This window comes from Schistocerca americana, chromosome 2, assembly GCF_021461395.2.
Source record: "Schistocerca americana isolate TAMUIC-IGC-003095 chromosome 2, iqSchAmer2.1, whole genome shotgun sequence".
Taxonomy (NCBI): domain Eukaryota; kingdom Metazoa; phylum Arthropoda; class Insecta; order Orthoptera; family Acrididae; genus Schistocerca; species Schistocerca americana.
The window spans coordinates 892,194,653-892,338,831 of NC_060120.1; the positions used below are offsets into that span (position 1 = coordinate 892,194,653).

Genomic DNA, 144,179 nt, shown 5'->3' on the forward strand with positions numbered 1-144,179 from the left:
GTGGTGGTTAAACTCCGGATGTAATGTCACATAATTACAAATGCAGATATTACTCCCTATAGCCAATGTAACTGAACTATCGTGCTAAAAATTGTGATACATAGAGGTTTTTCCAGGCTCTTGAGCTAAAATATTTTTTCAATGTGACAGTGTTTCCTGACAAACTACATAAAGCTGTATTATCAGGCACAACAAGCATTTAAAGTATTCTGTGTATCTTGAATCTTTTCAAGGAGAGCTAAAGGAAATGTGTGTAAGGTGTCCATATCATCAGCTTTTGAAACAGTAAAAACTTGGTGTACATGATGTGTTAAAATAATTAATTAGTAATAAGGTCAAGAGTAAGATATCTGAAAGTGCACTGAATATCACTTAGTATTACAAGGAAAAACTGTTTAAACTTATAGGCACTTGGTGAGACTTTTTAAATTAGTTGCTCGTGGTCACCCTGCCCTCCCCCAAATTTGTGTGCTGCTTACGATGTTGCATAATACTTGCCCAGGAAATGGGGGTTCATTAGAGGATTCAAGATGAGCCTCTGTCTTCGGGGGGGGGGGGGGGGGGGAGGAAAGACAAAATACAATTTGAACATTCACTGTCGGTTATAAATATTGGTATACTGTTGTCCTAAACTTTATAAAGTTTCTTTTAGAGGAGAAAGACAAATTGGCAATTTTGTGCTATTTTGTAAAAGTTGTCCAATTTGACTATTAAATTTGGTACTAGACTGCCCTGCTTGGTGTTAAATTTGTACTCATTGATCAGACTCCATCAATCATCTAAAATGCTTACCATTACTGAATTTGTGCTGTCTAGTATGTTAAGTTAAATATTTTTTGTGCTACTTTTGCCTTTCTCTAAATACTAGTCTCATAATGGTAATTTCGATGTTAATATCAGCTATTGCAATTAAATAGGTAACTGAAAGTTTTTGGTTTCAGCTCTCATGGGCAGATTTCTATTTTGCTGGAATATTAGACTACGTTAATCATATGGCTGGCTTTGACATCACTAAAGATCATGCTAACCTTGCTGCACTCAAGAACAAGGTCCTTGAACTACCAGCTGTTAAGGCCTGGATTGCCAAGAGGCCAGACTCAGAAGTGTGAAAGATGAAATTGGAGATGATCTATCATGTTTGTGTGTCTGTCACAATATATATATTTTTCATGTCAATCTGTTTATGTGTATGTTGAGTATAATACTGCAGTGATTCAATTTTTATTTTCTTGTGGAAGAAGTCCAGCAATAAATGTTTCAAAAAAGTTTCCTTATTTTATTCATAACTGTATTTAACCTCACAAGGATAAGGCACTTCTAGGTGTGGCGTTAATTGGAGTGTGGTTTGGCTCGCACATTGGCACATAAGCCATAAAATAAAGATGTCAATAGAGGAAGGTGTTCCAAATTATAGTAAGGTACCCTTCTAAAGACATGTCACATAATACAATGTTAACATGAGCAAAGTAGGCTCCTTTTTGAATTTAGATGATGCTGTGGTAGACTAGGTTGCTTAGATTATGTACAGCATACAAATGGTGTAATGTAAGTGATGACTTTATTCCCAAATATCTTAAGCCACTGGCAATATCTAGTTCACCATCCAATATGCAAAATTTAATTGGCTTGTGACCAAGCAGCTGGAAAAAAAACTGCTGTATATCTATTAACCTAATTGTGTATTGTGTTAAGCAAACTCTAAACCCATCTGCCTATATTGTCTTTGGTTCTCAGGAACAAAAGAGCAAAGTAAGACACAATGGAAAATACTCTCTGTACTACATTGCAACTGGCACATTAATTACCTAAGTTTTCTAGAAATTCTATGTAGCTCTGCATTAAGAGGCAAAATTACTCAAAGAATTTGAGGGAGAAAACTGTAGTTGACACAACCTTTTTTTCAGCCACATTATCAGTGTCCCATGACAATGCCCAGGCAGTGGTGTACCTGAGTGTCAGCCACCCTACGATTAAGTTAAAATAGTTCCCAAAAAACTTATATCTTCTGTAAGGGATAAAATGAAAAGCAAACACAGGACACTATTGACCCATGGAATATTTCCATTGATAGTAACTATCGCATACATTAAGACACTTATGACAATGTGAGACAGTCGTAACATGTGTGGTGATTAGTTTTGAATGGAACCATTCTGTGGCCCTTTTGTGTTAGAGGGGTATGTGGGTTTTGTCTACTGCCCATCATACCTTTCGTACTACATTTCGATGCTGCCATGTTCTACAGAATTGTTTCAAAATTGGCCTATGTAGTGAGTGAGAAATTAAATTGACCTCGTTTAAGATAGTCCTTCTTCCTTTGAACTTAACACAAATCTCTTCATTGACTCTGCACGAAGTGCCATTTTTAGCAGCCATTGGTTCATGCCATCTTTCAGAAGTATAAAACCAGTACATAAGAGGACTAACTGATGGTTGGGATTCAAAGTGAATACAGAAGTATATGGGAAATTATACTTAAATGTATGAACATCACAAGTCATTTGTAACAAAACTTGCGCTACCATTTCCAGGCACTGGCCAGAGCCTACCTCTCTTGGTATTATGGCAAGTTTTGGTTCAGACTATAGACATAAAAGCCACATAATTTGAGGAGCCAAGGGTCGAGTGACTTTAGAAAACTGAAAGAAGTCGTAGGGCATGTTCTCAAATTCTATTTTCTGTTGAAGCCCCAGTTACGTGGCAGTCAATAAGAGAAATTTGGCTAAGTGTAGATTACCACTAGTCATGGCTACCGAACGTGGGAGAAATTTCATTTGCCTAACAGAGGTCATTTCCCAACAGACTGTCATTAAAATATGAACATAGTGTATATGACCTTCATTTTATAACACTTCATTGTTTAACTGTACAGATGCTTTTGCTGTGCTAAAAATAGGTGGATCATGGTGCCTTTCTATTTTTATATCAATTTGATAAAGTAGAACATTTGATTACTAGTAGCTGCAGCTATTCTTTTGTGCACCATACAACCTCAAAATAATGTTTTGCATTTTATGAAGAAATTGAATGGGTAGAATTAATTGAAATTTTTATACTTGAACGCTTGATGTTAGAGTATTTAAACTTACTTTGATTTGCACATGTGCAGTCTGGTAAGAACGAAAAAGGTATTAAATGTGTTGGCAGACGTATGTATTAAATGCTTTTATAATCTGATTTAAACTAATTGTCACTAGACAGGTAGCAGGCTGGATGACTTCTGCCACCAATAAACCAATGGGAGCATGGACTCCATTGTGTTGGCACTTAAGCTGTGGTGTGCTACCTAAAGTGTTGTGATGGTGGTTCGTGATCCTTGAATACTTGAAAATTGGGACTCTTACGTGGCCTTGGAAAAAAAACTAGTAAATTCAAATGACGTTCCAGAATTCAGAACTTTCTTCTCCTATTAACTGTAACGTAGTAATTAATGAACTATTTTCTTATTAAAACGAGAACAAATAATTTTTATTCTAAGTTTTTGTTGCTCTCTATCTTGTAATGCAACTTTGATTCACAAAATCTGGATGACCTTGATATTGATGACAGGGCATGTGACAGGGGCTGTACCATGTAAATTGCGGCATCGATAGCTACGATGTCGCAACATAGGTGCGCCCTGCAAAGTTGGCACTATGACACTGACGAAAGTGCCCTCTAGACGGCGCTGTGCAGGTCAAAGAGCGCCGCTCCGGATTCTGCCCATTTGATGCCAAGCAGACGACCAAGCAACATTGTTTCTATTTCACAGTGGGCGAGCCATTACTTGTAACTTTGTAACTTGATGTACAGCTTCACACCTACGTGCTCATCTCGGCCAAAGTTAAGTACATAGTAAAACCGCTTTCAATTGCAGTGCCAAGTATTCTACCTCACCTGCTCCTCCTAGCTTCCTACATTCGGCCTACCCTTCAAGTTTCAGGAGCAGACCAACACACTGCCTATCCAGGTGGGATACTGAATAAATAGTTGGACTTCCCTGTATCTCATTAACACACGTGTGCTGTTATTCTGTATACGTCCAAATATTATAAATAGCATTTTTATAGTGTACACTGATGCAATAAGTTAAAAGAGCTAACAAAATAACAGTTCTGTTGTGTTAGATGCCATGTTGGTATGACTGAATGAAAGTTCAGTTGTTGGTATACAACGTGATTTCTTATGTTGGTATACGATGCGATTTCTTATAGTTCAGATGTACAATGAAATGTTAAACATTTTTGTGATAATCATGCAAAATGTAAGGCACATCTGTATATCAAGCTTTTTTAAGAATTCTCGATTCTGTGGGTCGAGAAGAAATGTTAACACGTTCACTGCCACTGTAATTGGCCTTGCTTTGCCACGTAACCAATATTTTTCTTAATAGAATCTGAAAATATATTGCTAAAAGTAATATAACATGTATTTATTTTATAAGTACACAATCAAATTTACTCTCGTGAATCAAAGTTGTTTTGGGGCGCACTAAGGCGTCAGTGGCATATCAGGCCATATTCTGTAGCGGGTGGCCGTGGACGCGCCAATGCGTCTAGTGTATTGTTCCTGGTTAGTGTGACAGTTTAGGTTACTACAATTTCATTTTATATTCATAAATGAAACGAAACATCCTACTGACAAACGACATATTTATTGGACAAAAAATATAGTAGAAACATTCAAATACAAACACAAGATCTCGAAGAAACTTCTGAAATAAAATGTATGTCAAATCTAAGAAAAATACAATCTAGAGCTTTATCCATTACACTCTCAAACAAATAAAATAAATACAAAGTTTACGAATAGTACCGACACATAACTGTCGAAAAATAAATGAGCAACGAAAGTGCTATCTGCCTTTAGAGGTGGTGAATAACACAACAATTCAAACAATATCCTGCTTTATTTGGGCAATCTAGGCACTCGTAAATCGTGTCTGTTCGTTGTCCACGGCTGGCGCATGATCTGCACTTTTTTCGCGGTGTTTTTGATTTTCCATTTGATTCTCGTTTTACCACAACATGTTGGGGATTTCGGACTGGCCGTTCTACCTGCTTTCGTGGCAATAGTGCTCTTATAATACTGAGTCTAAATTCTTGGAGGGGCATTTTTGTGCCACAATATTTATTGTGTAGGGCATGTGCGTTTGTCAGTATCATTTCCACAACGTGGATAAAAAGTTTCTTGTACCAGCGTATGGTTTTGCGTTCCGAGAGGTAATATGATAACATCTGATCGTGCCGATCAACTCCCGCCATAAATTTATTGTAGTTTACAATGGCCAAGGGCTTAGATTTCTTCTCCTTTCTTTTGGTTTCAACCTCAACCATTTCATTTGTAAATGCATTAGAAATGTAGCAAACCTCCCTCTTATCACGCCACTTACCTATCATAACTCCTTCCGCAAATCTGGCAACGGCTTCACCTTTTCGTAGTTTTGCTTCCTGTATTTCCTTGGGTGTATCCTTCCTATTCGCCCTCAGAGTTCCCGTGCAGTGGGTCTTCTTATCCAGGAGCAGCTTTGCCAATGCGAAGCTGTTATAGTAATTGTCCATGTACACATGGTGACCAGCATTCAACTTTTCATCTAGTAAATGAAGAACAATTTTTTGCGCATGGCCTCTTCCTCCTAAATCGTCCAGCATGCCAGTGTATACCGCGAATTTTAGGACCATTCCAGTGGGAGTTGTCAAAATATATAGCTTTATGCCATATTTGTGCTTTTTGTTTTTGATGTATTGGCGGAAAAGTAATCGTCCACGCCAAAGGATCATTGATTCGTCCAGAGACAGTTCCCGTCCAGGGTAGTAAACTTGGCACATCCTTTCATTGAAAAAATTGATAACGGGACGTATTTTATACAACCTGTCGGATGGTGTTGGTTTGCCCTGTTTTGGATTTTCAGAAAAGTGTAATGCACGTAGTATTAGCAGAAAACGATTTCGTGAAATACTATCGGCAATTCCTTTCACGTTGAATAAAGCGTCCTTTTTCCAATAGTCCTGCAAATTCCTCATCTTTACATTTCCCATGTGCAGGAAAACTCCCAAGAACACTAACAATTCGCCAACAGTCACATCTTTCCAACAGTTTATTCGTGATTGTCCTTTGGTTCCCGCAGAAAGGAATAATTCAATCGCGTTTCGATTTGTTTCTTCTACAACTGTCAATAGAAATTCGTCCGTCAGCAAAAGACGAAAATAATCTAAGGGAGTGTTTTCCGTCGGTTGAATAAGCAGTCCCTCATTTTTTATAAATGGGCAATTTATCATTCCAACTGGCTCTCTTTCCCACGCAACAGTTGTATCAGCTGCGTTATCTCTTGTTACCACTCCTTCTGCCATTTCCCTGTCGCTAGGATTCACAGCCATTTCTACAGTCTCATCTAAAACAAACTCGGCTCCGTCAGACTCTTCACTGGATTCCACGCCGTCCTCCTCACTGGCCAGTTCCGTTTCCGAATCGCTTTCTTCTAATATTCGTAATAATTCCGCATCCGTTAGTTTTTGTACGTTTCTTGTGTCCTGTGTTTTACGTTTCTTAGGTTCTGAAGGGCCCGCCGTGTCACGATTGTCTTCCATTTTCAGTCCCACAACAGAGAAAAACTGTAGGGAAAACACACGAACCGCACCCGCAAAAATTGAAAACAATACGTTCTTAGAGTGCCTGCGCAATGAACCACACCGAATGGCTGTGCCCGACTAAACTGTGGCGCTGAGAAACAGCTGAGTGTCTCGCCGCGCAGGCGCGTCGACGGCATATGCACTAGTATCGGCCGGACGCGCTGGTGCGCCGATGGCAGTGAACGTGTTAAGCTGTACGATGTGTATGTGATGCAATACTCCAATAAACATTTTCTCTATGGGGGCCAGCAGCTCTTACTAACCACACACATTCAGAGAAACACAAGAAAATAGAAGATGACAGGAAAATATACCTTGCCTATGAATATGTTTTTGAAGGGTGACAGTCACAAAGTGAAGGAGAGGGTGGAATCCACCTGCAGGAATTCAGAAAAAGGTAGGTTCCTAAAACAGTGTACTGTTGAACATATAACATTATAATTCTATTATGTCAGTAAATGAAAATACTTTTCTTAACAAACAAATCTGCTGCAACTAGCTGGGGCTCATGTAAAGGAGCTAAATAGGGCCGTAGGTGCTCGAAATTATGAAAGGTAAGGTTTTCAAATGAGTAACAGTAGAACAGGCAAATTCAATATTGTTTAGATTAGATTAGTTTTTCGTTCCATAGATCCGTGCTGAGGAGATCCTCGTGGATGTGGAACATGTCAATTTATTTATTTATTTATTTTATTTATTTATTTTTTTAAAGCTGAAGTAACAATACTAATAGTATGAATATATACAATACATCATTTGTCTCTCTTAAAAAATTCGTCAATGGAGCAGAAGGAGTTGGCCACTAGTAAGTCTTTCAGGCTCCTTTTAAACTGATCTTTATTTGTAACTAAATTTTTTATGTTTACTGGCAAATTATTGAAGATTAGTGTTCCTGAGTAGTGGACCCCTTTTTGAACTAATGTAAGTGATTTTAAGTCCTTGTGCAGATCATTTTTGTTCCTGGTATTGTATGTATGAACTGGGCTGTTTGTTGGAAAAAGAGATATATTATTTAGGACAAATTTGTCAACATAAGCAAAAAAGAAACACAACACTTTTTAAAGTAAAGCACAAAAATCACCTTAAAGCATGTGACCTTTGTTTATGACAGTAAAAACAGCTTTTCTTAAAAAAAAATCTAAACACACTGGTTTCATAAATTCAACTGTGGAATCTTTATGAAGTGTCCACAAGTTGCTCTTTGCCATCTATATAAATATTAAATTGCAAAACTTTATGAAAGGAAGTATGTGAGAAGTGTAATGTAGAGTTTTTGTTTTTAGTAAGCACTAAGATTGCATGTGGCCCTTTTTCTGCAGGTTCTAAAATATTCTGTTGTGGAAACTGAAATGCCATTTATGTTACCAATCTCATTTCTGCTTTAGGTTCACTCTGGACTGATATTCAGATGCAAGGACTCCTTTCATGGCATTAAGGTGGTTACTGCAGTGGTCCCCCATTAAGAATAGTGGGTTGTGTTTCTGTAGAAAATGGGGTAGTAATCTCTGCTATGTATGGAACACTGCTCAGTAGCCAGTGGCTTTCTAGAGAAAAGACTGTCAGCAGTAAATAATGTAAGCGACAAAATTCGTAAAAGAGCAGTAAATTTTTGCGTGTATATTGTGACAAGGCACAATCAATTGATTAGCTAGTGACTCGTCCTCTGGTTAAGAGAACAGTATGCTGCTGTGACAACTGTGAAACTACAAGTGCTATGTCTAACCTCCTATGATAGTGAAAGTAGTTTTATAAAACTGACTTAATCCCTTCACTGTTAAGCTAGGGTTTCTTACTGACCGGGTAGGAGGATTGTGCAGGGAAGGCGAATGGTATACTTTGAGAGAATTTCGGGAAAGTGTGGTCCATATATAAAGGAGATTGCATGTAGGACACTACTTTCATCTATTCTTTTTTCCTAAAGTCTTTGGGACCTGTACTACATTAGAGTAAACAAAGATATTGAAGCTATTCAGAGGGAGGCTGCTAGATAGGTTACTGGTGGGTGCGGACAGCAAGATTGTTAGAGAGATAATGCTTTAGGAACCCAAATGGGTATCGGTGGGAAGATGACATTATTTTCAAGAAATGATATTGAGAAAATTCAGAGGACCAGTATTTGAAACCAACTGCAGAATGACTCTACTGCTGCCAATATACATTTCACGTAAGAACCATGAAGATAAGATGCGAGAAATTAGGGCATGTAGTTGGTCATCTTTCCACCAGTCCATTTCGAGTGGAACAGGAAAGGAAATGACTTACAGGGTACCCTCTGCCACATGCAGTACAGTGGCTTGCAGAGTATGTAAGTAGATGAAGACTTTACTCCTCTAGATCTATTTAGTATAATTCACATTCCACAGTATTTTATTTTCCATTTCGGAATTAATTATTAAGATTCTTTGTTTCAACTGACTAATTTTAATCATTATCAAAAGGGTGTTAATGATAATTCCCTCAAATGCCCTGAAGCCAACAAAAATAGAACAATTCACCTGCCTGGTAGTGCATCTGGCCAATGTTATTATGTCATGTAAGGGACCCTGTATCATTCTCAGCCATTTTGTATCCGCTGCTGGGTAAAGGCCTCCAGAGTTCTCCATGTATTATGAACTACAGCTGTTTTTATCCATTTCACTCTTTGTTTTCTAATGTCTTGGACTCACCTTCCATTGTGTCATCTCATGTCTCTTTGGAATTCAGCAAAGTACTTCCTTCATTCTAATATGAACCTTTCATCTGACTACATGTTTTTTCCACCTTTTCTTACTTGCTGTTACAAAGTTACGTCCCACATACAGAGATTTGTTACCAGTCACTCGTAGTAATTTTCTTCAAACTTTTTCTCCATTGCTTTTAGTGTACTGGACACGCATTTAGGAAGACCGCAGTTGCTGAAATCCCTGTACAGAGCTCCAGATTTGTATTTTCTGTTGTTTCCCAAATTTATTGAAGGAAATGCCAGGTTAGTTCCTAAGATGCGGTTGTTCCCCATCCTTTGCCCCATCCGAGCTTGTGCTCCATCTTTAATGACATCATTATTGAACAGAACATTAAGTCTTAAATTTCTTTTCTATATTGCTTGCTGAACAACACTCAGATTTTGACTGGATTTAATGTTATACATATTATAGAAACCAGATAGTAGAAACTGACTAAACTTTTCTTTTCATACCTGTCAGAAATTTGGTTTTGTTAATGCAGCAGACTTTACAAAAGCACTGAAAGCTATTTTACTTTTGTTGCTTCTACTGTTAATCCAGTGATTTTTTAAATATAAAAATTCCTCAGATTCAATGTTACGTGATCTATTTCTTTTTTGATAGGTTGGTTACACATTATTTTAGTGTGTCCAGTTTTCGGGCCTTCTTTTGTACATAGATTCTACTAGTTGTTGGGATTTGTAGGTACCAGAGCCAAACACCATAAACGAGGCAGATGCTTCACATATGTTCCCTTCCCTTTTTCCAACTTCAGGAATCTAAAAACACTCTAGGGCTGCTGAGAGTAGTTTGGTGATCTGGTATCTCCTTTCTTTAATCCCTCTTGAATATTTTTTCATTATATTGTTGTTTATTCAAAGCTTCTGCATTGATGTTTATATTCTTTATTACACGAGTACACATTGTTTCAGTGCCTTGTTTCTCAGTTGCTATTTGTTGCACAGAGTTAGTTGAAATCATATCACAAAGAATCCTAAGCTGAGTGGTAACTCTGATATTTTATTCCTTCTACAATTTCATTCATGACTTGCAAATGGTCCCCTCCACTAGGGTCACTTCTGAACCCTACTTATCTATTATCTGATTAATATCAATTTGTTCTGTGAAGTTAGTGGCAATTTTAGTTAATATTACTTTTACTCACTTCTACTGCTACTATACTTAATAGGTGCCTTTCTTGCTTCATACACGTCTGGCCATCCGAACATTCCTTCATGAACTAGTTGTTCCGATTCATCTCTTGAACTATTCAAACATTAAAAGGAATCTTCAAATGCTTGTATAATTTTTTTCTGGTTACCTATCTTCTAACTAATGAAATTTGTGCCTATCCCACTTAAATTTTTCTTAATCTCCATTTATTTTCCTTAACAAATTTCCATTGTACATTCCCACTTATGAAAGCCATTTCTGAATAGTTTCATTGTATTTTGTTCCTATTATTATTTGCATGAAACTCCTGCATTCTCTTTAATAGTTACCTAGTTTTATTTGAGATTTATACTTTCACATCTGCAAAATTGTTCATTCGGCAGTGTAACTCCTGTCCTTATATAATGGCCCTTTTCTCGTTATCAGTGAAATAACCATATTTTAAGATGATGAACCTAATGCTGAATTTGATTCTGTACACCACTGTGTTCTTACATAAATTTTCATTTACTACACTTCTGATTTTGTCCCTTTTGCTCTGGATTTTAATAATGAATAATTTATTGAGTAGTGTTTGATAAGAGTGTAATCAGTTTCAGTTGTTTCATTTGGTCTGTGAAAGTTCATTTTCTATGTGTTCTTCAGGAAAATTGTTGATGATGAAAGCAATCTTTACAAATTTTTCTTATGCATTACTTTCATGTTTTATCATATCCAAAATTTTTCACTGAAAAGTGATTCTTTAGTTTTTGTTCAACTTGTACATTAAAATTCCCCCCTACCATGTTACAAAACTTGTCATTTATCAATTTCGGTAAATCTTCCTAGGCATCCTCCACCTCTTAATCAAATTGTATTATGGAATTAAATGATTTTGATTGAGTGTTTTTTTTTTTTCAATCAGAATGAAAAATGCTCCTATAATAGCACTAAAAAATATATGAATATGTCCTTGGTAGAGTCGGGGATGTTAAAGAAGGAAACTTGCTTTTTGACTAATTTGGCATCTTCAAACATTTAAGTCAAAACATCTTCACATTTGTGCTTTGGTATTTGTTAGTATTAGCAGCCAGGCCATATAACATATGCATCATGGCGTTATGTTCTTCAGCCATATTGTTTTTTAACCCTGGTACATCTTATGGATTTGCAACACAGGATCAGGGACTTAGCCTATAAATCACAAGCTGCAGCTGTGCCAATATTTTGTAGCTAAGAACTCATAGTGCTGGGGAAATAGGGTTAACACAAGTATGTCAAGATGTTTGACTGAAATGTATTTGAAACTGCCAGGTAAGTTAAAAAAACTAGTTCCCTTTTAAATCCCCAGCTCTGCCTGGGAAATATTTGCCTTTCTGTGTGCTATAACATTTTTCATTCTGATTCCCAGCTCTTACTGTGCCATAATTTTGACATTGAAACTGTTTAGTATAACATAAAGTTTCCTTAGAGCACACGAGCTTCACTAACACAAGACCACATGCCCACAGGAGGTTTCTCTTTTTATTTCTTTCACACTTTCATTTTATTATTTTTCATATTCTTTATTCTTCAATTTTATTTTTTCTTCATTGCTATATTCATTTTATAGGTACACACATTCCATTTGTACCCACATGAGACTGTCTATGCAAACAATGGAAAATAAGCAGAAATATTTAACATAGTGCATGAAATAACAGTGAACATAAATATGCGAGTAAACAAAATATTAAATAGTGCGCGAAGTTGATGATAATAATGTAGGTAAGAAGTTCATATTACATGGATAAACTTAATGTATGACATAGATGAAATTACTTAAAAGCTTACTATATTGGAAGCTGAATGATTTGCCCAGCTAATAATTTAACTGTTATCAAGTGTGTATCTGGTCATCATCTCCAATCTCAAATTCTTGTCGTGGCTTATTTAAAGTATGAAAAAATAAAAATTGAGAAACAGTCGCCAGAAAAATTCGTGAATAATTTTGGGCATAAATTGTTCCAACCACCAATCCCATTTAAGTATGAGTATGATTGCCTGAAATAAGCAGAACTGTAAAACAACATATGCATGATAAAATACTAACAACTTTCAATCCTGTATGACAGTTGATAAACTTAAGCTTGTTCTGTCTGAAAATAAATTGTCTAGAAGATACCATTGTAGTCATTGAAGAAAGTGCAGTATAACATTTTCTGTTGGTTAGAAATAAGGTGTCCTTTTCTCTGACAATTATTGTTTTTTTTTTCTTAGCAATTTTTGGATTTGTTTGATTTTCTGTGTGGTCATTGATAATTTGATCAAATCTTTTGTACAGGGCCAGGAATAATTGTGCTTTAGTACATGTACTGTTTCGTACATTCGAAGATTTTTCAGTGATTTTAAGTCACGGGTGAATAAAATCTTTTAACATATTAACAACAAACTGATAATCAACTGCAGTTACAAGTTTTTTTAATTATATCCAATTACAACACTTAAAATGCAACACATTTTTTACGTATCACAGTTTCATGGGCAAATGGATGATTTTTTATTTTTAGTAAAACCCAAATGATGCAAGTTTTTTGCAGACGCTTCTTATAATTACCATAAGAAAATTGGCATGTGTGATTGTTTAAATCTGGAATTTATGTGCAGCTTCAGACCACTATATCATAGCAATGTATGCAGATAAAGCTTTTACAAAACAAGACAAACATTAACACTTTCACTGCGGCATCGGTGCAGGTGCGCAACTCTCCAGTGCGGCCCGGCAACGTGTGAGTGTGGGTTGGTAACACTCTGAAAGGAAAGGTACCGCTCGGAGCCGACGCTCCTAAGACACCTGAGTCACAGGCCGACGTCAAGACCTTGTAAGATCTGTAGGATCAGGTTCTATACTGACTTAATGATAACGCCTACACTTAGAGGTTTCCATTTACAGATCCTAGATCCCTCTTGTATTTTCGCTTAGCAATATGTTGACTGCGTTATCGTTCCTTTCGTCACCTACAAGTTGCAACAATTCATCTGTTACCAATAATCTGAAGAAATCCATATGAGAATTGCCAGCAGGATGAATTTGCAGAAATTCTTCCTTCGCAAATGGGTGATACTGCATATTATGTGGTTCTTTATGCCAGGACTCACCTGGATTATCTCCATGTGACAGGTCGGGCTCTTTTTCATCGTCGATTTCCACATAATCGTCGTGATTCGTATCGTCAGATTCGGAACTGTCACGAAACAGATTCGAAAGCTGTGCTTCCACACTATCATCACTCTGCAATTCTTTTGAAGCCTCTAAATGACAATCTCAGTGGTATGCCTCGTCCACACTACACAGAAAATCACTGTTGTCTAGTACACTAAGTAACTGTTCCTCTGTCAATTTAACACTTTTCCTGCTCCTTTTCACATTGGAAGGTCCAGGTGTTGGTTCATTAGCTGCCATTACCAACAATATACATTCGATAACTGACCACACAAAACAAAAGTTTACATGCTTTGATGCTATTTTTTTATAGCTTAGACGCTGCAACTAAACTGAGTAATCCGACAGTGAGCGCTGACGCTTATAAGCATCAGCCGCACTGGCTTGTGGCTTGTTTTGAAGCTTATAATCGTCAGCCACAGCAAAAGTGTTAATTACATGTATTAGTCTACCTTCTTACAAAATTTGAACCGATTCATGCTGGTTTAAAGTATAGGAGTGATGTGCTCCAAGAGCCTCACAGAAAAATGTTTATTATTATTATTATTTATTTATTTATGTAAACGAAGTAAGATTTTTCAGACATTTAGAACTTATCTTAGTCAAAGAGCCACTACACCAGTAGACAAAATCTGAACCATCAGTCTCACTCCGGACTAGTTACTTAACTTATAGGTGACTGTGCTTGCGTGTAAAATCTGACTGGTGCATGTTCTACTGCAACCATTAGTTTTGCAAAAGGAATAAATCAATTCAAACAATTTGCCTGGGTGGCAGCTCTGGTTTGTCATTCAAACCCTACTTAATTTCTGCATCACAGCTACGGTAAGACAGATCTTTGAATTGCTATATAAATAGCTGCTGGCCTAGGCTAAACCAAAAATACTCTACCCCATTACTAGCTGAAATAGGAACCAAACACCAACACCTGCCCACCACCACCCGCCACAACTGAGATTCTGTGCATAGCCTTTCCATACACATTTGTTACAACACTTCTGCGCTGTAATGATTATAAATAATAATATTATTCCATATTATCTTCCATTAGTATGTGTATTGCTTTATTCTCTTGTTTTAGGAGTTTTGATTTTAACTCCTCTTCCATCATAAAGAGCTTCTTTGCTAAACATTTTTCCTCAGTGCTAGTGTTTGAAGTTTTGTACCTCCACTATTTACAACATGAATCCGGCTCCACCAAGAAGGTTATATTCCTATGGCTCACTATTCTGCACTTGGTGAATACTAAGGTTGGGCTTCATATTGATAGACTGATATGAGACTACGTATCTTTATTATAAGCACCATCTTCCATAATATAAGGAAGCACTGAATTTGAAGTATTTGCAGACTAAACTGTGGCAGTGACACAAACTTGTGATTTGCATGGTGCGCCAATACGAGACTTCAGTCATCATGTAACACCTACTTTTAGCAGAAATCTGAAATAATAAATTTTGACCGATTATTTCCTATGTGCATAATGGGCACACATTGATGCCATTCCACATAGCCAGATCATTGAGAGGTTGGAGGTAGTCATTCTCAGTTTTAGATGGGCCGGGGTAAAATGCCATCGTTGAATATTTCACACCTGCTGAGAAAATTCTAGGGAGAAAAAGAACATCATCAGTAAGGTCATCTGCATGTTACTGCTCAGTTTCAGATCGGTGTCCTACCTTAAGTGCTCGCACACCCAATCAAGACATAAATATCCTGGCAAGAGACCTGCAGCAGCCTGTGGGTCACATCACAAGTTAGCCTATCATTGTCTTCAAGTGGTTCACTTGTGAACTTGGTGAGTCTCCATATACATTCCCCCCCAGACACTATATGGCATGGAAAATATGGTGTCATCTTCGCCGTGAGTAGATGCAGGAACATTTTGGTGTGGAGTGTGGTGATAGTGGTCCATTAATTTGCTTCAACCCGAGGATAGATTAAAACTGTGTCATTGTTTTGGGTGGGTTGGTTGGTTGTTTTGTGGGGGATGAAGGGACCAGACTACAAAGGCCTCCGATACCATTGTTTTGGGAAATGGGACCAATATGGTGTTGGTTAGTGCTCTTTTCTGGTGTGGGATCATATAATGAGCACACAAACTAATAAAATCTTTTCCTTGATTACTATATTATGAAAATGATAGCTGCTACTCACCAAACAGTGGAGATGCTGAGTTACAGATAGGCACAACAAAAAGAATGTCAGAAAGTGAGCTTTTGGCTATCAAGGCCTTCAATGGAAATAATTAACATGCACACACTCGTGCAAATGCAACTCTCACACACTAGACCACAGACTCTGGCTGTTGAGGCTGGACTGCGAGCAGTAGTGCGTGATGGGAGAAGTAACCAGGTGGTTGCAGAAAGGAGGAGGCTGGGGTGGGGAGGAGGAGGCATAGCAGGTTAGGGCTCGAGATGGTAAAGTGCTGCTTGTGGGAGCATACAAGGACAAGGAGGAGAGAGGATACAGCTCAGCAATGGGGTGATCCAGCTGTTTCTTGGCCACAGTTTGTCCATGGCCATTCGTGCAGACAGATGGCTTGTTGGTTGTGATGCCCACGTAGAATGGAGTGTAGTGGTTGCAGCTTAGCTTGTAGATCACATGACTGGTTTCATGGGCATCCCTGCCTTTAATGGGATAAGTGATGCATCACCTATACAATTTAAAATGCTTAGCTGTAATACCACCACAGAGTAGCATACCTACAGATAGCACTTATCCAGTGGTTTGAAGTCTAATACACAGTATGGAGAGCTGCTTTGCTTCCTCTTTTGTAATGAAAGGATGATTTTAAAAACCACTTCATGGATATGAGCGTAAATTACTGGGTCCCTGTCCCTTATATAAGGGAATTCGTTGTTTATAAGTGAATGGTTGCCTTGACTGTAACGTATGTTTTACATTCTATATGCGTTTCTTCTGTGTGCTAATGAGCACCCAAGTCTTACAGATTTTTTACAAAATTACTGTACAATTTTTCGAATCTTCTTTGTGATGAGTGTTGTACTTGATGTACAATATTAACTAACTTTTAAGTATTTTAAATTGTTGGCTGTAATTTTGTTAAACTACTGAAGGAGTAATCATGTTGTAGGTCTGCTGCTATCTTGAGCTGGGTTTTGATTTGTGTCTAGTCAGATTGTTTTTCCTTTCCTAATGTTACTGTAATTTGATTTGATGCAATATGGATTTTATGCTTTTGTTAACTGTTGATGAAAGACCAGGAGACTGTCAAATCCAGTGTCGAGACATGGTCTGTTTCTCTTAAAAAATTCCTTGATGCTGTTTACATGTATGCTTGTATGTGATGCACAGTTTTCTCCCTCCCACTCTGTTGGATAAGTTGCAACATGAAATGTAAATATTTGTGGGCTGTGCAAGATCTTGGTGCTGGCACTAAATCATGCCTCCCCAATGCTTTTAAACATATACCAGTCTGTTACTGTAGGATTGAAATTTTTCAGTTATTATTCATTTGGTTGTATGTTTACTATTTTTTAATTTCTCATGCTAAATTAAAATAACTCAGTTATTTTTATAATTTACATCTATGTTTTCCTACTTCTGCTCCTAGTATCTTGATGTTACCACTTCTGCTATTGTTTCTTCTACATATATACTCGACAAGTTGTCTTATGGTGTTAGCAAAGGGCACTTAGTGTACTGCAGTCACTTTTCCCTCTTCATGCTATAGTCTAAGAGTGGTTTGCAGGAGGAACAATCACTGTTAAGCCTCCATGTGAGCTCAAATCTCTAATTTTACCTTCTTGGATTTTCTGTGAGATTTACTTAAAGTGAAGCAGTATATTGCTTGACTGTAAAGAGAACACGTACTCTTGAAACTTAAGCAGTAACCCAGACGATGTTGCAGAATGTCTCTCTTGCAACATCTGCCACTTTAGTTGGCTGAGACTCTCAGCGATATCTTCATGCTTACTAAATGAACGTGTAACAAAACATGTTGCTCTTCTTTGGATCTTCTCCATTCCCTCTATCAGTCCTATCTGGTGCAGATCACTAAGCAATATTAAAGTATTGGTTTAAGAAGTGATTGTAAGCTGTGGCCTTTGTGGATAGACTAAATTTACTGAAGATTTTTCCAGTGAATCTGTCTGGCATCTGCCTTACCTGCAATTACTTTCATGAGATCATCCCACTGTAAATTGCTCTGTATGCATGCTCTTAGACATTCTATGGATGTGAGTGCTTCCAATGATTGTTCTGTGGTCATAAAATCACACAGTAATAGGTCTTTCTGGCTATTTATGTGGAACACATTATATTTATGTTGAGGGTCAGTTGCTAATCCCTGCTGAAGTGTCTATCCACTGCAGGTCTCCCTGCATTGTGCTACAATTTTCTGACATTGTAACTTTTCCAAACTTTTCCATATGCAACAGTATCATCTGTGAAAAGCATCATGGAGTTTTCGATGTTCTGCTCCAGATCAATTGTATAAATTATAAAAAGGAATGGTCCTATAACAGTCCCTTGGGTAAAACTGAAGTTGCTTTACATTGTGAATGACATGTTGTGTTCTGTTTGTTAATCCAACCACATGGCTAGTCTGATTTTGTGTGTGTCTCTAGTAGTTCATTAAGTGGCAATGTGAACTGTGTTGAATGCCTCCTAGACGTCCTGGATAACTTCAGTCCGGATGCCAGTCTCTGTGGCTTTCTGGGTCTCATGAACAAACAGAGCAGTGAGCTGTGTTTTGCGCAAATCTTTTCGGAATCTATATTGAATACTACAGAAATTGGCAACACCCAGAAGTATCATAATACACAAGCATAAAACTTGCTCCAAACTTCTAGAACAGACCAGTGTTGGAGATGTGGGGCCATTGTTTTATGTCTGTCTTTGATTACCCTTCTTAAAAATGGGAGTGACCTCCGCATTTTTCCAGTCATAAGGAACACTTCGCTATTCCAGTGAGTGCTACTAGAGGAGGAGCTAATTCTTTCATATGATGTGTATAGAATCATATAGGTATCCCATCAGATCAGTAGCCTTTCTCTGTTTGGTTATGCCACAAGGCACTTGGGAGGGATCTGAAGTATAAGCCAGGACACTGGTGCATTCGGTCGAGAATTTCACATCACTGTCTCTCCATCACCATAATTAGAATCTGCTGTCTCTTGAATCAAATGTCACTGTGCAGGTGTGCATTAGCAGACTAGGCAGTGGAGGCAGGTAGCTGTTTTGTGTCCTGGCTGCATTTCAGCTTTCTCATTGGAGACCAGTTTTCAATAAGGCTGCTTCTTTTTTTTTCTTTTCCTTTTTTTTTCTCTCCGGCCAAGCAACTAATTTAGTTGAAAGGATCTGAGAGTCCCATGTCAGAAAATTTGTTTTGGTACACTGGGAATCAGTCGTGAGACTCCGTGTCGGTTGTGAACAATGCTAAACACTGAGAATACAGCAGACATTTGAAGGTAGTGTTTCTTCCCATGTTTGAGCCTTATTTGTTTCAGTTTCTCCTGAAACTACGAAGTTAACATTCTTTTACTGTTGTAGTTAGGGCATGTATAACATGTAGCTAGTAAGTTAATGAAAAAACAATTATATATGACATGCAGCTAAAAAACTAATAAAAAGCAGTCAAGTCGATGTGTGGTATGAACACTACAGTGCTCTGCGGGGTGTTGTAATGGAGAGGAGAATTCGAACTAGGGTGCAACTTGGGTGTTTCATATACACAAAGGATTGTCAGGGGTGGAAACTCACATTAAGTGCCAGGAGAAAACTTCAGGCCTTTGCGAATCCATTCCGGTTCTCTAAGAGTTTGAAGTATCACGCACACAGCCACTAAGTTCACCATTTGATAAGAGTAGCAGGAGAAAACAATGTGGTTGTATTTACAGGGACTGGACAAAAATATGGAATCACCTCGAGAAATGCATACTTGTAGCCGCTAGCCAAGCCTACAGGTTGTGCTGTTATATTTGACAACGAGCAACACCTGTGCAATGTCAATATGTTGTGTCAGTAGTGATCAGACCAGAGTTCTGTGTGTCTGCGAGTGCATTATGTCGGAGCTAAGTTAATTCGAATGTAGGCAAATTGTTGGTGATAGCCAATGTAGCCGTAGTGTTTTCATGTTGCACCGTATCGAAGATTTATACTGCATACAGCGAAAACTGAGAAACATCATCCGCTAAGTTACAATGCGGACGAAGTAAACAGAATTGTGACGAAAAATGAGAGGACGACAGCTGCAAGAATCATTGCAGAACTGAATGTCGCGCTCGTGAACCCTTTCAGCACCAAAACACATGGGGCTCCATATGCAGGACGAGCTGGAATTCTAAAATTTCTCACCAGTTATGCAAGTGCCCGTAAAAGGAAAACGTGGTGCAAAAAGCCACAAAACCTGGACTGCGGAACAATGGAAGAATGTTATTCGGTCGGATGACTCTTGTTTCAGAGTTCCCATATGGTAGTATTTCATGGGTTCCAGGGTAATCTCGAAGGTCACATTACTGCCAAGGACTGTAACCCTTTTGACTGATCAGGTCCATCCCATGGTACAATGTTTGTTCCCCAATGGTCATGCTGTGTTCCAAGATGAAAGGCCTGCTGTTCATACAGCTCGCATCATCCAGGACTGGTTTTGTGAACACAAGGATGAATTGTCGCATCTTCCCTGGCCACCAGACACCGGGTCTCAATGTTACTGACGCTTTGTGCTCTACTTTGGAGAGCAGGGCACGTTATCGCTGTCCACCTCTATCATCGTTACCTGAACTTCCCACCCTTTTTCATGAAGAATGATGTGTGTCCCTTGAAAACCATATAGGACCTGTATTTGTGCGCTGCGAAACGACTGGAAGTTGTTTTGAATGCTAACGGTTTTTTTACACTTTATTAGGCATCCTAATGCGTTGTGTTTTTGGTCTTTTCATACTTTTATCCACCCCTTGTACTAGACCTCTTGTTAGCTGGTATGAGCGAAACACTTCGGTGCCACTGTCACAGCTACGGGTGTGAACGATGGTGTTGAAATCAGTGCTCTGATGTTGCTGTATTCATTACACAACGACGTGCAATAATGTGAGACATAATAGGGTACGCCTGCAGTATAGGATGTTCCCGTTGCGTAACACCGCCCCACCCACTCGACGTCGGTAACAGGCGCTATATAGCCGGCTTCACGAATGCGCTGTCCAGTGTCGTTGGAAGCCTCGCTCGACTGAGATCGCAAAACGCTCACCCGGCAGTGGACGAACTTTGCGCTCAAAATCGGAAAGAATCCCTTGGTTTCCGAAGTGACTACCTTCCGCTCGAATTTCGCAAGAAATTAAAGCTACTATAAGGTAAGAGGAACTGACATACTAAAATTTTTCCTATACTGATGGTGTGTTTGGAGCGGTTGCAGGATATAAATTGTATAGATTGACATGTGACCTCAACTACTACGTACTACCACTTCTAGCATCTCATCGACAGCGGCGTGTGACAGCATCAACCATCCTTGTACCCATGGGGATTGTATCCCTAACTGTTAATACGGAAACAATAGGATTTTCTTCGTGTTATCTGTCGTATTATTGTCCTGCGTAATAAGTTTTAAATAGAGCGGAAAATGTCAACAAATTAGCATGTTGCCAAAAATAAATTTTTGTCGCACTTATTTTCCATCATGAAACGGAGACGGTCCCGAGTTTAACACAAAAATGAGCTCACCTTTGATTGTGCTTACGTACCAGTGCGAGCCATCAGGCTCACAAAATAAGTTCAATTTTTGTTTTCCGGTTTCTATATTTTGCTGTGTTTCAAAAAGAAAAAAAAAAAAAAAACAGAGGGCACCATTACGGAGATAATCCTGATGCGTTCAAGTGTAGGCAGCAGATCGGGTCACCATTTGGCTGGCGTTAATCACAGCTTTTCAGTTGTCATGAATACAGGCAGACTGAACTAACGTGAAGGTTGAAGGATCAAAATTTTCAAGTAAATAAAAACCGCAAATGAACATGGAACTTCTGGGGAGAATAATTTTACAGTGTTGAATTGGAAAATATTTTATTCAGTAAGTGATTAGCAAAGTGAAAGAAATTGCAAAAACATATGCCTGTAAAACCTGCTCAGGTTTTCATGCATCTTTTAGATGTTCTGTATGCGGGGAGGAAAAATTTGATCTCGCCCGTGATTCAAGTTAAATAGAGTACTGTCTGTCATACAATTTGTCTGAGGAAGATATGTGTTCTTCATAATCGTGCACAATACACGTTGACAATCTCTTTAACAAGAACAGAAATATATATTGAATACATATGTGACGTCGCATCACGTAGCTCAGTAGAAAAGTATTCATTTAACTGATGTTAACACTCTGTTGCAGGACTTTTTTTTTTTTTGTTAGGAAACCAGTTTCAGTGTAATATTGTCTGCGGCAAAATGTTATGTAAGAGGCTGAACATAGAAATTTTGATTTATTCTATGTTTCGGCAACAAACAGATGATATTGATTAATTATTAATCGTTCAGTTAGACACATGGGAAAATAATCTGTGCTACCATTTTACGCCCCTTAAAAGTATAACCAAATGTGATCTAACTGGCACTCTTTCGACTTCTTTCACGGTTGTTTACGGACATTCGACCTTTAGCATAGAATACCGAATTTCAATAGTTTCTGTCTACATTATGACACCAATCGCAGGGTATCCCTATGCAGCCAGTGTGTGTGTGTTTTGCCAAACGGCAACACCACACATTTACGAGTAGTTTCCTTAACATTATGCTTAAGTGTATGGTCTGTTGCCAACTTGCAACATCATGCATTGGCGTAGCGTCGCATTCCAGTGCTAACATTAAATTTACCGCCCCACCCCCCTCCCCAATTTTCACAATTAAGAAAAATATCTCAGCTCTGTCACTATTTCAGATGGATTCAAAATAAACGCGTTTATTTAATTAAAATTTTATTCTGTGTCTCTTTAGCGACGCGAACTCTTTTAATACATTCGCTAAGGCTAATGAGTACCTCTCGTTCGGTTTCCAAACTGTTAAACTGAACGTGGACATCGCAGATCTTAAATAATTTCTAATCCGTTTCTATTTAGAGAAGCTTTTCTCGCAACTGGCATTACTTACGGCAGTTGTGGGGAATATTCTCAGCATTGTAACTATATTAGGTAGCCCTCCTTCACGTTTGGATTCAAAAACAATCTTTTAATAAACAGCAGTAGGCTGCCGGAACAATAAGTTATTTCTTACACCTTGTTGAAGCTACGTAAGTCCTTAGATACATGTACTCAAGCTTTAAATCTTCTGTCAAAATCTTGAGGAGCTTGGTCGAGGTTGCATTCCTCATCTGCGACGCCCAGTAGTAGTGCAGGCCTTAAGTATTTTTTGGCCGAAGTCTGGAGCGGCTTGAACCTTTCTCTAATTCCAGCAGTGGAGGTTCAGTAAAATTCCTCTCGTTCTTCTTCCAATGGCTCTGAGCACTATGGGAATTAACATCTGAGGTCATCAGTCCCCTAGAACTTAGAACTACTTAAACCTAACTAACTCAAGGACACCTCACACATCCACGCCCGAGGCAGGATGCGAACCTGCGACCGTAAAGGTCGCGCGGTTCCAGACTGAAGCGCCTAGACCGCTCGGCCACATCGGCCGGCGTTCTTCTTCCAATTCTGTCTGTAAGGCGAGTATTTTCTGAGCACAGTGAGGTAGGTTTAGTCCCTCCGTTTGCAAATAATTCTGAACATCATTCACTTCACACATCACAGGTTGCCAAAGACCCAAGAAACACACAAACGAAAATGACTGCATTGCAACTAGCAAATTTCCTGCTTCCGTTCATGCGTTCAAGCTTCTCTAGCGCTGTCAAAATCTCTTTGTAATGATTCCATGTCATGTGTTCCATCGCGTGTCCTGAACCCTCTTCATACTTGTCTGCACCGAAAGCGTAACAACCTTCCTATGTGCCGAAGAAAGTAGCTGAATTCACCTACACCTTCACCGAAGCTACATGTAAGCAAGCTGGGTTCAGAGAGTGTGGTATGAGCAGGGAACAAATTTATTCGTTGTTGCACTCCTGTCTGTCTTCTGACCTTTGTAACAGCATTATCACAAGGTTGCCTTTTACAGTTCGTTATGTCGAGTTTACTTACTCTTATTAATATGTTCGGCTGTTTTGTTTTTCGTGTCAATAAAATCTGTAAAAGATTCCACTATTCGTACTTACCGATTTTCAATCATCACGTATTGTGATCTTTGTGGGAATTATCCGGGGTACTGTCGAATATCAGGAAATAATGCTTGGCCTCTCGAACCTGACCTAGTCTATAATTTTTTGGCGAACTTTCTTCACTACAATTTCCATAAACTCGTTTTTAATTTCTGGTGGTATATGATAAGTGAAACCTTATTAAATGTTCTCGGAGAACAGGATCTACTTCGACAGTAGATGCAACAGATCTAAAAAGTTGGCTCCATGGGCACAGGTGCCGCTTTCCCTGTGGTCACGTAAAGCTAAATTTTGTTTTGCTAAGAATGTTATTATGTCAAACGTTCTGGTTATCATTTCATTACATTTTTTAAATTTCTTTTGCCACGACGTCTTGGCTCTTTTTTATCAGTTGACTGCCCTTTCTCAAATATTGATTCCAACTCCTTCCATTTGCAAAATTTTTTTATGTAGCACTTCATCCATGGCTGGTGACTGTGGGGTTCAATTTCCACAGTGTATTGAAATAGTCAGTGAGGTAAACTTCGCGGTCTAAGGCGCTGCAGTCGTGGACTGTGCGGCTGGTGCCTGCGGAGGTTCGGGTCCTCCCTCGGGCATGGGTGTGTGTGTGTTTGTTCTTAGGATAATTTAGGTTAAGTAGTGTGTAAGCTTAGGGACTGATGACCTTAGCAGTTAAGTCCCTAGGATTTCACACACATTTGAACAGGTAAAACTTGGATGTGTTCGGTGAGTTTGCGTTTTCAAACAAACGGCAGCAAAAGCAAAACAATGGTGCTTTAGAACGAGAATAAGCCACCCTAGTGCATAACGCGATGTTTTCAAAAACCTTTCCAATCCTTATCTCACCCCCCTTAGAAGTCGAATTTCGAACAATCCCTTCTTAAACGATGCCTACAGTATGCGATCAACACCCTCACCAGATTTCAAGTCTCTGTCCTTATCGGTTTGGGCTGGGCGATGACGACTCAGTCAGTCAGGATAATGTCATTCAAAGGTCTGTGTAAAGAATGTAGATTGCGATACTCTTACCCATCTTACAAGTCAGTTGTCATGAAAATGCTAATCATTTCCATATTAATACACGTATTACACTATATGCAAACTTGACATTTGTTGCATGCCGCATTCATCATGGTCTTGCCATTTCAATGGTCAGCAGCATATATAACGAAAAGACGGCTGTTGCGGCAAAGCAGACTTTGCGAGGCACATCTGACTGTCCTTTCTGTTTATAAATAAAGTTTACAAAGACGTGTAGTGTAGTTGAATTCATACGCTCCGAATGCAGGACGTAACACGAAAGTGAGAACTGCTCCTGCCAGTAATAATCGTTGTTCAGGCTTCCTTGAAATTTGCCAGCTGCTTTTAATGGTTACTAGTTTGTTTACCGCAGTTACTTAAATTTGTCTCTGAAGAGCCCGTCGTCGGCTTAGTAGCTGTATCGACTGTTTCAGCATCGCAAAGCAGAAGCTTGATCGCAGCCGGTCGTATTGTGAGCCCAGGGCGCGTTACTTCTCCCTCTCCCTCGTGCCCCTTCTCTCCCTCCGTCCCGCTCTCTCTCTCTCTCTCTCTCTCTCTCACTCTGACTCAGCTTTCTACGCATCTTCCTTTTTTCTTCGGCAGTCAGCAAGGCCGAGAAAAACGTGCCTGTCATAATAACCGGCTTGCCGGGCTCGATTGAGGGCTACACAGCGTTGGCTTCTTGGCGCGCTGTGCAACCAACCGTGTTGGTCGGAAAACCCGCGGGAGACCATTCTGTTGGGTAGCGCATATGACTGTGAAACATTCTCATATTAAGTTACTGTTGCTGATAGTTCTACTCAGTACCTCATATAATACAGCTGGATGCAAATTATTTGATGCAGAAGGAAACGGTAGATGACGTGCTGGGAGAGTGTGTTTTTAACAAAAGAGATATAAAAAACAATCTATAGTTACAATATTTGCCAAATGAGATGGGATACTTTGAACGTTTAGGTAAAAGGGCTGTATAATTAGAGCATGAATGAAACTATGATGCGTCTCATAGTCTTTCACGTTTTTTATTATCGCATATACGAAAAGAGCCGCGAAATATCTGTTAATAATGCCGTGCTTTGAATTTCTTTATCATCATTACCTTTTAACAAAGCAAAATATATATATTGAGATCTTATTGTTCTGTATCTGGCCTACAATTAAAGGAACGTTTTTTCGTGACTGTAACTCATTCTAAAAATCAACATATCTTCCCTTCTTTATAGTTATTGAAAATTGAAATTACTTGGTTATGAACACTGATGTTACAGTTCGTATGATCGTTCAACAACAAAATTTTGCAGTGGATTTTGTTTCTCGGTAAAACACCATTCAATACCACGACTAGCACAAGAACATGAGACTCTTATTAAAAAAAATACGTTTTCACTATAAAGTTTGCCGGACCAGAACGGAGCACAGCAAGATTCCTATTAGATTTTGACGGTACATTAACTTATTTGTACTGTGAGTCATATACTATCAGCAGCCCGCGTCAACCTGCAACACATCATAAAATCTGTTGATCTCCACTGCAAGTCTGGAAGCTAGAAGAAATAATATTATTTTACTGTTACTTTACCGCTTCCTTGCGGTATGATAGACTATATTGGAAGTCGTTTGAATACGCCGCGGCAGCGGCTTTTTCGTTCGCCACGCAGCTCAGCACCACAGATAATATTTATATAACTGAAAAATGTCTCAACAGAATGGGATAATAGGCAAGCAAGCTTTAACAATTAATAATGCAAGTTTTCATTTACATAACTCTATTAAAACATTTAAAAATTTCACTTTTTTACACACCTTTATGAATTCACACGTAATGGCGTACATCTCTTAGTCTCGACAAAAGAATGCTACACTAGCGTTCGCTACTACGACACAGGATATCTTACTCGTTCGACTCCCAGATGAAGAAGACAAAGAAATTGCTATTCGTCACGTATTATATACTAGTTACTTATTTTAATCTTTGTTCGACATTTATCGTCTGTGGCGGTTTCATTACTCGCCGACGCAGATATTCTCAAAAATAAATAATAAAAAAATACATAATTTTATACAATAACACAATATGATACATATAATTTTCTCGTTACTACATAATATGTTGTTTTTGTTTCTTACTCGACGTTACAAGTCGCAAGGCTTGCTTTATTTTCTCACTGATCAAACACCATACCCTGCACATTGTAAACCGCCCATATTATTTTAGTGCTTTTATTAATGAAAATAATTAATTAAAACTTGGTTTAGTCTAGCTAGTTACGAAATTAGACAACAGGTATTAATAATTAGCCAGATATTGATGGCGGACTTACTCCCAACGTATATGTGCCAACAAATGAAGTGCTGACCGTGAGACTAAGATGTTTGCCCTTTTGTCTCACATTTTTATGTGGTTCTGTCCCTTCCAAAATAATTTTATTAATAATGAAGAGGTTTTTAATATGTGAACACTTTTGTACGATGCAGTTATTTTATTGTAAAGGATTCAAGGAAAACATACCTATTAGTTCAGATTTCATTCACACTACAATTGCAGTCGCTCATTTATCACACGCTTGTGTGAATGTACCACTCGGAATCTGCTCAGCAAGCATGCTCCGGCTCTACTGACAATATTCCGCAACATCGCAGAACTTACTCATTTTTTTACGAGCTCCCTGTACCGGCCCTGCTGACTTGGTCTTCGGCCTGCTCGGGCTCGAATTACTCACTCTTTGCGCCAAAATATTTCCAGGCGTGACTTTCTCCCTTCTAGAACGATGGGGCAGCGATGTACTGTAGTTGTGCCGTAGCAAAAGTGCTCAAAGGTAGATTCGATCCTTCAAGTATAGGATCGATAGCTGTACCCTTTCTACATCAGTGTGGAACAGGAAAAAATGTGACAAAGAGGGTGACTAAACACCTCTGGCACACGTGAAGTTAATTTATCAGCATCTGTGGGAGCATGCGAGCCAAAGCTAACTGATAATGGTTGGTTGGTTGGTTATTTTGGGGAAGGAGACCAGACAGCGAGGTCATCGGTCTCATCGGATTAGGGAAGGACGGGGAAGGAAGTCGGCCGTGCCCTTTCAAAGGAACCATCCCGGCATTTGCCTGGAGTGATTTAGAGAAATCACGGAAAACCTAAATCAGGATGGCCGGACGCGGGATTGAACCGTCGTCCTCCCGAATGCGAGTCCAGTGTCTAACCACTGCGCCACCTCGCTCGGTAACTGATAATGGAACGAGTCAGTACCTAGTTCATATATGAAGACCACAGGGAAAGAAGGGGTTTAGTCCATTACATCGATTTTCCAGGAGAGCAATTTTAAAGGTTAAAACGTTACAGTATCATTGGTTACTGAAAGATGCTTTTGTAATTTATGTGGCAGTGGGTGTGTGGCACTTTCCAGCCACCTTGGGTAGCGGTACTTGCGTCATCAGCGAACGTCACGGCAGTCATCTTGAATGATGTCAATCGCGTCACACTGCGACGTCTTGGATCACTGTACTTTGGGATGATGTCCTTGTTGTCTGCGAGAGGCAGTGGATCAGAGCGTCTTACTGTCAGCTTAGAACCTGAGAAAGACCTCGAAGTCGTGGCAGAAAAACAAAATGTTTTGCAGTGTACAGATCATATTAGAGCAGAAAAAATAATCAGTAAACACTTCCGGGTTAAGTTGCCGTGGTCGATCTATAGAACTTCTTCTCCCTGACGTTTCGTTCTCAACTACTGAGGACATCTTCCGAGGTGAGTCGACGACTGGCTGCCAGGAAGGAAAGGATGGGGCCCCTCCACGCCCGCACCAACGTGGTGACCAACACAAAAGTTCTACTGTCACCTCCGTATGCATGTTAGTTTTGAATCAGGCGTCACAGGATGCAGGCTGTGATGTTATCCATGCGTCTGGGTAAGACTACTCATTAACATGGTCCATCAGGAGATAGAAGTGGTCGAAAACGATCGAAGGGTAGCGGTTGTAAGAGCAGAGGGAAAAAAGTGCCAAGGCCAGCGCCAAGGGAAAAAAAACCTCTGCGACAGTAGGAGGGGTAGTAAGGGCAGTAGCGGCTTGCTATCTGCGACAGTGCATGCAAGGTGTGGTTGTGTTAGTTCGAGGTATCGTGCATCGTTACCTTTGTCGTTGTTGGAGCTTGTTGCGGCGCTTCCTGCAGTTGCTGCGTCCCTGCAACAGTTCAAGGTCGTTGTGGATTAGTGGGCGATCGGTCATAGATCGGGTCACAGACTGTGTAGGGGTGTGTGTGTGGCTGGTTTGCGTGCTGTGTACAGCACGGTTTCCCTGCGGTTGCCTGTTTTTCGGCTAGTCGCACATCTGGGTTTCCAGTAATAACTGTGTTGCAGGGGCTCGCCAGTACTGTCGTGTTAGCGTTCTATAGACCATAGATGTTCAGTTCCTAGCCAGTAATGTCTTTGGTCTGTTATGCTTCCATCTATGGTTGTGGTCGTAGTTACCCAGAGAAAGGATAAACGGGTTGCGCGAGTGTCTCGTGTTATTGTACAGTCGTGTGGAGAGTTTTTGGAATACCTGCAAGATAGTATCTAGCCGGTATTCCCGGTGAAGGTCCGCGATGCGTGTGTAGCGCGGAGCGTTGCTTATGATTTTGAGTACTTTGTTCTGTATGAGCTGCAGACGGCGCAGGCGAGTTGGCGCAGCGTATCCCCAGACAGGGGCTGCGTACGTCATCAGGGGTCTAATAAGTGTCATGTACATGGACCTAGACACCCTCCTGTTTAGTGTGCTACGCCTGTTAAGCATAGGGTAGAGTTGTTAGAGCCTCGCGTTAGCTTTGTTGGTCACGTGTTGAATGTGGTCCCCCCAGAGTAGTTTCCTGTCCAGCCGGACACCGAGGTATTTGACCTTGGCTGCCAGGAAAGACTTGTAGTCCGGGGTGATATGTTTCAATACAGCATCACCGGTCTATTGCGGTCTAACTGTGTTGGTGAGGCAGTAAATTTCCACAGGGCAGTGACGGACACTGCAATTCACTTTGGAGGTGTGGCGGTGGGACTTGTAGTCCCGTACCACCCTCTGACGGTGATGGTACTACATGAGTCGGGCAGAAGAATTTTGCCTGACATGGGCGGGTGGCTGGGGCCGCCGCTTATATAGAGGTCGTAGGGGGCGCCACCACGCGTCACGTGGCGTCGATGTGCAGCTATCTCTGGCTGTCGTCTGTTCTCTCGATTGCAGGCAATCGATTGTCACGTGATTGATGCAACGTCGACCGCCATATCTTATCCGATTTTAATCCTTCTTCTTTACGATTAAAATTGTATTGATGTCTGTGGATTTCAATTGCCTCTCTATACATACGTGTATAATAGTGCGACGTCCTCGCTAGCACGCTTGTTTCACCAAATTTTATTTAGTGATCTCCATCCTTAAAAACATGTTCCGCTACTGCCGATTTGTCGATATGTCCCAAGCGACAGTTTCTTTTGTGCTCCGTCAACCGTGTATTGATGCTTCTTTTTGTAGTTCCTATGTAAACCCTGCCACAACTACACGGAATTTTATATACCCCTGGGTTGGCTAGGGGGTGACGAGCATCTTTTGTTGATCTTAGGCATTCACTAATTTTCTTAGTAGGTCTAAAAATGATCTCTACCTGAAACTTGGCTAGTACTTTTCCAATTCGATCCGTGATATTATGGATGAACGGCAGAAATACTTTTCAAGCTGATGGTTGTTGCTGTCTCCTATTTTTAGGCATTTTTCTATTTGGGTGAAGTGCTCGGTTAATCTCGTTTTTCGTAAAACCATTTTTCGCAATGGCCATTCGTAAACGATTTAGTTTTTCTTGTAAGTAGCCTGGTGGCGCCCCTACGATCTCTATATAAGCGGCGGCCCCAGCTCCTAGCAGCCAGTCGTCGACTCACCTCGGAAGATATTCTCCGCAGTTGAGAACGAAACGTCAGGGAGAAGAAGTTCTACAGATCGACCACGGCAACTTAGCCCGGAAGTGTTTACTGATAAAGACGCCGGCCGTGAAAGCCTACATGGAAAGAAAAAATAATGTTTCAAACAACGAGACAGGGTCACATGGAGCGTCTCTTGCGGCTTACAGTATGGTCTGTGGGGTATACGGTCATCCTCCTACAGTACAGGTGATGGAACTTTAAACTGGTCTGTGAAGTTGATCAATAACTGTATATTTAATAGGATCGTCACGTGCTCAATGCCAGCATGCATGCGGTATTTGTTTTCTACATACGGGAGGAGGGAGAGGCAGTAAAAATCTTATCTGGTTATCTATCAGATGAAGTTAGTTGAGCTTTTATAGGTCATAATTTTTCTCTGATGGATGGTACAGAATAACGAAGATAGCGCGTTGGGGAGATAGATGTCAATGGACATGGATCTGTAGTATGTGTATGTAGTTTAGAGAAGCACCACAATGTAGTAGCAAAACCCACGTCCTTCCCCCAGTTCCCGTACTGTCTTTTATACTACTTCATGTTGCAGGAGCAGGCCTCATTTCCATAGAATGGTCAAAACACAGCTCTGTCACAGCAACTCAGCTTCGTCTGTTTCTGCACGAATTGCAGGAGGTGATAGATGTAGTATCCTCTGACCCCTACTCAGTTCCGACGTACAATGGAACAATCATGTGCGCAAAGGTGCGGTGATGGTAGCATAGTGTCTGAGGAGGCATTTGCAGGATGCATGGGGGCTACCTAAAATTATTCGGTAATTTTACTGTAGGAGATAGATTAGAGGAAGGTGGATCGTTTGGAGACATAAGAGTGCCAGAAATACGATTGAGTAGTGGTTGTAATCGTTAAAGGACACATTGCAGTTATGTGCTTGAATGGAAAGACTTGATTCCAAATCCCAGACAGCATTTCTAGTGGATAGCGTGGCATCAGAGACCTGAAAAGCTTGTGTACATGTCTTATGACCTCAATCATCACATCATCTACTACTGTTTGTGATCCTTCTCAATCAACCATTGCCTGTAGCCCAGTGGATATATCACCGACCCTCTGACATTGCATCGAGATAGAATGCGTTACAAATACTATAGAATTATCTAGCTGGGGCGGTGTGAGGGAGTTACAAATACCGCTTACATACCATGTTCCTTAGCCGAATCACCTTCAAAATGCAGTAATTTTATCACAAGGTTTCAATGTGGGCTAAGTGTTGGTCTGATAATACACATTCCTACCATCACCGTCACGGTATTTGTCTGGAAAAAACCACCTCATTCAGAGGTAATGTCGTACCTCAATTTATAAAGCCAGTATAGCTTTTAACATGGACACTTGTATGGATCTGTAGAACCAAGACCGCTTGTGACATTAACATACAGTAGTTGCTGCAATCAGGTTTTTTTAACATTTGACCGATTACGTCTCTCTTTCTACGACACAGTGGTAGGTAGCACTCACAAGAAAAAACCTATGAGACATGCCAACCCATCATTGATTTTCGGTCAGTATTATTGTGCATCATGTGGAATCATTTATTGGTCAAGTGTTATACTTAGTAGTAGTACGGGATACGTGATAGGATTGCCTTGAGCATCAGGCTTATAATGTATGTGTTTGTGTTCCAACAAGTGCAAAAGGGAATGACTATGTCCAGTCGTAAGGAAGGTATGGATTTGACATCGAGTACTGGGATAGCAAAGGGAAGAGTATGTCAAGCCATAAGAATGGTAAATATATTTCTATTTCCAGAGCCACAGCTGTATTTACGATACTTCATTCATTGTCGAATGTCGCTCAACTGAGACCTCAATCGTAACATTTAGTTGTAGGCACATGGATAAAACATATGTGACCGGTTTCCTAGGGTGATGATTCTACCTGTGCATGCTTGCCGTGCAGTGCTGGTGACATGTGTTGGGATGATTTACGTTTCCCATTAACGGTAGAAGCCCTCCGAATGGAGAGACCTGTTGGAGTGCAGGAATGTAGACGTCTTAACCGGATTGTCCTCTAGACGACTGAATAGCGAACTAATACTTCGTATGTGTTGGATAGCTTTCGTGATCACATGGAAATTTGACTAGATTCAATATGGACATGTGTTTGTGATGGACCATTTTACCATCCCATATGAATTGTTCAGTTGACTGCTTCTTCACATTTTACGTCTTTATTTAGTTGAGAGAACATCGATTGTGTTGTGTGTATCTAGCATATGGAAGACACATTTGCCGGTTCTGTAGACGTGAGAAACACCTTAGTTAACCTTGTAAATTACAGGGATGATTTGGAATCTGTTACATCACCAACATCGGTATTCGAGGATGGAAATATCAGTTTCCTCTATTTGTTTCGAGTTCGCACATAAAGGTCCCCGTAGACGGGATAAGGGCTAAAGTTTCAGGTTTGTAAAGAAATAATTTCCAGTCTATATCTTCGGAATTATGTTGTGCGAGCGATCGGTAGGCTACTGCTGTGTGCTTGATATCGAGAAGTACCGCGAAAATAGTAAAATATTAAGGCGAACCATGCAAAAATACATGTGTTCTTGTAATCCCACAGTCTGGAGATGGGTGTAGAAAAGCAAGCAAGCAATCAGGTCCGGACCAGAAACAGCAAAGTATTTGTGACAAGGGGAAGCGAGTCCGAATTTGTAGAACAGTTCTGAGCGTGACTTTGGTCCACTGACAGTGAGCTGGTCATGCTCCTGTCCTCGGTGGGAGAGCAGTGTAATTGAGTAGGAGGCTTTTCATATTTGATGATATATAGGGTACACGATGATATATTGATGGGTCACAGGTCGATTTCATGTTCTAATATTCAAGCTCTTGCCCTCAGTGGGTGGGCGTTGTAATTGAGTAAGAGTCTTTCCATATTTGACGATATGTAGGGCTCGTTAGAGGATTTAATTGTTGGTGCAATATGGTGTCTGTATAAAATAGTTTTTACCGCTGAAAGCCTTGTCTGCAGAAAGAAGAAACAAGGCTGACAGTGCTTCCACATCGATGGCATCAGTAATTCGGCGGGTAAATTCGATAAGAGCCAATCATAATGCTAGATTCATTCACAAGACAGCCTTTGTGCTGGGACGTGGGAGTGTCTACAAACAGATTTGAACAAGATGGAGGCAAGGTATGTATGGAAAGTTCTGAGAAAGCAAGTGTTCAAAGACAAGTTTAAGCATACCATCCATCTCTGGCGGGTATGCTGTCACTCATCTGCACTGTAGCATTAGGACATCTCCAGACCTGTAGCTGTAGGATACCGAAAATTCGTGACATTTTTTTCTCTTCTGTATGGCAGTGCTTCGATTTCTGTTTGCGTAATTGTTCTGAAATGCCCCCATCTGTGCTTAGACAGCGATCTATTTCCAAACAAGGAGAATGCTCTTATGATTAAGGGTGTTTTCGCAAGTGTGCACAGGCTTTTAGCTGTGTGAACGTTTAACGTTTCTGAGAGGTATATTGACAGCAGGATGAGTATTCCATCATGAGGCGTGACCCACGCTGGGTATGCAGGTATGGCTAGACACGTCACGCATGATCTGTTAGAATTGCTAGGGAGAAAACAGCGTATGCTATTCTGGAACTGATTTCTGCAGCACCACTCGGCAATTGGCTCTTCGCCAGACTGCAGGTAGGGGGAGGGTTGACGTCAGCAGTGTCGAACACATGCAAGCACAGCCCACCTTGGAGCGTCTGCACTTTGAAAATAGGTCTTCGCCCCTGTCCAATCGCATCATCAATGACGCCTAGGTGATCACATATTTCGAGAGGAATTTCCCAGGTGCCAAGTATGAAGCGGATGCCGCCACCTCATGCTTGAGGGACCCAAATGTGCACCTGTGCTTGGCTTGGCAGTTAACAGCGACATCACTTCGTGGGGGTTGCCGCTAGCCTCCTCTGCGGTCCAGTGGACAGGGGGGAGGTGGGCAGTGCCTGTGTATGTTCTTTGCGTGTCTGTTGCATTATTTTGTGAGCAGGTCTGTATGCTGTGCTGTGCACTATTTGGACAGTTTACGAGTACTGAGCGTGTCTACACATCAGACAGAATGGAAAACAGTGCTTTCTGGTGGCAGCACTGTGTACTAGGTCAGTTGGACTCTAGACCTCGTGGTGGAGACACGGGATTGTGGTAGTGGCTCAAATTGTTTAAATAAAGACTGGTGCATGATTTCAACAGCTGATGATTAGCAAGCATGGTTGCAGAGTCTTTTAGGGGTTTGCATGTCTGTAGGCTGTGTGGCGTGACACCAAGCATGTCAGAGCATGTGTTTTGTATCAGTGTAATAAATATACTCCATCCCTAAATAAATTATTCCAAAATAAATAAAGTACTCTTCTTCCCCTCTCCAACAGCCTGGCACTATTCAAGTCCTTTTTCCATGAATCTGTAGGAGGTGGCGGTTGGATGACTTAGGTTAGTGGGGGTATCCCAAGTGACCTATCTTCCCGTGAATTTCTTAGGTTAGTAGAGATAACCTTGGTGTGATGCATTATCCTGTTGAAATTTGAACTTCCCGCCATTTTTCTGGTGTAGGAGAGGGGAGAGGAGGGGAGTGGGGGTTAGGTTAATGGAGGTAGCCCAAGTGTCCTTTCTTTCGCGCCATTTTCTTAGGTTAATAGAGGTAGCCCAGTTGACCTATCTTCCTGCCAAAATTCAAACTTGGCGCCAGTTCCTAGGATACCTTTCTTCCCCCCCATTTTCTTAGGTTAGTAGAGGTTACATTGTCCTGATGGAACTTGAACTTCCCACCAGGTGTGGGAGGGGAGGGCGTGGGAGGGGGTGTGGCACTTTCCCACCATCTTGGATAACGGTACTTTGGGCCAGAAACTGCCTTGGGGTTGGGTGACATCACGGCCACAATCTTGGATGACGTCATCAACTGACGCCAGTTGATGATGATGTCACCGCTGCCATCTAGGATAACAGTACTTTGGTGCAGAACTGACCTTGCCCCAATACTTACATTGATCCTGCAATATTGATCACTTGAAAATGTTACATAGTCCCAAAACTTCATTACATTAATTAATTTTTGTTGTTGTGATTTTTCTCGTCAGTGTATGTGTTTTGTATGAATTTCTGTGCCTTCATCATTACTGCCTGAAAAAACCTTATGTGACGGGGGGAAACCAGTAACATTTCTGAATTTGCCGTATCAAAAAACATTAAAACCAACTAAAAATATCGAGAAAAAATTGCGAAGTATAGATTGCTAGACCTGTGTTATTTGAGTTTTCTGTTTATCTTAGTGGAGGAACTTCCAGTAGTTCGAATGATGAAATGTGTTCGACATGGGTACAATTAAGCCTCGCTCACTCGAAGCGCTACTGCATACAACATTCCTTGGAACATTCTAGTGGAAACTGCCAATACGCAGGGGATCGACAATAAATTAGAAAGAGTGTGTTAAAAACAGTGGTGTGGTTAACACCAGCTTTGTATGGAATAACTAAGAAAGTGAGCTATTTAGCTGCTGGACAAGGGAAAAAAACAAAGATAAAATTACGAGAACTAGAAGCACTATTATTCTTCATAATAAAAAGTTAAATAGAGAGAGATCGGCACTAAAATAGCGGAAGAGTGATGGAAACAGTGGTCTTGTTTGTGATTCACACCGGGCATTATCTAGGGTCGTGCAAAAAGAAACATTAAACTGGCTGACGAGGGAAAGAAAGGCATAAAGATAAGATTATGAGAAGTTGCAAGTTATACCAGCAGATAGAAACGTGCATGTCATTCAAAGTAAAAAGAGACTCCGGAAGAAATGAGAAGCACTAAGTGTACTTCGTGAACCTAGTAAGAATTTGGTATTACCGTGTTAGCTTTTGTCATTTGCCTGGCAATGTCTGAGACGTTTTATTACTGATTTACATTTCAATTCTAAGCACATTCGTTCAAAAAATCATAACTGATAATATCGTTAAGGGTCTAGTTTATATTTATTCTCACTACCAATTAATAAAATGTGTCAAGTAAGTTGCAGCTTATCACTGACAGCTACTAAGTCCATAAATGTTGAAGCACGTGACACGCTACCGGAATTCTTATTTCACGTGGTTGTCAACCATTCGACTGGTCGTTTTAGGGAAAACTGATAAATACTCCCCCTTAATTTTTTTCTGATGTAATTCAGTCCCCAAGCCGGGGTCAGTCAGTAATCCAACTATCGAAAAAAGTTTCCAACTGGCAATAGATAACTTGCCAACCATTCATGTGGGATCATACTCATAACGCCAATTTTCCGAGTTCAAAAGTGTGTAACGCGAGGCCCGTTCAAGGAGCTGGCAAACCAACTACTGCTTCTCAGAATATTTTCTACTTATTGAGATTTATCATGAACAATATCTCTTTCTCTGCGCAAGAGCTCTCTTCATGGAATCAATAGTAGAAATGCGAATAATCTATATGAAGACTAATAATCATTTAATTTCGTCCATAAATGTGTCCGTTATTCAGGACCACACATTTTCTGTGGCTTCGTAACAATCGTAAAAAACTTAGCTACTAATAATGTACAGTTTAAGAGGTGCCTAGGGATATATTGGTGGACAACTCTTTCTGCCCCATTGATGTATTTCTTAGAAGAACCAGTTGATGTGTATATTATTAGTAATGTCATATAATGTGTTACATAAATTATAACTTCTGCACATCTTCAGTGCAATAATGCAAGCTGTGTATGTAAGTGTTGTAAACCAAGTACATTTATTTGTGGGAAAGTACATACGTCCAAAAATGTACAATTCCACAGGAAACTTCAGCCAGAAACGGTTATTATCAGTTCCTCACAGCTCGACGACTACGAGGTTTGACAAAAAGAAGAGAGACAGAGAGGGACTGCTTGCATTACCAATTAGTAAGCAATTATTTTTAGCGCTGTACACTGATGACCATTAAAACTGCAACACTATGAAGGCGGCATCCAAATTGCCATGAACTGATGCTCGGATGTGCAAATCATTAGCATTTCATCACAACTGCACAAAGCAGATATGAGTAACGTCACATATACTCCGTATGTAAGATAACATTACACAGCGGGTTCCTTATTCAGAAATCGCTTCTGAATATTAGCTGTATGTGAGACGATCGTATTGTATCTCATTTAGGATGGAGAAACGTGTTGGAATACGACAGCGGCAGGGTCGTCATCAATGAGGACGTGGTTTATGTTCACGTTGATCGTGACCCCGCGAATATGAAATCGATGGGTTCAGGAGCACAGGATCGCACAGTTGAGGCACGTTACTTGAGCTAGCAAATGGGCTTGTTTTACAGTAAGACAAACATCGACAAGGACAGAGCGCCGACGTATGAAGCGCTACTGACTGTCAGCACAGCTAAATATTGACATCGTGATCTGACGTCAGCTTGCATGCAATCGTCTAGTCATGGGCCCTGCAGATTTAATAGTCAACGTCTGAGCTTCCTTCCAGTCTGCGGGATGATGCGTTATAAGGAAAAACGATAGATGTAGACGTCATATTTTTTTCCTCCAGCAAACTGTTAACGAAAAATAACAACGTAACGCCCAACTACATGTCAGTGTGTTTCCCGCAGCACGAGGAGAAACGGTTCTTCCTTCACCTATTACCCGTTTGTCCAGCTGGTGACTGACTGGACAGATGTCAATTAATTCAACTCGTCCACTATTCCTTTAGCATCTCTCAATGTTAACAATAAAATTAATATAATTTAATGAAAAGCCGTTGTTAATAAGAACTTTATGAAGACCACGACCGCATTCGGCATTTATATCACATCATTTTCAAGTGTATCTGAAATTGCCATTGTTAATGCATAATACGATGGATATATAAATATTTTACATAACAGGAAAACTACAGAAATAAATAAAAAAACAGAAATAAAACTTTCGTTGTACTATAGAGAAGCAAGGTCAAATGATAAAAACAGTAAAAGCTGCATGAATTGAAAAAGTTATATGCCCAAAGACATCTTTTTTCTTGATTATAAAATCTGTACAATTTGATACATTGAAAGTATTAGCATGCTATAGCTTTTAGAAAAGTTGTATTCTGACTGTTAAAATATCAAAATGCATGCTTTACCAACAAAAGACTAAAACTTTTTTTTTTAGATTTAATTAAAGTGTAGTACAGTCGGAGTGGACGTGATATCGAAGTGAGTGGAATGTTATGTCCTCTAGCGTGCTAAAGTTGAACCATAGGGGACAGTAGAGAGCTCTGGCGTAGATTGGACGCACCGCAGACTGCTTACAAAAGCATATTCGTAAACATTTTCGAAGTAGCGCAGCATCTGTAAAGGACGTTGCCAGAACCGGTTTTTCTTGTGTGTATTGCTCTTCAAGCGTGTTTTTCTGTGGTTTTTCCAGGTGGGTATAAATTTCTATTTCTTTATATATGTCCATAAAGTACCCCTTCTTCGTTGTATGACGGATTACCATATCGTTTCCGATGTTGTGCACAGTGTAACTATCTTGTGTGAAGTGAGCTGCGTAGGTGCATTTACTTCTTAGGTTCATTTCGTTTTAATTCTGTGTGTTACTTGTATTGCATTTTAAATTTCCTCCTCTTTTGTTTGATGTAGGTAGCCTTGCAATCAGGGCACAAAATTTTGTGTGTGCCACAGTTTTGATATTAGTCTTGCGTTGCGTTACTGCCATATATTGAAAGTCGTAAAAATGTAGGCTGAGATGTATATGCGATGTTTACATGGTTTTTAAAACCTATTCAGTTTACATGAGACCTGCCCAGTACGAATTATTTGTTATGTCGTACCCCATTTTGTGTTTGTTGATTCCTTTTAGATGAAATGAAATTATAAATTTCATCATCGACCACGCTATGATAGCCGTCATTCCTGGATATATTTCGCAACCAGCGAAGTTCCTTTTTTACTTCATTAGTATGTAGTGGCAGTTTAACCCTTAGTCATTTTTTTTTGTCACAGTCCTAGGTGGCAGCCTGACACACTGGTGTATTTAAATAGCCATAAAAATTGTATTTAACAGTTTCAGTGAAAAAAGTAGCCTACAGCTTTTATGCAAAAGGTTAGATTAATACCACACAAAATATATATTCAAATAAATTTTAAAAATTATTTTTACGAAAAAACGCATTTAAACAGAAATCTGCTCAAAATGAACACAGTTATTACATGCTAATGTTAATATTATGAAAACTCAAATACGTTGCACTCCAAACTTTACTTTTTGCTATATCTTTTTTATTTTGTATTATACATGTAATAATAAAACAGAAAAATCCCATAAAACATTCAAAAAATTAAAATTTCACTTGTACTTTTTAAATTTTTAGTTTCCTTACAGAGATTTGGTTTGCGCTCCCAGGACATTTTTGAAGAGATTAGAGTCAGATTGGTTTCTTGCAACAAAGGCGTGTTTCTCTTCGTTTCTGGGCGACAGGTGGGGCATGTTTTGCGTTTTTCCAATCGTTCTATAACGAATTCCGTTCTCTACACCCAAAACACTGTGAATGGGATACCGAACAAGGTGCCGCAGTGGAGAGCACGCTGGACTCGCATTCCGGAGGATGACGGATCAAACCCTCGTCCGCCCATCCTCGTTAAGTTTTCCGTGATTTCCTTAAATCGCACCAGGCAAATGTTGATGATTCCTTTGAAAGGACACGGCCAACTTCTTTCCCCATCCTTCCCTAAGCTCTACGGTGAATGGATGCACGAAGTGCACGGGGTAGGTGATAGTTATTGACTCGCATTTTGTGTGTGGTGCCACCAAGGAGTTAGCAAAAATTAAAGCTGCATACCTGAGTGTCGTCTTTGTAGGAATTATGAAGGACAAACGCTTTCACCCCACTTATGTCCAACATGCGGAAAAATGCAATTGCCCAACGTTGGAAGAGGCTTAGACGACAAGCCTTATTTGTTTCGACCATATATACCTCTAGAAAAACCTTTACTAAAGATTCAGTCTCTACACCACTGTCTTCATTACGTGCTTCATTCAAGGCATTCACAGGTGAGAAAACAAATTCGTCTTCACTTCCGCACTGTTCCTACCCTGAATTATGTTCGCTTTCAGTTTGGTTGTCGCTATCTGATCCAACATCACTTCCTAAACTGTCCACAGGGTTTGTTTTTTTTTAAACGTATCCTTGAAGTCAGGTTCTATAACACGAACAGTAGACGAAGAGCTGGCTACTGAATCTATAACGCAAAGTCGCACTTGCGATCTGAGAGACCACTAACACGAAAGAACAGTAATAGTACAGGTCGACGTCACATTCTAGTCGCTACTGACGAAGGAAACCACCGCAGCTTCAGGAAAGAACTGGAAAACGCTGTATCTCGTACCTCACCCCCATGCAGTAGCAGCAGAGTAACAATGATTTATGGCAGTGGAAATAAAAAGTTAATGCTTTTTTTCCCGCTGGTGCTTGCCAATAAAAATTATGCATTTTGTTAAAGACATTTACACACTGATCAAATTCTTGTTGTTGTTGTGGTGGTGGTGGTGGTGGTGGTGGTGGTGGTGATTGGATTGTCGGACGCTCAACTGCGCGGTCATAACGCCCGTACCAATTTTTACACAGTCCATTTTCTTTTCACAATCCAATCTAGTCTCTCTCACAAATGGTGGTGATGAAATCACGAGAACACACCCAGTCCCTGGGTAGAGAAAATCCCCAACCTGGCCTGGAATCGAACCCGGAACCCCCGTGATCCAGACGCAGCAACGCTAGCCCCTTGACCACGAGCTGCGGACATATTCTCGTTGTGAGCCACAGAATATGACGGAATATGTTATCAACGTAACGTTTGTAGTACACTAAGCAGGCGTCAGTTTTTAAATCCACTTGACTTCTGTTGTTTCTGCTATTTGTCGTTGCTTCCCTATAGCGCAGAGAAGTATAGATTGTTTCTGAACTTAAACTGTACCTATCTTAGCATCTTTTAACAACGGTAGTTTCAGACACATTTGAAAAAGGCCTAGAATAAAGGTCTCATTAGCAACTGGCGCCACTATTCATTAATTTAACATACAATTGTGCCATCATCGCCCTTCGTACATGGAGAAACTAATAATGAAATGACTTCTTACAAACAAGGGAAGCATACACACAACAGGTAATAGATTTTGCTGTCTCAAGATTGTAGTACGTACTTAGATGTAACAAAAGATGCTGCTCTAATAATAAGCTTTTCAAGCACTTTCAAGAAATCGAGATTCAAAGTTTTTCGAGCAGTTGCATACCGTACGAGAGCGCTTACCACCGAGCAGTGGCAGACCACAAATCTGTCCTAATGAAGTTCAGGTCTCGTTATTTTTTGTTCTAATCTTCCACCAAACGCTTGGGTGCCTGCTGTTCATTCGAAGTTGAAACTACTGGTAACGGCTCCAGTTACAAAATGCGTTAGCAGTATATTTGGCATGAACAGAAATGAAAGATCGTCCAGAGTGGTTATGAGCTGTTGACTCGTACCTCGATCACTGGTATCGAAATGAAGCGATCTTTAACACAGTGGGTAAGAAAGCAGGCGGCTCTGGCCCATTCCACGAATAGGGGACACAGCTGTTCCCTCTTCAAAAGTAGTACAAATACAGTGTCCATTATTCAAAGCAGGTATAGTCCGCTATGACTTCACTGTGATACGCAGATAAATGTAAAGGTAAATACTCATCACCATTCTTTAGTATACCATGCTTCGACTCTGCCATTTCATTATTATTATTATTGTTGTTGTTGTTGTTGTTTTTTGAAGTAACGTGATTCGTTGTAACTTACAATGATACCAGTCTCTGATGGAAGATAAAAAAATTAATGCTGAAACGGCCAGACTTGTAGAGTTTTGCTTAGGCCGGTGCTCCGGTAATGTGTTAAGTAGTCTCGTAAAACGGAACCTCGAGACGTCACAAACCCTTGAGAAGCTGGTCGTACTAAAGCAGCAGCGTTTGTTTCAACTAAGTATGTCCAGGTACTGCAGTCCTTACGACACATGAGTGAAAATTTGGATGGGGCCCCTCCACGCCCGCACCAACGTGGTGACCAAACCAAAAGTTCTACTGTCACTTCCGTATAACATGTTAGTTTTCAAATCGTGAGTCACAGGATGCGGGCTGTGATGTTGTCCATGCGTCTGGGTAGGATTACTCATTGACATGGTCCATCAGGAGACAGAAAGTGGACGAAAGCGATCGAAGGGTAGCGGTTTGTAAGGGCAGAGGGAAAAAAGTGCCAAGGCAAGCGCCAAGGCAAAAAAACCTCTGCGACAGTAGGACGGGTAGTAAGCGCAGTAGCGGCTTGCTAGCTGCAACAGTGCATGCAATGTGTGGATATGTTAGTGCGAGGTATCGTGCGTCGTTATCTTTGTCGTTGCGGGTGCTCGTTGTAGGGCCTGCTGCAGCTGCTGCGTTCCTGTAATAGTTCAAGGTCATCATACGTTAGTGGGCGATCGGTCATAGATCAGCTCACAGTGCAGGGGGGGGGGGGGGGGGGGGCTGGTTTGCGTGCTGTGTACAGTACGGTTTCCCTGCAATTGCCTGTTTTTCGGCGGGTAGAGCATCTTGGGTTGCCAGTGGTAGCTGTGTTGCAGGGGCTCGCCAGCACTGTCGTGTTAGCGTGCTATGGACCGTAGATGTTTAGTTTCTTGCTAATAGTGTCTTTGGTCTATTATGTTTCCATCTATGGTTGTGGTCGTAGTTACCCAGAGAGAGGATAAACCGGTTACGCGAGTGTCTCGTGTTTCTGTACAATCGTTTGGAGAGTTTTTGGAATACCTGCAAGATGATATCTAGTCGATATTCCCGGTGAAGATCCGCGGTGCGTGTATAGCGCGGAGCGTTGCTTATGATTCTGAGTACTTTGTTCTGTATGAGCTGCAGAGGGCGCAGGCGTGTGGGCGCAGCGTATCACCAGACGGGAGCAGCATACGTCATCAGAGGTCTGATAAGTGTGGTGTACATGGACCTGGACACCCTCCTATTCAGTGTGCTACGCGTGTTAAGCATAGGGTAAAGTTGCGTTTGCTTTGTAGGTCACGTGTTGAATGTGGTCCCCCCAGAACAGTTTCCGGTCCAGCCAGACACGAAACGTATTGGGCGTGCATGTAGTGTTGTTGGGTTGCAGTGGTGATGTTTGCGCAGTAGTTTCGGTCTTCTAGTGAACAGAACGGCTTCGCACTTGTCGACGTTTATTCTAACACGCCATTTCACCAGCCAAGGCTGCCGCTCTGACTGCAGTCTGTAGTCGTGAGTTAATGTTAGACGGCTTCCAATCTTGCTCGAGGATGGTAGTTTCATCCGCGTCGATTGCCACCGTCGTGTTGCGAAATAGTCACACCGTTAGTTGTGTGCTTCCCGTGATAGATCGCGCAGCTCCTGGAAAGCACGGCATCGCAAATATAACAGATGTCTCTAGTTCTGTGTTTTAAAGTGCACATCTTAACCTTGGTTTTTTTGATCATGTTGGTATGAGAATATGACTATTTACAATCGTAATCATATGTGGCACGAATGTCGTGCGCTTCCACCTTCTTTATGCCTGGAGTCAACATTTTCTTTTTCCATTTGTCTGTCGGTTCATTTTGTAAAATGAAGGTGTCTTGTCCCCTTCCTTCGCTCCCCTCACCCTCTTTCGTTATTCATGTAGAGCATGTTGTTCTTGCTCCTCTGTTACACCAAGAAAGACAAACCCCTCGCGGCATGCCCCCCCCCCCCCCCCCGACGGGCATTCTCAAGGTTTGGAGGGGTGGGAGGGATTTGGTGGGGGGGGGGGGCGGCAATTCGCTCCCCTCCATAAATCTGGAGTTCTGAATTTTTATTCATTATAGAATTGTAATAGACTTCCAGAAGCGATTTCCTGTGATTCTGCGAAACCACTCGTTTAGCCTGTTATAGCATTGCGTGGCCAGTAGCAGTGTGACAGTACTGTGGCTTTAGCAGTTGCTGTATAACTTACGTTTTGTTGCAACAATGCCCATGGACAATTATACCATTTTCTCGTTGCGGCTTACACCTTCCCCCTCCCCACTTCCTCCCCGGCCACTTGTAAATTTTTGCGGACACCCATACTCACTCCCGCCCCCTTCACATTTGTCTTTCTCAACATTTTTCAGTCTTTCTTTACTTTACTCATAGCGTATCCTTCCTCTTCTCTAACTGCTGTTAATTCTGTCACATTTTCATTACAAAACAATGTGCTACTTCTCTACTGGTGACTGCTGTTCCTAAAGTAATCTTAAATTTTAGCAGCACTGCTCATCGGAGCCCTTCGAGGACGTAGGTCGTTTTGTGCGTGGCACATTGTTATGGAAACGGTCACAACAGAGAAAATATCGATAGTGAATTCAGCGTAACGGATGAGCTGAATAAGATGTCTTCTCGCAGCACCCGGCAGATAAACACACCTAAATTTCAATTAGGGGATGTGGAGTGGAAAACTAAGATTTTTTTCCCTTATTCATTGCTGTGTATTTAGGAAAACTTAGGTCGTACAGAAATAAATGTCCTACAGTAAGCAGGGTGTACAAAATGATGGATAACGGTGTACCTTCTTAGTTTTCATAATATATTGGCCAGTTTATTTGCGACTTTGACTGTATGAAATTATTAGCACTGATTTGTGCATGTAATAAACCAGTACCACCCATATCCTGAGGTATCATAAATTTGGTAATGGAGGGAACTGTAGAAGAAAGGGAGGTAGAGGAGGGGGGTTATTAGAATAGCAGAGGAAGGCCACTAAAGTTAACCAGGTTCAAAAGAATGTAGGTTGCAGTGGTTAAGCAGAGATGAGGCCTGCACAGGATAGACTAGCGTGGTGAGCTGCATCAAACCAGTCTTCAGGCTTAAGACCTCAACAAACTTTTGCGCGGAAGTATACGAAGAGATCCATTGCTCTTCGAGTAAGCTATTGGCAAAAACAACTGTAAGACATCTAGTAGTAAGGAGCCAGAGCGTCCTAAAATGGAATGACCGCATGAAACTGATTATAGGAGATGATGCCAGGATTGGATCCAGTGGAAAAATCTAAAAGAAATGTAATTTGTAGATGATCAACGAAGTACAGTGATAAATGTTACAAGAGACGCAGTGTGTGTCACGGAGTTGTTTACTGTCGATATTCCGAGAGCGTACATACAAGGAATAGGCAGGCAACGTATTATTTCCTCCCATATACGTCTTGCGAAAAGATCACGACGAGCAAATCAAAGATATTAGATGTCATACGGAGGTTTATCGACAGTTAGTCTTCCCATACACTATTTGCCAATCTATTAGTGAAGGGAGAGAAAGAATAGTGGTACAAAAGGTGTACCCTCCGCCACATGTCGTAGGGTGACTTGCGGAGTATAGATGTAGATGTACAGGCATATAAAGAGTAATACGTATGTTTTCCTCGCTCCATAAGGGATGGACGAGGCCAAAATGTCGCTGTTATCACACAGAGTACCCTCTGCCATGCAGGGTAATACTGTGATATTATTACAAAGTTCCAGAGATGATGGAGAAGAGTAAGTCTATAAATTTGAGGTAAGGGACTCTGGTCCGGAAACGACGTGGGCTGTAAGATGCTTATCTCAAAAGCTATGAGCACTCATTCAGTAGAAGAGATGGACGAGTGCTGATATCTCTTTAAGGTGTGTACTTTAGAGAACATGCCTACTGGACATTTTTTTCTAGTTTTTGACCATACTACGTCCTCACAAAATACGGAAAGCAAAGAAATTTAAGTAGAAGGGGTCCTCTGTCAGAGATATCTTCACGATATTCGCTTATAACTTTCGACTTAGTCGTTTCCAGACAGATCCCTTACCTCAAATTGATACATTTATCCTTCTCCATCATCCCTTAAAGTTTGTAACATAATGACGGAATCACCCTATATGTAAACTTATTATAGATAACTGCATCGTCTGCAAAAAAATCTGAGGTTTATATTAATATTATCTGCCACATCGTTAGTATATTACACGAACAAAAAGGATCTCAACATATTTTAATATGGTCGTCTGAAATTACTTCCACTTCAGTTTTGGGTGTCCGTCGAGGATGCATGCTGCGTCCATCCTACCAAGGAATTCTCAGCCCAGTCACTTTTTTTATGCCCCATATAATAGTGCTTTTGCTAATAAACGCAAGTGTAGGAACGAGTCAAATGATTTTCGGGAGTCAAGAAGTGGTGTATCTGATTGATAGCCTTGATCCATGACTTACAGGATTTCGTGTATGAAAAGCGCTATTTAGGTTCAACATGGTCGATATTGTAGGAATCCATTCTGCAAGCATCGACGAGTTTGTTCTGTTCGAGATACCTAATTATGTTTGAATTCAGAATATGTTAATGCTCAAGTGCTATTTAATCACCGGAGGTAACTACATTTTGTAATCAATTGGGCCATTCTTTTGTCACCAGTCATAGCACTCGCAGAAGGCGACTTGGTGTGCAGAAACATCTGGCAGGAAATATTCATTCGGGAAGATTATATTCGACGTATTACCGCTCAACGATTGAAAGGCGGCTTTGTTCGATAAGAGTGCAGCAGACTGTTGACAGTTTCCAGTTGGCGGTCACGGTCAGAGATAAGCGCCACAGGCGTCGTGGGTTAACCCTGCGGCAGGAACCAAGTGGATGTTGGCCAGTGGAAATATATTCTAAAACAAAAAGAAGACGTACCACAAAGTGATTATCCTTAAGGGACAGAAATCCGTAGATGTAATGTACATGTACAGACTAACAAATGATAATGTCAGAAAAATTGGATGATTGATTGAAGACAAGCCGCGCGGGATTAGCCGAGCGGTCTTAGGCGCTGCAGTCATGGACTGTGCGGCTGATCCCGGCGGAGGTTCGAGTCCTCCCTTGGGCATGGGTGTGTTTGTTTGTCCTTTGGATAATTTAGGTTAAGTAATGTGTAAGCTTAGGGACTGATGACCTTAGCAGTTAAGTCCCATAAGATTTCACACACATTTGAACATATTGAATGATGTGAATTGGCAGGAGCCAATTCACGGAGTATGGAGGAAGCCGAAAGGCACGCGTTTAAGCTCACGCAAACGGGCGTGAGGTCTGGAACAGTTAAAGGAGTTGAGTCTAATAAATAAAGTACGAAGCTCTTGGAATACTTAACTTTAATCCACAATTGGAGAACATCGCTCTTGTTGATACATAATGATAATCTTAATATAAACTGGTAATGGCGCCTTGCTAGGTCGTAGCAAATGACGTAGCTGAAGGCTATGCTAACTATCGTCTCGGCAAATGAGAGCGTATTTGTCAGTGTAGCATCGCTAGCAAAGTCGGCTGTACAACTGGGGCGAGTACTAGGAAGTCTCTCTAGACCTGCCGTGTGGTGGCGCTCGGTCTGCAATCACTGACAGTGGCGACACGCGGGTCCGACGTATACTAGCGGACCGCGGCCGATTTAAAGGCTACCACCTAGCAAGTGTGGTGTCTGGCGGTGACACCACATTGAAGACTCACAAAATCAGGAAGTCAATAACGCTTTGGTCCACATCTGGCCGTTATGCAAACAGTAATTCGCCTTGTCATTGATTGACGGAGTTGGTGGATGTCCTGAGAACTATAGTGCAAAATTATCTGTTAAATCGTCAAAATGCTGAGATGATTGGAGGGCCCTGTCCATAATGTTCCAAACGTTGCCTATTGGGGAGAGATCCAGCGACCCTGCTGATCGAGGTAGGGACTGGCAAACACGACAACAAGTAGAAACTCCCTCCATGTGCGAGAGGACATTATCTTGCTGCAATTTAAGCCCAGTACGGTTGCCATAAATGGGATCAAAATGGGGCGTGGAACATGATCGACATAACGCTGTGTTGTAAGAATGAAACAGAATGGCAGCCCACACCATCACTCCTGGATGTCGGCTGGTAGGGCGAGTGAAAGTCCGGTTGGAATCCCACCACTGTCTGAGGCGTCTTCAGAAACGTGTTCTTTGGTCATCGGGGATCAGTTCGCAGCGGGATTCATCACTGCCGAAGACGTGTCTGGAGACACCTTAGACAGCAGTTGGGTACCAGTCCGACTGTCGCGCTCCATACAACCCGACAACCAGGAGTGATCGTCTGGGGTGCTATTTTATTTCATAAGAGGACATTTTAGGTTGTCATTCGCGGTACGTCGACGATATTCTACATCCCGTTTTGTTGTCCTTCATGACAAGTCATCCTCGACTTACCCCCCAGAGGATCCACAACTCTTTTTGTGGATACGTGCGTAGCGAGCACGGGACCCCGACCTAATGAGGCCCTCCTTCCTTTCCGGGCTGCATGCCTTCCCTTTCCGCATCCTTTCCTATCTCTGATCTTCGCCCCCCCCCCCTCCCCTCACCACTGGCTCTTTACTTCCCTTTCTCCCCCTCTGGGAGTATTGTTTGTGCCTATGTCCGGAGATGGACGCTCGTAAATGTAACACATTCTTTGCCTTCTTTGCTTGTATGTCTTCATCCTTCCTTTGTCCTTCTCTTTTTCTTACCTCTTCTCTTTACCCTTTTCTCTGCTGCGGCGTTTGAGACCTCTCTTCTTTCCTTTCCCTTTCTTTGTTTTTCCCTTTCTCTTTCTTCCTCCCTGTGCGTGTCTGAAGGCCGACCCACGCATTTCCATGCGTAGCCGGTGACGGGGTAACGCGTAATTCCCCGCCCCGGGTAGATAGGTAGGACACGTACGTACCCCCAGGTTACGGCCAGGCCCAGGGAGGGGTGATTACCCGAGCTGATACCTTCCGAAAGTGCCGACTGGTCCCTCCGTCCGTTTGTCGGGAGGTGTGGCCTGAGGTGTGAACAATCACCTAAGGCGGGAGTGCCCTCAGAGAGGGCCCCCACAAGGGAGGAGCGCGCCATCGGAGACGCCGGTAATCATGGGGGATTCTTCCGCAATGGTTTCCTCACCTTCCACTGTGTCTGCTCACAAGCGCAAGTTCGCTGAGTCTCAGCCACAGACAGTTCTTCCTTCGTTGCCACAGTTCCTTGTTGTTTCTCGGTCTGACGAAGGTCACGACTTCTCCACGGTCAACCCTTTCATTATTCAGAAAGGTGTCGACGCAATTGCAGGTCCTGTAAAGTCTTGTTCCAGATTACGGAATGGCACCTTGTTGTTAGAAACAGTCAGTGCCCTCCAGGCACAAAAATTGCTGCATTCTTCACTGCTCCACACCTTCCCTGTCCGGGTTGAAGTGCACCGCACTTTAAATTCCTCACAGGGAGTCGTTTATACACGCTCCCTCGATGGATTGTCCGATGAAGAAATTCAGCACTACCTGTCTGACCAGGGCGTAATGGCTGTTCATAGAGTTATGAAAAGGGTTGATACGAACATCATTCCAACCCGCACTGTCTTCTTGACATTTGACAAAGTTCAACTCCCATCGAAAATCAAAGCAGGCTATGAGATAATTTCCGTTCGCCCTTATGTCCCAAAGCCTACGCGTTGCTATCGGTGTCAAAGGTTCAATCACACCAGCCAGTCCTGTTCCAATCCGGCCAAATGTGTTACGTGTGGCAAAGATGCCCATGAGGGTGCTTGTCCACCTCCATCCCCTCACTGCATCAACTGTATGGGTGACCACGCTGCTTCCTCTCGAGATTATCCCATTTTTAAATGACGAAAAGCTCATCCAGGAAATAAGAGTGAAGGAAAAGGTGTCGACCTTTGCTGCTCGAAAATTATTCGCCAGTCGACAGCCCACCGTGCCTCAGACAGGAAAATACAGTACTGTCCTTGCTTCTCCTCGGCCAACAAAGGAGGCGGCCACGCAGACTTGCGACCTCACCTTTAGTGCCACGGTCGTCAGATCGGCCAGCGCAAAGATCGCCCGTTCAACCTCACCACTTTGGCCTGCCCACTCTATGGCTCACTCTTCATCGGGTTCTGCTAAATCTCGAGCTCAAAAGTCAGACACCAAGACTTGGAAAAAAAGAGCATACTCGTGAAGATTTTTTACGTACCCCAACTTCACAACCATCGGTTCCTCCTTCATCTAAACATCATATTTCCAAGAAGGCTAATAAGAAACCCAGTTCCTCTCCTTCTCCGCCCAGGCGTGCCTCATCTACAGCACCACCTGGCGGAAATCGCCCTCGTCCGTCCTCTGTGTCGCCGAGGCGCACTGCTGGCGGCCGATCAACCGGCCGATCGCTGGTGGCAGGAGCTGCTCCTGAACAACCTATGGATCAGGATCTTCTGCCTTCGGCTGAATGCCATTCCGTGCTGTCGGTCGCAAGCTCTGAGCAGTCGTTGACGGCAACCTTGGTCACATTCCTCCATTTTCTGTTCACCCTATGTCGATTATCCACTGGAATATCCGCGGCATTCGAGCCAATCGGGATGAATTGTCGATCCTCTTACGATCCTACTCGCCGGTCATCTTCTGTCTTCAGGAAACAAAGCTGCGTCCCCATGACCGATTTGTTCTCCCCCATTTTCAGTCTGTCCGATTTGATCTCCGCTCTGTTGAAGGCACTCCAGCCCATGGAGGACTCATGATTCTTCTCCATGATACTCTCCATTATCACCCAATCCACTTAAACACTTCCTTCCAAGCTGTCGCTGTCCGTCTCTCCCTTTCTGGATATACCTTTTCTCTTTGTACTGTATACATTCCATCGTCCACACCAATGGCACGAGCTGATCTCCTTCATCTTCTTGGTCAGCTTTCACCCCCGTATTTGCTGGTTGGGGACTTCAATGCCTACCACCCGCTTTGGGGATCTCCACATCCTTGTTCACGTGGCTCACTATTGCTAGACGTCTTCCACCAAGCGGATCTAGTTTGCCTCAGCACTGGGGTCCCTACATTTTTGTCTGCCTCCACGGCAAATTTCTCTCATTTGGACCTTTCGGTCGGTACTGTTCCGCTAGCTCGGCGCTTCGAATGGTTCGCCCTTGATGATACACACTCGAGTGACCACTTTCCATGTGTCCTTAGACTGCAGCCTCAACTGCCATATATGCGCCCGCGGCGCTGGAAGTTTGCCCAAGCCGATTGGACACTTTTTTCGTCTCTAGCGACATTAGAGACCGTCACTTTCCTAGCGTCGACGATGAGGTCACATATCTTACCGACGTTATTCTTACAGCTGCGGACCGTTCAATACCACGCACCTCCGAATTGCCCCGGCGCCCCCCAGTTCCTTGGTGGAACGAGGCATGCCGTGACGCAATACGTGAGCGGCGCCGTGCTCTTCGCGTTTTCCGCCACCATCCTACTTTGGCCAACTGTATCCGCTATAAGCAGTTCCGTGCGCGATGCCGTCGCGTCATCCGCGATAGCAAGAAGGCAAGCTGGAGATTCTTTACTAGCTCATTTAACAACTTCACTCCCTCCTCAGAAGTTTGGAGTCTACTTCGACGGTTATCTGGCGCGCCTAGTTTCTCCCCGGTCTCTGGGCTCACTGTCGCTCGTGATACGTTAGTGGACCCCGTCGCAATTTCTAACTCCTTGGGTCAACACTTTGCTGAGATTTCGAGCTCTTCAAATTACCCGCCAGCGTTTCTCCCGAAGAAACGTGCAGCGGAAGTGCAACCTCTTGCTTTCTCCTCTCAAAATCACGAAAGCTATAATACTGTTTTCTCCATGCGGGAACTCCAACATGCACTCTATTCTTCTCGCTCCTCCGCCCCAGAACCGGATGGTATCCACATCCAAATGTTGCTGCATTTATCAGCCCATAGTCTGCGTTACCTCCTTCGCATTTATAATCGAATTTGGACCGACAGTACTTTTCCCAGACGATGGCGGGAAGCAATCGTCGTTCCTGTTCCGAAACCTGGAAAGGACAAACATCTCCCCTCTAGCTATCGCCCCATTTCTCTCACGAGTAGTGTATGTAAGGTTTTGGACCGTATGGTGAATTGCCGTTTAGCTTGGTGGCTGGAGTCCCGCAGTCTTTTAACACCTGCCCAATGCGGTTTCCGAAAGCATCGTTCTGCAGTTGACCATCTTGTTTCTCTCTCCACTTATATCATGAACAATTTTCTCCGGAAACGCCAAACAGTAGCAATATTTTTTGATCTGGAGAGAGCATACGATACCTGTTGGAGGACAGGCATCCTTCGCACACTGTTCTCTTGGGGTTTTCGAGGTCGGCTGCCCCTTTTTCTTCGCGAACTTATGGCAGAGCGCACGTTTAGAGTGCGGGTGAACACTACTCTCTCCCGTACTTTCTCCCAAGAAAACGGGGTACCTCAGGGCTCCGTGCTGAGTGTTGTACTGTTTGCCATTGCCATAAATCCAATTATGGATTGTCTCCTTCCTGATGTCTCGGGCTCCCTCTTTGTGGACGATTTTGCGATCTTCTACAGCTCTCAACGGACCAGCCTTCTTGAACGACGTCTTCAAGGATGTCTCGATCGCCTCTACTCTTGGAGCATCGAAACCGGCTTCCGTTTTTCTCCCAGTAAGACCGTTTGTGTTAATTTTTGGCGACGTCAGGAGTTTCTTCCACCCTCCTTACATCTAGGACCTGTCAACCTTCCGTTTTCGGACGTCGCTAAATTCTTGGGTCTTATGTTTGACAGAAAACTGTGCTGGTCCTCCCACGTTTCCTATCTTTCGGCTCGCTGTCTGCGATCCCTCAACACCCTCCGTGTCCTGAATGGTACCTCCTGGGGAGCGGACCGAGTGGTCCTTCTCCGCCTCTATCGTGCCTTAGTGCGCTCGAAATTGGACTATGGAAGCATAGTTTACTCCTCTGCTCGGCCGTCTATTCTTCGGCGTCTCGACTCTATCCACCACCGTGGATTACGTTTAGTGCCTGGAGCTTTTTACACCAGCCCTGTGGAAAGCCTTTATGCTGAGACTGCTGAACCTCCGCTGTCCAGTCGGCGAGCAGTCCTTCTGAGTCGTTATGCTAGCCATCTGTCTTTCATGCCTGCTAATCCAGCCCATGACATTTTTTTCGACGCCTCCTTTGATGTAGGGTATGCAGGCCGCCCCTCCTCCCTACTACCACCGGGAGTCCGCTTCCGTCAACTGCTCCATTCTCTTTCCTTCCGCTTTCCTAAAACCTTCTTGACAACTTGGGGTACAGCTCCGCCTTGGCTCCGTCCCCAGATCTGCCTGCTGCGTGACCTTTGTCAATTTCCCAAGGATAGTACCCCTTCACTTGTTTATCGTCGGGCGTTTGCTGCTCTATGTGCACAAATGAAGGAAGCCACATTTATTTGCACTGATGGCTCGAAAACATCGTTAGGTGTAGGGAGTGCCTATATTGTTGGCGACACCCCAAATCAATTTCGGCTTCCCGACCAGTGTTCGGTTTATACTGCGGAGCTTTACGCTGTTCTCCAGGCTGTCCACTACATCCGCCGCCATCAGCGGATACAGTACGTTATCTGCTCAGATTCTCTCAGCTCTCTCCTCAGTCTCCAAGCTGTTTGCCCTGTCCACCCTCTGGTCCACCGGATTCAGGACTGTCTGCGCCTGCTCCACCTGGGGGGCGTCTCGGTGGCGTTCCTCTGGATCCCGGGACACGTTGGTATCTGTGGGAATGAGGCGGCCGATATAGCGGCCAAGGTTGCAGTCTATCTTCTTCGGCCAGCTATTCAATCGATTCCCTTCACCGATCTACGGAGCGTTTTATGTCGTCGAGTTGTTCTTTTATGCCACGCACATCGGTGCTTGGACCTCTTCCTCCCGAACGCGTCGTCGGGAGGAGGTAATTTTAACTAGACTCCGGATAGGGCACTGTCTTTTTAGCCATCGACATCTTTTAAGCGGCGATCCTCCCCCACTCTGTCCCCACTGCTCTCAGCTGTGGACGGTAAGACACCTTTTAATTGAGTGCACCTATTTTACTCCGTTACGCGCCCGTCTACAGCTGTCGCCTGATATATCGTCCATTTTAGCAGATGACACACGCTCGGCCGATCGCGTTCTCGAGTTTATTAGTGCCAGTGAAATGACGTCAGTCATTTGAAGCTTTTTTTTGGGGATAACCAACCCCTTTCTGTAGTGGATTTTTAAGCCTTCCTTCTGCTTTTAGTTTCTCCAATTTTTTGAGTTTCGTTCCCATTTCTGCTGGTTTCCATTTTCGGTTTTTACTGTTTCCTAAGTCACGGATCGGGTGCTAATGACCATAGCAGTTTTGCGCCCTAAAACCAAAACAAAACAAAACAAAAAAAAAATCCTCGACTTACATTTCAGCAAGATAATGCCCGCTTCACACGGCGAGAATTTCCATTGATTGTCTTCATGCTTGCCAAACCCAACCTTCGGCAAGCCGGATCTCTCCCCAACTGAGTGCGCTTGGGGAATTATTGGCAGGGCCCTCTAACGAGCTAGGGATTTCGACAGTCTAACGCCCGGACGGAATTTGGGCGCTATCACTCAGGAGGACATCCAACAATTCTATCAATCAATACCAAGCTGAATTACTGCTTGCGTAAGGGCCAGACGTGGACCAACACGTTATTGGCTTGCTCTATCTGTGAAGCTCCTTCTCTTAAATAAATCACCCAATTTTTCTGAATTCTGAATTTGTAATCATTTATTTGTCCGTACATTAACATCACGTCTACTGATTTCCTTCCATTAGGATAATTCATTCGTGGAGCGAAGGTTTCTTTTTCTTTCTTTTGTATTAGAGCGTTATGCTCATGAAGAGAATGTGGCAGGCACGAGAAGAGGAAAAGTAGGAGGTGCAATTCCGAATTACTACACTACTGGCCATTAAAATCGCTACACCACGAAGATGACGTGCTACAGACGCGAAATTTAACCGACAGGAAGATGATGCTGTGATATGCAAATGATCAGCTTTTCAGAGCATTCACACAAGGTTGACGCTGGTGGTGACACCTACAACGTGCTGACATGGGGAAAGTTTCCAACCGATTTCTCATACACAAACAGCAGTTGACCGGCGTTGCCTTGTGAAACGTTGTTGTGATGCCTCGTGTAAGGAGGAGAAATGCGTACCATCACGTTTCCGGCTTTGATAAAGGTAGGATTGTAGCCTATCGCGATTGCAGTTTATCGTATCGCGACATTGCTGCTCGCGTTGGTCGAGATCCAATGACTGTTAGCAGACTATGGCATCTGTGGGTTCAGGAGGGTAATACGGAACGCCGTGCTGGATCCCAACGGCCTCGTATCACTAGTAGTCGTCGAGATGACAGGCATCTTATTCGCATGGCTGTAACGGATCGTGCAGCCACGTCTTGATCCCTGAGTCAACAGATGGGGACGTTGGCAAGACAACCATCCGCACGAACAGTTCGACGACGTTTGCAGCAGCATGTACCATCAGTTCGGAGACCATGGTTGCGGTTACCCTTGACGCTGCACCACAGATAGGAGCGCCTGCGATGGTGTACTCAACGACGAACCTCGCTGCATGAATGACAAAACGTTATTTTTTCGGATGAATCCAGGTTCTGTTTATAGCATCATGATGGTCGCATCCGTGTGTGGCGACATCGCGGTGAACGCACATTGGAAGCGTGTATTCGTCATCGCCATACTGGCGTATCATCCGGCGTGATGGTATGGGGTGCCATTGGTTACACGCCTCTGTCACCCCTTGTTCGCATTGACGGCGCTTTGAACAGTGGACGTTACATTTCAGATGTATTACGACCCGTGGCTCTACCCTTTATTCGATCCCTGAGAAGCCCTACATTTCAGCAGGATAATGCACGACCGCATGTTGAAGGCCCTGTACGGGCCTTTCTGGATACATAAAATGTTAGACTGGTGCCCTGGCCAGCACATTCTCCAGATCTCTCACCAATTGAAAACGTCTGGTCAATTGTGGCCGAGCAACTGGCTCGTCACAGTACGCCAATCACTACTCTTGATGAACTGTGGTATCGTGTTGAAGCTGCAAGGGCAGCTGTACCTGTACACGCCATCCAAGCTCTGTTTGGCTCAATCAGGGAATAAAACTGTATAGTAAATCGCCAAAGGAAATGAAAAATATTACTAAAATATTTCTCTTTAAGAAGGTTGCTAAAACATTCTCCATAAGTAATGCATATTCATAATTAAAGATTACCTACAGGGGTCAGAGTAGTGGGTACTAATGAAACGGGACAACTACAACACCCTCTGGCACTTCAGTACGACATCACGGTTTACTGTTTTCACAAGGAAATCGTGTTAAAAATGTAAAATGCATGATAGGAATGTCTTGTCATTCTCATGAGTTCGTCTCACTCATCGGGAAGGGGGGCAGCTGATTCAGTTGTTCAAGTAGACTGAGAAGCATAGTAGAAAGTTTGCAGATACGGGACCTGCTTTGTGAACAGACTGTAGTTGATGCAAGAGCCATAACAGGACCTTCACAGTCCAGGAGTCTTCAACGCGTGTCCGTAGTGTGTTCGGCGTCGTAGACCGCTACTGTATTTTATGTTAAGACTTATCTGAAACAGACTGTGTGTAAATTATGGAACATTGTACAATAGGAAGCAACCGAATGGGGCAGTGTGTCTGTTCAGACAATGACCTCATATTTGGGAGGATGGAGTTGCTTGTCCGGCCATCCTGATTTGCATATTCCGTGTGGCTGTCCTGAATCACTAAGGCAAATTCCGGGAAGGCTCCTTAATCGAAATCACGGCCGACCACCTCTCTTATCCTCTTAAAGCATGTTAAATATTCTGTATATTTTGCATGGTTTGAGCTGTTGTTTTGCGTTGAATTACCTCGACAGTTCCTGTATCATAGTGAGATGATCCTTGACTAAATAATGACGATGATGATAATAATAAATATAAGATAATAATGTCCTTTTCAAGAAAGTTGCAAATGTATTAAGATGCCGAATGACAACGGTTAAGGTGGCGTTGAAGTGACAGCGATGGAGTAATTTACCGACATTACACTGCACAAAAATAACAACTGCAGCGGAATTAATAGTCGACATTTCGTGCAGGCGTTGCAAAATGCTGTTTTCACGCGGCTTAATAATATTGTCGGATATTGAGAGCATCAAAATGTAATAATCGCAAAATCCAGGTTGTTGTTGTTGTTGTTGTTGTTGTGGTCTTCAGTCCTGAGACTGGTTTGATGCAGCTCTCCATGCTACTCTATCCTGTGCAAGCTTCTTCATCTCCCAGTACCTACTGCAACCTACATCCTTCTGAATCTGCTTAGTGTATTCATCTCTTGGTCTCCCCCTATGATTCTTACCATCCACGCTGCCCTCCTATACTAAATTGGTGATCCCTTGATGCCTCAGAACATGTCTTACCAACCAATCCCTTCTTCTAGTCAAGTTGTGCCACAAACTTCTCTTCTCCCCAATCCTATTCAGTACCTCCTCATTAGTTATGTGATCTACCCATCTAATCTTCAGCATTCTTCTGTAGCATCACATTTCGAAAGCTTCTATTCTCTTCTTGTCCAAACTATTTACCGTCCATGTTTCTTTCAGAAATGACTTCCTGACACTTAAATCAGTACTCAATGTTAACAAATTTCTCTTCTTCAGAAACGCTTTCCTTGCCATTGCCAGTCTACATTTTATATCCTCTCTACTTCGTCCATCATCAGTTATTTTGCTCCCCAAATAGCAAAACTCCTTTACTACCTTAAGTGTCTCATTTCCTAATCTAATTCCCACAGCATCACCCGACTTAACTCGACTACATTCCATTATCCTCGTTTTGCTTTTGCTGATGTTCATCTTATATCCTCCCTTCAAGACACCATCCATTCCGTTCAACTGCTCTTCCAAGTCCTTTGCTGTCTCTGCCAGAATTACAATGTCATCGGCGAACCTCAAAGTTTTTATTTCTTCTCCATGGATTTTAATACCTACTCCAAATTTTTCTATTGTTTCCTTTACTGCTTGCTCAATATAGAGATTGAATAACATCTGGGAGAGGCTACAACCCTGTCTTACTCCCTTCCCAACCACTGCTTCCCTTTCATGTCCCTCAACTCTTATAACTGCCATCTGGTTTTTGTACAAGTTGTAAATAGCCTTTCGCTCCCTGTATTTTACCCCTGCCACCTTTAGAATTTGAAAGAGAGTATTCCAGTCAACATTGTCAAAAGCATTTCTCTAAGTCTACAAATGCTAGAAACGTAGGTTTGCCTTTCCTTAATCTTTCTTCTAAGATAAGTCGTAAGGTCAGTATTGCCTCACGTGTTCCAGTATTTCTACGGAATCCAAACTGATCTTCCCCGAGGTCGGCTTCTACTAGTTTTTCCATTCGTCTGTAAAGAATTCGTGTTAGTATTTTGCAGCTGTGACTTATTAAACTGATTGTTCGGTAATTTTCACATCTGTCAACACCTGCTTTCTTTGGGATTGGAATTATTATATTCTTCTTGAAGTCTGAGGGTATTTCGCCTGTTTCATACATCTTGCTCACCAGATGGTAGAGTTTTGTCGTCAAATTTGAAAATCCAGGTATTGAAGTAAATATTATTCTTTTATCACGCGTTGCTTCAAGTTTTTGGTGGCTGTTTATATGCAAACCTCAGTTAATCATTCGTCACTTGCATTAGGTTTGACACTTTTCGTCCAATAAAAGTAAAAGCCGAACGACTTGTGACGCTAAATGACAAGTTAGGCTAATGAAGGATAAATTAAACGACACATAACAGCGATTCTAAAAAGGTGATGGTGGAAGTTTTACTGTATGAGTGTTTGCTTAAATGAAATGGCAACAGTCTTCGATATTAGCGGGGTTGAGTTCTTCACATGGTCATCCTGATTCAGTTTTTCCTGCCCCCACTGTTACATCTCCCCTCTCTAAAACACGTGAGGTGATTTTTGGAATAGTGCCTTAAACAAGGCCACGACTGATTTTGTTCTGCATCTCTGTTCCGTAAGCCGCCAAATGGTGTGTTACTTCATGTTCGGGGTGGCCGAGCGGTTCTAGGCGCTACAGTTTGGAACTGCGTGACCACTACGGTCGCAGGTTAGAATCCTGCCTCGGGCATGGATGTGTGTGATGTCCTTAGGTTAGTTATGTTTAACTAGTTCTAAGTTCTAGGGGACTGATGACCTCAGAAGTTAAGTCCTATAGTGCTCAGAGCCATTTGAACTTCATGTTCGATTGTCCCTCCCCAATTTCCTGCCCAAGTCTCACGAATGGTGGCTCGAATCTCTCTAGTCTTACCTTCACGGTATTTTCACGAGATAAAAGTTTTAGAAAGCAGTTGGCTGACTCTTCTAAGAACGTATGTCCTCAGAGTTTCAATAGTAAACTACACCGTGATCCACAAACCCTCTATCGTACTTTCTGCCACTGGAGTTGCCTCGTGACGCTTTCATACTTACAAACTAACCCTGGACGAAGGGTTCTGCGATTATTTGTATCCTCCCTAGTTCACCTGTCACTTCTTCCTGGTAAGGATCTCAGACTTAGAACAAATACAGGATGCTTGTAATTAAAGTTCCAGTTTCAAAATGCTGCAAAAAACGAATGTCGTCAAATTTGAAAAGAATGCTATCGAAGAAGGGGAAAACGTTGTAGCAACAAAAAAAGTTTATCTAAAACCATGCTATTGTATGACGCTGTAAGTGGCAGACTATGCAAAATAAAAGACGCAGGGTACACGACTGCCCCTCAATTTGCGTCTGAAACGCTCGGCATGAAATGTCTCAGTGCAGGATCCTGCGCTATTGGTAAAGCTATTTTACAAGAACGGCTACTGTGCATCCAGTAGCTGTGCAGAAATTGCAGACACTCAAGGGGATGAGAAAAGGTGTTGGTCCGATGTCTGCCAAAGGTCTGGAGAAGATGGTTGAGAAATTCGAATAGACTTTTTCTTTTAAAGTGGAATATGGCAGAGGGTGGTAAACAATTGATCCGATTCAGTAGATGATGTGACCACAGCATCGCTGGAGAGGTCGAGTGGTGGTGTGCAAACTTGCAGTGCACGGGGAATTGCTCGAACTGTGGACATGCATGAGACCATGGTGCATAAAATTCTACAAAACGTCCTGCATTGCTGTCCATACAAAAGTACCCATGTTCATGAGTTGCTTCATGCTGTCCTGCCACTAAGACAAACATTTGCTTTAGAATTTTTCGCTCGTCTGGAATTAGACAGTGAATGGCTTTGGATCATTCTGTGGACAGATGAAGCATATTTCCATCTCCAACGACCTGTCAGTAAACAGAATTGCATAATATGGGCAACGGAAAATCTGCTTGTACATCAACCGGTACCGCCTCATTATGAAAGGGTAATTGTGTGGTGCGGGTTGACGGCATTGCTGATCGTAGGGTCATGTTTTTTCGAGAAGGTGGGTCCTGCGAGTCCTGTTACCTTTACCGTCACTGGTAATCGTTGTGAGAGCCTTTTTGCGCACCAACGTCATTCTATCCCTTCAACAGCACTGACGCGCGAGTAACATCATGTTTATGCAAGATGGCGCTCCTCTGCACATTGCACAGCTAATGAAGCGGCTGCTGCAGAGACATTATGGAAATGCTAGAATCATCAGCTGTCTTTTCCCTAGAGCATGGCCGTCCAGATGACCTGACCTTAATCAGCGTGACTTCTGGCCGTGGGGTTATCAGAAAGATGGTGTGCTCTGTGTCCTGATTACAAACGTAGCTGAATTGAGGTGATGCATTGCGCAACACATACTGAACGTGAGCCCTGAGACATTCCAAGTTGTTGTGGAATGTGCTGTCTCTTGATTTCAATTTGTGGCAGAAAATGGTGGTCAGGATGTTGAATGTGCCTTGCGCCAGTCTCACGATAGAAACCGATTTGCTTGTTGTTTTTTGTGTCTTTTTGACTACAGGACTGTTAAAAACCTTTCTCACTGTACCTTTTTGTGCCATTTTTGGCCGCAGGACAATTAAGACCTCGTTTTTCCCATTCGATGTGGTACGACCTTGTGTGGTGGGTGGACTTACCAAACGAACAGTGCCACAACTATTGAACACCAAACCTGAGCGATCAGGCACATTGAATAATACGGTTGCTTTAATGTGCAACTCCTACCATGGGCTTGGTATTGCAATTCATCTATCATTTGTAACCAACTACATAATGACGCTTACAGCACCATCTAGTGGGAAAATTTTCGTTTTTTGCCACATCGTTTCCCTCATTTTTTATAATACTACAGTCAAATTCGTCGTCATTTTAAGAATTTTTGCAATAAATCTCAACCATTTCTGCTATTAGTGTGATGTGGTCACTCAAATTTAAATCATTCCACGCGCATACTTCTAGATATATAATGGATCACGACTGTTTCCAGTGATTGTGTGGCAGTTGTGCAGTCAAACAATAATGGGTCTTTCTGCCTATTTTTACGCAATCCATTACATCAGTTTATGTTGAGAGTCAATCTGCTGTAGGTCTTCAAACAGTTCTCGGCATGTTTCTAGCATTCGACTACTCCACACACACACACACACACACACACACACACACACACACAAACAAAACCATCGTCGTCATTCCCGAATGTGGAGATTCTGTCACTATCCATTAGATCATTTATGTACAATGTTTCAGACTTATTGTACAGACACTTCGTCTCTGAAAACCTCAGTTTGCTTGTATATGCATATGTTTCCAACTCATACTATCATCACTGGAGTAGATTATAATGATTTAACAATTGACTTGACTGGGATAGTAACAGTTTTGTAAGTAGTTGGCGAAACAAGACACCCTGTGAAACATTGCTAAATGCCTTCTCTGAAAACTACATAAAACATATTGCAGAACCAATTCATTATGGAAATACATTAGGTCTAAATCCAATAAATAGTCCTGACTTACCTGAGGATGTCAACACTGGGATTGATCTGTGACTATGTGGCAGTTGTAGCAAAAATGTTTGCCAAAGTACAAAGGGCAACTAAAATAAGTAGAAAGATTTAGATGTTTAGTATAGTAGATACTAAGGCAGTGATATCATATCTAAAGAAGGAACATGAGACATTTAGCTTTGGCAGGAGCATATAGAAAGATCATGAAAAGTAGTTTAGGAAATCCTTCAGCTATAAAGAAATGTTAAGCTTTTACTTCCTTTATCCATGTCAAGATCAAACTGTTTAAGACTCAAACATCAGTTGATTAGATCTATAGAAGGAAAAGCACTAGATGTGAGCAAGCATTGCAGTGAAGACTATGACAGAATTACACACTGGAAATGTCTACATAACACACTTCATGTGAATGAAAAATATAATATATTCTGTCACATAAACATAGACTGTGAAAAGAATTGTTCTTAAAATGGATTTGTACAAGTAGATTAGATGATCCTAAATCCCACAAATATAATCACAATATCGTAGAGAATAAGCATTAAGGGACTTCACTGATTCTAGTGTTAAATCATATTACAAACTTAAGGAAAATCATCATAGAATCAAAATGCATGTGATTTCAAACAGAGAAGGAAAATCATGCAGTAACATCCTGTTGGCAATCATGCCATTAAAGTGGGGAAGAACAGGGAACAAAATCAGCTGTGTCCTTTCAGAGGAACCACCTTGCTTTCATCTTGAGAAACTTAAAGAAATCACAAAAAACCTAAATCTCGTTGGCTGGGTGGAGATTTGAATTGCCATCCTGAATACAAGTCAGTGTTTTACCACTGAATATATTTTTGAGAAAAATGAGCTTCTTCAGCAACAATAAAACCTGTTTGGAACATAGTAAAAAAATGAGGCACAAAAAATATTCAGTGCAATAAGTAAATTTCTTTAAACAGATTGAAGGTGACCCAAAACCTGTAGAAATTTTCGGTAATATTTTCATGAAAGCAGCAGATAATTTCAGTCTGAATAATTTCTTAGTGGATAGATTACAATTACCATAAAAATATTCCAAAACATGTTAAAGAAAGTCTAGGTCAATACACAGCTCTGTGTAGTTATCCATGTCATGTCTAAGAATGTGACTGAGCCAGTACCTGACAAATAAGGACATTGAGTCACTGCATGATGACATTTTATCCTTCCTTTTACTAATCATCTCATATTTAAGTAAAATGTCACAATTTGTTTTCCATTCTTTAATGTATTCACAACAACTCGCGCCATAACACACTTCTAACTTACATCATTTCAGCATAAAATGTGACATACTACTTACAAAGATCAACTGGTATACAGATACAAAAGATCACAGTTATAGATTACAAAATACATTGATTTTATACTTCCAGAGAGTTTCATATATATAATTAAATACTTCTTGTTAATTGTTTTCAGAATAATTTTTACAAATAGGAATAATGAGAATAGTTTTAAAATATGATTACAGTTTCAAATTAAGTTGGAGGTAAATCTTGTGTCGATTCCATATATCATTTCTATATCTGAAAAATGTAAGAGTGAGTTACGTTATTAGGTTTACAATTTTGATTCCATTGGATCATGTTGTGAATTTAATGTGAGTACCATGTTCTGTGATATTTTAGAGACATAGTAGCACTGAGCAGTTCCCTTACAACTTAAAAGTGACCAATTTCTTTGTTATAATTCTATAAGGGGAACAAGCTACCACTCACCTATAGATGATGTGTACAAATGTACAAGGGGCAGTCATAAAGTTTTAAGTATCACCTCTGAAAAATGTTGCTACATAAATAAATTTCTGCTGGCTTGCAGGTGTACAATTTTCATCCTGGTACATATTCATATTGCAGCATTGCTCTACCATAGCATGTCACCAGAGGAGCAAAAACAAAATGGTACATACCACTTATTAAGTACAGATCATGTGGACATTTTTATTCTGCATTTTGATGGGGAACAGTGCTGCAAAAATCCATGCTGAGTTGGAAAAAGTGTATGGCAACAATGCACTATCATACGACACAGTCACTAGGTAGTACAGGCAGGACAAAGAAGGAAGTAAGTGGAAAAAGGCATAGACCCAACTATCACTGGGCAAGGTGAACAAAGTGTTACCATTGTGTGCAGCTAATAGACAGGAGCCGTGGCAAGGGGGGAGGAGGGGGTTATGGGAGTCCCCCCCCCCCCCCCCCCCCAATGGAGTATCATATTACACTGGATAAAATGACTTCAGAAATCAGCGAATATATTACTTCAACAGATTCAATCATTTGTAAAAAAGAAATGTATAGCAATATAGGTTGCAATGTATTTCAAACACATTTTAACGAAAGGATAAAAGTGGCAAATAGCTTATTATCTAAACCAATAAATATCATTTAACTTAAAATGGGTGTCTTATTATTTATTAATATGCACTGGATGTATTTTAATGTATGAGTACCACTTACAATAATCAAGAAAGCTAAAGATGCCAGATATGCCTACCAACACTTAAATTGCTGACCCCAGACAAAAACTTCAAAATAACTGGACATCTGGGTCAAATCGTGTTATTTCCTGGGCACACACATTCTGTAGATACGTTTTAACCCTGAACTCCAAAACAGTTATCAAAAACTACTATAAGCAAATCCAAATTTTACCAGTTTGTCAGTGGAGGACCCCGACTCTCCTTTTGTTAAGCAATATTCCATTCCCCCAACCCCCTCTCTTCCCCTCCCCCCACCATTAGCCCCCCCCCCCACCATTAGCCGCCCCCCCCCCCCCTTGACCGACTTCTAGAACCGCCCCTGCTAATAGATGATTCTTATAATGGGCAAACTGTTACCGGAACATGCTATCAGAACCAGCTGATGAGGTATGAGATGCTCTCAAGACAAAGTGCTGCAGGAAGCTGTCCAAGGGGGGTATTTTTGCTCCATGGCAACACCCCAGTTCATTCTGCACAGGACCCAGTCATACATGCTGCTTGTTTGGGCTGTAATATTCTGCCTCATTCCCCCATATTCTCCTGACACTGAACCCAGTGATTTTTTTCAGCTTTCCTCAGATGAAGAAACTGTTCCATGAGAGGCATTTCCTGAATGACAAAGAGGTGATTTGCAAAGTGGAACATTTCCTGAACAGCCATATTACTGACTTATACAAGCAAGGTCTCCAGAAAGTCATCTATTGTTGGTGTTGCATTGAAAGATGAATATGTAAAGAAGGGCTAATGCTGTCACCTACAATTATTTCCCTTAAGACCATACTGTTGTCACCACTTACAACACAGCACAAATTTGACAGTGTGGGCCTGGAAATGACTGTGTCTATTACTTGAAGAAGTACATCTGTATAATTGCCTGTTGGTGAATAGTAGCTTGTTCTGTTTTTGAAAATGTAACAAAAAATAGTCACTTTTGACCCAAAGGACACACTGACAGTTATCTAACTGTCAGTGTGTCTACAATCTACAATTAAAAGATAGCATATGTCAGTCAGAGGTTGTCCAGAAACATGTAGATATGTCTAGTATTTGAAGTAGTACATTTGTAAAATCATCTAAGGTGAGTGGTAGCCAGTTCTCTTATAATTACTTCCATCCTGGTTTTCCATTGACATTAAATTTTTGTTTGTGATTAGATGTAGATAAAAAGTAAAAATAGAGACAAACAAACGTAATTACATCTAAAAACACTAAAATCTGTCAAATATATAAAAACAATATGCAAGTCTTTGACATTGGTATTGTATAGTTCATTAAATAAACATTATCCAGATGATCCCCAAAACAAAGAAATGTTTTCCTTTACAAAACATCTGCACTTTGTCATGGAAAAAAAGAGATGATAGTAATTAGCAATACAACATTGAAGTTTGTGCAAATTTAATGGGGTGTTTACCTTTTAACCATTTGTAACATACTTGTAATAACTGCTACAGTTTGCCAGAACCAACAACAAACAGCTTCTTTGTGGGACTGCTAAAGAGCACTCAGTGTACTTAATTTGTTTAAAAGTTATTGCAACAACAAAATGGTTGCAAATCGTCACAATTGATTCTTCTATAACTTCACACATCTGCTTCACGTAAATGGTACTGAACATAGCCTTGAAATTCTGACAGTGTGAAGAGCACAAAACGTTGTCTATCAAATACAGATATCTTGTTTACATTACTGCTAATTTCTGTTTTAACCTGTCTTAAATTTTTTCCCAAACTTGAGCTACCTTAACATTTTGCAGCCCTCCACTGAAAGCCTCTTAAACTTTAATGTTTTTGCATTTTGAATTCAGAATTGTGCACAGTTTATTTTAGTTCTTTGGGAAAGATTTGTGAAAAATTTCATTCAGATAGCAGCTCATCAGGTGGGGACCAGTGGTCCATTTGATGTGGAATGACTCAATAAGATTAAATGCTCATATAATTTCACATGAAATTGTTTCTAGTGGACACAACCAATGAAAGATTCTCCTAAATTTTAAGTACAGTTTTCTTAAGATCAACAGAATTTATCACATTATTTTCCCCTAATGTGCTGAGCAGTTTATTTTATTACCAAAACTGTTGGACTGGAAATGCTCTATGTACAACATACCGTCTTGTGTTTCTCTCGCTGTTTGGTATGTAACTTTCCTTGCAGTATTTACGCAATTGATTTTTATTAGTGTTAGCATTTATAACAACAATGATTCATCCCAGTTAATAATACAAAAAGCTTCAAAATAATTGTTACCAATGGTTTGCTTAAATGGTTGTGTAATTGTAAGTATTGTTGAAGATTCATCTGTTAACAATAGCCACATAATACAGGAAAATACCTTTTACTATTTTTTCCAGACTAAGGTCACACAGATGGTGTCATTACGAATGTTAACATTTTAGGAAGTCGTCATCAGATGATCTGAATTTGAGTAGATGCACCAAATAGCTGCTTATAGTAAGTAATCTTTATTCACAACAGTCTGGAAACACATAAAAAAAGGTATTTTCCTGTATGATGTGGCTATTGTTAACAGACGAATTTTCTACAAATCTTAAGATTTTAAACCAATTAAAAATTACCTGAAGCAGACCATTAGTAACAATTATTTTGAAACCTTTTGTACAAGGGCCGTTCAGAAAGTAACCTCCGGTTGATTTAAAAAAATACACCAAGTTAAATAAAAATATTTTAATATATACATCTTACAACTACATCTTTGCACTATTTTTCTACATGCTCTCCATAGCGATTGAGGCACTTATCATATCTCTTCACAAGCTTTGAAATTCCTTCTGCATAAAAATCGCCCGCTTGTGCCTGGAGCCAGCCTGTGACCGCATCTTTGAACTCTTCGTCGTCATCAAACCGCTGTGACCCGAGCCATTTCTTCAAATGCATGAAGAGGTGATAATCACTTGGCGCCAGGTCTGGGCTGTAAGGTGGATAGTTGATAACGTCCCACTTGAAGGACTCAAGAAGGGCCGTTGTTCTGCGAGCAGAGTGAGGACGGGCGTTATCGTGCAAAAAAACGATACCGGAAGTCAGCATACCACGGCGTTTGTTCTATATAGCCCGTCGTAACTTTTTTATTGTTTCACAGTACACGTCTTGATTAATGGTCGTACCACGTTCCATGAATTCAAACAACACCACCCCTTTGGCATCCCAAAACACCGTTGCCATCAGTTTTCTGGCAGAAAAATCTTGCGAGGCTTTTCTTGGTTTGGCAGGCGAATTTGAATGTGCCCACATCTTTGATTGTTCTTTTGTCTCAGGGTTCACATACTTAATCCAGGTTTCGTCACCAGTCATGATTCTGTTTAACAATGGTTCTCCTTTGTCCTCATAACGTGACAGAAAGTCTAATGCAGAGGCCATTCTTTGAGTTTTGTGGTGGTCGGTAAGAATTTTGGGCACCCATCGTGCACAGAACTTACGGTAACCCAATCTTGCTGTCACTATCTCGTACAAGAGAGTCTTAGAAATCTGTGGAAAACCAGTAGACAACTCCGACATTGAGAAACGTCGATTTTCACGAACTTTTGCATCAACTGTCTGAACGAGTTCGTCAGTCACCAATGATGGTCTACCACTCCTCTCTTCATCATGAACGTTTTCTCGTCCACTTTTAAATAAACGTACCCATTCACGGACAACTCCTTCACTCATAACTCTTGGTCCGTACACGGCACAAAGCTCACGATGAATAGCTGCTGCAGAATATCCTTTGGCTGTAAAAAACCTTATGACAGCACGCACTTCACATTTGGCGGAGTTTTCTATTGCAGCACACATTTCAAACTGCCACAAAAACTAAACTAGCGCAGGTACGACGTTCACTCGACCACGGCTTGATGCCGACTGACCTGTTGAGTGCGTGAACGCACAGATGGCGTCGCTACTCCCCCCACAACCCGCACTGTGACCAATCGGAGGTTACTTTCTGAACCGCCCTCGTATTATTAACAGGTCTGAAAGAAGAAAATTTGATCAGAATGTAACTCTTGAAAAGGATGTGTACAGTAACTTGACAAAAGTGCAAGTTTTGGTGTGAAAATAATCTGATAATGACTTTCTGATGATTTTTTTTTTTTTTTTTTTTTTTTTTTTTACAATATGGTCACCATGTTCCTCTTAGGGAGTGTGTCTAGTTTACATAAGTGAAATATATTTTCACTTAGCTACAGGTATGAAAAGATTGTTATTGTACAGTGTCCTCCAGAAAAATGTATACACACTTTAAGGAATGAGAAATATTGCTTATGTGTTTATTTTACATTTAATAATTGATCACACATGTTGTACAAACTTCAGTTTAGCACATGGCTACTTTAAAAGTTCAAAATATTCTCCCTTGATTGCGGTACACATAACAGAATGTCGAGCAGTCACCACAACTACGTCAGTCAATGTTACACTGGAGATCGGTGCACATGTAACTGTAATCGCCTGGCGATGTTCCTCCAGCATGCATGACTTACATTGATAGACATTATCTTTCACAGTTCCCCACAAGTAAAAGTCCATAGGTGTTAGGTGTGGCAACCATGAAGGGAACTCTTTGTCCAATTTTATGCCCCAGAAAAATGTCATCCAGGAAAGCTCATACAGCTAGGTGGTAGTGCAATGGTGCCGCATCCTGTTGGTCGAAGACCTCTTGATCAGCTCCATAAAGCACACATGCGCACGTATACCTGGCAAAATTGATGTGCGTAACATATCCAGGTACATTTCTCCTCTGACAATAGCATCAAAGAAAAATGGTTGTACTAAGCCTCTAGATGATAGTCCACACCACACATGAGCCCCTGATAGATTGACCACTTTATCCACATAAATGTGCGGATATTCCGGTGCCCAGTACACAATGTTACGCCAATTCATGGTTCCATTAAGTTTAAATTGTTCCTCGTCACTCTACACTACCTTCATCACAAATTGTTTGTCATCAGTTACCATTTGCTGATCATTCACAAAACTGCATTCGGCGATCAGGATTGTCATCATTAATCTCGCGCAGTAATCGTGGAATGTAAACTTTCCACTTGGAAGCTTTCAGAATTCTTCGTACAGTTGTACTGTTAACCCCCACTTCATGTGCACATTACGTAGCAGAATTCTGTGGAGAATTAACAAACTTTTCCAACACGAAAGCTAACGAAGCAGGACTTGTAGCTGTATGCTGTCCTCCTGATCTTCCTTTGTGAATATCACAAATTGTTCCATGCAATTCAAACTTGTCAGTGATGTGTTTAATTGTTAGGCAGGTTGGTGGTTCTGCTTCAAACTCCCACCTCCACTGACATTGCACTTCAATGGCATTATCAAACTTGAAAAACCACTTTACAATACATTTTCATTGCTCGAAAGTCAAGTGTGCTCCAGCCACTTTGTTTGTTCAAAACTGAGATGAAAGAACTGCTGTTGAGGCAAAGACCATACAACAACACACTCGTAACCCAGATTGAACGACAATATCGATATCTCAATAGAGCCTGACAAAGAGTGTATACATTTTTTTGGCTGACTCTGTAGAATGTATACTATCCATTAATGTAAGTAATGTGTCAGTCTGAATAATTTTAAAAAAGATATTCTAAACATTGGAAACATTTATCCTGGAAGGCACTGAAGCTAATAAATATCAGTAGTTTTTACATATTTTGTCAGTGCTTGTGGTACTTTGAATTTATTTTTTCATTAAAACAGTGAGGAAGGTAGTAGACAGAGATATATGAATTAGAACCATTGATGTGGCCACACTAGAAGTAAATAATAATAAATAATATATTTTTATTTATATTAAATGTGCTCATATATTTCAATTTTTAAATTTTTAATATAAATTACTTCCAGATGGCACCAAAATGTAAATTAACTTACTTCGCTCTTATGGGGCTTGGTGAACCAATACGTTTTCTTTTGTCCTATGGGAAGATGGACTTTGAGGATATTCGTTATGAATTTGAGCAGTGGCCACCAGTGAAAACATGTAAGTATGGTGTCTGGATTAGTGTATACTTCATTTAAAACATTTCTTTTCTGTATCAGTATAGTTGTAGAAATTGAATACAAGCAATTTAATCAAAGATATCTAAATAAATTTGGTATGCTGAAAGGTGATTTTGTATCAAACGGTAGTATATGTAGGAAAAGAGAACTAACTCATGAACCAGGGAACTTATCAAGCAGATTACCATCTAACAAAAATATTGAATTCATAATGTTATGTTGTGTATGATCTGACAAAGTATATTTATATTTTAGGGGAACCTTGCTAGTTCTTGTAATTTACTTGTGCAGCTAATCTGAGTTTATAACACCTTCATAGACACATGAGTAAAATCATACTGTATTTAACAGTAGAGTAGTTAATTTAATCTAATAATATTATTTTCTTTGTTTTTTCTCTCTCCTTCTCTGTTTGTTTCTACTGAAGCTAACATGGTATGTCACACTGGAGGTGTCCAGTAATACAATTCACAATAATCTTTAATATTGATGCAAATTAACACATTTTAAGTGAAAGATTGTAGTATAAAATGATAGACAGCTCAGGGATCATCAGTATTTGCATTTGACTTGTAGTACCACATTCTAATCCTGGGTGTGCTTACAAACTGTTTTCATTTCAGTGCATAGTTATTGTGAAATGGTATGTACTTTAATTCCTCTTGTTGTCTCTCATGTGAGGTATTGAGTTATCTAAACCATTTAGCAGGTACCTGTAATCTGTATGTGCTTATCTTGACTTACTAAGTTGATGATGCCTCATATTTAACTTGAGATTTTTTTCCCTCAGGATGGTATTTAAATTCATGCAATTCACTGCAAATTTAATAGATACTAACACCATTTATGAATGAAGGGTGCCAAAATTATCAAGACTTTTTTAGGTTATATACACTGAGATTAGGCCACTGGCTATAAATGAGACAACAGATGAATAAATAGACTACAAAACCACTCTGGAAAAAATACAGTAGTGATGGAGCTTACTTTGGAGAAATTCAAGTCATTTACCAAATATCTGGATTTGTCTTGTGGCATTTCTGCTATTTGTGTTTCTATAAGACATGTTATACTTTTATTTCAGTTATGTATGGCTCTATCAAACACGTTTGACTGTCATATCTCTAACTGGATATCACCACTGCATTTCTTATTGGAGACATAGACAAAGAAACAGTCATGGAGCAGCCATATTTGTTGACCAATGTGATTGGATTCTGGGTATACACACTGTAAATCTAAAAAGTCAATTATGTACACAATTAGGCATGTAACAATGGTTAATTTAAGTTAAATGCAACTTTAAAATCAATATTATTGGAATTATAAAACTCAGACCCATGTCTGTATAGCCAATCAAAGACAACAGCCAGTCTTCATATTCATGTACATAGGTAACATAATAAATAATATAGAAATCAGGAATGAGATATACACATGCTTTTGTGTAAAGGTCCTAGGAACCAGAAGGTACTGCCAAGCTACAGAGGCCAATTAACCTGAAAATAAAATACAAATAATGGCAAATTTGTTATGTCTGAGAAAATGTACACCAATTCAGCATACAAGAAAGAAAGCTGACAAGGACACTACTGTAATTGGAAGTAATTTGCGTACATAAACAGCCACTTGAGAACACAAAACTCATGATTAATTCAGAGAATTTGTTTAATATCAATTCTACATTTCTGTCAGTTTTTGAACCAAAACAAGTTACACAATTGCCTTATCAAGCTACAATAACATTAATCATAATGCTCTTTGGCAAATGGCTGACTCCTGATGTGTATTGGAGGAACCATAGAGAAGAAAATCATCTACTTCTCCAGTTTTACAGATGCGGATTGGGGAAATTCTGGCACAAGGTAGAAAATCATGCTGTTTGTGGAATTCTGGTACTAGTGCAAAATTATATACAGGCTACAACTTCATATCCTGATGGGTGATATGATAGTTCTCAGTATGCACAAATCTATTGCTCTTTCACTGACTGAAGTCAAGTACAGCTGTCTCATTGAAGCAGTGAAGGAAGTAATTTAACTGCCAGTTTTCATGAAAGTACCAAATCTGAAGAAACTATCATACTTCATCTTATAATAACAATGAATATTCTGGAAAACTGTCGTGCAACTCATATTTTCACATGAAAATCAAGCACATTCAAATAAGGTTTCACTTTAAAAATATTACTTTTCTGTAGTGTTCTGACATTGGAATATTTGTCAACAAAAGATACAATAGTAAACATACCAGTGAAGCCTCTTCCACCAGCCAGACATGACAAGTGTATTAAATGACTTTGTATTCAAGTGTCTTGGATTAAAGTTTGATTTCTTTTAGTATAATAAGCTACATAACTTAAGATGCAATATAAAATGTAAATTGTTACAGCCATGTGTTATCATTGGTCACCATAAATGTTGCTGTAGAGCGTTAGCCCAGTCTTTATTTTTCAGTATTGTACAGTAAAATTGAAATAAATTGTTAAATGACTACATGCTGTGTCCATGAATCATCCCCTTTCAAATATTATTGAATAACTGAGATGCTGAGCCATTGATAGGCACATACAAAACTCTGAGAACTTTGCTAACTTTTGGCCAAATCCTTCTTCAGAGATATAGAGTATACATCTACACCTGCACCTGTACTTTACAAGCCTCCTTGTATTGTGTGGTGGAGAGTGCCTCTGGTACCATTATCTTCCTCTCTGTTCCAGTTGCAAATAGTGTATGGGAAGAACAACTGTCTATAAACTCTCTTATAAGCCTGTAGAGCTATATTGTGCATTGTGCCGGCACTGCAACTCAGGTGGGAGGGAGGGGGGGGAGAGGATGTAGGAAAAGACACAATTGGATGATAAGACAGATATAACAGATGCTGTGCTCAAGGCAGAGGGCACAAGGAATAGCACAGAAGGGTAAAAATGAGGTTACAAATTTGGTAAAAACGTCCTTGATGTGGTTTGTGTGTGTGTAGTCAGATGATGGTGTAGCATAGTTGGTTCAGACTCTGCAACATCTGCTATGGATGAAAAGTCCCTCTCAAGAGTGGCAGTCTCTGCTGCAGTTTGGGCACTTGAAATGTGAAGGACTTCCACCAGAGGCCACCCTCTCCTTCCATCTTGCCCTCTTCCTGATGTCTTCTTGTATGTATTCGTTCTCTGCAAGCTCAACCCCATTGCACACAGCATGTTTCCACTTGACACGGTCACCAGTATTTTTTCAGTATTCGCTCAGGATCCACGAGCCTGACATGTCCCAGCCACCTTAGACATTGGTGGTTTAGGAGTGCATGAATGCTGGTTGTGCTTGCGAGCCATTATACTTTGGTGTTGGGTACTCTATCCTTCCAAGAGATCTGAAGGATCCTTCGGAGATAATGGAGATGGAAGCTGTTCAGTCGAGATTCGTGTTTAGCAAGAGTTTTCCATGTCTCACAGCTATACAAAAGGGTGCTGATAACCCAAGCATTATCTGCTTTCAATTTAGTTTTTAATGTGAGTAGTCCATTCTTCCATATTCTGTTTTTCAATCTACTCATTACAGCCGATGCTTTTGCAATTCTTTTGGTAATCTCAGTGTCCACAGACAAGTTGCTACATATTGTAGATCCCAAGTAGGTAAAATCATCAACTACCTGCAGAGGATTGCTGTCAGTGCTGATGGATGGAAGGTTGGTGGTGCTGTGTGCCATGATCTTTAGTCTTTTGGAGGCTGATGATGGTAAGACCAAGCTTCCCACACGCATGTGATAACTTATACTGCAGCTCTTCCTCTGAGTTTTTCTACCAGAGCTGCATCGTCTGCTTACAACAACTTCCGAATAACAATTGTATTGACTTTGGTCTTGGCCTTGAGACAGACAATATTGAAGAGATTTCCATCAGACCTTGTTTGTAAATACACTCCCTCCTCACAGTCTCGAAAATCAAATCTCAGCAGAAGGGAAAAGAAAATGCCAAACAGAGTAGGAACTAGCACACACCCCTGCTTTACACCGCTATTTACAGGGAATGATTCTGTTGTTTTGCCATTGAAACAGACTGTTGCTTGCATTTTCTCATGGAAAGAGACAGTTAGTTATTATAGTAGTTTAGGTGGGCAACTAATCTTCTGCAGCAACTTGAAGAGCCCGGTTCTGCTCACTAAACCAAATACTTTGACGAGGTCAACAAAATCAATATACAGTGGTCTCTGCTGCTCAAAGCACTTCTCTTGCAGTTGTAGAGAAAAAATCGTACCCACGGTTGATCGGCCAGGTCTGAAGCCACATTGGGATTCTTGGTAAATTCTAGATGCTATGAATTGCAATTGCATTTGGATGACTCGTACATAAGCCTTCCCAGCTACAGTGAAATGCCTTGGTAATTGTTGCAATCACTTCTATCTTCTTTCTGTTTATACAAAGTAACAATCTTTGAATTTTGCATACTTAGTGGGCACAGCCTTCTTCCCAGATGGTTGTGAGAAGTGAATATAGGTGCTGTAGAAGGGCAGGGTTGTTATACTTAATAATCTCTGCAGGGATCCCATCTTCACTTGGGGCCTTTCCATTAGCTAGGCAGTCTATCGCTCTGCCAAGTTCTTAGACAGTGAGCATTGCATCGAGCTCTTCCATAACTGGCATTTGTTTGATGGCATCAAGTCCATCCTTCCTTACTTCATTTTCGGCTGTACACAGCTCAAGGTAGTGTTCAACCCAGCACTCCATGTGCTTGCCTTCATCAGTAATAACTTCTCCTGTCTTCGTCTTCAGAGGGGCTGCTTTTTGGACAGTTGGACCAACCGCTTTCTTAATACCATCGTACGTTGCCTTAATGTCCCCATACTTGGCAGCTTTCTGTATATCTGCACATAAATTTCGCCTAGATGTTTGTTGCGCCCTGTTCTTTGCTTCACTCCAGTCATCCAAAGTTCTTCAATTTGGGTTTCTTGTATAAGAAAGCAGGGCTTCCCATTTTGCCTCAATGACTGTTTCCATCTCTTCCAAATTTTGCTCATGCTAGTCCTTGTATCTATTCTTTTTCATTCCATAGGCCAATACTGGTGAGTTGTAGAGAATCAGAAAGTTGTGCCCATTTTTTATCAATATTCATTTCTGTTTGTGCATTTCTTGATAAAGCACTTTCAAAACTACTGGCAAATTCTTGTTTTCATTGAAAGCTATGAACATGATATGTGTTGATCTGCGGTTGACCTCTCTGTTTAGCATGGTGATATTTCTTAGGCGTGAGCCTCAGTCTGCTTGCCACCAGAGCATGGTCAGTGTTGCAGTCAGCACTATGATAGCTTTGTTTCAGTAGGACATTTTTTTTAGATCTGAACGCCAAGCTAAGACAAGATCAAATTGGTGCCAGTAATGAGAGAGGGGATGTCACCAGGTCACCTTGTGTTGATCTTTAAGTTGGAAATATGTGTTTTTGATACACAGGCCATGAAAGCAGCGTACTTCCAGCACTCCCTGGCCATTATCATTTATTTTTCCCACTCCGTCATGACCCAGACAAGTCAGCCACATGTCATTATCTGACCCAACTCGAGGATTAAAGTCGCCTAGAATATATAGTGACTCTGAGCCAGGCACTTCGGTTATTCTGTCACTGAGTAAATCGTAAAACAGATCCTTCTCTTCTATGCTGGATGATAAGGTGGGAGCATACACATTAATGATGGTGATGGTTCCACTTGAAGAGCATACTTGTAAAGTAAGAATCTGCTCTGTTCTACCAGATTGTAGCACAATACTGTTCAGGAGGGCCGTTTTTAACTGCAGTTCCTACACTTTGAAGTCTGGGCTCATCTTGTGACTTCTCCTGCCAGAAGAATGTATAATTAGCTTCTCTAATAGAGGCCATGTCTGGTAGCCGCATCTCCTGTAGTCACACATTGCCCTAATTCGAGCAGTGGAGCTCTCTATCAATAACTGCAGTCTTACAAATGAAATCAACCTCTTGGGAATCATTGATGTCTCTTAGGCACATGGTCCTGACATTCCAGGTGGCAATATGGAATGGCGGTTTCTTTATTATTTCCTTTTTGTTTCTTGTAGGTGTACTTTATCTACCTCCACACACTTTATGAAGCAGGGAGATGACTTAAGAATTATTTTATGACTAAATTTAGAAAAAAATGTTGACAGAAAAAGTTTTTCATTTTTGCAAGAACTTGTGTTGTCTCACTTTGAGGTGTCACATGTGTTCAAGGATTCAAGTTATAGCAGCAATATGAATAGCTATTCTGCATCAGAATTCATCATTCATGTTTTCTTTTTATCTTTGTATTTGATTACTGGAGAAATAAATCTCTATATATAAGGATTTCAAAGTGAACTCACCAGTACAATTAATTTCATTTATGTGATTTCTCTTTTGTTTATGTGCAAAAGATGAATTATTGTTTCCAATTTTGAAGCTACACCATATGGAAAGCTTCCCCTTCTTGAAATTGATGGAAAGAAGATGCATCAATCCACTGCTATATGCCGCTATTTAGGCAAGAAGCTGGGGCTGGCAGGTGAAAATGATTGGGAATCTGCTGAGATTGATATGGCTGTTGATACGATAACAGACTTGAGATTGAGTAAGTTTTGTGTTTATTAATATTTGAAATACGGTTTATGAAATAATTAATTTCATTCTAGATGTATAATGTACTAGCACAGTGTTTGACAAACAGAATCCACATGTTATGGATTGAAACCTACTATTTGGCTGCTCATTATTGTAGATCTAGTATGAGAAAAGGTGGAGTTGCAGTTTCTTTATAGAAATAATGAAGTATATAAATCTCTAGATTTAAGTGAATACTGTGCTAAACAGTGCTTGGATGTGTGTGGCAGAGAGGTAATTGAATGTAATGCAACAGTTGTTGTTGTGTCAATTTACAGTGTTCCTGCTGGAACTTCATTGTTTTTCTCTTTTCCGTTGCTGTCTAGGAAAACTAATTCATTCATTGTAATGAGCTACTTTCATTTGAACTTCTTAACAGACAATAGAAACAGAATAGACCTTGTACACCTGATGTGCTATTACAACTTAGTGTCAGTGGTAAAACTCTCAAACTAGAGCACCAGCCAATTCCAGTACTTCAGTAGACAACATGTTTATACACAAGGATGGATATAATAATTTAACAGTGAAAAATATTATAGATGTCCTCTTTGACCATGATGGATAGTTTCTCATCATAAAAAGTAAAAGAAAAGTAAATTTCATGTGAAAAATCTGGAGGATTATCATCAAACGAACCATGGAACACTTTAATCATCAGCTACAGCTTGTGGTCTGGTTTCCTGTGTGTGCTACTGTTGATGTTAATTCCATATTTAATATATTTGTTGTTAATGAGATTACAAGTGTATTTGAAGAAATATTTCCTAAAAATTTAGTGGAAACCTTTTTAAATCAGGTTGTAGGCCTTGGATTACTATGAGTGTCAAAATTTCTTGTAGAACAAGAGAGGAGCTTTACGCAGAATGCCAAGAAATCAAATAATCCAAACAAGATTATGCATTATAAACTGTACAGTACAATTCTTAACAAGACTATATATAAATAAAAGATCATGTTTTTGAAGGCAGGAATTGATAATTCAAACAATAAAGTAAAAACTATCTGAAATTTCGTATAGAAGGAAACAGAAAAGTGCAGGTTTTAGAGACAGAAAAAAATAAATAAAAAATGTAGATAATCTCATTGTGTCCAAATGCAGGTGCTGATGTTTCCAAAAAAATCTTTTTAGTAGTAACAGAACAAATAGGGTTATGAGGCTCCATAAATCAAGCCAGTAATTTTCTGCAAGCCAGTGTATATAGCACAGTACAACAGAATGAGGTAACAGGCACTACACAGGAAATTGAAAGAATCATTAAGTCTGTGAAAAGTAAAAATTCTACAGGAGTTTGCAACATATTTAATAATTATTAAGATACTGGTATAGCCATGTAAGTAAAATCCTTTTCCACATTTTTGATGCATCAGTTACGCAAAGAATAGTTCCTGAAAGGCTTTAAATAAGTTGTACAACCACTGTATAAAAAGAGAGAGAGGGGAGATCATGCTAATTATCAGTCAAGCTCTCTGCCCTCTAGTTTTTCTGAGGGTTTGGAGGAACTAATGTGTGCCAGAAGTATTAAGCATGTTAGTGACCACAATATCATCAGAAAAAGTCAATTTGGATTTCAGAGAGGGTGATAAATAGAAGATGCAACATTTGCATTTTCTGTCAATGTTTTGGAGTCCATCAATAAAATAATGAAAATGTCTGGAATACTTTGCAACCCAACAAAAAGGTTTGATTGTGTCAGACACCTAATACTGTTACACAAAGAATAGAAATCAGAAAGCAGGTATCTCACCATCATCAGAGTGGGGTATCATTACGTGTGGAGTTTTTCAGGGCTCAGTTTTGGGCTCTCTACTTTTTATTATTTTTATTAAGCTGAGGCCTGAAGCTGAGGGCTACACTGGAAGCAGTGTAGCTACTTGGAGGGTCTCATGTGCCAGGCAGGTCTCAACAGATGAAGCTGATGAAGTATGTCCTGTGATGTCCCATCTTTTCCCATGTCATTTTCCACAGTACTTTTCCCCAACACCTTAGGACCCAGTGGCGAAGCAAATGGAAGAGGAACACTTCACAGCTGAGATTCCAAACTGGCATGTCAAATGAATTGGGTGTAAAGATGCTGCTCATGGCAGTTCACTGCAGTTCTGGTTTGTGAAATAACCTGTCTGATACCCATGTGCGTGATGTATGGTTTACAAAATCATAGTGAGTGGGTAACTTCCTTGTAATCTGAGATCCACCTTAAACTACCAGGTGAATGGCAGTTTCTCCTGTCATTCTCTTTAAAGTTCAATGGTGATGGGATAAGGATGACTGTGACAATGGTAGATATCTTAATATAAAATGTAATAGTACCATTTACATAATACCATAGGATGATACCACAACAAATCTGCATGACTGACTTGTTCTGTATCCTATGATATGTTCACAATGTGGACCACAGAAACAAAAAATGATGGATAAATAAGTAAATAATAGAATGGAATACCAAATAACATGACTAGTTGTCCACTTAGATCTTCACACTATCAGGCCAGAGCATATTTTTCACCTTGAACATCTTCGTTAAATAGGGTGCTGATGGTCTTTACATGTCCAACAGACACAATAATGAAACAATATTGTTGTATTGTGATTCACTAGCTTTACATTATAAGAGGCAGTCAAATGAAACTGATACAAATGGGGGAAAAAAGGATGTAAACTGTTAACTACCTCTGGAATAATCATTGTAGCTGTTAAAACATTTATCCCACTGTGAGATGGTCAATGCCTTCATGGAAAAATGTTTGCAGTTGCCTGCAGAACCATGATTGTACCAGGCATGCATCTCTTTGTCTGATGCATATTGATGGCCATGAATGCCTCTCATTAGGGTTCCAGAAATATGGAAATCACATGGGGAAAGATCAGGATTGTATGGAGGCTTTGTAAGAGTTTTCCAGCAGAACTTTTGCACTGTAGGCAAATTAACAGGCACGGCAGCTCCAGGAAAGCATAATGACTTTTTCTTGTTAACTGCTAGGGCCCACTGGTCACAGATTTTCTGGAACACAGAACCCAAATTACTGCACAGCACTGTGTGGGAACTTTGTGAAAATTGTTGCATTGTAGTGCATCATCAAATCCAAACACCCAGGAAAGTTGACAATAGCATCATCATTCTACCTGCATACATTTTATTTATTTAGCCTGAGAATTTATGACAGTACATTGTACTCTGGACCATTTTTTAATCATGGCATATATTTCTTGAAATTTTTTATGCCCATCGCTTTAGAAAAAGGTAATATTGGAAAATATTTTATTACTCTATACATTTCACAAAAACAGTTGACTGACAAACTATTGCTGCAGTTTTGTTTTTCTGGATACTCCCTTACTGTGTAGATGCAGTGCTTGATCAAGTAATTCTTCTCCGTTGATTTGAAATTCTGTCTGTTCATTATTATTGCATGTTGGTATGCATTATACAGTTTGATCCCAGGATGGAATTAACCATTCTGTAATAGGATTGTATTGTCTGTTGTACGTGTACATCATTTGTGTCTCGTATGGTAGATTTAATGATTGTCACCCCAAGTCATATATTACACACCTGTGACACTCTTTCACCTATTTTCTGATAATACAAAATGAGCTGCCCTTCTTCAGACTTTCTTGATGTTGTTCTTCAATCCGATCTGGTAGATCCCATACCACACAGCAATACTCTAGCAGAGGACAGCCAAGTATAATGTAGGCAGTTCCTTTAGTAGACCTGTTCAAGTGTTCTGCCAATCAAACATAGTTTTTGATTTGTCTTCCCCACAATGTTCTCTCTGATTATTCCAGTTTAAGTTTCTTGTAATTATAATTCCTAGATATTTAGCTGCATTTGCAGTCTTTAGATTTATGTGATTTATTATGTAACCAAAATTTACCAGAGTCCTTTCAGTACTTATATTGATGACCTTAGGATAATTAGGGCCACTTTTTGATGCATGGATATGTCTTGTCTAAATAATTTTGCAATCAGTTTTAAACTTATGATGATTTTACTAGATGGTAAACGACAGAATCATCTGAAAACAATCTAATATGGCTGCTCAGATTGTCTCCTAAATCATTTATATAGATCAGAAATACCAAGAGCTTATAACACTTCCTTGTGGAGTGCCAGATATCATTTCTGCTTTACTTGATGACTTGTTATCAGTTACTACGAACTGTGAAATTCCTGACAGGAAATTGTGGATCTAGTCACATAACTGAGGTGATACTCCTTAGGTTCGCAATTTGATTAGAAGCCATTTAAGAGAAAAGATATCGAAAGCCTTTTGGAAATCGAGAAACATGGAATCAATTTGAGAACCCCTGTCAACAACACCCTTTACTTCGTGTGAGTAAAGAGCTAGTCGTATTTCACACGAACAATATTATCTGAATCCATTCTGTCTATTTGTCAATAGGCTATTTCCTTTGAAGTAAATCTTTATGTCTGAACACAGGATATGTTCCTAATTTATGCACACACTATATTTACATGATGTGTGTGACTAGATTTAGATGGAAATCAGGGGGGAAATTTACAGTTATTAGTAGGCGACCAGTGATAGAAAGTGGAGTTAGGTCCAGCTCACTGTGTTAGAACTCTGCAAGTGTTTATTTAAAGATTTTTATTTTTGTTCCTCACAGCTCAACTTATAAAAAGAAACATAGTCAATCCTTTAAGCTGTATTTGTTTCTGTGTACTACATTAGTATTAGGTTGTTAGCACTTCCTGGACAATAATAGTACTGAATTTTTATCGAGTTTTTAATACATCATGTATCTGAATAAAATTACTTAAAAATATAACTTCTGGGACTAATTACATGCATTTAAAAAAAATCGTAATTTCACTGGCAGTAATAAATATTGAGTTACGTGTTTACAAATCTGTGTTTTCACATTTATGTTCTAAATAACAAACTTATTTTTCCTATTTTGATGCAGAGTTAAGTGACTATTACTGGGAACCTGATGAAGCTATTAAGCAGAAGAAGAAAGAAACTGTGTTTAATGAAACACTACCCTTCTATCTTGAAAGGCTTAATGAACAGGTGAAGGAAAATGGAGGATATCTTGCAGCAGGCAAGGTAAGTAACATTACGTGCTCTACAGAGAGAGTAACAATTCTAGCCAAGTGACAAACCCAAGGTTGTGGTAAAGCTAAATACTAAAAACAAATCTGCTCTCTTAGAAATCCTAGCCCTGCAGTACCATGGAGGAGTACCTGCAGAATTAAGAAAGTGGGAATAATTCTATAAATAGTCAGTTTTAAATCAGCCCTTAACATTTCCTGAATAGTGGAGTTTGGGATATGCACTCTCAAGGAAAGGTATTATCTCTGGTTTAGGGCACAGTATGGTACACTATTTTAGCAGCTCAGATGTAATAAATACAAAATATATTATTCAGTTCACAGGGAAATTCCATCTTGTATGTGATATTACTCAAGTATCATCCATGATTATTGTTGCCTACTCATTTGTTAAGTGTTTAATGACTTTCTGCACTATAGTGCAGTATTAAAAATGTCTATTACTATGAAACTGATGAAGCTGAGAAAGAGACCCACATGGTTATTGGTTATTTTAAACTGAATGTGGTCCATTGGAATACACAAGAGATTCCAGAAACGTACTCCAAAGAAAAAACATAGTGGAAAAACTTCTAAGGAGTACCGTCCACAACACACCTACACTTTAATATGAACTTTCTCACCTGTCCATTCCACTGATGATATTTATTTGTAAATCACTGGAAATCAACAATAATGGCTTATGATTGGAACAACTGATAAAATATTTCTATCTACCTGCTCACACCCCGGAGAGAAAGAAATAAATTCACAATTGATGGTATTCATGACATGGTTGTCTCTTTGTTGTATTCTGTTCTTTTTTATATATAATCATACAGTTGACTATGTTTGTTTTCATGCAGAATTCATATAAAACTGTGGAAGCTATTGTTGTTTTGTTGTAATTTCTAAATACCATGTTGGATCTTCATAATACATTAATGGTGCTGAAAACTATTTATGTATTTCTCATATTTCATCTATAAATAGCAAACCTGGCAATATGTACCATTGCTAAATATGTGTGAGAATTGGATACATGTTCAAATCTCCTTCTCTTCCCCCTCTGCGTCCATATCCCCTGCTCCTTGCCCACAACCTCCCTCTCCCCTCGCCATCTCCCTCTGTCTGTCCATCACAATCTTCCCCCCTCTCCCCCTCACCGCACCTTCTCTCTCTCTCTCTCTCTCTCTCTCTCTCTCTCTCTCTCTCTCTCTCTCTCTCTCTCTACCCATCTCCTCCTTCCCCCTCTCAATGCTCATTCCCCCCTCCCCCCTCTTTACCCATATCCTCATCCTCATCCTCCTCCTCCTCCCTCTGTCTGTACATCACCATCTCTACCCACTCCCATGTGTCTGTCCACCACATCTTCCTCTTGCTCTCTGTCCACATCCTCCTTACCCCACTCTGTGTCCATTTCCTTCTCTCCCCCCCTTTCTCTGACATTGAGCCTTGTTCATTGTTATAGGAAACAAAACTTTGATTGGGAATTGAAGTCACTCAAATTGAATGGGTAGATCGATTGGGATCATTGAACGTTGGTAGATGCCTCTCCAGTTGCTGGATCAGTGAGAATGATAGCTTCAGTGACAGTAGTTTGCACAGATTTAATCAGTGAATGCATAGGATTACAAAGTGTCAGATAATTCAGATTATGTTACAGTATTCTAATCATAAGCCAATAAGCCATAAATACAGATTTCGTGTGTTCTGTGAAAACTGACTGTGAGGAAGAGAACAAAACATCACAGTGTTGTGTATACAATTTTTGTTTAAAATTATATGCAAGGTAAAAGGATATATATGGCAGAAACAATTTGTCTACTGATTTAAATGCCGTGCTAACACAGTTAAAACTGTCTGCAAGAAATGTTTATTATTTTTGATAGCAATGTCAAATGATGTCTTGTCTTTGTATAGTATTACAGAACTGCAGGTAACAGTTTTCTACGTGTATTTGGTAAGTCATAATCTGTATAAATAATTTCTCAGAAGTCCAGTTAATTAAAAATGTAATATAATTTTAAATGTAATATGACTGCAAGGTACAGTCCAGTAACTTTGTAGTGAATAGGGGGCCTATATTCCATCAAGTGATGGTAATAGCTTACGTGGTTTTTATTTTATTCATTTATTTATTTTTTTAATATGACTAACATACAAAATCCAGGTTTCTGACCTCACCAGCCCCCTGGATCACTTTTGAGTATCCCAAAACTGCAAAATTTTTCCACTTTTTCAGTTTTTCCTACTTTGAACAAGAAGGAAGACGTTTCTGTCAATGATGTTTTTAAACTAGATTTAATTTGCTACAATTTGAGACCAAAATTGACTCAGAAGACCTAATAGTTTCTGATATAAGAGCTTTTCAAAATGTGCCAAATTTTCCAAACTTGAAAATTTTAAGCTAATTTTCATGTTTCGTCATAGTCATTTGTCTAAGACAGTCAATAACCTGTGTGAAATGATTGAGTGAAGTAAAAATATATCCAATTTGATACTTTGAAAGCAGAGAATACATAGATATAGGAATAATAACACATAGTGAGAGATAGAAACCTACTGATGGTTTCTGCGAACTTAATATTATAAGTGAATTGATGAAAGAAGCAGAAGTATAAATTACATCATTGTGAATTACTAGAGATGAATCTGATAAAAAGAGACTGTGTGACTGATTTTTGAAGTACCCTCCATTCCATAAAATGGGGTTGATAATGTTCTTAAGCAATGGAGATATAGGAGAGAAAAGTGTCAAAAGATAATAGGAAGTGGCAAAAGATAATAGGAAAAAAAAAGCGCTTTGAAGGTTTTGGTGGAAAACTTCCAAAACGTCAAATTTGGGTCTAAAATCAAAGTCTCTCTCTTTTCTCTTCCACGTGTACTGTTAGTGTTGACAGTAGACAAGTGACCTCTGACCCACTCACCCTGTTCCACAGGGTATGCATTTTGAAAAAGTCGGATGAAGAACTGGAGAACTTCTACATGTATGAACTGTAACCATTCTTGATGTTTGTACTCACTCAAGAGGGGATGAGGAAGGGCAATAAATCCTCTTATCCTTGAGGAAACAACCACTCCCATTGTTTCCCAAGGAAATTTTTTATCTACTAATAAAAACAAATTAAGGTTCATTCAACTGCTGAAGGTGAAATTTGAAGCCAAACACATTGAGGTTATTCAGGCTGAAGAAGGTGCTGACACATTAATCATCACGACCACTATCAGAAAGGACTCTTAATTTTCATGTCATGCTTATTGCAGGAGTGGATGAAGACTTGTAAGTCATTCTCACTGATCTTGGTGGTCCACACAAGGTACTATATATATTCAGAAGTGTGGAAGAGGCGAAATGCCAGATGCCTTCTACTTAACCACCCCAACATTCAGTCACCTCATGCCTTCAGTGACTGTGTTTTCATTGCATGCTTCTCTGGCCAGGGGAAACTGTAGTTGTTTCACATACTAAAGAAACATGTAGACCTTAAAGAGACAGCTGCAGTTTTTTTCTAATCCAGCTGTGACAACTGCTGAAGTAGCTGGATCAGAGGAGAAACTCCTCATTGAGCTGTGCAATGGGGAAAGGTCCAGTCAAATCCTCAACAATCTGTGCTACCTGCTCTTCACACGGGCTGCTTACAAGACCAGTTTTGACATGGTGAGACTTCCTCCCATGCAAGATGCTACAGAGCTACATTCGTTTCGCACATAACACCAGGAGCAGCAGTGACTGGGTTACAAAAACAAACTGCTCGAAATGGGATGAGTTGCTACAGTCCAAAGCCTTTTGACAAAGATGGTGTCGAGGGGAAAAAGCCCCCTCAAACCTGCTAAATGTGATTTCCTGCAGAAATGCTTGCAGCTATAGGAAAGCCTGCAGTAGACAACCTGCAAAAAGCAGCCAGAAATTATGGTAGACATAAATTTCAAAACCCAAGACTTGGACAAGTTCAATGAAGATGCTGAGATGTATAGGCTGCTCAGACAAGTCGAGGAAAAATATCAGGTATTGATATCATTATTTCTATCAATTAATACTTACCAACATGTGGGTTGCCTTTGTATTAGGACTTTTTGATAAGGTTATACCTTGAGATAATCAACAAATACATATTTACATTCCATTTACGGACATTCAGGACAATGAAAATGGCACTGAACAAGGCAGATTATCAGATTTGCTTAGCCCTGGTCCTTTGAAGAGGAGGAAACACCTTTAATTCACATTTTGTGTACACTATCATTCACATCATTTACACTTTTTGCATTCACCTCATGTAAATGTTTGTTAAATAAACTTTTTATGTACACTTTTTTTCTACAATTTCAGTCACCTTGTTGTGAACAGTGACCTCCCACCAAACATCAGCTTCTCCAAATGCCAATCAAAATGTTAAATTGAATAATTATTTACTTTGCTGAAACATTTCGGACAGGTTATTGAAGATAGAAAGACTACAGCATGTGATGATACATGAAAATTAGCTTAAAATTTCCAAGTTTGGAAAATCTGCCAGACTTTGAAAAATTGTATCTCAGATAATATAAGCTCTTCCAAGCCCATTTTAATCTCAAATTGCAACAAATTCAGCCTAGTTTAAAAATGTATAGAATGATTTTTGTTGCTTCTTCATGGTCAAAATGGCAAAAAAGGTGCAAAACTTGAATTTTGCATCTGTCACACTCCACACTAGAAAGAAAAAAGAAACCTACCACCACCATTTGATGCAACAGTGTACTAGGTTACTGGAATAATGTTTTTTGAAGAGCTTTGTATTCAGGACTTTTATTACTAAGTGTCAGGTAGTTTCTCAACAAATTGGAAGCTCATGTGAAATGATATGTTCCACAACAGTTCAGTATTGTGTGTGTTGTGTGAAAGTTTTATTCAGTCTGGTATTATCTTAGTGAGCACCATAGTTTCCTTACATTATAGTTGCCTTACTGTACATCATCTTCCCATTAATTTTGGAAAATAATGTCATTAGTGTATATTTTGTGCTTCTATTTCTCATAAAACCAAACTGCTCCTCAGTCAAGTCCACTTCCATTATCTTTTTCAGTCTTTTTGTCTTGCACCTTAACTTAACTGTGGTGGCATGTTCAATTAGGCTAATTATCCTGTGTTCAAGACATTCTTTTATTTCCTGTTTCTCTGGTATTAGCATCATTAGTACTGTCAAAAAGTTCTCTGACCATTCACAACTGTCATGTATTTTGTTGCATAGCCTCAGTATTTCTCTTATTGCTTCTTGGTTCAAATTAAGTATTTCTCCTGATCTCACATCTGTACTTGTTGCCTTCCTATTTTTCATTTAAACTGCACTAGCTAGTGGTTCTTTCTTAACATCATCCACATCATTCAAGGATTCGAACTGTAGATTTGTTGGTTTGTGATCTGTGTCATATTGCAATTTTAAATACTCTTCCCATGTCTGGAGGACTTTCTTATGACATTTGTACATTACATTTTTGTCTTTCAATAGTAGCGTCTAAAAAAGTTTGGATTTCAAGCTCAAGCCTACTCTTTACTCACTTCAACAGTAAATAATGTCTTCCCTTTCTCCCCATTTAATGAGTTGTACTACAATTCTCTTTTAGCCACTTTTTTCTAGCTTGTTCTGAGCATTTTTTATCTTTATTGTTCTTGAGTTTGAATTTTCTTTTCTTCTTCTTCTTCTTCTTCTAGGTAGTCATTTCTTGTGCAACCCAAGATTTTTTTTTTCACATGTCATATACATTTATGTTCTCTTTTAATGGTGCCTTCTATTGGCATACTTCAATACTCATTGACGTTATGAGGTAGTTATTTGTCTTTAAGTGTACCAATAAGTCCAAGTGATAGTGGTGGTGATATACACTGCCTGACAGAAAAGTGAAGCACCCAGAAAGAGAGGAGGAAACAAAGTGAAACTTCACAGGTTGAGAGGGTATGTGATGTTATTGTAGTAATTACAAAATCAAGTAAATTTCCCAAGAACTTGCAGTATGAACCCACTTATGAGAATGGCATTGCACACCCTGTACCTGTATGCATGCACTGATTTAATTGGGAAGAATGTCATAAAGCCATTGTATTCCCTTCTGGGCCAAGCTGGCCTACAACTGTTGTAACTGGCCCATGCTATCCTGCATACTGGCACTAGGATGCATTTGACATATGAGCTGGTCCTGCAACTGTGCTACCACGAACAGATCTGGGGATTTTGCTGGCCACAGAATAATCTCCATATCAGACAGGCAGTTCATAAAGACATGTGGTACGTGTCAACAAGGATTGTCCTGTTGAAAAATGGCACCATGTTACTGTCAGATGTGAGGCAACAGATGAGGACACAGAATGTCTGTGGTGTACCACTGTGTCGTCAGAGTACCCTCAGGCACTACCAGCCATGACGTGAAGTCATACCCAATGGTGCAGGATGACATAGTGCATTGCAGGGAGTCTATTACTTGTACTCGGATGGCAGCACAGATGTGAAGAGGTTATGCAATGCATGGTGCACAATATTTCAATCCTCCTGTGTGGTGGTCAGATGTGGCCAATGGAACCTTGACAGTGTGAATGCCTGCCCTCAACTTCTCATTCTGTCTAACACTGGCTCACTGTCATATCCAAGTGCCCCACAAGTTTGGATATTGCATGATTCAACCGGTTGGCCAAATGTAAATCCCCCTTTCAGTGTCTGTCAGATGCTGATAATGATGTCTCACATGGGTATGTGGCAGACCAAAGAAATTATACATCATAAACTGATGTCACTTGAAAATAAGAATGACATACTGTCTTGCTCACATTAGGAGTTCAGAAGGGCAAAATCAACACAGACAGCAATTTGTGAATGACTCAGCAGTGTGTTAAATCTAATGTATGATAAACAATTAAAGAATATATGCTTTTAAATTGGAAGAAGCTATTACTGTGGATGATAACAAATATCTTCTCATAAGAACAGATAATGGTGATATCTGAAATTTCTATAAAAAATACTTCAATTAACTCTTTTATTAAAGCAAAATTGATTTCAGTAAGGTATTCTGATCAAAAGTAGAAAAAAATCACTGAAATATAGCCAAGTGAATGCAGTCACTTTGGTGTGTCCCTAGGATTGGCTAATCCTGCTATACATTTATCATCTGAGAGCAAATGTAAATGAAAAGATTGTTTTATTTGTTGGGGATATGATAGTTCTAGTAAATGACGAGAAACTATAGTGTTGTGTAATGTCTTTCATGAAGCAAATCAGTATATGGACACCAGTATATGGACACTGCTTTGCCAGTTCATTTCATGGGACATTATGTTCTATGCACCACTACAGAAACAATTTTGAGTACTTGCTACCCAACATTCTGTAATGGAATAATGATGTAGAGAATTTGTGGCATCACACAGTGCACTTGCAACACAAAACAGTGCCATTACGTAGTGAATGGAGGTAAAAGTAAGGGAATCATACAAACATCCTTTCAAAGTGCTTAATAACTTTCCATAACATATATTTAAATTAGAAAACACTTTTGTTTTTAAAATCAACTCTGACTGATAAAGACAGTTGGGTTTCAGATATAATGCAGGCAAATCCATGCACTACAGACATCATTTTCCAAAATTTATGCGAGGTGATGTATCCTTCATAAATCACAGTTTGAAATTCAGAAGACATGCTGAACTGAGAATGCTCTCTACACTTTTCACGATCATCAAATAACAAATCAACACTGGGATTGGTATGTTCTGTGACCTATCTAGAGCATTTGACCATGTGAATCATAATACTCCCCTAAAAATATTGAGGTTTTATGGAACTGACAGTTTAGCCAATAAATGGATAATGTCACATCAAAATAAAAGCATGCAGAAAGTCGTGGTTAATAATTCAATCAAAGTAAACAATGGAAAATCTTCTGAACGGGGAGAGATCAATTTTTGGGTTCCATAAGGCTCGATCTTGGATCCACTATTGTGTCATATATATAAAGGAACTTCCATCATATATGCAACAAGCAAAATCACTTCTTTTTGCAGATGGCACTAGTATTATAAAAAGCACAATCTTACAGACAGAAATAGAAGAAATAATAATGGAGTCAATTGGTTGTAGGAAAGGCAGATTTCAACAGTGGCAAGGTCATAGGTGTAGGTGATGTTAGTGTAGAGGGAGGTGGCACAGAACAGGAGTGAGTGGGGTGCCAGGTGGTAAAGGAAGAGGAACAGCCCACTAAACATTTCCTGTACTGACACTCCATAGGTCTTGTTCCTTTAGAGTCCACACACAATACCGTAGCTGGTAGATGCATAGGTGGCAGGGAGAGCAGTAGTGATGGGGATTGTGGGAAGGCACTGTAGGGGAAATGCCAACTGTTGGAGAGGAACTGCCATTTGAAACTGAAGCCTACACTCATATTTTTTTGTAAATATTAAGTGGGCCCTCTCCACGCCCACACTTGCATGGTGACCATTCAAAAAATATGTCACCTCCGCTTTGGTTAGTATCTAAAAAGAATTCTGCCGAAAATGCAACAGTTTATTTTAGCCTGGCATGTTATTCATTTGCAACCTTCAGAGAAGCGTCATGAGTGGCAAATTTTGAGTAAAAGCAATGTTTTTTGTCTTGTTACCATGTTAAAATTTGCTTTTTTTTCAAAGCACAGTGGACTTTAAACAGTGTCACTTAATTAACATGTTGTGCAGAAGCAATTGCAAGAGAATTCTGAAACAGTGGTTTATGAAGTTCATTGAGTGAGGAACTGAAGAAAGAATTGAAGAAGCACTTGAAATGAAAACACAAAGGACCTGCTACCACAGAAGAAAATGGATGCAGATAATAAGCTCCATTTGAGGTTACTACTGAAGGCCATTGTCAACCACTGTGTATGTCAATGCCTCGGTGTGAAAGACTATATTAGGCATGGGTTCACAATCTCCTCCTGCAATACCTTTCTGAATGAATGCAAAACAAATGGTGAAAAACATAGAGCTTCCAGATGGAATGCACTCGTGTCACTGGCTAAGACTTATGTGTATTCCGCTATAATAATTACATTTTGGCTATTTTATGTATCGTGCTGGAGTTGAGAAATGTTGTGTAACAGTAATCACCAGTGTGAAGGAAGCTTTCTTTGGGGATTCATGCTTAAAAGCAAACTGAAGTATTAAGAGAAATTGGTGATGTATGTATCTATTAAAAACAAAAAGTGAATGCTATTCACTTGAATGCATCCATAATCCCATCACACAGATGTTAGTCCATACAATGAGAAGGCAGCTTGGATACACATCAGTGAAACTATCTTCTGCGCCTCATTATTAAAGTAATTTGTGAAAATAGTTTTCGTTCAGCTAACAACCAGTTCTGTATGTATTTTCTTACTTAAAATGCATGCAACATATTTCAGAAAAATGATATAGATAAAAGTATTTAACTGGATAGATAAAAAATCTATTTACCAAGCGGCAGCAGAACACACACGTAAAAGACTGTTGAGATTAGCAAGCTTTCGAAGCCAGTGGCTCCTTCTTCAGGCAGAAGGGTTGAAGGGGAAGGAAGTAGGGTAAAGGAAACAGACTTGAGAGTTCTAGGAAAAGGAGTAGATTTTGGGAAAGTCACCCAGAACTGCAGGTCATGGGAGACGTACCGTACGGGGTGAGAGGGAAAGACTGATTGTTGGGGACTGCATTGGATGAGATTTGGATACCTGAGAGCTTAAAGATGGGGCGTGCACAAGTTAATTAGAGTGAGAAGCTAAGTGCAATGAACATAACAGAGGTGGGAGGGGGTGGTGAAAAATAGGCAGGAAAGACGATGAAAGATGTAGGAAATTAAAATGGTGTGAAGCAAAGAGTAGTTACAGTGAAGAAAAGCTGAGACAGAAGAAACCAATGTAAATTAAGGCCAGGATAGGACCACCTGAAATTTGATTGGTTCTCTTCCCAATCCCAATCCCATTCCACTTCTCTTGATCTTGATCTTGTCCTCACCGAAGGCCAGCTACACATTTCTGCCCACATTAAACCTACCAACAAACAACAGTACTTACATCCCATCCTTTCCATGTCAAATGTTCCCTCCCATACAGCCTTGGCATCTGAGGCAAATGTATTTGTTCGGATGCAGACTCTTTACAGCAACACACCACCATTCTCACCTCAGCCTTCATTGCACATAATTATCCCACCAGCCTAGTTAAAAAGCAGATTTCCAGGCCATCACATCCAATCCTGGTACTGCTGATAACTCCACAAAACAGCTTTGGAGCACGCCATTGGTGACTTAGTATTATCCTGGTCTGGAATGTGTTAATCAGCTACTTTGACAGGGCCATGATTTCCTAAAATTATGCCCTGAAATGAGATCCATTCTGTCTGAGATTTTGCCCACCACATCTAGAATAGCGTCTTGTCGCCCTCCCAATTTCCGCAATATTCTTATCAGACCCTATGCTCCCTCTGCACTCATCTCCCTTCCCTACAGCTCCTATCCATGTTACCATACCCACTGCAATACTTGCCCCATGCACCCTCCTACCACCATCTATAATAGCCCTTTAACTGGCAAAACATATACTATCAAAGGGAGAGGCACCTGCAAAACGACATGTCATATACCAGCTGTTATGTAAACACTGATCAGCCTTCTACATTGGCATAGCTACCACCAAATTATCAATTAGAATGAATGGGCATAGGCAGAGGATGTATACTGGCAATTTGCAATATCCTGTTGCAGAGCATGCTCTACGACATGACACATGTGACCTCGGTGGCTGTTTCACCACACACGCCATCTTGATTCTTCCCCCAGACAACAGTTTCTTAGAACTCCACTGGTGGGAACTAGCACAACAACATGTCCATGGTTCTTTCCACCCACCTGACCTTAATCTACATTAGTTTCTTCCGTCTCAGCATGTCCTCACTGTAACTACTCTTTGCTTCACTTCGTTTTAATTTCATACGCCTTTCATTGTCTTTTCCATTTATTTTTCACCACCCCCTCACACCTCTGTTATGCACTTAGCTTCTCACTCATATTAACTTGTGTATGATGTTTCAGTAGTAATCTCTGTCTTGCATATTACCTTGTTTTCTACCTTTAAGCTCTCAGGTTTTCAAATCTTATCTGATGCAGTCCCCAACAATCAATCTTTCCTTCTCATCCCATATGGTAAGTCTCCCATGACCTGCGGTTTTGGGTGATTTTCCCAAAATCTACCCCTTTTCCTATACCTCTCCACCCTTTTCCTTCACCTTTCTTCTTTCCCCTTCAACCGACCTGCCTGAAGAAGGAGCCACTGGCTCCAAAAGCTTGCTAATCACAACGATATTTTATGTGTTTGCTCTGCCGCCACTCAGTGAGTAGATTTGTTATCTATCCAGTTAAATAATTTTATCAATAATTGATTGTTTTCATTGTGATATAGGTATAAGTGTAATACATGAGGATGCAGAACTGTGTGTTTGTGTCAGATTCATCTTTCATGCTGAAATTAAGCAGTAAGGCACTTACATGTAAAAATCCTAGCAGTTGATTCAATGATAGATCTTTCAAGAACCTTACACATGACCATACTTAATCTCACTAGATTTTCCAGGGATAATGTAAAGATTTTCGGATTGTCTTTATACATTTTAAAGTAGTGTGATAAGTTGCTATGACACATTTCTGTACTTCACATTATTCATATTCATAATACTGATTCTCTTAAAATTCATATTAAAAGAACAACCATTATGCTGCTGTATGTTTCAACTTCCAGAAGTGTTACTTTCAGTGAACCCCAGTTGTATTTTTTAATAGTTTACCCTATTTTCCCCAACCCTAAAACTTTTCTTATGTCTTCGATTGCCTATTAGTACTTTTGTTAGTAATTGTGCATGAATCATAGAATATGATGCTAGTGCCAGCTAAATACATACAGTGGAAGTCTATCGTCTTCAATGTTCAGTAGTAAGTGGCAAATTTTGTAGAAGTAATGCTGCTAAGTTCAATTTATTCATGCCAATTGTAGCTCATATAGACATTTCATTACTCAAAAAATTTAACTTAGTTCTAGCTAAGTACAGTGCCTACAAAGATGCATGCCTATTGTCAGTTTTATATATCATTCCAACTGCAGCTCATATAGACTTTCCATTGCTCAAAAAATTTAACTTAGTTCTAGCTAAGTACAAGCAAAGATGTATGCCCATTGTCTGTTAATACGAGGGGTGTTTGAAAAGTCCGTGCAAAAATAAAAACTACTTACATGTTTGGGGTAAACCTTTTTTATTTTTCAATATAGTCTCCTTTTAGACTTATATGCTTCATCCAATGCTGTTCTAATTTTTTGATCCCTTCCGAATAATAGGAATTGTCTAATTCTGGAAAATAGCTATTAGTTGCTGCAATCACCTCCTAGTTTGAATAAAATCTTTGTCCTGCCAGCCATTTCTTCAAATTGGGGACGGGGACCATATAGTAGTCCAAGGGAGCCAAATCTGGAGAATAGGGGAGATGTGAAACGAGTTGGAGTCCTATTTCCATTAATTTTGCAACCACAATTGCTGAGGTGTGTGCTGGTGCATTTTCATGATGGAAAAGGACTTTGTTGTGGTCCAATTGCCGGCATTTTTCTTGCAGCTCGGTTTTCAGATGGTCCAGTAATGATGAATAATATGTACCTCTAATAGTTTTACCCTTTTCCAGATAGTCAATGAGGATTATCCCTTGCAAATCCCAAAAGACAGTCACCATAACCTTTCCAGCCGAAGGAACGGTCTTCAACTTTTTTGGTGCAGATTCTCCCTTGGTAGCCCATTGTTTGGATTGTTGTTTGGTCTCAGGAGTGTAGTAATGTATCCATGTTTCATCCACAGTGATGAAACGACGCTTAAAGTCCTGCGGATTCTTCCTGAACAGCTGCAAACGATCATTGCAACACTTCACACGATTCCGTTTTTGGTCAAGTGTGAGCAATCGCGGAACCCATCTTGCGGATAGCTTTCTCATGTCCAAATGTTTATGCAAAATGTTATGTACCCATTCATTCGAGACACCCACGGCACTAGCAATCTCACGCACATTTACTCTTCTGTCATCCATCACCATATCATGGATTTTATCAATGATTTCTGCAGTCATAACCTCCACAGGGAATCCAGAACATTCAGCATCACTTGTGCCCATATGGCCACTCCAAAAATTTTGAAACCACTTATAAACCGTTCTAACTGAAGGTGCAGAGTCACCGTAATGTTTATCAAGCTTCTCTTTAGTCTCCTGAGGCTTTTTGCCGTTCACAAAGTAATGTTTAATCACCACAAGAAATTCTTTTTCGTCCATTTTTTGACAATCACTCAACTTTCTTGATTCACGTGAATGACAGACCCAAAGAAATAGAAAAATACGGCTGAAACTTGGTGTGTTCTTTCCAAAGATGCTACTAACTAAATATGACGTCGATACGCATTGGTGGTGCCATCTCGCGGATTTTGCATGGATGTTTTAAACACCCCTCATATATACCAAATGCTAGTTGCAAAATAATGGATTATATTTAAATATTTTTAGATGTCAGGTAGCTCTGTATAAATGAAGTTAAAAGGAAATGCAGCTGTTAATTGTTTAAGAAATTTCTGGAATATTGGGACACAGATATTAATATGAAAAGTAAAAACTATAGTATTGATATATTCATTTTACTTCACTTCAATCCTGTTGTAATTAATATGAAATCTGAAATATCACTTAATATGTATTTTCATTTTCTCTTTTGTTTTAGCTGACTTGGGGAGACATTTTCTTTGCTGCACTGTGTGATTACATGAATTGTGTGGCTCAGTTTGATATTACAAAAGAGTATCCAAATCTAGCATCTCTTAAGAAGAAGACAAGTGAACTGCCAGCCATAAAAGAATGGATCAGCAAGAGACCAGTGACAAACCTTTGAGGCCACAATTGTTTCATAATGTTGAAGAAAATATAGAGAATGAATTATATTTTTAAATAATTGAACTTACATTGATTTAAATATGTAATTTTTTCTTGCTGTTTTATAACAGAAAAATAAGCTCCTGCAACAAAGTTGCATGTTTATATTAATTGTGTATCTTTACAATATATGCTAAAAACTGTTTCTCTTGTTTTGTTTCAAAAATATCACTTACATTGTTGTAAAAACAGAGCACAGGTCCCTTGTTCTTACACTCCTGTCCTGTGGGGGGGCTGGTATGCCAAAAACAAAACTCTGGAATATGTGTCTTCTATATTTGGTGTAGTTATATATTGGAAGAACAAGATGCTAGATCTGTAACGGTACAATAAACGAAAGTAAGACACAGAATGGCACATGAAGCACTGACTGATTTATTTTACATTTTGTGCTAGTACTATTTGCATGTAAACTTTTATAACTTGAAAATAAGATTTGGCAAGTCTTTTAGTTTATTATGTGAAAGGGACTGGCATCAGAGGGCTTACAACTGAACTACAATTGAAGTTCATGTTGTTGTTTAAACAAAGTAAGAATATAATTGTTTTACAGAGCTGCTGCTTAATATCCATGCCAGCAGACATTGAGATGGATGCAGAGAATCTGTTGTGATTATTGCAAACGGATAGTACACTTTACTCTCACAGAGGGTGTGTGTGAAGTGTGTCATGGGCAGAGCCACTGACCCAGGTGTTTATCTGCCTGCAGCAATAGGTCTGACCCAGTAGTTCTAACAATCCTTCCAATGCCCATGGATCAAGACTGAGCCTCATCCAGTGCTCTGTTTCCATTCTCCACTCTCCTGTGGATTGGCTTGCATGTAAAAATTTATTCCCTTTTCAGGGGTTTCAGTTCCCAGGCTTGTAGTCAAGGCATTATAATCTAGCTTAGTTACATCTGTGCTGACGGTGATGGTTTCATGGCATTATCACTCAATGTAGATACTAAGTGATGCCTACTGCACTTCAACACTGTGATCTGAGCTCCCACTAACAATATCAATCATAAATTGTCCCTAATGTTTGAAAAATAATGTAACAGTCATAGAGCAAATGTAATAATACTGTTCTCAAATCTGGTAATCATCTTATGAGAGATTCAACTTAACACAAGAAAGAAGAGCTTCATCTCATTTATCATAACAACACTACTATATTTTTCAGTATTTGATGTGAAAATAAGATTGTGAAATTTTACAGCCTGGTGGAAAATGTGGTCTGTATGGATTATGACAGTATGATATAGGTAGTGACTGTTCTTCATGTAAGGCTCATCATGAAGTTGCATTAAATAAATATTTAAAATGTTCATTTATATATGTGTGAATGCTCAATGATGAACAATAAGCTGGACAGGATAGAAATACATAAGATGGGTTAGAAAAATAATGAATCCAATACAAACTATAGATGATTGAAAAATGAGAAATGATGAAATCTATAATAATGTGTAGGAAAAAAGTAATGCAAAAGTAAAGATTAAATGTTGTATGACACCTCTGCTGAGTGACAGGCTAATGAAACAAACATCCCTGAAAAGGAAATTGGCAGTAGTGTGGATTGCAGAAATAAGAAAATAACTACAAAGAATCAGTATCAAAGAAACTGAAATAACAGAAAGAAACATTTAAAAAATAAAATATTGAATCTGGAAGGCTTTCAAAGCAGAAGAAAAAGAAACTGGAATGATATGGGGAGAAGATGAAGGCACAAGAAAAATAGGAAACAAAAACTAAACAGTAGGAACTGAAGTCATTACATGCTCCTAGTTGGTCAAAACAAAAATCGAAGAGACAAATTAAGCAACTGATCATACAGAAATAATCTGAAAATTAACTGAAAAAGTCATGATCTTTCATATAAGAAAGGAAAGTATTGCCCCAAATGTAAAAATTCATGGTTGTTGAGTTTCTCATATTAGAAACCAAATTTATAAGCTTGTAGATCCAAACTCAAATGACATGTGTGTATTACCTGCATACAATGTACACACTACACACACTAAACATACATCATTTCACCTGTCATCAGGAGTATGATAATGTCCACATGCCTCTATTAAATGTTTCTGTACACTGAAGTGACAAAAGTCATGGGAAAATAATATGCACATATGCGAATGGTTGTGGTATCACTTATACAATGTATAAAAGGATAGTGCACTGGTGGAGATGTCATTTGTACTCCAGTCGTTCATGTGAAAAGGTTGATGGTGTGATTATGGCTGCACGATGGGGATTAACAGACGGAGTGCAGATTGGTCATTGGAGGTAGACGCATGGGACATTCCATTTCAGAAATTTTTAAGGAATTAAATATTCTGAGATCCACAGGGTCAAGAATAACAAATTTCAGCCCTTACCTCTCACCATGGGCATCACAGTGGCCAGTGGCCTTCACTTAATAATTGAGAGCAGCGGTGTTTGTGTAGAGTTGTCAGTGCTAACAGACAATCAGCTCTGCATGAAATAGCTGCAGAAATCAATGTGGGACATACAAAGTCAGGACAGTGAAGTGAAACTTGGCATTAATGGGCTATAGCAGCAGATGACCAACACGAATGCCTTTGCTAACAGCCTGATATTGCCTGTAGCACCTCTCCTGGTCTCATGATTGTATTGTTTGATCCATAGTCTACTGGAAGATGGTGGCCTGGTCTGATGAGTCCCAATTTCAGTTGGTGATAGCTGGTGGTAGGGTGGCACAGACCCCACAAAGCCGTGGACCTAACTTGTGAACAAGGTAGTATGCTAGCTGGTGGTGGCTCCATAACAGTGTGGGCTGTGTTTACTTGGAATGGACTGGGTCCTCCGGTCCAACTGAACCAACCATTGACTGTAAATGATTATATTCAGCTACTTGGAGATCATTTGCACCCATTCATGGAGTTCATGTTATTAAACATGTCACCAGGCCACAATTCTTGGCAATTGGTTTGAAGAATATTCTGGACAATTTGAGTGAATGTTTTGGCCACCCAGATCGCTCAACATGAATCCCACTAAATATTTATAGGATTTAATCAAGAGGTCAGTTCATGTGCAAAATCCGGCACCAGCAACACTTTCAAATTTGTGGATGGCTATAAAGGTGGTATGGGTCAGTATTTCTACAGGGGAGAAAGTCTGGCTGGATATTTGATGGCGTCCCAAAACTTTTGTCACCTCAGTGTATGGTACCATTTGTGTGAAAAACTGAGTTAGGATGCCTTCAGATTGAAGGAAACATTTGTCACAGAAAGATGAAAGAAGATTAGCATTTTCCCATTATTATAAATGTTACTATGCAAGTATGTTGTGGCATGACAGAGCTGTTTTATTTTATAATTTTTATCAATATTAACATTTTTACCATCACCTAAATTGTATATTAGCACTCACCAGATGTCTTAGGACATAATAGGCAAAATAAATACAGAAAATGTCCTCACTTGCATCATTCAGTTTGTTTCCTACCACTTCCCTGATTAATAATACCGGGATGAGAAGCTGTATTGCCAGAGCCAGAGGCAACTACAATTACCTAGAGTGAGTACACTTGTTGATGGTATGCTCCAAATGTTATGCTTTTAGCCTGTTTATTCTATAAAAAACTGCATACTTGATTGGATAGTGCCATTTGTCCTTTTGTAATACCATCATGCTGTCTCACTGGACCACACTACATCAGGACAGTTTTCAATGAATAGTAGTTAAGATTTCAGATTATTCAACTTATTTTCATTTTGTACTTCATACTAGTCATGTTAGTAACTTCAATTGTTCAATAAGTGACTATTTCTGCGGTTGTACGTAGGTATTGCTCATAAACTCATCTGCGTATTTCATTTTAGTCAGTTCTCTACAACTGAGACACCTATTTATTGCAAAGGTTTCATATGACTAATTTTTTATTTCGCACTCAAAATCTTTTATACTCTACTGCCAGCCATTTCGGTGACCCTTAACTGTCAAATACCCAATAACATATTGTAAAGTAAAAGTGAAGTTCTGCATTCTGGCCCTGAGGGGCCAGTCAGGCCTACTGACTGTCATGTCATCCTCAGCCATTGGCATCATCAGATGCAGTATGGAGAGACATGTGGTCAGCAGGCTACAGTCCCTGTTGTCATTGGATTCCTTGACCTTGGAACCACCAGTAATCAGCTGAGCAGCTCTTCAGGTGGCCTCATAAGGCTGAGGGCACCCTGCACCAGTCTTTCCACAAATGAAAAATCTCTTGCAGTTCTGGGAATCGAACCTGGGTTCTCTGCATGGCAGTCATTAGCACTGACCACTCAGCTGTGGAGGTGGACATAAAATGCTATCCATGTTCACATTCTTTTTCCCCCCATGTACCCTTCCAAATTTTGGCCGAACTTCACGAGTCATCTACAAGAGAAGTACAATGCTGTTTATGTTCACTCACCCATCTTTAAAAGTGGACACACAGTCTTCTCATAAACTATCACCACTACTACCCACAACAAAGAGTTCAATGACAACATGGTATTCCAGTTGTCCTATTTGAATGTAAAGCCCAGAAAAATACTCATAAAAATGTCATATAAACAAATCTGTTCTGCAAGTCAAATTGATATCTTCTGGGCTAGCAGTGTAACCCATATTAACACACAGTCAGTACAATACTGAAAAGAGGAAACACCCAGCAAATTCATGTTGTTAAAAGTATCTAATGAAACACTGTGTTGAATCACTACCACATAGTTTTCAGAACCTACATGTGATATAAAGACAAATCTTTGGGGGAAAATGTGAGTGATCATAACAATGTGCAAACAGGTAGATAATAATGATCAAATAGCAAATTTCCTGGTATTGGCTGTCATTAATAAGGTGTGATGTTACTGACCTGTTTTACGCCTTCTCTGTCTCAAGGATGTGCACCAGTCTAATATTTCTCTGATGATTATTAAGTTATAAAAGCAGTTACAAATGATGCAATGTATCACAGTCAATTTTACTTTCAAATTTCATTCATATTTATTGTTACTGTACACCTCAGATGATCAGCTTGCTGATAGTATGAAATAGATTCCACAACACAGATCAGTAAGTTATACATACTATAAATGGCCTGAAAAATTCTTATTTGTTAAACATATCTAAAAACAAAGATGATGAGACTTACCGAACAAAAGCGCTGGCAGGTCGATAGGCACACAAACATACACACAAAATTCTAGCTTTCGCAACCAACGGTTGCTTCGTCAGGAAAGAGGGAAGGAGAGGGAAGACGAAAGGATGTGGGTTTTAAGGGAGAGGGTAAGGAGTCATTCCAATCCCGGGAGCGGAAAGACTTACCTTAGGGGGAAAAAAGGACGGGTATACACTCGAGCGCGAGCGCGAGCGCGAGCGCGCGAGCGCGAGCGCGCGAGCGCGAGCGCGAGCGCGCGCGCGCGCGCGCGCGCGCGCACACATATCCATCTGCACATACACAGACACAGACACAAGCAGACATTTGTAAAGCCAAAGAGTTTCGGCAGAGATGGCAGTCGAGGCGGAAGTAAAGAGGCAAAGATGTTGTTGAAAGACAGGTGAGGTATGAGCGGCAGCAACTTGAAATTAGCGGAGGTTGAGGCCTGGTGGATAACGAGAAGAGAGGATATACTGAACGGCAAGTTCCCATCTCCGGAGTTCTGACAGGTTGGTGTTAGTGGGAAGTATCCAGATAACCCGGACGGTGTAACACTGTGCCAAGATGTGCTGGCCGTTCACCAAGGCATGTTTAGCCACAGGGTGATCCTCATTACCAACAAACACTGTCTGCCTGTGTCCATTCATGCGAATGGACAGTTTGTTTCTGGTCATTCCCACATAGAAAGCTTCACAGTGTAGGCAGGTTAGTTGGTAAATCACGTGGGTGCTTTCACACGTGGCTCTGCCTTTGATCCTGTACACCTTCCGGGTTACAGGACTGGAGTAGGTGGTGGTGGGAGGGTGCATGGGACAGGTTTTACACCGGGGGCGGTTACGAGGGTAGGAGCCAGAGGGCAGGGAAGGTGGTTTGGAGATTTCATAGGGATGAACTAAGAGGTTATGAAGGTTAGGTGGATGGCAGAAAGACACGCTTGGTGGAGTGGGGAGGATTTCATGAAGGATGGATCTCATTTCAGGGCAGGATTTGAGGAAGTTGTATCCCTGCTGGAGAGCCACATTCAGAGTCTGATCCAGTACCGGAAAGTATCCTGTCACAAGTGGGGCACTTTTGTGGTTCTTCTGTGGGAGGTTCTGTGTTTGAGGGGATGAGGATGTGGCTCTGGTTATTTGCTTCTGTACCAGGTCTGGAGGGTAGTTGCGGGATGTGAAAGCTGTTTTCAGGTTGTTGGTGTAATGGTTCAGGGATTCCGAACTGGAGCAGATTCGTTTGCCACAAAGACCTAGGCTGTAGGGAAGGGACCATTTGATGTGGAATGGGTGGCAGCTGTCATAATGGAGGTACTGTTGTTTGTTGGTGGGTTTGATGTGGACGGACGTGTGAAGCTGGCCATTGGACAGATGGAGGTCAATGTCAAGGAAAGTGGCATGGAATTTGGAGTAGGACCAGGTGAATCTGATGGAACCAAAGGAGTTGAGGTTGGAGAGGAAATTCTGGAGTTCTTCTTCACTGTGAGTTCAGATCATGAAGATGTCATCAATAAATCTGTACCAAACTTTGGGTTGGCAGGCCTGGGTAACGAAGAAGGCTTCCTCTAAGCGACCCATAAATAGGTTGGCATACGAGGGGGCCATCCTGGTACCCATGGCTGTTCCCTTTAATTGTTGGTATGTCTGGCCTTCAAAAGTGAAGAAGTTGTGGGTCAGGATGAAGCTGGCTAAGGTAATGATGAAAGAGGTTTTAGGTAGGGTGGCAGGTGATCGGCGTGATAGGAAGTGCTCCATCGCAGCGAGGCCCTGGACATGTGGAATATTAGTGTATAAAGAAGTGGCATCAATGGTTACAAGGATGGTTTCCAGGGGTAACAGACTGGGTAAGGATTCCAGGGGTTCGAGAAACTGGTTGGTGTCTTTGATGAAGGATGGGAGACTGCATGTAATGGGTTGAAGGTGTTGATCTACGTAGGCAGAAATACGTTCTGTGGGGACTTGGTAACCAGCTACAATGGGACGGCCAGGATGATTGGGTTTGTGAATTTTAGGAAGAAGGTAGGAGGTAGGGGTGCGGGGTGTCGGTGGGGTCAGGAGTTGATGGAGTCAGGTGAAAGGTTTTGTAGGGGGCCTAAGGTTCTGAGGATTCCTTGAAGCTCCGCCTGGACATCAGGAATGGGATTACCTTGGCAAACTTTGTATGTGTTGTTGTCTGAAAGCTGACGTAGTCCCTCAGCCACATACTCCCGACGATCAAGTACCACGGTTGTGGAACCCTTGTCCGCCGGAAGAATGACGATGGAACGGTCAGCCTTCAGATCACGGATCGCTTGGGCTTCAGCAGTGGTGATGTTGGGAATAGGATTAAGGTTTTTTAAGGAGGATTGAGAGGCAAGGCTGGAAGTCAGAAATTCCTAGAAGGTTTGGAGAGGGTGATTTTGAGGAAGAGGAGATGGGTCCCGCTGTGACGGAGGATGGAACTGTTCCAGGCAGGGTTCAATTCGGATAATGTCTTGGGGAGTTGGATCATTAGGAGTAGGATTAGGATCATTTTTCTTCGTGGCTAAGTGATATTTCCAGCAGAGAGTACAAGTGTAGGACAGTAAATCTTTGACGAGGGCTGTTTGGTTGAATCTGGGAGTGAGGCTGAAGGTGAGGCCTTTGGATAGGACAGAGGTTTCGAATTGGGAGAGAGGTTTGGAGGAAATGTTAACTACTGAATTAGGGTGTTGTGGTTCCAGATTGTATTGATTGGAATTTTGAGGTTTTAGGGGGAGTGGGGCTGGAAGTGGGAGATTGAGTAGATGGGAGAGACTGGGTCTGTGTGCAATGAGAGGAGGTTGAGGTTTCCTGGAAAGGTTGTGAAGGGTGAGTGAGTTGCCTTTCCGGAGGTGGGAAACCAGGAGATTGGATAGTTTTTTAAGGTGGAGGGTGGCATGCTGTTCTAATTTGCGGTTGGCCTGTAGGAGGATGCTCTGAACAGCCGGTGTGGATGTGGGAGAGGAAAGATTGAGGACTTTTATTAAGGATAGGAGTTGACGGGTGCGTTCATTGGCTGAGTTGATGTGTAGGTGAAGGATTAGGTGGGTGAGGCCCTCTCCAAACCTTCCAGGAATTTCTGACTTCCAGCCTTGCCTCTCAATCCTTCTTAAAAAAACCTTAATCCTACTCCCAACATCACCACTGCTGAAGCCCAAGCTATCCGTGATCTGAAGGCTGATCCTTCTATCATCATTCCATCAGGATCACCCTGTGGCTAAACATGCCTTGGTGCACGGCCAGCACATCTTGGCACAGTGTTACACCATCCGGGTTATCTGGATACTTCCCATTAACACCAACCTGTCAGAACTCCGGAGATGGGAACTTGCCGTTCAGTATATCCTCTCTTCTTGTTATCTGCCAGGCCTCAACCTCCGCTAATTTCAAGTTGCCGCCGCTCATACCTCACCTGTCTTTCAACAACATCTTTGCCTCTTTACTTCCGCCTCGACTGACATCTCTGCCGAAACTCTTTGCCTTTACAAATGTCTGCTTGTGTCTGTGTATGTGCGGATGGATATGTGTGTGTGTGCGCGAGTGTATACCCGTCCATTTTTCCCCCTAAGGTAAGTCTTTCCGCTCCCGGGATTGGAATGACTCCTTACCCTCTCCCTTAAAACCCACATCCTTTCGTCTTTCCCTCTCCTTCCCTCTTTCCTGACGAAGCAACCATTGGTTGCGAAAGCTAGAATTTTGTGTGTATGTTTGTGTTTGTTTGTGTGTCTATCGACCTGCCAGCGCTTTTGTTCGGTAAGTCTCATCATCTTTGTTTTTAGATATATTTTTCCCACGTGGAATGTTTCCCTCTATTATATTCATATCATTAATTTGAACCCAACAATTACGTTTGTTATTGTATTTGTTAAACACATAGACCTGACACAAAAGTTTCCTGCCAAACTCTAAGGCTACTGTTTTGTGTGTGATACCTATTTATAGATGTGTATATTACAGAAATTACAAAGTAGTAAAATACACGACTATTAGATACTCCCACTTTGCTCTGTTACATCACCTCTCACCTCCAACCCCAACCCCCACCCCAAAATCCTATACCAACCCCACAAAAAACTGGATTAAACTGATAGATATTGAAAGTACGTTACTGGATGAGATGATGTGGAAAAAAAAAAAATCACAAAATACACAGTGTAGTCAAAACATAATAAATCACAAGCTGTCACAAACCATTAAATATAATTCAGTTTTGAAAAGTATAAATAACAGTTATACATTACAGATTTTCATAAATTAAATTTTACAAATATGAAATCATCAGTAACAATTTTGTACATTGATATGCAACTTATTGTAAAAAAAAATTTGAATTCTTGGAAATATTTGTCCATTTCACTGATTTTTCACAAGAAATTTATGGAAACACTTTTACAGTTGCCTTTAATGTGGCATTACTACTTTTTTCATTTCTCGTCTTTATTTCACATATGTGATTCTTCAACATTTTTGTGTGGTTCAACTTACTAATTCCTCCCTTATACTGTCCAAATACTTTGTTCACTTCTTCCACTAAGACAATTTCTCAGCTCAACTCCCAACATCCACTAGTACTTTCTACTACTCTTACCACCACTCAGTGTTCATTTGCTCATCACTAAGTATTCTACATTCTGTATCAAAAAAGTTAAGTTTCAATTAAGTGGATATAAACTGTATTGGAAGATACAAATAATCTCAGAATTAAATCAAATTATTAATTTTTAAAATCCAGCTACTTTTGAATTTTTTGAAATCTGTTGTTAATTTCTGTCAGGTAATTATTTATTCCATATTCAGTTATTTTGATTCCGCATGAACATACTTTCCAAAGCAATCCAATACTTGCATGGTGATGCAATTAGCCAAACATTAAGATCAGGCAAAAGTGTGAAATATCTTTGCATTTCTTGTTGATGAGTCCTTTGGGGCATTCGATACTTCTCTGCCAGTGTCTTCTCGCTGTGTTCCATAATGTATATCCTCTATTGCTGGTCATCTGTATTCTGTTAGTAAATTAACAAAGTATGTGTCACTAATATTGTTCACACTTCTTCTCACAAGTAGTGACCCTAACCAGTGCCATGTCAGGCGACAAACACATCAGAAGCAAGGATCTTGTGTCTGCTGCTGTGAATGCCACCTCTTGAGGGCAGCTGTTGTGTACCTCAGAGGAAGTAACTACTGTTCCACCGGCAATGATAAATTTCAGACAAGTGCCAGGCACTTCGTGTGACTTGGGTCTCATGGACAATTCGCCAGGAAGAACCATGAGGATAATTTTGTTGCCCCATCATACATGCTACAACAACCAGACCTATATTTCCAGCTCCTAGAACTTTCAGTTTCCACCTGTGGTATCAGTCATGACAACCTTTAGTTTGTTCTTACAATTGGAGCATTAGACTCCAACACTTCGGGGTTGTTGTCTGATATTGTGCATAACATGCTACAAGTGTGGAAATATGTGCACCTTACAGACAATGTGCTTCATCAAGTGTGTAAACTGACAGATCTTCAAATCCAACAAGTCTTGACAGATGAAATTATTGCTGACAAATGACCTTCTGTATTCTGGCATCATTTCTGGCCACTAATGTCTGAATCTGAAGTATTAGAGGCAATACTGAAACAACTGTCAGTTAATCAGTTGCCTCTTGTTGTCAAAAGTGCTTAGGTTTCCAGTCACACTTCAAATTTGTAATTGCAGTTGCCCACTGCTGATCAAATATATAATATATTGTTACATGATAACACAATTTGTGCTCCACAAACTGGAAATGGCATCACAAATTTATTACAGGGGGCATTGCTAGAGGGGAGGAGCATTCTGTGACTTCAGCACTCTCCAGTGACAATCTCAGCAAGGTCCAGTAAGCCCCAGCAGTCCATTGCTTGCCAGAGGATGAATCACTCATTGTGACATCAGAAAGTACTTAAGACAGTGTTGGTATCATTCCCACTTTGGATGGCTGGCTGGAAAATGTATCCATCAATGCAACTACCCAAACAAGAACAGCATTTCATGCATAGACATGACTGACTGCTGTGATGTAATATGCCTACACCCTACCATGACAAGAAATTATGTATTAGCTAATGTCAACAATGTGAACACTCATTTGCAAGAAGATGGATTTTTTGCACTGTTAACAGTTTTATTACTCGACACTGCTGGTACATCCAGCATTCTACCAGTGAAATTTGAAGACCAATCTTCCATTGCCTTCTGGCTCACCACTGACTCCCGACAGTTACCCTGTTCCACACAACCAGTATTTTGCAGCTGCATAATGAAGTGCTCAGCTGTTGAGCATTCTCGATTTCCAAAAAGCATATAACTAGATTCGGGATACTGTAAAGACAGAAGTGATCACACCATTTGGCCTCTCTGAAACGTCAGAATGCCATTTTGTCTTAAAAAAGCAGCCAAACATGGCAGTGTTTCATCGATGAAGGGCTTTGTGGCCAACCCTTCTGTTTTGCTTATCTGGAAGACGTGTTGTTTCTCAAATTCCACTGTGGAACATGACAAACATCTACATATTATTTCTGATAGACTTTCACATTACATGTTGAAAACTAACAAAGGAAAATATGTGCTCGTGCAGGAAGAGGTGGACTTTGTTGGACATAATGTTACCTCTTGCACATACAGCCCTTACAAAATAAGAGGGACTTGATTCAGACTGAGTTTCCTCCAGAGAACGTCCCTCGTCAACTCTAGCTTAAGGGATGTAGTGATTCTAGCGCATCCTATTCCCTTCGTGCCTGTACCTATTGTAGTTGATGCAAGCCAAACAACAACAGCAATTAATTAGTACATAGCAGCCACTTGTATTATTTTCCAGAAAATTGTTGGAGTCACAATCAGAATGAAGCACCTATGACAGAGAACTTATTGGTTAAATATTCATTATTTCATTCTATTTTTTAAAGAACTCTCTTGGACTGTACTGTGTCACCATTATATCACTCAAAATAGGAGACAGTTTTAACTTGAGTATAATAACTTTTCATAAGTCTTCATAACATACCCAAAACCACACAGATGTTTTCTTGCAACAAATGCTATCTGTCTTACACAATCATATTTTGATATTAACAAATATTTGTTACGCCATTTGTCTCTACTTATTACTACATTATTTTAATTACAATTAGCTGTCTATTGAGGTGCAGTCACAGAAAGTAACTAATGCAGACGGAATGTCTAACAAGTGACTGATAGCTGCTATGCTCCACAATACTTAGACCCATGTTGTTGTTGTTGTTGTTGTTGTGGTCATCAGTCGTGAGACTGGTTTGATGCAGCTCCCCATGCTACTCTATCCTGTGCAAGCTTCTTCATCTCCCAGTACCTACTGCAGCCAACATCCTTCTGAATCTGCTTAGTGTATTCATCTCTTGGTCTCCTTCTATGATTTTTACCCTCCACGCTGCCCTCCAATACTAAATTGATGATCCCTTGATGCCTCAGAACGTGCCCTACCAACTGATCCCTTCTTCTAGTCAAGTTGTGCCACAAACTTCTCTTCTCCCCAATCCTATTCAACACCTCCTCATTAGTTATGTGATCTACCCATGTAATCTTCAGCATTCCTCTGTATCACCACATTTCAAAAGCTTCTATTCTCTTCTTGTCTAAACTATTTATCGTCCATGTTTCACTTCCATACATGGCTACACTCCATACAAATACTTTCAGAAATGACTTCCTGACACTTCAATCAGTACTCAATGTTAACAAATTTCTCTTCTTCAGAAACGCTTTCCTGGCCATTGCCAGTCTACATTTTATATCCTCTCTACTTCGACCATCACCAGTTATTTTGCTCCCCAAATAGCAAAACTCCTTTACTACTTTAAGTGTCTCATTTCCTAATCTAATTCCAACAGCATAACCCGACTTAATTCAACTACATTCCATTATCCTCATTTTGCTTTTGTTGATGTTCATCTTATACCCTCCTTTCGAGAAACTGTCCATTTTGTTCAACTGGTTTTCCAAGTCCTTTGCTGTCTCTGACACAATTACAATGTCATCGGCGAAGCTCAAAGTTTTTATTTCTTCTCCATGGATTTTAATACCTACTCTGAACTTTTCTTTCGTTTCTTTTACTGCTTGCTCAATATACAGATTGAATAGCATCAGAGAGAGGCTACAACCCTGTCTCACTCCCTTCCCAACCACTGCTTCCCTTTCATGTCCCTCGACTCTTGTAACTGCCATCTGGTTTCTGTACAAATTGTAAATAGTGTTTCGCTCCCTGTATTTTACCCCTGCCACCTTCAGAATTTGAAAGAGAGTATTCCAGTCAACATTGTCAAAAGCTTTCTCTAAGTCTACAAATGCTAGAAACGTAGGTTTGCCTTTCCTTAATCTTTCTTCTAAGATTTCTACGGAATCCAAACTGATCTTCCCTGAGGTTGGCTTCTACCAGTTTTTCCATTTGTCTGTAAAGAATTCGCGTTAGTATTTTGCAGCTGTGACTTATTAAACTGATAGTTCAGTAATTTTCACATCTGTCAACACCTGCTTTCTTTGGGATTGGAATTATTATATTCTTCTTGAAGTCTGAGGGAATTTCGCCTGTCTCATACGTCTTGCTCACCAGATGGTAAAGTTTTGTCTGGACTGGCTCTCCCAAGTCTGTCAGTAGTTCTAATGGAATGTTGTCTACTCCCGGGGCCTTGTTTCGACATAGGTCTTTCACTGCTCTGTCAAACTCTTCACGCAGTGTCATATCTCCAATTTCATCTTCATCTACCTCCTCTTCCATTTCTATAATATTGTCCTCAAGAACATCGCCCTTGTGTAGACCCTCTATATACTCCTTCCACCTTTCTGCTTTCCCTTCTTTGCTTAGAACTGGGTTTCCATCTGAGCTCTTGATATTCATGCAAGTGGTTCTCTTTTCTCCAAAGGTCTCTTTAATTTTCCTATAGGCAGTATCTATCTTACCCATCATGAAATAAGCCTCTACATCCTTACATTTGTCCTCTAGCCGTCCCTGCTTAGCCATTTTGCACTTCCTGTAGATCTCATTTTTGAGACGTCTGTATTCCTTTTTGCCTGCTTCATTTACTGCATTTTTATATTTTCTCCTTTCATCAATTAAATTCAGTATATCGTCAGTTGCCCAAGGATTTCTACTAGCCCTCATCTTTTTACCAACTTGATCCTCTGCTGCCTTCACTATTTCAACTCTCAAAGCTACCCATTCTTCTCCTACTGTATTTCTTTCCACCATTCCTATCAATTGTTCCCTTATGCTCTCCCTGAAACTCTGTACAACCTCTGGTTCTTTCATTTTATCCCGGTCCCATCTCCTTCAATTCCCACCTTTTTGCAGTTTCTTCAGTTTTAATCTACAGTTCATAACCAATAGATTGTGGTCAGAGTCCACATCTGCCCCTGGAAATGTCTTACAATTTAAAATGTGGTTCCCAGTCTTACCATTATATAATTTATCTGAAACCTGTCAGTATCTCCAGGGTTCTTCCATGTATACAACCTTCTTTCATGATTCTTGAACCAAGTGTTAGCTGTGATTAAGTTACGCTCTGTGCAAAATTCTACCAGACGGCTTCCTCTTTCATTTCTTAGCCCCAATCCATATTCACCTACTACGTTTCCTTCTCTTCATTTTCCTGCTGTCGAATTCCAGTCACCCATGGCTATTAAATTTTCATCTCCCTTCAATACCTAAATAATTTATTTTATCTGATCATACATTTCATCAACTTCTTCATCATCTGCAGAGCTAGTTCGCATATAAACTTGTACTACTGTAGCAGACGTGGGCTTCGTGTCTATCTTGGCCACAATAATGCGTTCATTATGCTGTTTGTAGTAGCTTATCCGCACTCCTATTTTTTTATTCATTATTAAACCTACTCCTGCATTACCCCTATTTGATTTTGTATTTATAACCCTGTAATCACCTGACCAAAAGTCTTGTTCCTCCTGCCACCGAACTTCACTAATTCCCACTATATCTAACTTTAACCTATCCATTTCCCTTTTTAAATTTTCTAACCTACCTGCCCGATTAAGGGATCTGACATTCCACACTCCGATCCGTAGAATGCCAGTTTTCTTTCTCCTGATAACGATGTCCTCTTGAGCTGTCCCCGCCCGGAGATCCGAATGGAGGACTATTTTACCTCCGGAATATTTTACCCAAGAGGACACCATCATCATTTAATCATACAGTAAAGCTGCATGGCCTCGGGAAAAATTACGACTGTAGTTTCCCCTTGCATTCAGCTGCTCGCAGTACCAAAACAGCAAGGCCATTTCGGTTGGTGTTACAGGGCCAGATCAGTCAATCATCCAGACTGTTGCCCCCGCAACTACCGAAAAGGCTGCTGCCCCTCTTCAGCAACCACACGTTTGTCTGGCCTCTCAACAGGTACCCCTCCATTGTGGTTGCACGCACGGTACGGCTATCTGTATCGCTGAGGCATGCAAGCCTCCCCACCAAAGGCAAGGACCATGGTTCATGGGGGGGGGGACTTAGACCACTCTATAGCATGTTGGGCATGTTCAGGGATAAGTGAGTGGTGTTGACACACTGTTGTTCCCAGGACAAATGCTGTTAACAGTTACAAATAACTTTTATTGATTCTGATACATTATGTAGTGGGGTAGGCATGCCTCTCCTTGTTGACCCTGACTGGGGCTCATGAATGGGTGGTGACTTCCGCTTGGTGCTGCTGAGCTCGTGCTTCATGCTGCTGAGTCTGGCAGCCTTTGTAGGCCACGGCCTTTTATGTTAGCGATGCTTCTTGTTGTACTGTAATGGTGTCCCAGTAGGGAGATGGCCCTTATGCCTTGTATGCAGCGGTGGCATCAGCCTGTGAAGTCTACTGTGTGCAATGTGCAACCCCCTCTTGTCTGAGAGAAGCTGGCAGGTAGCTGGCAGCGTTGCACCAATTCCCATTAGAAACCCAATGTCAGTGACAGCAGGCATGGAAAGCAGGATGATCACACAAAGACCTGTGAAGGACTTAATGCAGACAACAGGCACAGCTCGATTTCGAACCCTTGGCGGCATCTGGCAGAGCCCAGTCATCTCACTGGCCAGCAGTGCCCTGGCATCGAGGTGGTACTGTTTACTTCCAGCATTGGCTACTGATTCCTGCCTTAAAATCCGGACTTATTTATATGACTCTAGTGTCCACTTGTTTCACTAAAACCCAGTGCTTATTCATGATACCATAACAAGAGGCTTGCCCTGGTGTGGTCATCACTCCCCTTACTGTGTGGTTACTCAGCTATCCTCACTGTGCAGTCAGCTGGCATGTCCATATTTTTGATCAATATGTCATACTGGCTGCTATCGACTCATGGCTATTAACACAATGCCCTGTGGCACTCTCATGTTAGCTTTCTCTTGCTTTTGTTAAAACCAATAATGTTCTGAACAAAGGCTGGGTCACGGCACTACATTGCCCTTCTGTGTTGGAGAAGACCCAGTCCCTGGGGACTTACCCTGGCCCAGTTCTATGCTTAATCCATGAAACTAGTACCCAATACTAACTCTGCTATTCTTAACTACAATGCAAATTACTGTGCTAAACCCAGATTTCATAAATCTGTCTTTCATCTCTCACTCAGGGTATCCCATTTGAAGAAACCTGGACGCACCCCTTTTATGAATATATGAGAGCTAGGCAGAACAAAATCAGAGTTGCCATGGTGCTAGGAGCTGCGATGCTCAAGGTCTCAGTTACCTGTTGTGTACAATACACGTATTGTTCTACATGCTGCAACAATTGCGCTGTAGTGATCCACCTGCCCTATACTGCTATCATCCTGCTTAATGAATTCCCTAGATTGCCAGCAAGGAAAGCAAGGTTTTTTTTGGACGTTATCTCTAGAGGTTGGCCTGGCCAGTACGGCTGTGGCTATGTGACATTTAGTAGAGTAACTCCATACAGTAGCTGCAAAATGAGATGAGGCTCCTGTAACATCACATATAGTCATGTTGATCAACAGTCGACTACCTTACAATTCTAAATATACAGCCCCCATGAGTTTCCCTTGCTCATAGCAACTAGCGGTCACCACTATATCATTGTACAGTGGGTATATCCAATGTAAACTGGCTTCTAAAATGTGGTTCCGGTTTGATCAGATCTTTTTGGCAAGGACATTCCGGTGTTTTATCCCTGAAGAGTTGCATGATGCATGTGCTCCTACATGTCACAGTTCAGCTCACCCTCACTCATCATCGCTTGTTGATACCTATCTTCCATTAATGGCAGCATCTTCTCTTCTCTTACTTGCATAAATTTCCCAACTTCTTCTAACTTTACTGGATAAGTATGCACCACCAAACCTAGCAGCCTTATTCTTCAGCCTTTCTGATGTATGGCAACTTGAGGACAGTGACCAATATCACCTCCCTTCCCCCAAGCAGCCTGCCATCTCTGAACAGCATGTCTCAATTCACTTACGAGAAGACCTTCTCTAACACAAGCATGTAACTTTATCCAAAACGGCATTAGTACCCAAAAGAAAAATATGCAGAAATTGCAAAAATCACACAAGATACCAATTAATTACTTGACCTCAATAGATAATGAGATTGAGGTTTCTGAACCTCTCTATCCTGTCATTCATCTGTCCACTTCTTCCTTTACTTCTCTCTCCTCACTTTTATCAGTACTGCTTATGGAATTGCTTCTGGCTCACCCTTGTATAGTCATAGATGCCTAACATGCACAATTATTGTTATCTTCATCGGCAGCTGCAGCTTCACATTTACCGGTGATGTAGTTTCAATTACTTGGTTCAGTCCCTGGTACTGTTTTACAGACTTCTTTGCCTTTCCCTTGATGGGGTCATCCATTGAGCCAGTTTATATTAAGGTAACGATTTCACTCACTTGATCACCTCTTCCTGCATCTCCCACACATTGTATTTGCTCACTGAACACCTCTGTACTTTCCTTAGCGTTTTAGCAAACTCCCACACTGCCTTTCCTTTCCTTCCACCTTTCTGTTTAATAATACCGAATGGTGATGGCTTCTTTTTTCCCAACCACCATGAGTGGCAACAGCTGTATACTAGTGTGTACTTTGGAGTTGTGTGCACTCATCATGAAGGATAGGTACATATCTCAGTCTGAATGGTATGAGCTCAATTAATAACTAAGCATCTTCCCAATTGTTCGGTGCTCTCATTCCATTCTTTCATCAGCTTGTGGATGAAGTCGACTGGTTCTCAGTTGTTTCACGTTTAGCAATGGACAAAACTCGTTCATCATGTCTGACATGAAGTTCATCACCTGCTACACAATTATTGTCTAAAGGTGCCCAGACTTCAGTATCCACCTATTGATCAACACTTTTTCGATCATCACTGCCTTTCGGTCTGGCATCGGTACCATATTGATGTAACAAGAAAAATTGACTATTACAATCAACATAAAATGACTGCCTATTGATGTTCGGTTGAATGGGTATAACACGCCCGCCCCAGTGAAACTCAACAGTTCCATTGCTTCTTACAGCCTCTGTAACAGTACTAGCTTCTAACTCAAATTTCCTCACTGCACACAATCCAAACAATACCTGACGTATCGATCAATGCCATCTTTCTTTCCCTTCCACCAGTACTTTCCAGTCACTCTGTGATTCGTCTCCTGGTATCCCCCACGGCCCTATAAAATGTGATCAAGCATCACACATAACACTTCTAGTTACAGCTTGGCTGCCACTGCTATAAGTGGTCCTAATCTCGTCTCTCTACATAATAATCTGTTTTGTATGTTAAACCACTGTTGCTCACCATACTGCTCACACTCTTCGTCGGTGCTCTGCACTGCTTGCCATTCCCCATGATCGTTACCTAGTACCTGTGTTACAGTTATTTGCTGATTTGTCCGTCTGCACTTTCTTCCTTGGTTTGTGGGTTACTTCAGACTCAAATCCTCTAAGATTATTTGCTGATTTGTCCGTCTGCACTTTCTTCCTTGGTTTGTGGGTTACTTCAGACTCAAATCCTCTAAGATTCAATGCTCACCTTGTCAGTTGGCTGGGTGGGTTCTTCAAACCTAGTAACTACTTCAGAGCAGTGAGGTCCATCACTATCTTGAACTTACTTGCTTACAGGTAACACCAGAAGTATGTCGCTCCACACATCAAGCTAATTATTACCCCCTCTCTGCTTAGAACAATTCTTTTCCACCACGTTTAATGCACAGAGAAATTCATGACTTCACCTGCCAGCAAACACTTGCTAAACATTTGCATCTGGCTGTATCAGAAAACAGATGAAGATGGATGCTCTGGACTGAGAGCTACTCTACTACTAGCTCTACCAGTGGTCCATCTTCTTCGTATAGTCAGGATGACTGGTCTCCTTAGAAGATATAACTCGAATGAAATGCAAGTAAAGAATGATAATGAGGCAAGGTGAATTCACAGTTTTATCTCGGTTTCCAAAGAATGTCAAAATTCCCAGGCCCGCATGCTAAGAATCCATTACCGCTGATAGCCCAAAGCCTGCAGCTACTAAGAGAAGTGGAAGAGACTGTTGCAACTGCCTCCAGCTGGCACCTGTTGCACATGGGGGAGAGAACTATCAACGAAGTAATCATGATGAAACAAGAAGTGGCTGCTTGTCGTTAGCTGCCATCTTATGGATTTTAATTAATGAATTAGTGACTAAAGCAATCAAAAGAAAATTTGGATACGGTGACTCCTTTACCAGAGCATATTACTGACAGTTCTCCTGGCTCAGTCCCACGAAAGTAAACATGTAAAATTTTACTATACAGTTTCAATGAAACTGAACTACATTAACATACCAAAATGCAAGTTAGATGACTACAATCATTTAATTTTATTAATTATATGGCACTATTATCCAAGGGAAACCTCTTGATATTTGATGTGCTCCAAAGGGAACTCGTTAAACCCTGATGGTAGCTAATACTGTGGGGAGGAATGCAGTGACGACATACGTACATTTGGAACACAACATTGTATGGTAGCGAAACATGAGGGACTGTGGGAAAATCAGAACAGAAGAGAATCGAAGCATTTGAGATGTGTTGCTATGGACACATGTTGAAAATTAGATACACTGATCAGGTGAGGAAGGAGGAGGTTCTGGGCAGAATCGGAGAGGAAAGGAATATGTGGAAAATAAATATGATGATGGTATCTGTTCTTTCGGTTAAGGCTCACTGGCCATTTGACCATCTACTGTGAGGATGCACACACATTACCCGAACTCTTACGGGAATCGGTAAAGCAACGAGTAATTAGTGTAATGGGCAGCGGCACTATGAATATAGGGCGGGACAATAAGTTGGGAATGTGGGTCTCATGGGAGGCGAGCCAGAGATTAGTCCCTGCAGTCGCACTATCCTCTGTGTCCCTGCAGTCGCACTATCCTCTGTGTCCTCAGTGGCTCAGAGCATCTGCCATGTAAACAGGAGATCCTGGGATCGAGTCACGGCCAAGGCACACATTTTCAACTGTTCCCATTGATGTATATCAACGCCCGTATGCAGCTAAGGGTATTCATTTCATTGTACTGATTTAATTGTAATTTCATATGTGGAAAACACTGACAAGAAGTAGTGACCTGACTGTAGGACATCTGTTAACACATCAGGGAATAACTTCCATGGTACTAGAGGGAGATGTAGAGTGTAAACACCGTATAGGAAGACAGAGATTGGAGTACATCCAGCAAATAACTGAAGACGTAGATTGCTACTCTGGGATGAAGAGGTTGGCACAGGAGAGGAATTTGTGGTGGACTGCATCAAACGAGTCACAAGACTGATGACTCAAAAAAGTGGTCTTCCGAAGACAGGCTGACTGTCACTCTATTGGACGTACTTCCTTTGTCATCAAATCAGCCTGCTCTAGACTGATGAGGTTCTGGGTGACAAATCATTCTGGCAGTAAGGAGTTAAAGGTAGATGAGCAACTGGAGGTTGGGGCACATTTTTGTACCTGAGAAGGGAAATGTCACGTGCATGTGCATGAACCAGCTGTTGTCATTGGCATGGAACACTTCAGTTACACCAGTTTAATCCAGCTTCTTCGGCTGAGGAAGTAAGGCAGCAGTGGAGTTGGATTCTCCAATCTTCATTGAGTAAGAAAAATGCTGTCTGCAACTGTAAATCTCTTATTCAAATCGCATCCGTACCCACAAGTACGTTATCCACGCCCGAATCTGCAGATATAAAAATTTTGTAAACCACTTTAAACCTCCAGCGGTCAATCATCATTACATAATAGTACAATGTAGCCAGCACATCCTCGATGGTTTCGTCGAAATTTCTCACAATGGTAGTCGAGGGATTTTGGGGTTTCAGCAAAAATATCACCATGTACAACTTCTCAAAGTATAAAACTCTTTACTGGCGATATTGATGCATTAGTTTTTTGCCAAAGCGACTTCATTATTTGTGATAGCATCAAGAATTTTGACAGTTCAGTTAGTGTTAAAAAACTTATTATACTATTTTTCCAGTGTCACACCCCTCTTTCAAAATATTTAGAGTCCCATCTTGAGAATATACTGGTTTACACTAAAGCAAGCCACTAAATCTTTGATTTTCACCTTGGCATCAAACATAGCCAAATTTCTGTCAAATCGTCGTTTTCAATTTTGAGTCCGGCATTAGTGCCATCCTGCTTCAGCTTACTCTTACACCTTAAATTTGTGTCCACTATAACATACTCGTGTGCAAAACTTAAGGACGAAATTAGTTTTGACATTGTCCTTGCATAAAGTTAAGCATCGGCATGCCGGTAAGGAACGTTAGAGCATAGAGGGCTGTGAAGAAGACGTCAGCCAATAGTACGCTGACCGACCCCTCTCTAGGACGACAACGAGACAGCAGAGACCTCTAAGCGAAGAGAACATAAACACCGCACTGCCTGGCCGCCTACTTCCAGAGTGGCATCAAGAATAGGCACTTGTATAGCAGCGACTTAGGAACTGTATTACTTCTCATGTATTACGAATTGTACGTACTGAAGAGATTGCTTATGTTGCATGTTGCCCTTTGCTTGCGACACATCATTGTAAATTTCTTAAAGTTAGGTATTGCCATTTATTTTCTCTAAATAAAATTCATTAATAGATTTGCTTGAATTGTTGTCTAGCGATCTGAGAAAGCAGATTTCCTAGGCACCCCATGTTTGACGAGTATGCAGGATATAACACACGATGTGTCAGTGCGAAGTAACATAACTACAAGGGTTGAATGAAAAGTAATGCCTTCACCTTCATTTATTGGGTTTGGATGGGAATATTTTAATAAATCTAACGCAGGAATAATCCTTAGAATGTGATCTTTAATAACCAATATTCACTTTTCCACATAATCACCAGCCAATAGGATACATTTCTGCCAACGATGAACAAGTTTTCTGAAGCTGTCACGGAAGAAGTCGACACACTGTTTCTGCAACCACAGTCTTACAGTTCCCTCAACATCTTCATCAGAAGCATAATGATGTCCCTGCCAATCATCTTTCATTATCGGGAACAGATGAAAGTCAGACGCTGCTAAATCTGGACTTTATGGAGGATGACGTACGATGATGAGATTCAGTCTCTGAAGTTCTGCTGTGGTGGCACATGAAGTGTGTGGTTTGGCATTGTCATGCTGCAGGAAAACATTTCCCTTTCGGACCCTTGTTAGCCGTCGTTTCAGAGATCGTGGAGTTGTGATATAATGCTCTGAATTTATTGTTGTTCCACGATCAAAGAAATCAACATGGATAACACCATCTGTGTCCCAGAACACTGTGGCCATGAATTTTCCAGCTGAGGGCTGCGTTTTGAATTTCTTTTTCTGGGGCGAGTCTTTGTGTCGATATTCCATAGACTGACATTTCATTCTCTGATGAATCTCCTTTGGGGTGACACCTTCTCCTGTCAAGAATTCAATGATTGCACGTTGCTTAAATCACATTGACCGACCGTCTGCGCAGGGTTCCATACTTTACACTGTAACAACACAACCGTTCAATGCTGAGTCTTCCCACCCATGGGGGTGAAAGCTATATGGGCGAAGAAGCAACAAGCCACGTAGATCCATTCCAGACCACTAGAGGTGCTAGGGGTCAAATGAAGCTGGAATTGACCAATGAGAGCTGTCTAAACTCCAATGGTGGTGGTTTGGAAATATTCCATCATCTTGCCCTGCACTGAAGTCTGTGGTCCTCGGTTACAGTCGTCTATGTATTTGTTTTATATTTATTTACCACTCATCTTCATTATAAACAGATTTTTTACTTTAAATTCATAAAGTTCACCGTGGAATTGAAGAGATTTCCTGCTTAAAAATGTCCACAATTAATTGTAAGGTAAGACATTTAATTTTTCATTAAATAAACTCGTAGCCTATAAATTAAATGTATTCTCTTCTATCGTGAATTAAGCAGTGTGGTTTCCGTTTCTTTATTTAAATAACTTTGATATGTCTGTAGTAGTTTTATTTAATCAAGACTTTTATGTTTTTTTTTCAGAATATTCAACACAACAGATTGACGTCGAAATACTCCTGCAAGTTTCCCGGCTGTTCACCTGGCTATTACGGGGGTTCAATGGAGGAAATTTGCAACAAGCATTTCTACAGGTTTCCAAAACAACATCAAGAGTTGCTTCTAAAGTGGAAGAGTGTTTGTAAATTGTCACCAGATGTGAACTGTGCTTCTTATTTTGTTTGTGAAGATCATTTTTTCTAAGAAGATTTTATGAATAAAAGTGGGCATAGGCCAAACAGGGGTGTGTTTCCAAAACATGTGACAGGTGTTCCTCGTGAAAAATGGTTTAAAGCTTTATAACAGTTAAAAGAAAAAAATTTTTGTGTGCTTGAGAAATAAATAAAAAGTAAGTTTTGTTTTCATTTCACTGTTTTTATCCACCATTCCTGCTTTTGGTACTTGATATTGATGTTTTCTTTTTTGTGTTGAAGCATTTACAGTAGTAAGATGTAGGAACCTTTTTAAGAAATTAATGGTCAGTAGCGCAAGTTTGCTGAGCAGTTACTCAGAACTTACTAGTCCTGAAACATAGTTGTAACAAATTTTAGAATTCTTCATTAATTAATACTGTGATAAATATTTCTTAATTGAACCTCTTTAACTGCTGCTTATTCTCTTAATAATAGGCTTTTTTTTCTCCATTGATCCAGCAGCTTGTACGAGGTAAAAATTATGACATTATTCAGGAATATTTGTAGTCTAGTTTAGCTGCTACAATGTTATTTTTCTTTTGCTTCAATTATTTACAATACAAGCTTGTTTCGACTTACTGTGCTTCGAGTGTTGCATCTAGGCTGGAGCTTTTTTACATGTTGATAGGTAACAATATAAGCACGTCAATTTAAAAATATATTTTTGACGTTTGCGCCTGACAGTCGCTGCTCCTATCATGTTTTCCTGTCTGTCAGACACAAACGTCAAAAGTAGACTGAAAATATTAGTGAATAGGTTTCTCTCTGTTGCAGTACAGTGTGCTATAGCTGAGTTTCAATTATTTTATTATGATCCCAGCCAAAATAATTACATAGCACGCCCAGAAAAATAAGCTAATAGAATTAAAAGAAAAATAAAAACCTACAACGTAAGTAAATTGGGGGGGGGGGGGGGGATGCAACCTGCAATTTCTCATATTTTAGTTCATCTCCATACCACTTGAGGCACTGCTGTCGGTCTGTGTTTCCCACTTTTAACACGGGAGTTGCGGAGTTGCGTTCCTCTTTTTTCTTGTTTTGTGTTCCCGCCAACTGGAGCTGTAGAGAAGAGGCTACGGAACAAGCAAGTATCTGCCACATATCAATGCTGCCAACTATTGAAGAGTTAGGAAGGTGGAGGCATTACTTTTCAGTCAACCCTTGTAGAGAACACTTGCACCACACATAGAAGGCAGTGCAACAGTGTAGTACAGAACATTACTGAAATAAACACCCAATGAGATGAACAGAATTGACACTTATTTTCAAAGACAATAATTACGCTGAAGTCACCTCAATTTGTGAAGATCTCCTGGACATTTGCCTACAAAAGGCGAAACACAGTATGCGTGAGAACTACGGACAGCAATGCATGTTCTGCAACTTGCTCACATGCCAGCCACAAGCTGGTAAGGAGTTCTTGAGGTAGGGCTCTCCACTCTCCACCAGGATGGTTGACAGGTGTTGGATGGTCGTTGGTGCATGTGGACGTGCTACAATACGTCTCCCTAGCGGCATATCACATGTCCTAAGGGGACTGAAATCGGGGGAATGGGCAGGCCAGTGCATTCGCCGAATATCCTCTCATTCCAAGAGCTCCTCCATGTTTGCTGTTCGATGTCATTGTGCAATGTCATCCATAAATCCAGATCTACTAAGGAGATTGCCTACACTACGCTTGTTCGTCCTCTTTTAGCATATTGCTGGTCGTAGGTTGTGTTCCAAAAATGAACAGCATAGAGACAGAAGTGATGACACTTTCTGCAGGACCTGACCATCGTCTTGCAAGACAATGTTCAAGCACGTACAGTGCAAGCTGTTACTAATTTGTTTGACTGATGGAGCTCCTAAGTGCTATATCACAAAAAATGGTTCATAAATTGGTTCAAATGGCTCTGAGCACTATGGGACTTAACATCGAGGTCATCAGTCCCCTAGACTTAGAACTACACTCCTGGAAATGGAAAAAAGAACACATTGACACCGGTGTGTCAGACCCACCATACTTGCTCCAGACACTGCGAGAGGGCTGTACAAGCAATGATCACACGCACGGCACAGCGGACACACCAGGAGCCGCGGTGTTGGCCGTCGAATGGCGCTAGCTGCGCAGCATTTGTGCACCGCCGCCGTCAGTGTCAGCCAGTTTGCCGTGGCATACGGAGCTCCATCGCAGTCTTTAACACTGGTAGCATGCCGCGACAGCGTGGACGTGAACCGTATGTGCAGTTGACGGACTTTGAGCGAGGGCGTATAGTGGGCATGCGGGAGGCCGGCTGGACGTACCGCCGAATTGCTCAACACGTGGGGCGTGAGGTCTCCACAGTACATCGATGTTGTCGCCAGTGGTCGGCGGAAGGTGCACGTGCCCGTCGACCTGGGACCGGACCGCAGCGACGCACGGATGCACGCCAAGACCGTAGGATCGTACGCACTGCCGTAGGGGACCGCACCGCCACTTCCCAGCAAATTAGGGACACTGTTGCTCCTGGGGTATCGGCGAGGACCATTCGCAACCGTCTCCATGAAGCTGGGCTACGGTCCCGCACACCGTTAGGACGTCTTCCGCTCACGCCCCAACATTGTGCAGCCCGCCTCCAGTGGTGTCGCGACAGGCGTGAATGGAGGGACGAATGGAGACGTGTCGTCTTCAGCGATGAGAGTCGCTTCTGCCTTGGTGCCAATGATGGTCGTATGCGTGTTTGGCGCCGTGCAGGTAAGCGCCACAATCAGGACTGCATACGACCGAGGCACGCAGGGCCAACACCCGGCATCATGGTGTGGGGAGCGATCTCCTACACTGGCTGTACACCACTGGTGATCGTCGAGGGGACACTGAATAGTGCACGGTACATCCAAACCGTCATCGAACCCATCGTTCTACCATTCCTAGACCGGCAAGGGAACTTGCTGTTCCAACAGGACAATGCATGTCCGCATGTATCCCGTGCCACCCAACGTGCTCTAGAAGGTGTAAGTCAACTACCCTGGCCAGCAAGATCTCCGGATCTGTCCCCCATTGAGCATGTTTGGGACTGGATGAAGCGTCGTCTCACGCGGTCTGCACGTCCAGCACGAACGCTGGTCCAACTGAGGCGCCAGGTGGAAATGGCATGGCAAGCCGTTCCACAGGACTACATCCAGCATCTCTACGATCGTCTCCATGGGAGAATAGCAGCCTGCATTGCTGCGAAAGGTGGATATACACTGTACTAGTGCCGACATTGTGCATGCTCTGTTGCCTGTGTCTATGTGCCTGTGGTTCTGTCATTGTGATCATGTGATGTATCTGACCCCAGGAATGTGTCAATAAAGTTTCCCCTTCCTGGGACAATGAATTCACGGTGTTCTTATTTCAATTTCCAGGAGTGTACTTAAGCCTAACTAACCTAAGGACATCACACACATCCATGCCCGAGGCAGGATTCGAACCTGCGAACGTAGCGGTCGCGCGGTTCCACACTGAATGCTATACCACCTACTGCACTCCCCTGACTTAAGCCCTCGTGTGTTCAACTCGATTTCTAAACTGAAGGAAACGCTTCACGGCATTCGCTTCAGAACTGCTACAAATTCGTCAGGCAATAGACCGCATTGCTCGAATTGTTAACACAACTGGCACTGCTAGAGTATTCTACGGCTTCCACATCACTGGCAACGGGCTATACACAATGCTGGTGACTACTTTGTAGGTCAGTAAAAATTTGAAACACGTATCTGTTTTGTACTAGTTGTAAATAAATAGTTGCCACTATTAAAGTTCCAACCCTCGTAGATGTAGACGAAAATGAAGTCAGAGACGAATACCCGAGTGCACACCTAAAAAGACAAACAGGGGGATACATTATAGTGTCACAGTAAAGTTGACTGCTAAGTGTACCATGTTCAAAAATTTGGACGTCAGTATGCACATGGAACATTATGCTTCTCCACACCATAACGCCTGGACTACAAAACGATCATGTCTGGCATGATTGGACGTACCTATAGACGCTGAAAGCCAGGAAAACGCAATGCACCCAGGACCATTGTCGAACATGATCGTTTTTTATGGTCCAGGTGTTATGGTGTGAGGAGGCATAATGCTGCATGGGTGTACTGAGCTCTAAATCTTTGAACACAGTACAGTCACCAGTCAATGTCGTTGTGAGACTGTACTCCTTCCCCATTTTCGTCTTTGTAGGGGTGCATTCAGCGCTGACTTCATCTTTATGGCTGACAATGCGCGACTGCATTGAACAGTGCAGATGGATGAGCTCTTGGAAGCAGAGGATATTTGGCGAATGCACTGACCTGCCCGTTCCCTCAACTAAAATACCATCGAGCTGGTGTGGGATGCATTGGACAGAAGTACTGCAGCACGTTTACATGTACCAACGACCATTCAGCAATTGTCAACGGCACTGATGCAAGAATTTAACGCCCTACCACAAGAACTCCTTACGGGCATCGTGGCCAGCGTGAGAGCACGTGATAGAGCATGTGTTGTCGTCCGTGGTGATGACAAACTCTATTAAGAATCGCGTCCCATGAGTTGTAGGCTAATATCCAGGGGACCTTCATAAATAGCGGTTAGTTCAGTGTAATTATTGTCCTTTAATAAAAATGTCATTTCCATTCGTCTCATTCGTATCAAATTCCTTTTAGTTACGTTCTTTACTATATTGTAGCAGTTCCTTCTATCCATAGTTCGAGTTTCATCGAGCTATGTCACTTAGCATTGATACATCATGCGAAAGTTACTTTCGTCCTTAAGTTTTGCACCCCTGCGTATTATTAACCCACTCTCAATGAAGCGTTGCCGCGCGGGATTAGCCGAGCGGTCTGGGGCGCTGCAGTCGTGGACTGTGCGGCTGGTCCCAGCTGAGGTTCGAGTCCTCCCTCGGGCATGGGTGTGTGTGTTTGTCCTTAGGATAATTTAGGTTAAGCAGTGTGTAAGCTTAGGCTGACGACCTTAGCGGTTAAGTCCCATAAGATTTCACACACATTTGAACATTCAGTGAAGTGTTAACTGAAGATGGCAGAAACTTCACAATTCGTACATCTCAGATAACCAGCTACCAGGTTTGTAATCCATTAGACAGTTTACAGACTGCACGAGAAATGAGGTCTCGACGGTACACTGTCAACAGATGGAGGCAAAGCGGCAGTAACTGAAAGGAAAGGATGGAAATGAACTTCCAGAGCGTATGAGACTCGCAAACATTCCAAAAATGCTTACAGACTGCCAGTTTTCAGCTATGACCAAGGTGCGATGCCACTTCATGGAATCGCAATCTTTGATCGCATGTAATGCAAATAGATGAAAATTGTAATATTGAGATTGTCCTTTAACTTTTCACTACTAATCAGTTACTATTGTGGCAGATTTTTATCCGTGAAATGATTATAACTGCTGATATCCGCCAACTATACACTGACGGAAAAAATAGCAACACCAAAAAAATGATTAATGTAGACTAACGAAATTTTGGGAATACATTTGCGTAGGTGATAAATTTAAATGATTAACACTGCAAGATCACAGGTTAATATAAGTGTGAGATACGACATTGAAAATGTGAATTGCTGGTACATTAATAACCGGTGTAACTGCCAGTACGCTGAACACAAGTATGCCAACGAGCCTGCATTGTGTTGTATAGAAGCCAGATGTCAATTTGTGGGATGGAGTTCCATGCCTGTTGGACAATACTCCGATGATGTCCCACATTTTCTGGATTGGAGACATGTATGGTAACCGAGCAGGCAAGGCAACATGTCGACACTCTATACAGCATGTTGGGTTACAACAGCAGTGTGTGGGCGAGCGATATCCTGTTGGAAAACACTCTCTGGAATGCTGTTCATGAATGGCAGCACAATAGGTCGAATCACCAGACTTTTACATTCAGAGTGCGTGGGATAATCATGGGAGTGCTCCCGCTGTCATACGAAATCGCTCCCTAGACCATAGCTCCAGCTGGAGGTCCAGTGTGTTTAGCACAGACAAGTTGGATGCAGGTCCGCAACTGGCCTCCTCACACTGCCGTCACTGAAGCAGAACCAGCTTTCCTCAGAAAACACAACAGACCCCCATGCTGTGCTCCAATGAGCTCTCACTTGACACCACTGAAGTTGCAAATGGTGGTGGTTTGAGGTCAGTGGACTAAACGCTAAGGGGCATCTGGCAGGTCGTCTGAGCTGTCTTTGAAGCAACCGATTTGTAACAGTTCATTGGATGACTCTGGTGCCAACTGCTGCTCAGATTGCTGCCACAGATGCAGTACGATGGGACAGAGCCATATGTCAAACCACGATGGTCTTCCCTCTCAGTAAGACCACGTGGTCGTCTGGAGGCCATCTTCTTGCGACTGTACATTCTTGTGACCGTCACTGCCAGCAGTCGTGTGTAGTGGCTGCATTTCTACCAAGTGTTTCTGCAGCGTCGCAGAAGTACCATCCAGCTTCTCGTAGTCCTGTTACACGACCTCGTTCAAGCTGAGTGATTTGTTGATAATCGCGTCTTTGTCGCCTTAAAAGCATTCCTGATTAATATCAACTCACCACGCACAATCTCAAAGGTAACTAACGCTCACGACCATTACAAAGTGTATTTAAAGTAAAACTGATTTGCATCCTCATATTTGCGCTACTAGTGCCACTTTAATGCTACTGGCGCGAAACTTGATTAGATGTCATCTTTCACCTGTAGAAACACGCTTACTAACTCTTGTTTATATCTTGATGTTGCGATTTTTTTGCGTCAGTGTATACCTGGCAGACCTCTATCAAAGGACACAGCTTGCGATGCATTTTAAGATTGTCGATAATCATCGGCGCTCCCACACATGCACTGGTGTCTGCTTTATGACAGGCCACCAGTTCAAGACAGCGGTCTTCCGGTAACTGGGGATTTGGTGCGGGGACAGGGTTGTATAACCTGGAAGATCCTAATTACAAATCTGACCGTAGGTGGCAAGTGTGTAACCTCAGTTTTGCTTGAGGATTGGCTTTAAAACAACGCATTTACTGCTCTGGCAGGCCTATTTACCAGCCACTCTGCTCGCCCTGAATAGGGAAGGAGCTATAAAAGAAGCTCCAGCCATAGTCGGCCTTAGGCAAGTGGAAACTCGAGGAAAGGTGAAACAGCGTTCCGAGCTGTACGGCTGCGAAACGAACACCTCCTGCTCTGCACTCTCCGACATGATCGTGCCTCAAGCGTCGAATTCATCCCCTGCTAAGACATGATTCGGACTTGTCTTCAGAACTGCAATGGTGTAGCCCAGGCGTCGTGACAAATTAAGGGCGGAAGGGTGTAGTACAACTCTACCTAAATAAAAGTTGACTATAGATTCACTTAAATATGTATATTTTGATAAAGACCTACTAATACATTAATGATGAAACTCACACAATTGAACAAAGTAAAAAGACACTCAAACAGTTGGAAAAACCGTCTGAGCACGACATAATTATTACTGGACTTAGAGACGTCGCTCGATCACTGAAGGAAAACCACACACATAAGAAGTCAGAGAACATGTCCAAAATAAAGAAATTTAGGGTGAGAGAGACAGAGAGAGAGAAAGATGGATAGAGAGAGGTCTAACCTAATGACAGCACCTTCAGTAGAATGTCACAGAGATTACCCGAGTGGTGACAAGGAGGCGTCGTTCCGTTCGTCCAGATGCGATCGTAATTGCGAGTTGCCATCACATTTCCGATCGATCTGACTGTCGCTACTAGTGTTAAATGTTTCTACGACGAACTGGCAATCTTTTATCGACTTTCTGGTGCCTATAGCCCTCATGTCAGTTAAACTGCCTCAACATGGCACCTAAGTGATAGGACCATATGGTTTTTAAACTGTCTATACTGGTCACAGAAATGAGTCTTGACGGCAGAAGAGCTTGTGTCCCAGTGAGGCAGAGCTTTTTATGTGTGGTTTATTTAAAACTCTGGGTATTGAAGAAAATGGTCGTCTGCGCAGAGGGCATTACTTTCTATAGCCAACCTAACTGTGCTCATCTGCATAATTTTGGGCAGACTGCTTAGTTACGTTAAGTTACCAGACAATGACTTTTTACAACGTTCATATTTTCTGCTTTGGATCCTCTCTGGCGTATTCATGACTGTTCGTACTTTGTTCAAAGGGCTCTATTACAATGTAAAAATGTGAAACGATGTGTGCTAAAAGTGTGAAAAATCTGGAAATATATGAATAAATGGTAAAAATGTGGAAAAACTGAAAACAAGAGTATTTACATATGTGTTTTGGGATGGTGATTGGTCTCAAATACCAGCACATTGGTTCTCTCTATAGACTCCCTCCTTGAGTAGTAATAGAGAAAGGTGAGCTTCAATCTTATTGGTCCAGGGAAAAGGGGTGGGAGGAGGGATGAATGGATGGGATGTGTAACATGAAACTCAAGGTCATTTGTGTCTAGAACCGGTACATCGGAAGATCGTGGAGAGGGGGGGGGGGGGGGGGGGGGGAGCGAGTGGGAGAGGGGAGATGGGTGACCTTGGATATAAGTCACACAATTGTATAACATGATACCGAAATTCCTTATTAGGTGCATGGGCAGGCCTGGTAGGAGAGAAGGTAGGGGAGAACTTGAATATACCTCGTTCAACTGCCTCAGCTGCAAATTGATACCCTCTCTCAACGTCAATCGTAACTTGACAGCGGAAGTGACGTCATTGAAGATCAAGGTCGTCTCATACTGGCAGTTAATATCTACTGGAGACCCCAAACATGGGCCAAGTGCTGATAAAGCAGGGGTTCCCTGTTTTCGCCAGCCAGTGCGCTATGAACTGCTCTTTCTTTATGTCATATTTCACACCAGAATAGCCGGCCGGTATGACCGAGCGGTTCTAGGCGCTGCAGTCTGGAACCGCGCGACCGTTACGGTCGCAGATTCGAATCCTGCCTCGGGCATGGGTGTGTGTGATGTCCTCAGGTTAGTTAGGTTTAAGTAGTTCTAAGTTCTAGGGGACTGATGACCTCAGATGTTAAGTTCCATAGTGCTCAGAGCCATTTGAACCATTTGAACACCAGAGTTGATTTTCAGTAAGAAAGATTAATCTCGTTGTATTATTAGGAAAAGAACGAGCAATCTGTTCAGACGCCTTTCCTCTGAAAGTAAAACATGTGTATGTGTGTTCTACAATGGTCGACAACTCATACACAATATTTTGGAAATACACTCCTGGAAATTGAAATAAGAACACCGTGAATTCATTGTCCCAGGAAGGGGAAACTTTATTGACACATTCCTGGGGTCAGATACATCACAAGATCACACTGACAGAACCACAGGCACATAGACACAGGCAACAGAGCATGCACAATGTCGGCACTAGTACAGTGTATATCCACCTTTCGCAGCAATGCAGGCTGCTATTCTCCCATGGAGACGATCGTAGAGATGCTGGATGTAGTCCTGTGCAACGGCTTGCCATGCCATTTCCACCTGGCGCCTCAGTTGGACCAGCGTTCGTGCTGGACGTGCAGACCGCGTGAGACGACGCTTCATCCAGTCCCAAACATGCTCAATGGGGGACAGATCCGGAGATCTTGCTGGCCAGGGTACTTGACTTACACCTTCTAGAGCACGTTGGGTGGCACGGGATATATGCGGACGTGCATTGTCCTGTTGGAACAGCAAGTTCCCTTGCCGGTCTAGGAATGGTAGAACGATGGGTTCGATGACGGTTTGGATGTACCGTGCACTATTCAGTGTCCCCTCGACGATCACCAGTGGTGCACGGCCAGTGTAGGAGATCGCTCCCCACACCATGATGCCGGGTGTTGGCCCTGTGTGCCTCGGTCGTATGCAGTCCTGATTGTGGCGCTCACCTGCACGGCGCCAAACACGCATACGACCATCATTGGCACCAAGGCAGAAGCGACTCTCATCGCTGAAGACGACACGTCTCCATTCGTCCCTCCATTCACGCCTGTCGCGACACCACTGGAGGCGGGCTGCACGATGTTGGGGCGTGAGCGGAAGACGGCCTAACGGTGTGCGGGACCGTAGCCCAGCTTCATGGAGACGGTTGCGAATGGTCCTCGCCGATACCCCAGGAGCAACAGTGTCCCTAATTTGCTGGGAAGTGGCGGTGCGGCCCCCTACGGCACTGCGTAGGATCCTACGGTCTTGGCGTGCATCCGTGCGTCGCTGCGGTCCGGTCCCAGGTCGACGGGCACGTGCACCTTCCGCCGACCACTGGCGACAACATCGATGTACTGTGGAGACCTCACGCCCCACGTGTTGAGCAATTCGGCGGTACGTCCACCCGGCCTCCCGCATGCCCACTATACGCCCTCGCTCAAAGTCCGTCAACTGCACATACGGTTCACGTCCACGCTGTCGCGGCATGCTACCAGTGTTAAAGACTGCGATGGAGCTCCGTATGCCACGGCAAACTGGCTGACACTGACGGCGGCGGTGCACAAATGCTGCGCAGCTAGCGCCATTCGACGGCCAACACCGCGGTTCCTGGTGTGTCCGCTGAGCCGTGCGTGTGATCATTGCATGTACAGCCCTCTCGCAGTGTCCGGACCAAGTATGGTGGGTCTGACACACCGGTGTCAATGTGTTCTTTTTTCCATTTCCAGGAGTGTATGGTCTGCAACACAATTAAAGGCTCACTTTTCCAAATCCCGTAATTGTGCCTCTTTGTGACGTAGAATTTTGCAATTTGTTTCAAACGTGCCTACAATCTTCCTCTGTATTGCTGAAAAAGTGTGGGACCCTGCAACGTCAACCTTGAGCTTGACGACACTTAAAACAGCAAGGTGTCGACGGGTGTGAAAAAGAGGCGAGAGCTCAGAAGTTCATGTGAGGTGTAAGGTGAGTTAATCATCTCACACTGGCATCAGATTACAGCACTATTCTGCACAACGCCACTGTGGACTTGTCATACGATGGATAGGACGTCACCCACTTTATTACCCTTATTTCATCCCTTCTTTTGACACCTCTGCAACGGTAGTCAGAAACGCAATGCTCAAAGTTGAAATCAAGCGGTCTACTTATGGGTGATCGAGAAAAATATTTCAGACACACTACTGGTCAGAATCAACAGAAAAGGCCTCAGGAGCGGCATAAAGGGCGTCGATGAAACCATCCCTTCGGTTGAGATATTGCCAAGCGGTTGTCAATGAAGAACTTCAGACATGAAGGACCAGAGAAGAACAAGGATGGGGTGATGCTTACAACTCAACAGGCACAGCTACAGAGATGGGAGGAGCACTTCAAGGAACTGTTGAATTGTGAAGACAACCAAGAGGAACAGGTAAGAGATGTTCCAGAGGAAGCCGAAGAAGATCAAGATATAAATTTGCAGTGCCCCACAATGGACGAAATTAGGATATCCCTGAAAACACTAAAAAATACAAAGGCTCCAGGCCTAGACAACATAGCACCGGAGCTCTTAAAAGCCGATATTGAAAGTACTGTTAAAATGCTCCATCCTTTGCTGAAGCATATTTGGCTTGAAGAGAAATCTCCAAAGCAGTGGAAAAATGGTTTGGTGGTAAAGCTCCCAAAAAAGGGAAATTTGTCAGACTGTAACAACTGGCGTGGTATTACATTGTTGTCAGTGCCCAGTAAGGTCCTCACCAGAATTATTTTAATCAGAATTAAAGAATCCCTTGAAAAGCGACTGCGTAAAGAACAGGCCGGTTTTAGGGCACAACGCAGTTGTGTTGATCTTATTAACACTCTTAGGACCATTTTAGAGCAAAGCAAAGAATTCCGAGCAACCATGTACCTGGTATTCATTGATTTTCAAAAGGCCTTCGATACCGTGAAACATAAAGTTCTCTGGCAGGTGTTGCGAAAGTATGGCATACCACAGATCTTAAGCATCATAAAAGATCTATATGATGGCTACAAATGCTGCGTACTCCACAAGGGAAATATGACAGAGCCCATAAAAGTAACAACTGGAGTCCGGCAGGGTTGCATTTTGTTACCGACACTTTTTCTACTTGTTCTAGACTCTGTTATGAGAAGAGTCACAGCAGGCAGGAGACGAGGAATCCAGTGGGGGATCCATGAACGTCTGGAGGATTTGGACTTTGCAGACGACATAGTTTTATTAGCTCCAAGGCTGACTGATATACAAGCTGGCCTCAAGATAAATACGGGCAAAACAAAGGAAATGAGAGTAAATTCAGGGAACATGGAGGTGCCACTGTTAAAAGGTTTGCAGCGGGTGGAGACTGTCACCTCATTCCTGTATCTGGGTATGATAGTGGCGGAAGATGGTGGAGCTGGAGATGACGTGAAAAACCGCATTTAAAAGGCAAATGCTGCCTTCATACAATTGTATCCAATATTGAAAAATAGAAATATTACGTACAAAACAAAAATCCGTATTTTTAATACAAATGTGAAGGCTGTCCTTCCGTACGCCAGTGAAAGCTGGAAAATGGATAAAAAGATAACAGGCCAGTTACAAAGCTTCATAAATAGATGTCTTCGACGCATCATGAATATCTGGTGGCCAGAAACAATATGTAATGAGGAGCTCTGGCGAATAACAAACCAGATACCTATAGAAGACCAGATACGAGAGAGTAAGTGGGGCTGGTTGGGGCACACCTTGAGAAAACCAGATGGAGCCATCGAGAAAAAAGCATGGGAATGGAATCCCCAAGGAACAAGGAAGAGAGGAAGACCAAGGGGCACATGGAAGAGGACAGTGGAAGGAGAAGCAAAAAGAGTTGGCAAGACATGGGCAGAATTGAGGCAAATGGCCAAAGACAGAGACAGATGGCGAGTTCTCCTGGATGCTCTATGCCCCCATAGGGGCCAAAGGAATTAAGTCAAGTAAGTCTTTTGAGATGTTCATTCCCACACATTTTGCCTTCGAAAACGACAATTCGCAACGCAGCGAGCAAAAGGCCGACATTCTTGACAACTTTTGACACTGTTGACACGTCCAGACGTTTCAGTCCTTCTCCATGGACATATTAGGCCTGCAGCCCCAGTGAACATGGAACGTAGCATGACTGCAATTTTTGCTCTGGATGGAACCAGTAGGGGCTGATCAAAATCTTTCATCGAAATCTGAATGTGATCTGAAGCAGCAAAGGTGTATACGCTTCTTCAATCCTCCCGTAGCCTCCTGTGACGTAATCACTGGAGCTTGTGACATTGACACATGTATGAATAGAATGGCAAACATGACCCCTCCTGCCGCCACCCCTCTCCCCCCAGTTCGGCAACGTTTTGGTGCCACCTGTGCACCTACGTTGGGTACTTTAAAAATGTACCTGTAAAGAGACAGCTCATGATGGACTATTAGGCACCTGCAGGCACATAACCCCTTGAAAATCCTTGGATTTCGCATGCGTGCGAGTAAGTGCCACTGAACTGAAGTATGTCAAGGGGTTGCATGCCTGCAGGCACCTAGGAATCCGTCATGGGTTGTCTTTGTACAGGTACATTTTTAAGTGCTCAACCAAGGTGCATGGGTGGCACTGAGGGTGTTTCTGATCTGGGGGTCATAGAGGCAACCTTTGCCGTTTTATTTTCTCGCATGAGTCAGTGCTACATCCTCCCGTAATTACGCCACAGTAGAGCGCAAAACAGGAGGATAGAGAAAGGTCAAATACTCTTTGCCGCTTCAGAAAACGTTCAAAATTCATCAAATGATGTTGAATGGTCCCTAGTGGTTCCAACCTGTACACCAGAATAATAATTTCAGACGAGATACACTCCGAAGGGATGTGATCATGTTAAAGAGTTTACAGACTCACACTGTCCTTAGAGAAGGGTGAAATTGTCCATGGAATGTCTGCAGCGTCAAAGGTTGTCAAGATCGTCGGCCTGTTGTTCATCGCACTGCGAACTGTCGTTTTCGGCCGCGAAATGTGTGGGAGTCATCGCCCCAAGATTTCGACACTGGGTGTTCCGGTTCTGAACTGCATTGCAGAGGTGTCAAAACGAGGGGAGAATGTGGGTAAAGAGGGGTGTGACGACCTTCTCATGGTGCGACAAGTTCACGGGGAAGGAACGTTGGGCAGACTTGTGGTGAAATTTGATGCCAATGTGACATCATGAACCTACCTTACATCTCACATGAACTTTTTGAGCTCTAGCCTTCTTTTCTTATGTGTCGATACCTTGATGTATGAAGCACCGCTACACTTTTGCACCATTACAGAGGAATGTTGTAGGTAACTTTGCGCGAAATTTCAAACCTCTACGTCGCAATGGGAGACAATTACAGGATTTCAAAAAAGTGACCGTTTAACTGTGATGTGCAGTGTAGTTCATGCAAGTGAACAGATGGATACTGTCTCCCTAAATTTCCAACGCTGTACCATGAGGGGCGTTCAAAAAGAAAGGAGCCGCGGTCTGGAACGAGCAAACCGCTGACAGGAGGGTAATATCGTGGTGTGTGTAACGAAGTGTGGTTCTGCCGAGGGCGTTGAAGTTCACAGCCCGTCGCTAGAGGGCAGGCGTGCACGTCATGTGACTATACAGAGCTAGCAGCAGCACGCATCAATCGTCCATCGCTGCCAGTCGCATTGCAAACAGTGACGTGGAAGCGTCAACAGATGGGTAAAGAGCTGTTGTTCGGTTTCTGACAGCGGAAGGAGTAAGAGGAACGGACATTCATCGACTAATGTCACAAGTGTACGGCGAACACTGCATGTCCCTTGCAAGGGTCAAGGCGTGGCGCAAGCGCTACAGGGAAGGATGGGTGTCGTTAGCCGATGATGCACAGTCTGGAGCACCACACTGCATTACCGATGACGTCGTCCAGCTGGTGGATGCACTCATTATCCAGGACCGCCGAGTGACAGTGAAAGCCATAGCCGCCGTCGTCGGATTGAGTGTCGGAAGTGTTCACACCATCATGAAGGAACGACTGCACATGTGCAAAGTGTGTGCACAATGGGTGCTCCACAGTCTTCAACCACACCAGGAAGCACGTCGAATGGCCCACTGTCTTGGTGGCTGGAGAGGATTCATGGTGTCATCACTTCGAACAAGAATCAAAACGACAAAGTATTCAGTGGAAGCATCTAGGGTCACCAGCACCAAAAACAGCCAAAGCCGTCCACACGAGTGAAGTTTATGCTGACGTTCTTCTTTGACCAAGATGGCCCCCTTCTGATTCACTTACTGCAGTACGGGACAACAGTGAATGCCCAAGCGTTACTCGCAAAACGTGACCACCCTTTGCCAAGTGATCAAATCAAAACAACCAGGCAATCTCACCTGTGGGGTCATTCTGCTCCACGACGATGCAAAGACTCATACGGCCAACACAATCGCGGCACACCTGCAGAAATTCAAATGGGTGGTTCTCGGCCACCCTCCATACAGTCCAGACCTCCCTCACTGTGATTACACCATTTTTGGTCCCCTTAAAAAGGCTCTGAGGGGCAAACGATTCACCTTGGACGAGGCCGTCTAGCTGTACATGCAGAACTGGTTAACATCGCAGCCCTGGGAATTTTATGAGGAAGCCATTCACCACATTGTGTCACAGTGGGACAAGTGTCTCAACAGCCAGTGTCAATACTTCTAACATACAGTTACTGGTTTCTGTAATTATGCCTTCGGCTTGTTTCTTATTGAACGCCTCTTATACGTTGTCCACTAGACCAAAACACAGTCATACGTTCTGTGTTTGCAGATATGCGACTGGCTCAAAGAATTTTTGATTAGCAGATATGTTATATTGGACATCTATGTTGAAGAGGAACTAAATGAACATTAGATTCTGTTTGGCGGAGATGGTGAGCAGCAATCTACGTCAGTTCGCTGATGACGCTGTGGTGTACTGGAAGGGGTTGCCGTTGACCGACTGTAGGGCGCAAAATGACTTAGACAAAAATTCTAGTTGGTGTGACGAATAGCAGCTTGCCACAAATGTATAAGAATGTAAGTTAATGAACTTGTTTAGGAACAACAATGTCGTAACGTTCGAATACAATATTAGCAGTGTCCGGCTTGCACAGTCACGTCAATTTAATGTCAGTCGTAACGTTGCAAAGCGATATGAAATGCAACGAGCACGTAAGGGAGGTAGTAGGAAAGATGAATGGTCGCCTTCAGTTTATAGGGAGAATTTTAGAAAAGTGTAACTGATCTGTAAAGGAGACCGCGTTAGAACACTAGTGCGACCGACCTTTGAGCACTGCTCGAGTGTCTGGGATCACCACCACACTGAATTAAAGGAAGACATCAAAGAAATTCCGATGCGTGCTGCTAGATTTGTTACCAGTATGTTCGATCAACACGCCACACATTGTGAGCTCAAATGAGAATCCCTCGAGGGATTATTGATAAAATTTAGGAAATCGGCGTCTGAAGCTGAGTGCAGAACGATTCTACTGCCGCCAACGTACGTTTAGCGTAAGATTCACGAAGATAAGACAGGGAAATTGTGGCTTGTACGGAGGCATGTAGATAGTCATTTTTCGCTCGCTCTGTTTGCGAGTGGAACAGGAAAGAATAAGACTAGTGGTGGCACAACGTGCCCTCCACCATGCACCGTGGGCGGCTTGTATGTAGATGTAGATTTCCTGTCTGAGGAAGCGTAATGGGGACCCTACAGTTTTCAATACGCAACAACGATTTAGTAGATAGCGTTTAGCAGCAACGTGAGATTGTACTCTGACGATGCTATGTCTGCGGGAAAGTATCGTCGTTCAACGGTTATAACGACATGCAGGACGAGTTTGTCAGAATTTTCACTTCATGCGACGTCTCCTCACTGTAAATATGCTTAAATACAAGATAAGGCTCACAACTAAGAGATGAAGCCGACAGCGTCTGATTACAATATTAACGATAGACTTGTGGAGTCTGGCGCGTTCATTCATTCGCCGTGTTCTGTAGATGCTATTAAGAATGGCAGCGTTGAGGGGTGTGGAACGAATCAAGGTACACATAACAAAAGATAAGCAACTATTAGAAACTTAATCTGTTCACTGCCTTATCAATAAACTATCGCTTCACTACTCAATACTTTGTGTACGTACACTAGCTAAATGTAACCTACTACGCTCCTCTGCAAAACTTAAGAACAGGGTATATGCAGTAACAGAACGTATTAATAATGCGGCGGAAATAAGTGAAAATGTGGAAGCATGTTGGGAGCGATCTTCCAGTCGTTCACAGGAAACAGTGCGTCATAAGGTGTTAGGTCAGCGCGACCATAGCTCCAAATGGTGCTGACCCCACAACACGAAGCATTTAAAGGGAGCGAGAAAAGACAGTGTATGTCAATCGGCGAGCAGATATGGCCCAGACACAACAGTTGGATGGCTTCGCTCAGGGAGCAACCATCGAGAAACTGGAAGAGGGACCAAGTGTGACGAGTGTAGTCCAGGTGTTTGGTATTGCACAGTGTACCAAACTACAAGCAATACTGCCTGAAGGAAAGGAAGTAGTCGACCACGGTAAAGATGACCTCTACATTGTGCACCGAGCAAGAAGGGAGCCATGTCAAAAGAAGGTTGCATTTTCAAAAACATTTAAAAGAAACGCAAGATATGCAGTGTCAGGTTCCACGGTGGTGCAACGATTGCGTGGGGGTGATCAGTTTACCTGACGATCAGTACGTTGTGTTCTATTGACATTGTGGCACTGTTTGCGAAGGTGGGAACACGTAATGTACTCAGGAACATAGTACAACGTGATCGTTTTGGTTGGTTGGTTGGTTTTTTGGGGGAGGAGACCAAACAGCGAGGTCATCGGTCTCATCGGATTAGGGAAGGACAGGGAAGGAAGTCGGCCGTGCCCTTTCAAAGGAACCATCCCAGCATTTGCCTGGAGCTATTTAGGGAAATGACGGAAAACCTAAATCAGGATGGCCGGACGCGGGATTGAACCGTCGTCGCCCGAATGCGAGTCCAGTGTGCTAACCACTGCGCCACCTCGCTCGGTGATCGTTTTGGTGGTCCGGGCGTTATGGTGTGGGGACGAATAACGTTGCTTGGGGGAATTGACCTCCAAACCTTTGAACACGGTACACTCACCGACCATTGTTATTCTGATGTTCTACTCCATCCCCTTGTGTGGCTCTCTAGGTCTACATTCGACTCTTTATGGATGGCACTACGCGACCGCATCGAACAGCAAAGGAGGAGGAGATCTTGGAAAGTGAGGATATTCCACGAACGGACTGGCCTGACCGTTTCCCCGACTTACGAGAGGCGTTTGAAAAGTGCGTGCAAAGTCCGAGAGATGGCACCACCGGCGCGTATCGAGGTCATGTTTAGTTAGTAGCATCTGTGGAAAGAACGCTCACCAAGTTTCAGGCATATTGGTCTATTTATTTGTGTTTGGCATTCGTGTGAATCAAGGAAGTCGAGTGATTGTCAAAAAATCGACGAAAAAGAATTTCGTGTGGTGATTAAACATTGCTTTATGAAAGGCAAAACGCATCAGGAGACTAAAAAGAAGCTTGATAAACATTATGGTGACTCTGCACCTTCGATTAGAACAGTTTGTAAGTAGTTTCAAAATTTTCGGAGTGGCCATATTGGCTCAAGTGATGCTGAACGTTCTGGACGCCCTGCGGAAGTTACGACTCCAGAAATCATTGATGAAATCCACGATATGGTGATGGATGACAGAGGAGTTAAGGTGCGTGAGATTGCAAGTGCTGTGGGCATCTCGAATGAATGGGTACATAATATTTAGCATAAGCATTTGGACATGAGAAAGCTATCTGCAAGATGGGTTCCGCCATTGCTCAGACTTGAACAAATTATGTAAAGTGTTGCAAGGATGGTTTTCAGCTGTTCAGGAATAATCCCCAGGACTTTAAGCGTCGTTTCGTCACTGTGGATGGAACATAGATACATTACTATACTTCTGAGACCAAACAACAAGCTAAACAATGTGTTACCAAGGGAGAATCTGCACCAAAAAAGGCGAAGACCATTCCTTCGGCCGGAAAGGTTATGGCGACTGTCTTTTGGGTTTCGCAAGGGATAATCCTCATCGACTATATGGAAAAGGGTAAAACTATTACAGATGAATATTATTCATCGTTATTGGACCGTTTGAAAACCGAACTGCAAGAAAAACGCCGGCGATTGGACCCCAAGAAAGTCCTTTTCCACCACAACAGCACACATCTCAGCAGTTGTGGTCGCAAAATTAATGGAAATAGGATTCCAACTCTTTTCACATCCCCCCTATTCTCCAGACGTGGCTCCCTCGGACAACTATTTGTTCCCCAATTTGAAGAAATGGCTGGTGGGACAAAGATTTATTCTCACGACTAGGTGATTGCAGCAACTAATAGCTATTTTGCAAACTTGGACAATTCCTATTATTCGGAAGGATCAACAAATTAGAACAGCGTTGGATGAAGTGTTTAAGTCTGAAAGGAGACTATGTCGAAAAATAAAAAAAAGGTTTACCCCAGACACGTAAGTAGTTTTTATTTTTTCGACGACTTTTCAAACGCCCCTCGCAAATCCGTTTGGACGCGTGTGGGATGCGTTGGCGAGACGTAATGCAGCACGCCCTCATGCACCAACGACCATCTGACAGTTGTCAATCACCCTGGTGGAGAGTGGAACACCCTGCCACAAGAACTCCTTATCACCTTGTGACCAGTATGGGAGAGCGTTGCAGAGGATGCAGGGCCGTCCGTGGTAATCACAAACACTATTAAGAACCATGTCCCGCCTTTAATAGGCTCATGTCCTGGGAAGCCGCGCGGAGTGGCTGTGCGGTTAGAGGCGCCATTTCACGGATTGCGCGGCCCCTCCGAAGGTTCGAGTCCTCCCTCGGGCGAGAACGATGACCTCAGCAGTTTGGTCCCTTACGAATTCGTACGAATTTGAACTTTTTTTTTTTTTTTTTTTTTGTCCTAGGAACCATCATAAATCGCGGTGAGTTCAGTGTAACTACTGTCTTCGCATAAAAGTGTCACTTCTGTTCGTCTCATTGAGTACTTCATTCAGTTACCTTCTGTACTGTATTATAGAAGTTCTTCCTGTGTATGGCCTATCATCGAGCTATGTTACTTGACAGCGACACATCATGAAAAAAGTTACTATCATCGTTACGTTCTGCATATGTGTGTAAACTATAATCTACGAAATTAGTATGAAAGCAGCTACTATGACAAAATCTCCTGTCTTCTCAATTATATTAATTCGATTAAGAATTTAGGGATTAATATTGTTTGCATATACGGGGTGAATATTACGAAGCGCTATGAAACCGTACGAATATACCGGGTGATCAAAAAGTCAGTATAAATTTGAAAACTTAATAAACCACGGAACAATGTAGATAGAGAGCTAAAAATTGACACACATGCTTGGAATGACATGGGGCTCTATTAGAACCAAAAAAAAAAAAAAAATAAATAAAAAAAAATTGCTAGACGCTTGAAAGATTTCTTGCGCACGTCGTTTGCTGATGATCGTGTGCTCAGCCGCCACTTTCGTCATGCTTGGCCTCCCAGGTCCCCAGACCTCAGCCTGTGCGATTATTGCCTTTGGGGTTACCTGAAGTCGCAAGTGTATTGTGATCGACCGACATGTCTAGGGATGCTCAAAGACAACATCCGACGCCAATGCCTCACCATAACTCCGGGCATGTTTTACAGTGCTGTTTACAACATTATTCCTCGACTACAGCTATTGTTGAGGAATGATGGTCGACATATTGAGCATTTCCAGTAAAGAACGTCATCTTTGCTTTGTCTTACTTTGTTATGCTAATTATTGCTATTCTGATCAGATGAAGCGCCATCTGTCGGAAATTTTTTGAACTTTTGTATTTTTTTCGTTCTAATAAAACCCCATGTCATTCCAAGCAAGTGAGTCAATTTGTACCTCTCTATCTACATTATTCCGTGATTTATTCAGTTTTCAAATTTATACTGACTTTTTGATCACCCAGTATTAAATCATATAGATATACCTCTGCATGATTATTCTGAAATTCACAATTAAGTGCCTTCCAGAGGGTTCATCGAACCACCTTCAAGCTATTTATCTTTCGTTCCTCTCTCGAACCGCCCGTGGGAAAAAACGAACACTTAAGTCTTTCCATACGAACTCTGATTTCTCTTACTTTTTACGATGATCATCTTTTCCTTTGTAGGTTGGCGACAGTACAAAATTTTCACATTCAAAAGAGAAAGTTGGTAACTGAAATTTCGTGAAAAGATCTCTCCGCAACGAAAAACGCCTTAGTTTTAACGCTGGGCACCCCAACTCACTCATCTAACCCGTGACGCTGTCTCCCCTATTTCTGCCCTTTATTGAACTCTTTCAAGGTCCTCCGAAAATCCCATCTGGTGAGGATCCCATACCACTCAACAGGACTCTAGCAGACGGGGGACACTCGTAATGTAGGCAGTCTCTTTAGTTGATCTGCTGCATTTCTAAGTGTTTTGCTAATAAATTGCAGTCTTTGGTTCACTTTCCCCCAACATTAGTAGCGTGGAAAGCTACTGCGAGGCTTAGAAATGTTTTAAGAGTTCTGGATAGGTCCAGTTCAATTCGAAAAGGAAGTCCACTTATCGCAGGAATTCAGAGATTCACCATTAGGACCTTAATGACTTGCTGTAACTGTAGACTATACGAAAGTGTAACGGACAATGTCGGGGAACCTAATAGAAATCTTTTGAAGGAAGATGAGGTTCTTCTAGGGAAACACACATAGGTGATTTAGAGAATCATTGTTATAGGCAGACCACCCACCAGGACAACCGAGCGTTTTAGCTCGCAGCTTCCTTGTTTAGGGTAGGCACGACGGCTTCAGATCTAGTCCATCCGGCGCACAATAGGCCAGAATCCTGAAAACCTGGCCACATTTTCAAAAGCTGCTGCTAAATGGCCAAAAACGGCTATAATGGGGTTTCTGATCCTTCTGGTAATAATTTTTATACCAAAATTGAAAAATTCAAAATGGTGGTTCTAATAGGTCGAAAAGAATATTGAATAATTTATTGAAGTGAACAAAAATGTTTTCGGTGAACTTTATAATTTTAATGGTAAACTTTATTACAATACTGCTTCTATTACTATATTCACACTACTAGCCATTAAAATTGCTACACCAAGAAGAAATGCAGATGATAAATGGCCGGCTGGGTCGGAGATTTTCTCCGCTCGGGGACTGGGTGTTGTGTTGTCCTAACCATCATCATTTCATCCCCATCGACGCGCAAGTCGCCGAAGTGGCGTCAAATCGAAAGACCTGCACCAGGCGAACGGTCTACCCGACGGGAGGCCCTCGTCACACGACATTTCATTTTTCATTGGACAAATATATTATACTAGAACTGACATGTAATTATATTTTCACGCAATTTGGGTGCATTGATCCTGAGAAATCAGTGCCCAGAACAACCATCTCCGGCCGTAATAATGGCCTTGATACGCCTGGGCATTGAGTCAAACAGAGCTTGGATGGCATGTACAGGTACAGCTGCCCATGCAGCTTCAACACGATACCACAGTTCATCAAGAGTAGTTACTGGCATATTGTGACGAGCCAGTTGCTCGGCCACCATTGACCAGACGTTTTCAATTGGTGAGAGATCTGGAGAATGTGCTGGCCAGGGCAGCAGTCGAGCGTTTCCTGTATCCAGAAAGGCACGTACAGGACCTGCAACATGCGGTCGTGCATTATCCTGCTGAAATGTAGGCTTTCGCAGGGATCGAATGAAGGGTAGAGCCACGGGTCGTAACACATCAGAAATGTAACGTCCACTGTTCAAAGAGCAGTCAATGCGAACAAGAGGTGACCGAGACGTGTAAACAATGGCATCCCATACCATCATGCTGGTTGATACGCCAGTATGACAATGACGAATACACGCTTCAAATGTGCATTCACTGTGATGTTGCCAAACACGGATGCAACCATCATGATGCTGTAACCAGAACCTGGATTCATCTGAAAAAAATGACGTTTTGCCATTTGTGCATCCAGGTTCGTCGTTGAGTACACCAACGCAGGCGCTCCTGTCTGTGATGCAGCGTAAAGGGTAACCGCAGCGATGGTCTCCGAGCTGATAGTCCATGCTGCTGCAAACGTCATCTAACTGTTCGTGCAGATGGTTGTTGTCTTCCAAACTTCCCTATCTGTTGACTTAGGGATCAAGACGTGGCTGCACGATCCGTTACAGCCATGCGGATAAGATGACTCGTCATCTCGACTTCTAGTGATACGAGGCTGTTGGGATCCAGCACGGCGTTCCGTATTACCCTCCTGAACCCACCGATTCCATATTCTGTTAACAGTAATTGGATCTCGACCAACGCGAGCAGCAATGTCGCGATACGATAAACCGCAATCGCGATAGTCTACAATCCGACCTTTATCAAAGTTGGAATTGTGATGGTATGCATTTCTCCTCATTACACGAGGCATCACCAGGTAACGCCGATCAACTGCTGTTTGTGTATGAGAAATCGGTTGGAAACTTTCCTCATGTCAGCACGTTGTAGGGGTCGCAACCGGCGCCAACCATGTGTGAATGCTCTGAATAGCTAATCATTAGCATATCACAGCATCTTCTTCGTGTCGGTTAAATTTCAAGTCTGTAGCACGTCATCTTCGTGGTGTAGCAATTTTAATGGCTAATAGTGTACATCAACTCGTGTAAGAATTTAGGGGTTAATATCGTTTGCATATATG

The 144,179-nt window shown here is 41.4% G+C and overlaps 2 protein-coding genes across 3 annotated transcripts in view; both read left to right on the top strand.

The window, feature by feature from the left end:
* The window catches only part of LOC124596340 (glutathione S-transferase-like), a 6,883-nt gene extending 5,615 nt beyond the window's left edge, over positions 1 to 1,268 (top strand). The window contains exon 5 of the mRNA XM_047135443.1: positions 942 to 1,268. Within this exon, the coding sequence (XP_046991399.1) occupies positions 942 to 1,109 (168 nt within the window). The 3' untranslated portion in view covers positions 1,110 to 1,268. The remainder of the gene's footprint in view (positions 1 to 941) is intronic.
* A 19,549-nt stretch (positions 1,269 to 20,817) lies between these two features.
* On the top strand, positions 20,818 to 96,826 carry LOC124595841 (glutathione S-transferase-like). Of its 2 annotated transcripts, none has more exons than XM_047134740.1 (5): positions 20,818 to 20,980; positions 70,879 to 71,014; positions 77,448 to 77,615; positions 82,581 to 82,723; positions 96,475 to 96,826. In XM_047134740.1, the coding sequence occupies exons 2-5, from the start codon at positions 70,879 to 70,881 to the stop codon at positions 96,640 to 96,642; spliced, it is 615 nt and encodes a 204-aa protein (XP_046990696.1). In that variant the 5' UTR covers positions 20,818 to 20,980; the 3' UTR covers positions 96,643 to 96,826. The 2 variants fall into 2 exon arrangements, with proteins under 2 accessions (XP_046990696.1, XP_046990697.1); XM_047134741.1 differs by lacking the exon at positions 20,818 to 20,980 and adding an exon at positions 39,050 to 39,185.
* Positions 96,827 to 144,179: the final 47,353 nt, after the last annotated feature.

What these genes read in the sequence shown, in the direction of transcription:
- LOC124595841 (XM_047134740.1), top strand. Translation starts at nt 70,879, where the DNA reads ATGGCACCAAAATGTAAATTAACTTACTTCGCTCTTATGGGGCTTGGT. An exon ending in GTGGCCACCAGTGAAAACAT is followed by an intron (nt 71,015 to 77,447) that starts GTAAGTATGGTG and finishes CCAATTTTGAAG; the next exon opens with CTACACCATATGGAAAGCTT. An exon ending in GATATCTTGCAGCAGGCAAG is followed by an intron (nt 82,724 to 96,474) that starts GTAAGTAACATT and finishes CTTTTGTTTTAG; the next exon opens with CTGACTTGGGGAGACATTTT.